This window comes from Parasteatoda tepidariorum, chromosome 2, assembly GCF_043381705.1.
Source record: "Parasteatoda tepidariorum isolate YZ-2023 chromosome 2, CAS_Ptep_4.0, whole genome shotgun sequence".
Classification (NCBI taxonomy): Eukaryota; Metazoa; Arthropoda; class Arachnida; order Araneae; family Theridiidae; genus Parasteatoda; species Parasteatoda tepidariorum.
In genome coordinates this window covers 19,657,812-19,768,670 of record NC_092205.1, presented here as the reverse complement: position 1 = coordinate 19,768,670, position 110,859 = coordinate 19,657,812, and the positions used below count along the sequence as shown (strand labels likewise).

The 110,859-nt window shown below is 29.7% G+C and overlaps 6 protein-coding genes across 13 annotated transcripts; 4 read left to right on the top strand and 2 right to left on the bottom strand.

Moving 5' to 3' along the window:
* Nucleotides 1–12,066: 12,066 nt before the first annotated feature.
* On the top strand, nt 12,067–18,506 carry LOC107448991 (uncharacterized). The gene is made up of 2 exons (XM_043054461.2): nt 12,067–12,145; nt 15,283–18,506. The coding sequence occupies exon 2, from the start codon at nt 15,293–15,295 to the stop codon at nt 17,447–17,449; it is 2,157 nt and encodes a 718-aa protein (XP_042910395.1). The 5' UTR covers nt 12,067–12,145; nt 15,283–15,292; the 3' UTR covers nt 17,450–18,506.
* A 5,090-nt stretch (nt 18,507–23,596) lies between these two features.
* On the top strand, nt 23,597–30,610 carry LOC107448994 (uncharacterized). 4 transcript variants are annotated; one of them, XM_016064385.3, is made up of 3 exons: nt 23,597–23,722; nt 25,845–25,957; nt 28,175–30,610. In XM_016064385.3, the coding sequence occupies exon 3, from the start codon at nt 28,189–28,191 to the stop codon at nt 29,434–29,436; it is 1,248 nt and encodes a 415-aa protein (XP_015919871.2). In that variant the 5' UTR covers nt 23,597–23,722; nt 25,845–25,957; nt 28,175–28,188; the 3' UTR covers nt 29,437–30,610. The 4 variants fall into 4 exon arrangements, with proteins under 4 accessions (XP_015919871.2, XP_015919872.2, XP_071033353.1 ...); XM_043054466.2 differs by lacking the exon at nt 23,597–23,722 and adding an exon at nt 23,815–23,904; XM_016064386.3 differs by lacking the exon at nt 25,845–25,957 and having other exon boundaries at nt 23,601–23,722.
* Nucleotides 30,611–31,403: 793 nt separating this feature from the next.
* LOC107448995 (protection of telomeres protein 1) lies at nt 31,404–70,124 on the bottom strand. Of its 2 annotated transcripts, none has more exons than XM_043054462.2 (24): nt 69,884–70,124; nt 67,925–67,997; nt 64,501–64,586; nt 64,118–64,222; nt 63,618–63,674; nt 62,181–62,213; nt 60,035–60,155; nt 57,459–57,601; nt 56,966–57,103; nt 56,212–56,304; nt 55,342–55,415; nt 53,819–53,948; nt 52,009–52,160; nt 51,693–51,784; nt 48,076–48,132; nt 46,706–46,774; nt 45,003–45,059; nt 43,658–43,738; nt 41,714–41,767; nt 40,685–40,768; nt 38,092–38,254; nt 34,646–34,731; nt 33,436–33,536; nt 31,404–31,700 (listed from the first exon to the last, which is right to left on the bottom strand). In XM_043054462.2, the coding sequence occupies exons 1-24, from the start codon at nt 70,025–70,027 to the stop codon at nt 31,473–31,475; spliced, it is 2,421 nt and encodes an 806-aa protein (XP_042910396.1). In that variant the 5' UTR covers nt 70,028–70,124; the 3' UTR covers nt 31,404–31,472. The 2 variants fall into 2 exon arrangements, with proteins under 2 accessions (XP_042910396.1, XP_042910397.1); XM_043054463.2 differs by lacking the exon at nt 69,884–70,124 and adding an exon at nt 69,593–69,721.
* Nucleotides 70,125–73,287: 3,163 nt separating this feature from the next.
* Nucleotides 73,288–83,325, bottom strand: LOC107448993 (sulfotransferase ssu-1). Of its 2 annotated transcripts, none has more exons than XM_043054468.2 (3): nt 83,030–83,325; nt 76,522–76,783; nt 73,288–73,768 (listed from the first exon to the last, which is right to left on the bottom strand). In XM_043054468.2, the coding sequence occupies exons 1-3, from the start codon at nt 83,277–83,279 to the stop codon at nt 73,321–73,323; spliced, it is 960 nt and encodes a 319-aa protein (XP_042910402.1). In that variant the 5' UTR covers nt 83,280–83,325; the 3' UTR covers nt 73,288–73,320. The 2 variants fall into 2 exon arrangements, with proteins under 2 accessions (XP_042910402.1, XP_015919869.2); XM_016064383.3 differs by lacking the exon at nt 83,030–83,325 and adding an exon at nt 80,525–80,825.
* A 3,113-nt stretch (nt 83,326–86,438) lies between these two features.
* LOC107448992 (sulfotransferase 1C2) lies at nt 86,439–99,708 on the top strand. 3 transcript variants are annotated; one of them, XM_016064380.3, is made up of 5 exons: nt 86,439–86,612; nt 91,782–92,167; nt 95,822–96,073; nt 96,985–97,207; nt 99,545–99,708. In XM_016064380.3, exons 2-5 carry the CDS (start codon nt 91,790–91,792, stop codon nt 99,670–99,672), a joined length of 981 nt encoding a protein of 326 aa, XP_015919866.1. In that variant the 5' UTR covers nt 86,439–86,612; nt 91,782–91,789; the 3' UTR covers nt 99,673–99,708. The 3 variants fall into 3 exon arrangements, with proteins under 3 accessions (XP_015919866.1, XP_071033351.1, XP_042910403.1); XM_071177250.1 differs by having other exon boundaries at nt 86,604–86,702; XM_043054469.2 differs by lacking the exon at nt 86,439–86,612 and adding an exon at nt 90,617–90,768.
* A 2,425-nt stretch (nt 99,709–102,133) lies between these two features.
* LOC107446039 (sulfotransferase 1E1) lies at nt 102,134–109,272 on the top strand (the record flags this gene model as incomplete). Its single annotated transcript, XM_043054470.2, is given in 5 exon segments — nt 102,134–102,441; nt 103,454–103,838; nt 105,571–105,822; nt 107,979–108,201; nt 109,154–109,272. Coding segments are annotated over 5 exon segments (1,080 nt in total), but the record flags the coding sequence as incomplete, so codon positions are not given.
* Between the last annotated feature and the right edge of the window lie 1,587 nt (nt 109,273–110,859).

Below are 110,859 nucleotides of genomic sequence, written 5' to 3'. Positions count from 1 at the left end.
GATTTCGTATATTTTTGTAACTTATTTTACGAATTCTATATACTTGCAGCTTATACGCAGTAAATAAAACTTATTAATTTTCTTCATTTTCTTTTTTTTTCTTATATATATATATTTACACACACAGTAGAGTCCCGATTATCCGAGTTTCAGCTTTAACCAAGAATATCAAATATTTCAAGGATTTTTTTCGTTCTAGTTTATTTTTTATTTTTAAAACTACCGGCGAAAAAAAAAATTAAGTTTTATCTTACATTGTTAGAGCGCTTTCTGAGTACCACTTTATTTCGGCGGATGTTACGAATTACGATTATTTATATGAAAAGTAATTATGTTAAATAACAATATTTTATATAAAAAAATTTTTGTTTGAAATATTACTATACGTAGTATATTTGTAATACTCAAGGAGGTGTAAAACAGAAATAAATCGATGTTTTTATTTCTCCCTGAACCCCCCTCCCCGTTTCCCGGTTGCTTTCGAATTTAATTTATTAAAAATAAAAATACAAGCATTTAAGGATTGAGATCAATACAAATATGTTTTTCTTTTAAAGTTTGAATTCAAAAAATCAACTTTTTAAACATAATTTGACAATGCAATTTAAAAAAATTGAATCAATGAGAAAGACACAAGGTATTAAAATACACTTTAAATATTGTTTTAATTAACCATAGATTTTTATACTCGCGATATGATATAATTTCTCATAACTTTAATCGATTTGGCTGAAGGGTATAACCTCTCATAACTAACTGTTGTAGTTATAGTTGCACATAATATTTTTTATGGCATTGCGTTCATAGTATTTTTTACAAATATGATTTTCGAGCAAATTTGATTGCTAAATAATAGTTCAGGGGAGCAGGTCGTTAAAAGACGCTGATTTGGAAAATCGCGTTCCGGGCATCTATACTCTTCAGAACAGCATAAAACTTATTCTTTTTCTACTTGGATACCCAAAATTAATTGAAAACTTTCTTGAAAAAAAATTCTCCTGCTTTATTCATTTTTTTTTAATCAGTACTATTTAAATATTATCATTTTAATAATTTCTAAGATTTTTAAGCAATTTGCAGATAATAGTAAAATTTTTTGAAAACTAATATTAAAGTTTAGTTTACAAATAATTTCGTTAAAATAACAAAAAAGTAAAGAGAGAAAAAAAAATTAATGCAAAATGAATTAAAAAATTGAAAGGAAAAAAAAAACATTATTTTAGCTGACCCGCGGGCAAGTGTATCTGATTAACATATTTTTGTTTATGATGAAATAACGATGAGTTATCGTCATCACATGTCTCGGGAAATCCCCGAAATAGCTATTTTTGTTTCAAGAAGCTTCAGAGAGTAAACACTCTTCATATGATTTTATCACGAGTTTTCTACCTGAAGCGTTGGAAACCGATTGCCAGAGCTTTCATTTTAAAGTTTTTAAAGTCTAATTTTCGGTAAGTTTTATCTCTATAGCTTTCTTTTATATATGTGCATGTCTCAAATTTTCAGAGAAATTCTCCGAAAGACATTTACGTAATTTTCAGTCGTGAAATTTAATAATTAAAAAACGGAATTCTCATGTCACAAATTTTTAGAGAAATTCTCCGAAAGACATTTACGTAATTTTCAGTCGTAAAATTTAATAATTAAAAAACGGAATTCTCATGTCTCAAATTTTCAGAGAAATTCTCCGAAAGACATTTACGTAATTTTCAGTCGTAAAATTTAATAATTAAAAAACGGAATTGAGGTCTCGGAGTCGAGAGCAGTTTTGGACTGCTAAATTCTGGTTATGTCTTGTAGAAAAAAAAATAATTTTATTGCGAAAATCATGTAGAAAAATATTTGTAATTATGACAACAGAAATATTACTTGAATGACTGTCATAACAGTTTTTTTTATTTTTTAACTTACCTCAAAACTAGCTGGTTCCAACGTTTATGAGCTTATGTAGAATTACACTATTGAAAACGAACGTAGAAAATTATAACACTGTTGAAAATAGATAGTTTGTTCACATATTAATAAGTAAAATATGGTTATTTACTACTAATTGAGTTTAAATTATTTCTGTTAATAAATCCCAATACCAAATTTATTTAGTTGAGTTGCAAAATAATTAAAATGAATTTACAGTAATATTTTCCTTTTTCATAAATATTCAATAAAGATATGACAATATTTAATAAAGATATAGTGAGTTAACTCTTTTCTCATTAAGGTTTTTGCATAATTTCAATGTTATACAAATTAATTTTTCAGAATTAACTTCTCTAATTGTTATGCAGTAATATTATTTTTAGAGCAAGTGTAGAGAATCATTGCTTATAAAAAGAACTGGAAAAATAGATGAAATTGAAATAAAAATGGGAATCTTGTTTTTATTGCGCATTTACTCCTCCCCAAGATTAATGTAGCACAGAATTTTCAAACAATTTTTTTTATCATAAATTAAAACAACAATTATTTTGAAATAAATATTTTATTCTCGAGGTTCTTTCTTTCATAACTGTTTTTTTCTGAAACTAACAAGTTTAATTATTTTGTTTTCTAATTTAATCTTGAACCTATTAGCTCTTAACTTTATATTATATGAATTATTTTTTGTTTCATTTAACTGTTAAGCATATATTTCAAGATCCGTAATACAAGAAAACCTACTCTTATATAGTTATAATAGTAACAAATATTTTAATAGTTTCATTTTAGTATCTCTTAACAAAACTCTAAAACATCGAAATGCATATTTAGATCGAATGCATATTTATCGAAATATATCGAATACATACTTATCGAAATGCATATTTATATTTTTTTCATATGGAATTGAGAGGAATATGTTTTGATTTTAGAAGGGGCAATAAAAAAATTTATGAAATAAAAGTAATTCGACTAACAAATGTCTTAAAGTACCTAAAATTCTAACCACACCTACGAAAGTAAAAATATATAATCTAAAATCAGCATTTACTCAGAAATAATATTAATATTCTCCTAGGGATTGGGTAAAACTTCTAATACTATATATAAGTAAAATTTGGAGAGTGAATTGAGATATTAAAAAAAGTTCGAGCTGTCGTTGTCAACTGCAAACTATCAAATTTTCGCTCTTTACGAATAATTCATTATAAAACTTAAAAAATTTTGAGACATATTTTAAAACACCGTGATTAAATTTACAGGAACTAAGTTATTTTTTATTATAAATGTGGTTTAGAGTCTTTTCGAACAACGGGGCCTTGAAAAGTGCTTGTGTAAAATACGTTAACTACTTCACGAGATGTTGTGAATCTCAGTCAGATCGCTTTTAGTGAGAATGGGCTCACAGCTGCCAGAAAAATATGCTTGCTATTATGAAAAATAGAAAGCTAAGTTTTTTAATAACCATCCTTAATCCAACATTTTAAAAACCCTCTTAAATTAGAATTCAAAATGTTATTCATGCGCTGAGTCGTTAATTATAATTTCAGGGGGTTGGGGGGGGCAAACGCTATCGTAATCTAGGTGGGAGGAGAAGCACCAAAACCAGTTCGATAACCAGAGGAAATTGAGGAGAGCAGCTACAAAGCAATTATTAGAATTGCATTTAAGTTTCATCAGGCAATAAAACTGGTTTTGATATTTTTCATCCAACATTCCTCACTATTGATTCAACTTATTTCGAAAGCGTTATTCTTTTCGCTTTAGCGTTATTATATTTATCCTGGATTACATATGAATTCGTGGCTCACATATTAATAAGATTTTTTAACTTCATTTTTGACAAATGCTCTTAAAATATAGTTTAAGAAGCGGTCATTGAACTTCCTATAAGCTTACTCGCGTATAAAATTATCTATTGACTGTCAAAACAAACATTTAAAAATTTCTTGTTATTGTTAACGTTAGCCAGCCCGCACCTTTTTCGCAAATTACAGCCTTAACAAATCTTACAGTAAAATAATGAACAAAATTAATTCTTGGATTTGATCCCGAAATTTCACCTCATAATAAATTTGAAATCCAAATTTTCTTGTAAATTTTTAAAAGGTGAAAATGTTACTCTCGCAAAAATACAAAGCTGGTATATTCTGAGTTTTGGAACTGACTCTATGCAGAGAGTTTTGAAATCACCGCTTTTAATATGCACTTTTAGAATCCTTATCAAACATTAATAAAAGTTTACAATTGATTGTAACAAATAAATTTATGAGCTATGAAAAGAAATCTATCTTCTTCTTCGTTAGCAGTACAGCCTAGTGCAGGCCAAGGCTTTCTCAATTAGTTGTTTCCAGGCTTTGAGCTAGATTTCTCCACCTGTTTATTCTCAACAATTTTAAGTCCTTCTCAACTCTGTTCAACCATCTTGTAGCTGGTCTCCCTCTTCTTCTAGTTCCTTCAATTTTCTAAAAAGTAAGTTTTTTAACTAGGTCCAAATCTTGCCCCACCCATCTGATCCTGTAGGTCTTAATAACCCTCAAAATATTAGGCGATCTATATTTATTGTATATCTCATGATTATATAAACTTCTCCAAATATTATTTTCCTAACTGCTCCAAAAATTGACCGAAGGAATTTTCTTCTTCAAAAATGGGTAATCTTTTTTCTTTTGTTTTATTAATTGCCCAGGTCTCGCTACCGTATAGAATAATTGGTTTAATTAAGGTTTTGTATAAATTTACTTTTGAACCAATGACTGGAGAGGAGTTTCGATTTTAATTGGTTTCTCAGACCAAAGTTGCACTTAATAACCATCAAAAGTCTGTTCCTAACTTCAACCCTTATCTCATTTTTGTTGGTAACAAGAGTACCTAGATACGAAAACAAATCCATCAAAACGTAATATTTCGGGAGAAAAGCAGAATTAAAGGTTTTAAAAGATTAAAGTGAGATAAGGACAAAATCTAACAGGAATTAAAAGGTAATTATTCGAAACTCCTGCGTTTCGAATAATTAGTTACAGTTAATTAATTACAGTTTACTGCGGCAATCAAACAAGTTTTTCAATCTCTCCTTCTTCAATGCTTATTTGTCAAATTTCGATAGCGTTTTAGTTTTTCGTTTATGATTCCCATATTAATTATTAGTAATGAATTTTTTAATTATATATTTAATTATTTATTAATGTATTTCCCCATTGTCTAAAAATGTAGACTTCATTTTTGATAAACATTCTAAAACACACTATAATAGCTCAGTGTTTTTGGAGCACTTGATATTAATTTTTTTTAAGAAGTAGATAACTTTTTAGTTTTAAGTTATTAAGTATTTTTTTGGGGAAGAAACTGATACAAACTTTTTTGAGGACAATTATCATCCATGCCCCCACGGTTATAAAATAAAATAAAAAAAACCTTGGTTTACAATTAGATTTCCTTGTCACACATGTTACAGAATTCTGTGGCTTGTAAACAAGCAGTTTTTTTAATATTTACAGAAGAGAATGAAATTTTCTTAATATGTGGCTTATCACTCTTTTACCACAGCTATCTCTAATCATTGAACCACTTTCATTCTGATTTAATCTATAGACAAAGGTTTTTTTTTCTTTCAGAGTTCGCCTTTTCAGTTGGACTGGAGGCAGAAATTTTGAAATTCTAATCGAGACTCAGCAACATTTGTGCATCGGAGAAAGAATCCCGATAAAATCTTTCTACACAAATAATACCACTCGTTGCCATACCATACACCACAAATCACGATGCAGCAGTCACCAACCGTTCGCAATTCAATTTGCAAAGTTTGCAATATGGAGTTTAACGGTCCAGAACCTTACAAACAACATATGGCTAGTGCTCGACATCATAGAAATACATCAGCTGTTTCTAAAAATGCTGAGCTTGGTGCAAAACCAAAAGTTGGAGAGCAATTAAATAATGTTTTCAAGTGCAATACTTGTGATAAAACATTCAACGGACCTCTTCCTTATAACGAGCATTTGAGGAGTAAAGCTCATAAGAGAACAGAGCACGCAATAAAAGTGATGAATGTAAAAGTTAAAAATACTGATATAGTTGAACATTTTGGACAGTACTTCTGCGATATATGCAATATCTATTGCAATGGTGCTGTACCTTATGAGCAGCACCAAAATAGTAAGGCTCATCGAAATAAGCTCACTCAGAGAGAAGCCAAATACTGAAAAAACAATAATTATTCATACTGGTGGAACATAGAAACCAATAAGGATAGAAATTGTAACTACTTCCTTAAAATTACCTAGAATAAGAGTTCTATATATCTTAAGAAGTTGTTTCAAAACTGTTCCAATTAGATTGACGAAAAAGGCGCAGTATTTTTATGAAATAAGAAGTAATAATAAACTATTACCACCAATTTTTAATGATAAATAAAATCTGAATAATAAATAGCTTTGATCTCCCTAAACGTTTTTAGAAGTGCGGACCGTCCTATCATTCCTTTGACCCCTATAAATGCTCCCTCTTTGCCCTTTCTTATAAAAATATGCTCTTCCATCCCTTAAAAATACTTTTTTTTAAAATTCATATTCCATTTTTAAGAAAAATTAATTAACTGCTAAAAATAAGAATTATACGCAAAAATTATCTGTGTTTATAGGTTTAATTCTGACTACTATTACAAATATTTACTTTATTAGGATTATTCTCAACTGGTTAAATTTTTATAAGTTTTTCTTTTTTTCACGAGGCTATATTAATAAATTTTTTAAGTGTTTTCAATTTTAAAACTATTTTTTAAATAAATAACTTTTTTTTTAAACAAAAGAAAATGCTTACTTAAATGCTTATTTTAGAATAATTTTCATTATAAATTCTAGAAAAAATCTTTTTAAGCTTTTTATCAAAAAGCATTTTTCTTTACTTTACTTTTTTTTTCATAAAAAAAATGTGCAGAGATTGTCTCATAGCATTCCTTTAATTATTATTTTTAAACTACAAATTTTTCTCTTATTTGAGTATAATGAGTGAAAATTACTTTTTGAAATGTAAGCATAAAATAGTACGCGATGGTTAAAAATTGCTGAGAATCAAATTCAGTTATTACATGATACTGCTCATTTTGATACATTTTTAGGGTGTTAAGTGAGTGAACTTTCGAAATTCTAATTGCACTTTTCTGTGAGGAAGCATCCAGCCTTTTTTTATTCATAGGGACATCTGAAATACTAACCATAAACAAAATTTACGAATGCATTCTGAAAATTAACTAAAATCAAATATTGAACAAATAATGTATCAGATGAAATAACGAATAATTTTAAACATCATCGAGTTTCGTTTTGATGACGTCACCGTGAATGACCGAAATCAAGAGAATGTCAACTTTCACCGGTGAATGTCAACATTCACATAGTCGCTTTGGTGAATGTTCGATATATTTGTTATATCCGATTTGATATTAATTTCTTCGTTGATATTATTATATTTATTCGACACATTAATATCTGCTGAGGTTAGATTAGGAGAAACATCAGTGTACAGAGAACCGGTTAAATGTATATTGGATACTTGACCTTAAAAAAAACATTGATGTAGGGCATACCGAGCAAATGTATACCGGGTAGTGGCAATTAACTAGATCTAGTATATACATCGGACATTTACCAAAGCGACTATGTGATTGCAAACATTCACCGATGGAAGTCAACAACCACCAATTTCGATCATTCACAGTAACATATACAGGTGATTATCAAAATAATGGAAACACTTGTGAATCAAAGGGACATTTAAGAATTCGCTTCATAAACATTAAAATATAATCTTAGCGACCAGTTTTTTTTAATATAAAAAGTACATATATTAGGTGGTATGAGAGAGCTTTAGCAGAGTTGTCTGCGTTTTGATTTTTTGTCAGAAGCGCAAAATGTCAGACCTCACAGATTTTCAGAGAGGCCAAATTGTAGGAGCCCGACTAGTTGGAGCAACAGTGACCGAAACATCCCAGCTTTTAGGCGTTTCTAGAGGTACGGCGTCTAAAGTCATGACAGCATACACGCAGCGCGGAAAGACAAGATCAGCAAAGCAAAATGGTGGACGGAAGGAGAAGCTGAGTGAAAGAGACCGACGGGTATTGAAGAGGATTGTAATGTCTAAAAAGAAAACAACTGCAGCCTAAGTGACAGCAGAGCTCAATCAGCATCTGGATTCTCCAGTGTCAACAATTACAGTTAGAAGATACCTTCATAAAGAGAACATTTACGACCTTCCTTTAAAACAGAGATTCCTTCAAAATCTAGGGTGTTTCCATTATTTTGATAACCACCTGTATATTGCTAATCCAAATTTTCAAATAAAAAATATATTATTGTATTTTTAGGTTCGTTTGCAAAATTTTCTAAATTATTCAGACAATAACTGATTTGTTAAATTTTTCATAAATTAGACTTTTTTTTAAGTGGCTTTTGAAGTCTAATTATGTCCCAAAATGTATGGATAGTTTATTAAGATTGTATATGATGGATATATTAAATTGTTAAGATAAATTTATTTTTTAAGAGAATCTAGAAATAAATACATATCTACAATTTTAAGATTCTGTCAGATAAAATATACTTTGTTGATACACTCCTCTTTAACTCTAAGGGGAATCTTTGGTTTTGTTTCTTTGTAAATTTTGATTCTCAATCAATCAGATAGTTTACAAGCTAGTTGTAACTTCTTAAATTCGATTAGATGTAGGAACTCTGCAACAAGATAGAGTAGTTTATGTACCAGTTAAATAAAATTTTACCTGCGATGAAATTAACGTATTACTGCCATTTCATTTACAAAATACAAATCAATTCGATTGTATTGTCAAGGTCTGATTTTTTGTAATTTATATATTTATCTTTTTATTTTTACAGCGATTTCATATAAAAAATACAAATCAATACGATTGTACTGTCAAGGTCTGATTTTTTGTAATTTATTTATTTATCTATCTATTTATTTATTTATTGCATTGTTTAAAGTGTCTTTTATTTATGTTTGGGCAATGCTAAATAAAAACAAATGACATGAAAAGATTTACAATTTTATTTTGTTATTATTTACGAAAGACTTGGTGTTTGAATCATGCATCAGATACGCAGAGGGTAGCTCCTGTTAATTTCAGATGATAAATGTATCCTGTTACCGGATACCTCAAGTCTAAAATATCAGGTTGTTTGAAACATCAAATTAATAGCAAATATCTGTTCCTGAAATACTTAGAGTATCTCGTAGTATCGGTTGTCCCAAAAAATCACGGATGATTTGAGATAATAAAGGAGATTGAAATGTACGGTTTGATGCGTTCTGCTCAGGAAACAAGAAATTAACTCTGAAATTTTAAAATTACTTACTATATTTATCAACTGATACCGAAAAATTAGATGACCAAGCTTTTAAAATAACCCTCATTTGCATCCTGTTGCAGTCTGATAACTAGATTATTTGACGCTCATACAAATATTTCAGTTAGAGTGTTCTGGCATTAATTAGAGAAGATTATTTTAACGTTTTGCAGTCATCAGCGCCATCTGTTGCTATAGATATTTTTAAAACATAATACCAATAAAACTTGTTTCCTAAGCAGAACATAGAAAAACGTACAATGTGCAGAATAAAAAAACGGAACACCCTGAATAACTTTTAATCTAATGATCGGATCTTCACGTTCAGGACTCAAGCTTAATGGTTTGAGGGGGTAAACTCAAATATGTAAATTAATTAGAGCAGACGATATTTTAAGTGACGAAATCAGACACAAAAACACATTTTCTCTGAATAAACATACCTTTTATTCGACGGATTAGGATTTTTGACAGCCAAAGTATGGGGGTTAACCGCAATTTGGGAAATTAGGTCTGAAGTCCAAAGTCCACAGTTTGAACCCCTTATTGTTAATTTTACTTTTTGTGTATTTCGCCTTATAGCGATAACTTTTCAGACGAATTGAAATATTTTTGCACACAATTATAAAATTCTATTATCTAAAGATAATTCCAAGAAAAAAAAAGCATTTAGTAAATTTTTTTTTTATTAACAGTCGAAAACATTTTGCATCATAGGGTATACAATTTTATCATTTTAAAGAATATAATTGCAGGAGGCAAAATACAAATTTTGAATGAAATCGGCAGAATAGTTCCTGTGAAATCATATTTTTAAAATACGATTTTCAAAGAAAAAAATTCGATTTCTCATAAACTATTACACACTATTCGATTGCTTTCAACTTCTGTATTTTGCCATGTGAAATTATATTCTTTAAAATCATGCAAAAATGTATACCTACTATATATTTTTCGACTATTATTAAACAAAATTATAAAAATCATAAATATTAACTAAACGTCATTTTTTGAATGGAATTATCTAAGGACAAGCTAATTTTATAATTGTAAGCAAATTTTTTTAAATTGGCTTAAATAGTTTGGAGATATGGGGAAATACGCCAAAAATTAAATTATCTTTGAGGGGTCCAAACTTTGCATTGTTCTGATGATCAAACTAGAGGGACCATATTTCCCTGATTGCGGTTATCCCCTATATTTTGGTGGTCAAAAATTTGAATCCATTGAGAAAAAGAATGGTTTTTGTCTGATTTTGCAACGTAAAATATCGTTTGCACTAATTAATTAGCATATTTGAGAGCACTCCCATGGACCATTAAGATTTAGTCCTAGAACGCGAAGATTCGATCATTAAATCAAAAGTTATTCAAGGTGGGTGTTTTTTTTCTTCTTCTTTTTTTATACACTATATATTTCTATCTTCTTTCGTTTTTTAATCGATTTTTCAAATCGTCTGTCAATTTTGGGACAGAGATTAATTTCCCTTTTTTCCCTTTTTACTTAAAATTGCTGTTGATATTAATTACCTTTTCCAAAATCTACATTTATTAGCTACATTACAAATTTTGGAGAAAAACATGTTTAAAAATTTAAATAAATTAAACATAAATTTGTTTATAAAATTAAATATTATTTTTTTTAATTTTTGATTTAAACGATACAAAAATTTAAAACAAAATCTAAACTAGAAAAAGTTGAAACCTCATGATAAACACCTAACAAATAGCCGGAAAATTATAATTTTGTTGGAATTCTATTAGGGCAGTTTTAAAAAAGGCAGGAAGAAGACAAATCTAAACTTAAAGCTCTGTCAGTAATAAGTTTAAATTTTCCTCTAGTGATTTCTCTTTCTAGTGATAGGAATTAACATAAATTATTATTATTATTATTTTGCAAAAGCTTTCTATAAATACATGAAAAGATAACTTTTCCGACCAAAAGTGGAAAGAGCCTATTTTACACATTGATGATGACTAAGCCAATGTAGCACCAAAAGAAAAAAAAACAATAAAATAATAATAAATAAATAAATAAAATGTAATTATCTCTAGATGTCTACAAACGAGAATAAGAGTATAAAGATAGGACGCTTATTTTATAATACCCAACAAATGACTGAAATAAATAAGTCATTTTATTGTGTGAAGGATATTAAAAAAATCAATTTACTGTTTTGGTATATGTCCAACGAATTAACGAATGAAACCGCACTTTAATTTTTTATAAACAATGGATTAAAGTAACTATTTAAAATTATTTTATCCTTTAATTTTTCAAGAATTCAAAATGTTTAATTTTTCAAGAAATGTATTTCTACATTATTTTCATACATACAAATGCTATTTTAATGTAGGATTGTTTAAAAAATTTAATGGCAATAGTTTTCCCATAAAGTTATTGCTTAAGATAACCTGATTCAATGATATAAGTGTGTTAATATTACTTAAGGAAAGTATATTACATAAGTAATGTATATTTAGTGTGTAAAACATAAATACTACCAGTGACAAATTTAGCAAATTTAAAAATTCAAAATAATTTGTATAAAAATTTGCAATTTAGGTTTCCTGTTAAGATAAATAAAGAATACAATCGAACTAAAAGCTAAACGGAAACTAACTTCCCTGATAAGAAACGTCTGTTACGATAAAAAAATATCATGTGCTAATTTGTTTTTTATACAACTTAAAGGGAAATCCCCTCTAACAATGTTTGATTTATGCTGGAAAATGTATTATATCTATTTTTTTATCTCATAAAAATTACTAATGATAAAAAATGTATAAAAACAACCGTCAAGTTTTATTTTAAACCTTAGAACAACAATATTTTACAAATTAGTAGATATTTCCCGTTGACCCTTGGTATGTATCGTAAACATTTCTTTAAAATTGTTTTTAACTTTGTTTAAAATGAACATTAAAAAAATCTAAAACGTTATCATTATAATATATATTTTCAAAGTATTTCTTTTTTCAAATAGTATCTTAATTTAATATCGTAGAATGAAAAATCAGTTCTGATTTTTACTTCTGATTTGTTAAAAAACTGTTATCAAAATGTTCCTGATTTAACANTTGGTAAAAATTTTTTTATTTGCAATTTAAAATAGTGAAAATTAAATAAAACTAAAATGGGTAGACTCGCCCCTGGATGGGTAGACTCGCCCCGGTTTACGGTACGATAAAATTAATTTAATGGATGATGCACTGATGATCCGTAATTTTATATAGTGACCGTAGGAGAAATTTATCTGAAAGGAAAATTTCCTGATTTAACGGGGAAAATGTAATCAGCCTGACTTTGAGTAAAAACGATTTACAACTAAAAAGTATAACTAAAAGACCATCATTTTACTGATTTTAATTTAAATAATTTTTTTTTCAAGTTCTTGTATTCTAAACCTAAATATGACTCTGTAAAATCTACTATAATTTCACCCTAAAAAGGAATTATGCAGTTTCTTTCGTAATGAAATGAGGCTGAGTCTTACTCTTCAATACATTTGGAAAACTTTTTTACATCAAATACTTTGTTAATTTCTTCTTCTTAATTGGTTCTAAACTGAAAGGAAAAACTCCCCCTATAAGGGAATCGTGCAGTTTCCAAGGTGAAATAACATTAATAAAAATCATAGAACAACAATCAAATGCTCTTAAAGGTGTTTTTATTCATAGGGGAAACTCCCCTAAAGATAAGAGTTTTAAAATAAACCTTATATTTAAAAAACAAACAAACAAAGAAAAACGATTATTTTATGGTTATACACGAATAAAGTATACATTTTTTTTGAAAAGTGTTTTTCTGATAGCTCTATATATTTATTGTCACTAAAAAATTTAAAATTAAAGTCGAAGATAACTTTAGAAATAACAAAGCATAAATTTCTGACAATTTAATTAAAATATTCAATATGACGATTTTATTAAAATACTTTACTCAAACAATATTAACCTTATAGAGAAGTTGAAATAAAATTATCTATAAGTGTGGTGTTTGACTTCAAGTGGCGAGTGTACGGGAAGTCGGTCGGTGAAAGGGAGTCGGTTTTTGTCCTTATAACTAATGGCGTTCGGTAGAAGAATGAATTAAAACAAAGCCTATTTTCATTCTTAAGTAATTTATTTCATTTCTTTATGGTAAGACATTAGTCAAAGTTAATATACTTTATTTTAAGAAAAATTTACGTATTGACTATATTTATCGAAAAACAAGTATAGCACTTAATCTTTAGTAGTTTTCATCAAGGAAGAACAATTTCCTTCAGCGACAATTCACTCCTTAAATTTTACGCCATAAATAAATTTACTTACATAAAAAAATCTTTTTTTCTTCTTCCTTATAAGCATTTATAGTGATGATGTGCCTTCTTGACATAAAAAAAAGTGAGATTGAGGTAATACAGATGTTCTGCCTTCAATATATGCTTTTAGAATTAATTATATTAAAAACTATGCACACTAGGAATATTAAGATAGTAGGGAGACATTAAGATTATTATAGGTATTCTTGAAAATAAGAAACCCTGTTTGATTGCAGGAGGAAACAGGGAGAGATTGAATTATATCAGGCAATATATCTGATTATTATGCTTTTAATCTAAGCCTTTTTGATTGTAATTTATTTGATTACGACAATCTTTTTATTTTTTTCAAGCTTAAACATCAATTTGTAACGTCATAAGTACATACTTTATTTACTTCATTTTGATATGGATTATCGAAATGCATATTGTTATCTTAGCACGCAGGTTGTTTTATATTTTTTATAGCAAAATGACAGCATATCGAACGACAAGTTCCTTAAACCCGTTTAATATTTAATTCATCTAAAAAGAAAATGAATATAACATAAAAAAACGTGAGTTGAAAGCTACGCCACTAAGATCCATGGTGTTCCGTAATCACTACCTGTAATATTTAATTTTGCAATCCATTCAAAGTGCATGCTGCACTTTGAAGTTAGAAAATTAATGTATAAGGGTATAAGGGGATCTATCTAAGGGGAAACAAATATACTATCGAATCACTAGTAATGAAATCGAAATGAAAAACTTCAAAAAGATTGGGGAAAAAAAACTTGGAAATATTTTTAATATTCATCTCATAATTCCTTTATGTTTCCTCCGTCAATCAAACAGGGTTTGATAATTGCCCAGCTTTTTCCAGTTGTGGTCCGAAGTGGTTTTTTTTTTTTTTTTTTTTTTTTTTTTTTTTTTTTTTTTTTTTTTTTTNTTTTTTTTTTTTTTTTTTTTTACTTTTTTTTTTGTATCTATATACGTATTAATTTAAGTTAACATGCATTTTTTTTTACTTCAATTCCATATTTTAAAAATGATCACGAATTTTGAAGAAGAAAAAAATAGGTATCTATACATTATAGGAGGCAGTTTGATATTTAAGCAAAAAAATAAATTAAGCACTGCGCAGGTAAAAATAAATTAATCTGAGGAATCAGTAGTTAGGAAGATAGGATGAAGAACATTTGAACCAGTTTGATTGCCAGATGAAATTTGGCTCTAGTAACCAGCTAACATGTTTATAATAACTGTCTTTTCTACTCTTATCTATTCTCTCCGGCTATCAAGCAGGTTTTGATGCTTGCAACTTGCAACTCTGCCTTCTTTCGTAGTGACTTGTTAATTTTCAATAGTGTTTTTTTTTCCTCGCTTGAATATTAATTTGTGAACCCAAGCCTGTATTTATTTTTAAAAGGATTCTACAAATATATATTAAAGGTGGTGATTACGGTAAACGCTGTGTATATTTTTACGATTTGAAGAAAATTCGATTAAAGGAGCGGTTGCGACTTCATTATGAAAAATGCTGTTTTGAAGTGAAGCTATTTAAAGATTTGCAACGATGTATTAAATCTATACGAAACGTCAATATAAAATATATTAAGCTATCTTTCTTATTTTAGGCTTAAAAATTTTCTATAGCAATCTGAAATGTGAAAAAGCTATTAATTTTTTTATTTATTTCTTTTTATTTTATTTCAGAACTTGAAAAATGAATTGCGAAGTTTGTTTCGAAAAGTTTAAAGGCATAAAAAGCCTGATCGAACATGAATCGACTGATAATCATCAGGAAAACGTCAAGAAACATCAAAATACCGTAACAGGTTTTTCTACTGAAAGTATCCCTGCAGTTACAGTAGCCTCTGAATCAGTCGCTGTTACTGCTGAAGGTTTTATAATGTCTGATGCTGAATCAGCCCCAGCTGTTACTGAAACTGATCCAGTTTCTTCAGGATCAGTCCCAATTGTTACTGAAACTATTCCGGACTCTGCCCAATCAGTCCAAATAGCAACTGAAACTTCTCCAAATGTCGCATTTGCTGATTCAAATGTGGGTAGTTCAAAGATTAACAACTTGTTTTCTTGTGTGGCATGTTCAAGGGGATTTTCTAATCTTTCTAATGCTATCCGACACTCAGAAAGTAAGTTGCATGCCACGATGGTTTTAGCTACCGGAATTGGTTTTGATGAACAAGCTGATATTTGTGAAGATTATATTGAATCATTTCCTGTGTTATATTACTGCATTGTATGCAATTTTCATTCCTTCAGTTCGAAATTTTATGACTTGCACTTTAAAACACGTTGTCATAGAATAATTGTGCAACGAATAAACAACTTTTTTCAATTAGAGGTGGAAAATGCGAGAGATGTTTGTTTCAATGAACAAACGCCTAAAAATGGTTCAAAACTTCCTTTTCAGCATTATTGTAAGTTTTGTAATATTCAGTATAAAAATGATAAAGGTTACCAAAGACATATGAATGATAAGAAACATCAAAAGATTTTACTGCTTATGAAGAAAATAGGTCAAGGAAAAAAAGAAAATGTTGACGCAAGTTTCAGTGTAAAAGATGCTGAAAATTTGAATAATTCGCAATATTACTGTGAGTTGTGTAATATTTCGGTTAATTCCAATCAATATGAAAAGCACTTGATGTGGAAAACTCATAAAAGAGCTGAGCAATATATAAATACAATGTCCTTGGGACATGCTGAAGATATCGATATTTCTGAAGATTTAAATGATTTTAAGTTCAATCTGGCTGGTTGTTGTTTATATTATTGTGAGCTATGTGAAATTTCGTGTTTTGGTTCTAAATGTTATGGAAGTCATTTGAATGGAAAGAAGCATTGCAGAAAGACGAAACAAAAGCAAATTGCCGCTGATTCTAAATTAGTTGATAATGTCAAAAAGTCGTCTTCTTCACCACATCGCTGTGAAGTATGCAATATTCAACACGCAACTTCGAAACGTTATAAAATGCACTTGAAAAGCAAGGTTCATATTAGAATTGAACAGATATTGAGTGGACTATCTAAAATAAAAGATGAATTCGGTCCCGGTTTGGATGCACATGACAATCCACCTGTTGATCCCAGTTTGGAAGCACACGACAATCCCCTTGTTGAATCCAGTTTGGAAGCACACGACAGTCACCTTGTTGGACCTAGTTTGGAAGCACACGACAATCCCCTTGTTGGACCCAGTTTTGAAGTACACGACAATCTCCTTGTTGGACCTAGTTTGGAAGCACACGACATTCCCCTTGTTGGACCCAGTTTGGAAGTACACGACAATCTCCTTGTTGGACCTAGTTTGGAAGCACACGACAATCCCCTTGTTGGACCCAGTTTGGAAGCACGCGACAATCCCCTTGTTGGACCCAGTTTGGAAGTACACGACAATCTCCTTGTTGGACCCAGTTTGGAAGCACGCGACAATCCCCTTGTTGAACCCAGTTTGGAAGCACACGACAATCCCCTTCTTGAATCCAGTTTGGAAGCACGCGACAATCTCCTTGTTGGACCCAGATTAGAAGTACGCGACAATCCCCTTGTTGGACCCAGATTAGAAGTACATGACAATCTCCTTGTCGGACCTAGTTTGGAAGCACACGAGAATCCCCTTGTTGGTCCCAATTTGGAAGTACACGTCAATCCCCTTGTTGGTCCCAGTTTGAAAGCCCAGAACGATGCTGATAAATCCTTGAAGTTGTCCAATTATTGCAAATTATGTGCTGTTCTATGTGCCTGTTCAAAGACCTATAATTCTCACTTGAAAGGTAAAACTCATAAGGCAATTAAAAGGATTATGAGCACATTATCCATCGAAACTGGATTAAATGTTTCCACTATTCTTAACTGAAGCAAAGTGAATTTCTTGTCCTTATTTATACTTTTTTAAAACCTTTCGGAAATTCCAGAACAAAATTTCCTATGAAAATTTTAATCAGGAAATAACAGATTGTGTTGTTGTATTTTAAGTTTTTTAACTAATTTTCTCTTTTAATGACATCATATTCTTCTTTAGTGAAGCAATTTTGTTAGCAAAATTTAAATATATAGGGAGCCAACTTTTTTCCAAAATTTAGAATTTTTATAGCAAAGTAATTCTCAGTAGATAGGTTCTTAACAAATTGCATGCGGATCACGAAAATACATATTTTTTTTAAATTCCTACGATCCTTGGCAAAAATTTCACAATTGGTTGCAAAATTATTTCGTTTCCGCTATGTAAAACTAATAACTATATAAAGAAATAACTCGTTCATTATTACGACAAATAAAAAGGATTCAATAGACATGAATTTAATAGTACAATTATTCGCTGTAAAAAATTATTAAATTAAAACTGCAGCTATAATGACAAGTTTGCACCAGCTTGGATTTAAATCTTACCACCTATATCTTCAGATTTTAATTTACTCGTATAACAATCGAATTACTATTATTATTTGAAAAATTTGCCCACATGCACCCTGTTAACAAATTTCTGGAATTTCCGTGTGATAACAATACAATACACAAAGTCGTTGTATATAACCTTCAAGGAAATTGTTTTGTTTTTCAACAAAAACACGCTTAAAGAATGCCCTGTCCATAGTTAAAAAATGTGTCTAATTGCGCTCCTAGCTGATCATTTCAATGAGTAATTAGACTGAGACTGATTTTAAAAAAAATTTAGTATGACAGAGATGGATTGAATACCAAGAAATATGTAATAAACTTACATAATTTCTATGGAAAACTCGGTTTATAGAAATTTTGCTTATTTATTAAGACTTCAAATAAATGTTGATCTAATTCAACTTTGAAATGTACAGTGATCTTAAGTACCAAATGTCTCTCTGATCATGCTGTATACATTTTTTCATTTATATGTAGTTTGCAATGAGTAATAAAAAAGTTTTTGTTTTCTTTAACCATCACTTGTCTAATAAATATTTACATACATAGGTTTAACAAGGCATGCAGTGATTTAAGGAGGAATTTTATCAAATCTCTTTGTCACTGGGCAATTGAGATGAATTAGAAAAAAAAAATTCTTCATTTAACTCTGATGCTAGATTTGTCTTCTTCAACTAACGGACACCCCTCTTCTTCAACTTGTTTGATTTTATAATTCTATAACCGTTGTTGAACAGCCGACCTAATTTTTTGGGGGGATTTACGACTACTAATAACTAGCTTAACCTCACCCCCGCGAAGGCGCATCCGGGGAAACACCGATAACTCGAAGTGCGCGCAAAAGTTCAATCACATAAGCAAACATATTCAAAAATTTTCAAATTAGAGTTTTAACAAATAGGGAGAACATTAAATATGAAATCCAGAAAACAGCATTACTTAGAAATGAACTAAATACAAACACACATTACAATGAATATAAATGTCAATCAGAAGAGATATTGATGTCGCATCTTCGGTAGGGGTACAAAGCTAATAAAAAGGAACAATTACACATGGTTAAACATAAGGTGTTTGTAACTCAGAATACAATCACCTGACAGAACAGTACTTAAGTCAACAAGGAGTACTTAAGTTAAGTTCCAGGAAAAGATTTTTTTATTTACGACTACTAATATTAACCTCTGTAGCCTTGTAATTATGAATCCAATCTAGAAGACAAGAGAACTCGTGGATCAAGCATTGGGAGAAATTTGCCTTAGTGGAGAACTTCTTGATGAAACTAACCCGCATTTACATTACATGTGCAGGAAGACCACGAGAACCTCCCATGTTTAACCTGACGGCAAAGGGACTCTAACCCATGATCCGTCTACCACTGCGGATATTTTACGTCAGCACTGTACTCAGAGCAATCCGGATGCGGATTTGTATCGACCAGCAACTGCTGGGATTCGAACCCGGTTCACTTCATCATTGGAAGGCGAACGCTCTATCACCTGAGCCATCTCGGCTCCAACTTGTTTAATTGAAATTAAACTTATTTGAATGCGAAGAAACTTCCCTCTAACAAAGCTGTGTTCCTTTGTGAGATGAAGCATTTGATTTAACATGTGAAACTCGCATCTCATCTGCAGATCAATTATGTCTAAGTTACTGATTAGGACATATTTTTAACGTATGCTTCTCGTTCTTAATTTTTATTAAAAAGGAAGCATTTTCTTTAAATTTTTTATTTCACGTAATTATTATGTAACATTTATTAGTTTATAAACACAACAATAAGTTCATCATTTCTTCAAGTATTGAATTAAATACAGATATAGAATTAATCAATTATTAATCAATTAATTATTATTAATCAATTTTCTCTTTATTGTCATGAAAAAAATTAATCAACATTTCAAACAGAATCAACGTAAATAACTAAAAAGGATTAATTAATGTAAATAATAATTAAAATTTATCTAGAAAAAAAAAGCGTAAATATATGACTCTTAAAATTTTGGAATTCTTAGCTCAGCTACAGTATTGAATAAAAATTTCAAATCTCCAGTAAACATATGCACGTTTACAAGATTTTGGACACGTTTACTGGATTGGTTAGGCCAATATTAAAAAGTTCACCTCTTCGAGACATTTAATTAATATTCCGAAATAAACAGATTTTGTTATTCATGCAAATTCAATTTATTTATAGAGGTTAATCTGCCACTGAATAGTAACAGATATAGGCTCCTGAAAAGTCTTTTTAATAATAACAAGAAATCAAGTCGAACGGTGAGATCCTTCTCCTTAATTTGGATTTCATCACATACAGAAGTTTCATAAAAGTCATCAAAAAAAAAAAAAGAAATCTCTCCCAATGCAAGAAAATGAACAAGCAGCCTGTAGTTTCATCTGGTGAATGCTCTGGAACTATTCTGTGTTCCGGAAATAAGACTTGAGACTAATAAACAACTAAAGAAAACATTTATTAGATTAAACAAACATTTCACACGTCCAGCGTGCTCTCGTCGATACAGCTAGCAGTTTGAAGAAAATACGTGGAAGAAAAAGCAATTATCGCATCCATGTCGTCACTTTATACTCTGAAGATCTGCACTACTTCAGTTCGCTTCACCAATAGTAATCGCTACCGCTGCGACGCCACAAGGCTTCCCAGCGCAGTCTGGAAGACAGTCACACGGAAAATCTCACGTGGTTAATCTTTATTTCAGAGAGTTGAAAGGCCGGCTTTAATCTGTCGATACTAACAGTCTGCTTACGACGTCCAATTTGTATGGTGAAGTGCTTTGAAGACTTGGCTAGAACCGGATGTGGTCCGCTATAAGGTGGAACAAGAGATCTCGAGTACAGTTATTAAGTTCTTTACGAACAAAAACGTTTTTCCTACAATGTTGTGAAGCAGGAGACGGTCGCAAAGACCTAACTCTATTTTGTAAAATTGCAAGAAATTCGTTGTTAATTAAATTTCTAGAGTTAGAAAAAAATTCTCCAGGCAAAGTTATAGGTGTACCATACACCATCTCAGCAACAGAACACTGTAAAGGCTCTTTTATTGATGCTCGAATGCCAAGTAATATTGAAGGTAAAACTAAAGTCCACCTATCTGTTGAATGAGCACGAATCGCACTCTTCAATTGCCTGTGCAATCTCTCTACCATCCCGTTTGACTGAGGATGATAAGGTGTGGTATGCACAAGTTTAATACCAAGAAGGCTAGCAAATTCTCGGAATAAATTACTCTCAAATTGCCTTCCCTGGTCCGTTGTAAGCCTTTCAGGAACACCAAATCTTGCGATCCAGTTGGAAAAAAATTCAAAAGCTACTGTCTCCACTTTAATGTCCCGTAGAGGTATAACTTCTGGCCATCGGGAAAATCGATCCACACACGTTAAACAATAAATATAACCTCGAGAAGGAGGAAGTGGTCCCACCAAATCAATATGAATATGATTGAATCGCTGACGAGGTAAGGGATAAGTACCAGGAGAACTTACCACATGTCGTTGCACCTTACTTTTCTGACATGCTACACAGCATTGAGACCATTCAGCAACTTCCCTCTTGTAGTTAGGCCGGTCCGGGTCCTACGGGGATACAGGGCTACCGCTTTTTTATTAGCTGTATATTGTTATAGACATATTGTTAAAAAAGTCACATGGATCATTTTTGCCTCTGAGTTAGCTTCTTTTGACTAGTTTATCACTATTTGCTCTTGCTGCCAGCAGTGCACAGCGAGTGTTAGCATTTAGTTAGAGTAGGGAGACTAAAGTTTATCCAGCAAATTATCATTTTGAACTGAGAGCACATTATACACAGTGAAAACACGTTGAACCAAATAGCCCCAAAATACACAGGATACACTAACCCAGATATTTTGGTGATAAAGAGTCTGCAGCGCTAGAAAACGCAATCCTTTCTTCCAAACCACAAACGTCCCGCTGTGGACTGATCGCTAAGACATGGTTCCCAGCCTGATCCCCGAAGTCAAGCATCACTGACTGCAGTCAGTGTGCGAGTGAGTGACCACTTGGATCAGTCTGCGTAGGGACCGAGGGTGTGCGGTATTGGTTCTCGTTAAACCGTTTTACTGTAAAGTGCTCGAAATCGTGCAGGTCGTCAGGCTACCTAATTGGGGGTGCCATCTCCTCTGCAGCCTAAAAGGAATGTCAATAATTATTTGTGATGGCATGTCTTCGGATCATCCTCATGAATGTTTCCCACACCACTGCCAATAAATAGCCCATCGTGCAGCTCTAGTTTGACGTAAGTGAACTACAACTACAACTCCTAACCACAAACCGTTTGTAGTTTTTTTGGTGCCACATTCTGTTGTTAAGCCTGAACCATGGACACATTAATGTAAACAATAACAAGCTTCCTAAAACTGGAAGAAATATATAGTTTGTCTATATAAATACTCCCCAAGCCTTTCGTCTGAAGTAGCGGAGGTGACTATGGTTACGAGATTTAACTATTTCAATTAAGGATGTTTGGTCATAATTTAAAACAGGTCGAGAACAGCTCCGATCTTTGAAATGCGCTATTTCTTGTTTCCATAGCAGTAGACTGCTTTAAATTTCGTAGTGGCGGGAGTTATTTTTATGGATTGTATTTTTGATATAAATGTAAATAATAACAATCTCGAGCTCTGACCTGCTCTACTTCCGGTTAGATAGTATACATCTGCTTACTACAGCTCTAGAGGCGATATTTTCAAACATATAATTTTCCTTTTGAGAATGGAAATAAATTATGTAATTTCTGAGCTCAAATCTACTGTATTTTATAAGATATTAGGTAATTTTGATGAGTTTGAAATAAAAATTTGTTTTAGTTATTTATAGATGCATTGATAAAAGAGGAGACAGGAATGTAACATTTAGAAAGAACTCGCATTTTTGGTAGTCCCGATTTGGCTTCTTTTTACTTGTTTATTACTGTTTGTTCTTGTTGCAAGCCGCTACGTTAGTGTTGGCTTATCGTTCCAGCAGAAAGATTAAGATGCTTTAACAAACTATCATTATATAAAAATTTCAAAGTTGGTAAATTGTTGACAAGGCAAAAAGTGTTTTATAACATTTATTGTGTAGAAAACACCATCAATTAACAAACTATAGAAAACTTTCAGTGTGTTATAGGTTATGCTTACATCAAGGCGATGGGTGAGCAGGCTTAATATTCTAGGAAGTTTTATTATTGTGATTTTTGTTCAAGTTGAACAAAATTTACCATTCATAAGAGTTTTCTGCAATTTACAAATTCTCATAAGTTCTGAACCTAAAAAAAAATTTAAGAAATTTTTTAGGACAGCATAAAAAAAAGTGTAATGTTTGTCCCGTTCTGAGTGTTATCCCTTATTTCGTTATAATTGTGTAAGATATCATTGGTTGCCATTTTCTGGGTAGCATCATATCATGTTTGGAGGGTCCTCCCAATTAATTTGTTATTTGTTTCGTTGAAAGGTAAATTAAAAAAAAATTCTAATATTGTGAGTTACAAGTTTACTTTTACAAATTTAGGCGTCAAAATCAATCGGAAGTAATAACCCGGAAGTCTTACGACGAATTTTGACTGCTAGCGCCATCAGTGCTTAACTTAACACGGTCAACAATCCATAGATAGGCATTATTGATGGAAAGCTATAAGCTTATGCAACGAGCTCGTCGCACTAAAAAATAACAAGAAAATAAAACACCGCGTGTTTTGACCAATCTAATCAAAGGTAATATTTTGTTTCATTTTTTAAATCTTAAAAGTTGTATTAATGTAATTTTGTGCAATAAAAGAAGTGTGCTTTGTCTGTATTTTTATAATGTACTTTACCTCTTAAGGAGATTATTATTCTCTTCATTTAGAAGTGTTTCAAGAAAATTTTAATGCTTTTTATTACACAAATTTCAATATGTAAATATTGTATTTAACATGAGAACGCTCTGAAATAATTATATAATTTTTTTTTAATATTTAAAGATATACATGCTCAATATAAAAAATGTTTTAATATTATTTAATTAGGAGTGTTCATTAGGTTATGGATTGAGTCATCAATAAGGTTGCAGTAGATATACTGCTCATCTCAATTCTACACAATTACATCAATAATTACAAAAAACATAAATAAACAATTGAGTGTAAGGTTTGGTGCTCCTTGGTTTAGGCACTGTACCTTGGAGATTTTATTCATTATAAAATCTTTCATTCAATTGTTATTTCTCCCTTGAACTTTAATTATTAGAAAATCTCACTTAAATCATTTCCCCTATTTCCTGTAAGATATAAAAATCGTCAATATAAGGGCGGCACCTAATTTTAAATTTTTACTGAAAAATGCAATAGATTTTGGTATATTTGAAATTTAAGAAGAAGTACTAATTTTTAGCTTTAATAAAATTTTAAAGAGACATATATTTTTAATGAAGTTTTGTGATATTGGAAAAAATGTTTCGTTTTCCTTCCATGAAAAATATACTTCTTAAAGAGAGAGAAACTTGCATAAAAAGTCAAACTTTAACTATGCTGACTAAGTTGCATAATTTAATAGTTATTAGTATCTTTTAGCTCTGATTGTTTTACATACCTGATAATAGCATTATTTATTTTCTGTTATTCTTTTCTTTGGAACATAAAATTTTAATAGAACTGTTTCAGTGTTCAAATTAATATGTAGGAATGTAAACATATTTAAGTGAAATATTTTTATACTTATTTTACTGTAAAATATAGAAAATTAGATAATTATTAAAATTAACACGAGTGGGAAAAATATTTCCTGATTTACCCCATTTTAGAAAACAATTCATTATAAGTAGAATTTTAAAATTCTTAATTTACTCTGTAGATCAGTTCTTTAGTTGTTCACTATAAGTTTGTTTTTGCAAGGCAGTAGTGATAATTGGAAAATTGCATCAGCAACTTAAACCAACATTCCCTATGCATTGAATATAAATGAGATAGTCTATGAACATAAAATTTGTTGTCTGCTTTTAAAGCTGAAGTAAAAATGTTTGCCACAATCTCAATGAATGTCTCTAAATCAGAATGCATTAAATATCTCAATTTAAAATGAGAAAATAAATGTTTTTCAATGTACCTGTACTTAATTCCATAGGCCCACATTCTCAGAACTTGCTCTCTGTGTTTTTTCATTTATCTATTTGAATATCAAATTTTAAATTTTTTAATTTTCTAGAATATTTGTATAAATCTTAAAGAGATTACATTTCACATCAAACACATAGCAATAACCAAAGCTTGTAAAGTAAAATTAAATGGAATGAAAAAATATGTTGCGCTATACATATTGTTTACAGGTTACTAGGAGTTATATCTTCTAATTCACCTTTTCTAATTACTAATTGCTTTGATTAAACTCTTTTTTGCATTCATTTGTATGTTATAAATGAAATTATTTTTATCAGGTAATGCAAAAATATATAATAAATAATTTTATCTTTTAGTTAATAGAAAATTATTTACTTTTAAGGTATGAATATTTTAACATTTATGTTAACCCACATAATATGTAAATGGCAATTCTTTGTTTTAGATTTTTGAAATGCTTTGCTGATGTAACATATAAAAGAAACATGATATATATCATGGTGGCATTATGATTACTGCCAAAAATACTTGAAGCATAAAATTGTTATGAATTTCAACTTTATCTGTAGATTTGTAGTCATTTAAAAATATATGTGCACGCAAAAAAATGGGCCTTTTTTATTATTAATTTGATAATTAATTACAAAAATCAAATTGTAATTGACTTGAGAATATTCTTAAGTCCTACAACTCCTATTAAATTTGTTTATAAATTGGTAGACTGTTTTATTGTTACTTTGTAGAAAAGACATCTCAAGAAATTCTGGCTTATGTTGAATGCTGAGGAATGTGTTTGCTTAACCGATTTTGAAAGTTTGCTTAAAATTAAGAGAATTATTTACTTGTTGCACAAAAAGTAAGTATAGCTTAAAAATATTTTGGATCATATTTCATTGAGGCTCATAGGTAATATAATAAAATAATTTTTTTTTTTCTTGTTGGGGCCATTTCCTGGAAAATTATAAGAATATTTCTAGAATTAAAAATTAGAATTAAGAAAAAATTATAAGAAATTATAAGAATTATTTTCTGTGATATATTTATATAATAAGAATTAATTTTTTTAAAGGGTTATAGAATACATTAAAATCTGTAATAATAGTAAAAATATATTAAATTTAAAAATATTCATAAGAATTAATAAATCAATATACATATAGATTTAAACATTAAAAACAGGGTTGGGTTTTTGCCGTCAAAAACTGGTTTTTGACATGACAGTGGTAAAAACCGTCAAAAACCTACTATTTTCTTTAATTTACGGCATATAGCGGACAATATATTATTTTCACTTAATTGCCTTTATAAATGAATGTTGTAAATGATTGCTATTGATTTTGCAACTATATACAAGTATTCTTAGAGAAGGATATACATTCATACAGAAATATTGTAACATACTAATCGAAAATAGTGATACTTAACTTTTATCATTATCGTAGCTTGATTTGCAAAGGATTCGAAATTTTGCACTTCTTAATTGTTAGAAATAAACAAACAAACAAAAAAACTTGGAACTATTAATAAATTCAGGAACTAAAAAGAAGAATTTAAAATTTGGCATTTCTTAAATATTAGAAATAAGCTAAACAAAACTTTCAAAACTTGTAACTACTAACAAACTCTAAGTCAGGAATGACTTGACACTTTTCAGTAATGTAATATGCCAAACAAAATGATGCTTGGAAATGTTTAAAATTTTGTTTAGTATCCCAATATTTTACTTCAAATAGTATGATTTGATATAATCATGTTGGGAAAATGCAAAAATCTATTCTTAAATATCGTTTAACAACTTTTTTTCTAATTTTATTGCCCAAAAATGAATTAATTTTAAATAATAAGCAGTTAAACTCAAATTCAAATACAGTTTTATCAAAACTATGGGTTTTTGACAGTTTTCGACGTTTTTGACATGACGGTAAAAACCATGGTATAAACCGGTAAAAACCGTCATGTGTCAAAAACTTGCCAACCCTGATTAAAAATTTGCTTACCCATTTTCAGACATTAATCCAGGATATGAATTGTAGGTTGGAGTTTTGTGATTACTACTACTGATTAATATCTTTTTTCTGATTTTGAAAATAATTCTAATCAACAATAAATTAATCAATATATAGAGAATTACTTTATAGTAAAATGATACAATAAAAAACTTTCACATATTGATTTCAGTCTATAATGATTTGATTTGTGCTCGATAACAAAAGTTACAAAAAACTGTTACAACTTTCCTTTCTTAAGAAAATAATTCTGCAATTTATTATTCTTTTGTGATAAAATTTGTCTCGCATAATAAGTATTAATTTAATTTTGACAAATTAAATTTTTTTTCTCCGTTTGTCATTTTTAATTTTTTAAAAATAATACGGTGTATGTATGCTGTTTCAAAAATGTCCTGATTTTTAATGTGCCAACAGTAAAACCTTAGCTGCCAACTCTACTGGATTTTTCCAGATTTCTCTGGTACACTGCTTTAAAAAAATTCTCCTGGTTCTAGTATATTTTTAGAAAATTCTCTAAAATTGAAAATTTTGAATTTCCTAAAAAAATTTTGATTAAATATCATTTTTGAACATGATTAATTATCATTTTCAATATCATATTGCTTGCTTGAATATTTAAATACATATTACTGGTAGATAATGAAATGGACCTCATTTGCAAAGAAAGTTAAAATGATCAGTTTAAAACTAAATGCGTGTTACTATTCAAAATTATAAGTTAACATAATACATAGCACTCCATGTTAATCATAACTGGAAAATATTACAGTTTTTTCTATTTTGATCCCTATAAAAATCTCATAAAATATTTAGCACAATTCATGAAATTTATATTATTTCGTAAAATCTGTTGAATTCTTTCTATCTATGTTGGTAGCTATTATTAAAACTATAAATATTCAAAAATCTTTTTGGGTAGTTGTCGAATGTAGAAGAAAATATTTTGCGTACAAATCTACAAAATTTTTTACTTACACTTTTCCAATTGAAATTATAATGCATCTCCAACTACTATAATTTTATGTGCATTTTATATTCATTCATCAATTTTTTTATTATGGTAGATTCAATTTTCAAGATGAATCAGGATGCACTCACAATAGAGTTAATAGAAGTGGAGATTCTCACAGAATTAGAGAAAAATGGAGATCATAGGAATTTTAATAAATTATCCTGCATCCCATGCTCGGTGACGTTTGGTAATTATCCGAGAGTAACCCAACATATCAAGAGTGAAGAGCATTGTATTGCGTCACTGGCCACAGGTATTTCTTTCAATGGACAAGCCGAAACCACTGAAAATTTCAGCGATTCATTTCCCGAACTCTATTTTTGCCTTTTGTGTAGCTACCGGTGCTTCAACTTCAATGCATATAATACTCACTTAGAAGGATCTTTTCATAAATATTTTGTGAAGTTATTGAGAGACATGTGCAGACAAAAAAGAGAAGGTCATTCATATAATTGTTTAAAAATGCATTTTTCTAAAAATATATTTCATACGTTCTGTTGTGAATTATCTAGAGCCCTCTGTAGATGTTCATTTTGTTTCAACAAAGGTTATAAGAAAGTTGAATTGTTTGTTAGCAAAATTATCAAGGTTGGACAGATAGAGAATGTCGGTGATTCGTATGCCTTTGTGACTTTTGATGATTCATCAAATTTAATATCTTGTTTATTATGTAACTTGCTTTTTGATTCTATGACATTACATAAACAGCATTTGGAAAATCCAACTCATAAGAGAATGCAAAAATTTATGTTTAAAATATCCCATTTAGTAAATGGTATAAATATTAAAAGACTTAGGGCTCTGAAAAAAGCCAAATGTACCTTCAGTAATTCATTTCGCCCTGCATACTATTGTGAATTATGTAATTGTTGGTGTACTGATAAAAAGGAGCACATAATTGGAGAGAGCCATAAAAGAATAAAAGAGTTAAAAATATATCTTTCAACGAAACAGGGAAGTGATTTAGAAAGTAATGCTCCAAGTTTAGCAGCTACTCCTCATTTTGTGCTTCCAAAATTTTATTGCAGACTTTGTGCTGTTTGGCGCCCACCTGATAATATGTATGCATTACATTTAAAAGACAGCAGGCATCAGAGAATTGAATGTTTTGTTAATAATTTGGTAGACGTTGAAAAAAATGTTATTAATGCCTATATTGATACCCAGGCTCGCGAAAAGATTAATACATCATACCATTGTAAATTGTGTCATTTTTATTATCAAGAGCTTGAAAGTTACGAACAGCACTTGAAGAGTGAGGTGCATAAATCGTCAGTGATGTCTTTTTTAAATAAAGACAAAAACTGTCAATGAGTAGTGTTGTGGTGAACAAGGTCCAAGAAAAACTTCTCAGAATCATGAAATGTATAGATTTCAGTTTAATAGTTTTGTAAAGTATTGGAATTACCAATCAATGGTTGAAAAGACTAAAATAAGCCAAATATTTCACTAGAATAATGTTGACAATATTTTTATACCTTCTTTTTTCAATAAGTATTCTTTTCATCAGCCATATTATCGTGAATTGTGCAATAACTTATGTAATCAAAATGAGTCTTATAAAAAATTACAAGTTGAACAAAAAAAAAAATATATAAGCAACTTAATTTGTTTAGTAACCAAGTTATAACTTTTTTTTAAAAAGTTACATTATTGTGAAGAGTACAATTATTTGGGTTTTGATTCTCAAAATTATTAACACCAGTGTTTTTACTGATATTCACAATTTATTATATAAGCAAAGAACATCAAAGCAATATGCTAAAAAGAGAAGCATGTCACATCCTTTAAAATAAAACTGTGAATTGTGTGATTTTTTAATCCTAGTTTTAGACATTACAACCAGTACTTGCAAACTGAAATGCATTAAACGTTCGTTATATCGTTTGATACCTTAGAATTTAGCCCCTCAGAAACTTAATGATTCATTACTAATTTTATTTAAATATGAATCCTGCAAATTTTAAATTAAATGGTTATTCATCAATTTTGAATGAATATGACTTTCAAACTTTCCTGATTCAATTTAATTATGATTGATTGATTTAAAGGTTCATCAGCATTTTTGTATCCATTAATTCTAAAATTATTTAGTTAAATGATCCAATATCAATATGAAGTTTTCAAGACTTTTTTTTCTTATTTATACTATAACGTTATCAATAGCATTCAAATAATAAAATTTCACAGTTATTATTATTTAAACCATGTTTGAAATAAATTTAGAGAAATAAAATCATTATTTTCAACTCTGTAAAATTTAAAAAGTTTTTGAGCATTATAGCCATGGCATTTATGTTGTGTAAAAGAAAAATATTTAATGTCATAATTAACTGTGAGTGCTAAGATACTTGTTGTTTTCGTGTCCATGGATCTTTAGATCACAGAAGATAATTGGTAATATTATATAAAACTAAAATATTTTTTAATCTATGACTTATTATTGTTGAATGATTGAACAAATAAAATTTGATAGTTAATGCATAAATTCAAATCAATATGAAGATTTTTAGTTTAATCCTATAATCTAGTTCAATTTTAATATCACTGATACAAATTATTACACTACATCATATCAATATATACCTTAACTTTATTACAACCTTATATATATATGCAGAAAAAACCTTACTAATCCAAAAGCTCAAGTAACCAAAGTTTTGGATAGTATATATAAAGTTTTGGAAATTGTATAGAACACTTGAAAATCTGTGATAGTGATAAGAGTACTGTAAAATACAGATTAATCTTGCCTATCAATTTGTCATTTACTTTATAAAATTAGAAAAAAAATATATATACTTATTTCGCTTTGTATGTGTACTTTAAATTAAATTCCTCCAGAATTAATTGGCTCGGGTAAAATAAAATTATAATTTTTTTTTAAAAGTATGAAGATTTTCAATCTGGAGAACGATAAAAATGAAGTATACATTAAAAATTGAGATAAGAATGTTATATCCTAAGGATTTATTACCATGTCATAAGACCAGACTACAGACAATATGTTAGAGTGATTTTGCATAAGGTTATGGTTCCTCCTCTCACACTATTCGAGCTCCACAGTGAATGCACAAAAATTTCTGGTAATCATTTTTAAATTTTGGGGGTAATTTTTTTTTTTTGAATTAACAAATATTTATAATTGTGACCAAGGTTTTTATTTATTGGTTTAAAACCTTCACTCAAGATTTGGCCAAATTTGCAAAAAGTAAACTGAACACATTTTTTTGGAGTAGATGGCATAGAATAAATAGAACTATTTTGACAATAAAAAGCAATTGTAATATAAAAAATTAATTTAATTAAAAAAATATATTTATAATTACAGAGAATATATTCAACAAAGTTTAAAATAATATGGTATCGAACAGCTGGTAAAATATTTGGCCAGAAATTGCGTATGACATTATTGAGCAATCTAAAATAGGATAAGATTTGTAATCACTGGTAATAGTTCTATCTGTGTTTAAAGGCCGAGAATTTGGGCAAATGCTCCATAACAGTTCTAAAACTGCCCTAGCAGCTTCAGCATTTTTCAGAACCTCTTCTGGAGGGATTCCTTTTAGAAATTTTACCTGGAATAAGAAAAAGAAATGAAAAGTATTATTAAGAAGACAATATATCATAGAAGTATGGGAAATGAATATGAATGGAGATATTTTATTGAAATCTGATTTAAAGATATGATTTAATTAAATTGTTTAGTAAGGATTCACTAAATATTTGATGATTTATAGAAAAATACGTTGGAATTTTAACTGCTAGGGAATAGGTATTTGTTCAAAATAATGAAATGCTTAAGACTCATAGAAACGCTTTTAAATTATGAGGCCATTTTATAATTACTACTACTAAACTTTAAAGTAAAAAGAAAACATTTAAATTAAACAAAGAGATGCAATTTTTTATTTCAGAGGGATGATTGATTTGAATCATTGATCAAAATCACTGTTCTGAATTCCTTGATTTGAATAACTAATCAAAATCACATGATTTGAGACAATTTGAATTCAGCCCTCTCACAGTGTTATTTTAGGGCAAACAGAGTGTTTCACTGTAATTTGACATGTGTACCATTTTTGATTTAAAAATATTATTAATTGCATAGTCATAAAACTATTACAGATAAGCTAAGAGTAGAAATGTAAATATTTTTGAATATAGAATGTGACATTGAGCATATAACATGAAGATTTAAAGACAAGTACAAATCATCCATGATTTTTTGGCAACTGTACTTTCAGAAAAAGAAAAGCAAATCAATTAGATCTCTTGTCACCTAAAGTAATGCAATGCCTACAGTCTGCCGATCAGCCCCCTTCTGGGAATTTAATATGCTTGTGAGTTTGGTGGATAAAAAAAGATAAACATTGGTTGTTAACGATAAAAAGAGTGAGAATAAGTTATATACTAATAGGTTGGAACACCACACCTTCTGAGAAGGAAAAATATCCCCCCGTTTTTTCTAATTGATTTGCAACTTAAGCAACACAAATGTATTCTAGTGCTAATTTTTTTATATTCTTTTACAAAATAATTAAAAAATAGGTAGCATTTTTTTATTTCTATTAAAGTGTAACTCCGTAGCTTAGCAATTTTGAGCCAAGCTTCTGGAAGCTCTGGATCAAATAAGCTTTCTTAGCAAACTTTTTGCTGAAACTAAGTTGCATTTGAGTTACATGGGTGCAAGTCTTCCGTCCCCGGGACGGATTTTCGTCTTTCGAAAATGTCCGCGGACGGAAGTATGACGGAAATCGGAATTTTTTTTTTCTGTCCTTAAAAATATTTTTTAGGTCTGCGTTCGTTATTGGTCTACTTTCTTATGTCCTGTTGTTATTTTATCAAAAGACAGATGAATAAATATTTTTTGTACAGTATTTAAACTTGATGTATTATGGTAAAGCTTTCTTAGACAGTTTGCATATGTCGAGGGGTATTGTGCATGTTAGGTACTTCAGTCAAAAAATTTTCAGTCTTGGCCTTTTTTCCAACTTGCACCCATGCATGGAGAGGAAAACCACACAAACCTCCCATAGATAGCCTGACAGCAAGGGGATTTTAATCCTTAGATTTAGCCAGCTCTTTATGGCAAATGAGAAACTCTTTCGAAAATGTCATCTGCGGAATACAAGCACATATTAAAAACTTTGGACATTGTGATTAACTGTACAGTTCAAATTTTGAATGGAAAATCAAATATTTACCAACAAAATAGTAAAATTAAAAGTCATCAACATGTGGTTGGTTCTTAAGCAAATCTTTTATTAAATAAAATATGTTTCAAAATTTATGTATAAAATATAAACTTACTGCATTTTCACCCCAAATATTAACTTCTAGAACAGATGGTCCAGTGCCGTCATGCATCTCCAAAGAAAACATGTAGGTGTATTCTAGGATTTTTTCGTGACCTATGAATTAATGTAAATGTTATTATACATTAAAAACAGAATAGTTGAGTAAATAAAATTTTTTTTCTTTAAGTATATCAATAAAAATGTATTTATATAGGGTTTTCACTCAATTTTAGATATCTTTTTTTTTAATAAGAGATTATAGAGTCAAGTTATGTTCAGTAATGACTTTCAACCACAAATGCAGCTAAGAACAAGAGTCTACAAAAGTTAAAAATTGCCAACAGCCAGAACAAATTTCCAAAAGGTAGCATATGGATTGGAAGGAAGCACAATTACTTTTTATTTTATGAATTTACATAAAGGCAATTATTATTTGTGATATAATACTATCAAATAATTAATTATTAAAATAATTATATTATAGAGTTTTTAAAGCTGACATATGAATTGTTTGCTTTGAGCTTCAATAATTTATTTTATACCTATTTTTACAGACACAGTGGAACCTGTTTAGAAGTTTCAGTTAAAGTAATTTTCTACCATTTTGCCTACGTTTTCCATAATATAAAATTAACACCTTCAAAATTTTTTATTTTTAAACTTTTCAATCGTGAAAAGTTTACTTAAACTCTAATTTTTTTTAAACATGGAAAGTTCCAGAAAAAAAAGTACAATAGCTTTTTGGAATGAAACTCATGACCAAACCTATTGATTTTTGGAAAAAATAATTCTATGCAGTCTTAAAGTATGCTTGGCTTTTTTAAAAGAGGAAATATCTGCCTTTAATGTAAAAAAATAAAATAAAAAGAATTTAGATAAATAAGTTTCTTTAATAATGGTTAAGTCAGTAAATATTTAAGTTTAACTTCGAAACTGTAACTCAATATTTGTATGATGTTATAACTTAAACATATCTTCAGCACATCAAACTTATAATAAAAAATTATTATTTCTTCCCCAAATTTTAACTTACATGCAAAATAAAATTTTAGTTTAAGAAGTTTTTTCTTTTATTCCCTATGAAAAACTTCTAAAGTAGTTCTTACCGTACAGTAAGAACTACTGTACAGTGAGAACTACTATGGTACTACAGTAGTTCATACATGTATTATAAATGTTTGTATACCTATTCTTTTTGAAAAACAATAAATAAAATGACTTACTATTTTTCAAGCAATCTGGGCAATGGAAATAAAATAACCCATCTTGTTCTTTCAGCGGCACAAGTTCAGGTTGCAAGTCATCAGTTCTTTGATAGTGAAAAAATAACTCATTTTAAAAATATGTTTCAGTCAAGAAATAATTACAGATAACTTTTGTTACACTTTCTTTTTCATTTACCAGGTATGTTAAACTAAATTACAAAAAAGGAAAATACAGATTATCCGGAAAGTTTCAGTTCTCAAAAGTATTCCTGATACAGAAAAATACAGATTAGCCCGAAAGTTTCAGAGTACAAAAGTATTCCCCATATAGAAAAAGAAAAAAATTAAGGTTTAATCTTTTGCACTCCTGTGACAACTATACGGTGACATCAAAAGTCTCCACTATAAAACTCAAAATTTTTTAATCTTGATTAGTAACCATATCATTTTATGAGTTTTAGAAATTATATAGAATTACTATGTAGTTCAAACACCATAATAAAGTACTCAGAGTACAAAATGCTAAAATTGTGTTTAAAAAAAATTCCATCTTTTCCTCAGGAGTATAAAAAACTTCTCTTTGTTGCAGTGATTTTCCTTCCTTGTTTTCCAGGTTATTATAAACTCTGTGCTAATTTTTTTGATCCAATAGTATATGGATATCTTTATTCTGTTCTTGTATTAGCTATTTCCCATCTTTCATTTGGGTCTACCTTTTTAGATGAGTTAAAAGACCAAACTTTCTAGAGGCCACTGGTAACTAGAGTTAAAAAAAATAGTGGTCAATTTTTCTTCTAGGATTCAATTTTTCAAAACTTGAAATCTAAAACCTATTTTTAAAAATCAGTAAAATGTGATTATTTTTATAATTTTTTTGATGATTTTTACATGATTATAAAAAGTTAATAACGATATAATTTTTATAAGAAATGAAATTAAGTAATAGAAATGATATTGAAGTTTGTGAAAAAAAATAATCGTTTTACCTCAAACTTTGATTAATACTAGTTTTTTTAAAAAGCTTTTACACTCCATTGTTTTTCCAAACCTGAATTTTTTTAAACATTTTTAGAATCACAATTTAAATTATGAAATTGGTAAAAATGCAGATTAATCTGTTCTAAATCCCTTTCAAGTTTTTACAAAAAATTTTTTTTCTCTTGTTTAATTAAAAAATTTTTTTTCCACATAAACTCACTTAACTATCCAAAGAAAAACGAAGTAATATCAATTTTAAATTCAGAAGTTGAATAAAATCAAAATCAGATGTAAATTACAATAATAAAAAAACTTATAGAGGGAAAAGCTTACCGTTGTTAAGAGATTGTTGAATTTTATCAGTGTTTCAAATGAGTTTGTTTAAAGCTTATTTGAATGAAACTCATTATGATACAATCATTGATAGTTAAAAAAGAAATAAAAAGGATAAAATAAACTATAAGTATTTATAAATCAGTCTTAAATTACATTATGAGAATCAAAGGAAATGTTTGACCTAAAACAGAAGATGGAGAGACTTTCTCTATGTGATACTTTTCAATATTCAGGCTCCTTTCTCCCTTTTTTAGAAGAGGGGAGATCAGAGAGGCTACTGGCTATTAATAGAAATTTTTCAATGGCCACCTTTAGCATTTGGTTTCTGTTCTACAGGGACTTTAAACTTTATGCTCACAAACATGCATTAACTATTTTTCTTCTAAATGTGTTTGAATACATTTTTATTTAAATTTTTTCTATTTAAAAAAATGCCTATCTGTATTATTGTTGCTTTTTAATCTTCATTTGATCTTTTTGACTTCTCAATAATTTTAGTCCGTTTAAATGATAATGCACAAAATTTTTTTGGGCTTTCTAACAGGCATTAGAAGACTAGCCAGAAAAGTTTTAAAAAAAATAATAATATTGTAATGGAAGTTGTTCCAGTTTTTATGGTGGAGACATATTCATGGAAGTTTTTGTGAAGATTTTGGTTGCAGTAGTAATGATTTTTGGCACGTATGCTCTTCTTACAATAGAGGGATTTATTCCAGAGAATTAGACAAAATTATTTCGAAAAAAGAATTGTGGCATTATTTTTTTTAGAAATATTATTACTAGATACGTTATGGCCACAACGATATCATATAATAAAAAGATGCTAGCTTATTGGGATGAAGAGATGCATTATTCTCAATTCAGTATCTTTCAAGAAGATTTTTGTTAAGTTAATTAACAGTCGGACTGAGGAGAGAAAACCCCAGTCCTAACGCCAAAAATTCAAATTGATTGATTTGTTCCAAAAAGACAGTTAGGTGCAGGGGAAAAGATCCATAGTTGGCAATTTATCAAATGATAAAATAGCCAAAAACACTGTGATAATTAATATAATCTGTAACTGAAAAATTTTTGTGGTAAGAGAAATAAAGTAATTTAAGGAATAAAGAGTTATAAATAGATTTTGATGTTTGATTTAGTCGCCACAGTGAATTAATGTATTGAATTAAAAAGTTAACTGTTACATTGATTGTTAAGAAGAGAATAAAATATTTATATTTGCTTTTTATAAAATATAATTAAAAATTAAATAATTGCTTTAAAATTAGATTAAGAATGATTAGTATGTAATGCCTATTATGACATCGCATATCTATAATTTGATTTTATTTGCAAATTATTTCAAAAAGTAAATACAATAAAAGTCCATTATAAGGACAATTGATAACAGCAGCTTGAATTGTTATTAAAGCGAGCTTGTCATCACAAGCAAATATGTATATGTACATGTATATATATTTAATGTTAAAACAGTAATAAAAAAATATACGAGTTTAATAGCATGCATTAGTTTTCAAATTCATTGATTACACAAAATATTGTCAAAAAGTAAAATATAGGTGCATAGTAGATATGAGATAAACCAAAGATCATGCATGAGAATTCCTAAAAGTAGCAGAAGATTTTTTATTTGTAAGGCTTTATATTAACATAAATAAGGTGAAATTATGTTCATTTTTCGCTTTCTTGTATTGATTAATAATTAAATATGACTTAGTTTGCCCTTTTTCATGCAAAAGGGCTCATTTAAAAATAAGATAAATGTATTTCCCTAAAAAAAAAAAATTGGTATAGCAGTAGTCTGGTAATTTTTACTTTGTTATAAACATAAAAAGTTAGTATTTTTTTAGATTAGCATTTTGAGAGTGTCTTGGAAGCTTGTAATGATAACAGAATTCTTGTAATATGCATTGCTCCTCACATCAGGCTTTCACATTATTAACAGATTAATACATTAACAATAGAGATAAAGCACTATTTACTTCATCCAACAGAATTGTGCTTTGCTGACATTATCAACACTACATTGTAATAAATGTAAGTTATTACATTATTTAAAGATTATAATTTTTTATGTAAAAAGATAATGCTTAAAAATGATGTTGCTTATGACATAATAGTAAACTACTGAATTTACAAGACATACTCACATGTACCAACACCAGGGACAACGCATGCGGATAAGCTCATGTGCATGTTTGAAACTTGGCTTATATCCGAGGACAACACTAAATATTCTGAATTTGTAGGGTACTTCATGTTTAACAACATCTGCTAGAGAAGAAGGCTTTACATTTTCATGTCCATCATTCACTGAAAATAAAGATTTCTTTTACATTCAAGGGTTATGAATCACACAGTAAATAACTAAACCAGTAGTAACCAACATATTTGCATTATTTTGGGTAAAAATAAATTGGCAGGTATAATTTAATTGATCGATTGTTTAGTGCACATTTTAGAAAATATTCGAAAAATAATATTTATTTTTAACTATATTTATTTAATCCACATGAAATGTATCACTATTTTAAGAGAGGAAGTAATTTAATGTTTATATCCATTGATTTTAAAGCGGCAAGATATGAATTTTATTATGCCATGGACATATTACACAGAGATGCCAAGGACCATCAAGACATAAAATGTAAAATAATATGCTGCCAGAGATCTAACTTAAATGTATGCTCCAGACCAATGTTTCCCAAAGTGTGGTACACATACCCAGGGTGCGTAGCGTTTGTAAAAAGTACTTAAAGGTGCTTTTTAGGGGATTTTGTTTTTAAAAGCTTTTAAAGGTGCTTTTTTCAGCTGGCGTTTTTAAAAAGTGCTTTTCCAAATAATTTTCTCTCTCCCTTTAGTGATATCTGGTGGATCCCATGCATTTCATGAAAAATGGGGAGTTTGCTACATAATCATTCACGCGGACTTCACGTCGTACCCACGTTATGACTTGAGCATGCGCGCACACTTGAAATCGAAACCAGAGTGCTCCAATTCGGATAGAAAATATCAGATCCTTATGAAATGTTTTTCTTTTTAATTTTGTTCTTGTTTATTTAATTTTACTTCTAACACTTTTTTTGATGTAGGGGGTAAGGGTACTTTTGTTCTGAGTTCAGGGTCAAGTTGAATTCACTCGGTGATGTGGGAAAGTACTGATTGTTTTGATTTACGCTCGTTTCTTTTTGGTTTTTTTTTACCCTAAAACTGTTTATAAAAAGTTTTTGTTTTTCAATAATATCATTGATTGAATAAGAATTTTTTGAGTGCTTGAAAATTTTTGTAAAGTGCTTGAAAAGTTTTTAAAAAGTGCTTATTTTGGATTCAAAGATTTGGCTTCGCACCTTGCGTACCTCCAGGGGTACGGGCACAGTTTAGCGGGGGTACATGTTCTTATGCGAAATATCTTGCCAACAAAAGAAAATTTCACAAAATTTTATTTAAAAACAAAAATAGCCATAAAAATTTACGATTACTTATTTTTCTAGTGGCCATTTTTTACAGAGTTAACAGTTAATAACTAGAGGTATAAACAGCCAGTTGTGATTTTTAACTTTTAGTCAATTTTTTTACAGTAAAAAATACATTCATTTTGTATTAGTGGTACACAGCATTATGAAAAATTAGAAAGGGTACACAAAAGTCATAAGTTTGGGAGACACTGCTCCAGACAGTGGATAAATATTTTCAAGAGGTAGTCTTTTAATTATGATTCTCGGTATAGTAAATTCAATTCATTGGGTTTTTACTCACCACTACTTCTAAATAATTCAATGACTTATGTGATACACCACTTTGATACAGTTGAATCAAATTGAACCTTTTTATAAGTTGGCAAAATTAACCAAAAATCTGAACATTTTAGTTTGTAGCTCTGTGCTTTTTTTGAAAATATTTTGCTGAATCCTGAGCAGTTGGCATCTCAGAGTAAACACCCTGAAACGACAAGGGCGTACTTTGTATGGTATTGGAGGTAAATTAAGTCACCCACGTTTACAACACCTATTTCAAGTGTTTTGATTAAAAAAATTTCATTTGATTATGAAAGGCAATCAACATAATTTTTTTTTTTAACAAGTCCGTCGAAAGTAAATTTCTTTACCCTCCCAAATGGTTGCACGTGTGAAAAAATTAACCCCAATTTCTAACCACAAAAATCCCTGTACATAGAAAAAGCTTCAGTTTTTTTTTTTGTTGCTATAAAGCACCTATCCATCTAGAATTAGATCGAAGAAAAATGACATTAAACACCACATTTTTCTGATTAAAGGTCAGGTATAATTAACCTGAACCAAAGTTGCCAAAAAATAGATAGGTAGGAACTTTATATACGTTCCACAAGAGCTGCACAAAGAGTTATTGGCGATGGACTGGGAAACATCCATGAGGATGATCCGAAGACATGTCATCACAATTTTGATCCCCTGCTTTGGCGGTCCAACGACCTGCGCAGGAAGTCGAGCACTTTACAGTAGAACAGTTTAAAGAGGAACAATATCACGCATCGTCGGTTGCTGGGCAAGATGATCAAAGTGTTCACCCACTCGCACATTGACCGCAGCCAGTGATGCTTGACTTCGGTGTTCGACTGAGAACCGTTTCGTTACGATCAGTCCACTGTGGGATGTCAAAAAATAGTGTGAACTGTATTAAGAATGAATATGTCAAAACTGCCAGTAGGTTAAAAGTATGAACAAAACTAGAAATTCTGTTACAAAAGTGATGAACAGAGTATCATACCTGAGACCGCAGAGATGGAAGTCCACCATTCCTCAGGAGTATCACTTGTAAAAGGTGGTAACGAAGTCTCTACAGCCTGACTGGCTGAAATATTATAAATGTATTATATTCATGCAAAAATAATAAAGATAAAAATCCATGTAAATAAGTCATTGTATAGGGAAAAATTAAGTATAGCTTTTGGACACAAGGGGACTAAATATAATGATGAGAAGAAATTATCTGCAAGTCACCACTTTTTTGGTGTTACACAAATGCCTCAAATGTGCATTTTTATCTTATTTTCAATAAATACAAAATTAATATGAATATATTATAATATTCTGGAACGTATAACAGTTATTCCCCATCTGTTCCTTACCACTTTTCTTCATTTTAGAAATAAACCTTGTATTGTTTACCATGATATGAGAAATGTTTTAAAAAAAGGCTTACTTGTTAAAAAAAAATGGCTTACTTTATAACAATCAACTGCTTTTTTTATTGTTTTAGACATTTAATTTTTAAAAAAGTGGTGACATGTTTTAAAAAGTGGCTACAGTTAAAAATGTAACAACTGGCCAAAATTCATTTGAAAAATTTACTAATTATGCCCCATAAGTTAAAAACAGTGTAAATTTACATTATATTAGTGTTAAACATAATTTAACACTCCAAAACATAGTAGCTAAACAAGACCATTTTGACTTAATCTCACATCTTATGATAGTAATAGCATTTTATGTACAACACATTGGAGCTGCACAATGGGATATTGGTGGTGACCTGGGAAACATCCCCGACGATAATTCAAAGACAAGCATTCAAAATTTTAATCCTCTGCAGAGAGGATGGCTTCCCCACTTTAGTTAATACTTTAAAACTAGGCAACAAGTAACAACTAATTGATATGAATAACACTAGATGAAGGTAATTGTATATGTATTTTTATAAATAAGTTATTTTATAATACATCACACACTTTTTAGTTTAGATTAACAATTATTATAATTAACAATTTATAAATCACATAAAAAAGTACTAACTTACATGGATTATGCAAGAGCAGTCTAAATCCAAGTGGAGTTTTATTAACAGCAAGATCTATAAAATATAAATATGAATAGCTCAAAATCAATAAACTATATTATTTTCGGTTAATAGTTGCTTAGACACCATGTATAAAAATTACTTATTTTTTAGATCCTATTTAAATTAGATAAAACCATTAATTAAATTAAATTAAATGTTCTAGAAGCACTTTAATATATCAATTTTGTAATTAATAATATATAAATGATATAAGAATACTAAATTTTAAATAAATTTTATTTCATTATAAAAAAAAATTAAAACATTCTCTTGGTCTAATGAGCAAAACATTTATTTTCTATTATTGATAGCATTAAAGGTAACAAAATAACTAACTTAAATTCTTAGTATTTAATGAGGATTAAAATTTTTCATAAAATGTATGGACACTGCTTTTTGTGAATTATGTTTCATACAATTAAAGAGAAGGAATTCATTTATGTCTTATGAAAACTACAGAAAAAAACTAACTATTTAAAAAAATATATTTTTACTAATTAAACAAAATTATACAATTTTAAATTTTATTTATTTACATACAAATTCTCCAATTCCTTCAATCATTCACTGATTTGCTACCAACTTTTAAAAGCTTATTAATATAGATAATAACAATAATTGGTTGTAAAATCTATTTATAATAAATGGTGGTCACTATTGGCGATCGAAATGGGCTGCGGGTGGCGTAGAGCAGAACTCACTACCTATATCAACACTTTGCATGCTTTCTCCAATAGCGTGTGGAGAGTCAGAGAGGAAGGAAGTACGTTAGTTTCTCTCTTGATTTTCATATAGATTAAAATCTTTTAAGTTGGAAAACCATATGGAACTGAAAACTACATTGAACATAGTTCTAAAGAAAAGCATCATGGAAATTATAGAAAATACTTTTATTTGATAAAAAGAAAAATATGAAGAAAAGGGAAAATACTGTTGTACATTTCTATACAACTGAAAAGTGGAGGAGAGGGAAGGGAGAAGGAAGGGCCAAAGGTATGAAACCGGTCTCTCTCCAGATGGCGTATTCGAGCGTTGCGATCGCCAATAATTGTTGCTACAGCTGTGAGCCATTCATTGCAAAAAAATAAAAAATAAATAATTTTTTTTAATGACTTGTTAAAATTTTGTTGTCTTCCTTACAAGTTTAAAAATCTAAATAATAATCAAACATTCTCATTGATCTGTATTATTTACTAAACACACTCCTTTTATAGAAATACAATCAGATAAAAAAAAGCATAAAAGATTTGGTTTTGGTTTAATTGCTAACATCACGAGAGAGCTACACAAATGGGCTATTGACCGCAATATGGGTGATTAGGAATACGGGAACATTAGGATCATATAAACATTAGGAAATGACTGCAACATCCATAATGGTGATGCGGAGATAGCACATATACTACCACAATTTAGATTGAGGGAGAGATGCTGGTAGTAATCATCTGCACTACTTAACATGCTTTCCATATGTGGATAGAATAGGACAACTCTGAAACTACCAAGGAACATTATATCATTCTATATGGAATTTCAAGCCATGGTTGGCTAAGACTAAGACTCTACTCCAACTAATCAGCAAAAGCTCAAAAGAAGTTTTAAGAATCATTTCCTGAATATTAATGATAAAAATAAAAAAAGAATAAATGCTCGATTGCATTATGCAAAATTTTTCAATCTATAACTGATACAAATATAACAAAAACAAGACAAACACACAATCTATGAAGGTCCACAGAAATAAAAAGAAACAATTTTTCAAGCAATATCTAAATTGAGGAAAAAAAAATCTTTTTTTTTCTTCTGGTCCTGAAGTCAAGATGAGTATGATTGAAATTTGCAAAATTTTAAAATTATATACTAAACTATTGTATTACATTTTCCAGTTTCTCTTTCACATACCTGGCTGAGTAAAGGCAGGCAATTCATTTTCTTCATTTTCATCTGTTATATCTACTAGCTGATACTCTTTTTGCAGGGCTTCTATCCAGAAATAATTTTTAGAACATATGTGAATAACATCGACATAATAAATACTTTTTAAAAATTTTATACCCTAAAGAAGATTGATAAACATTTCAGGTCAAAAAAAAAAAAAAAAAAAAAAAAAAAAAAAANAAAGAAAAAAAAAAAAAAAAAAAAAGAAAAGAAAAACTACTCGAAAATATAACCAACATAAAAAAAGAAAGAAAATGAACTAATAAAAGAGAACCTAGCTGTCAATCATAGAACAATGAAAGAAAATATGCACTAAATTTGCTTATCTGAAAAACAGTTTTATGATAACTTTAAATATGTAAATTATCTTTTATCAAAATATTATAATTGAGTGCCAAAGTACTGATGCGATACTGCCTCTAATGTAATATGAGCTTGTCTGGGAAGTAAAGGCTGCTTGTGCATAATGATGATCACATTACCACCAACATGCAATTGGTCATGAAATTGAGAGGCTTTCTAACTTCATGTCTCCCCCTCCTGGCTCTATTGCAGGAATGCTTTACTTAAAGCACTTTTCAGGCACAATGCCAATAAAGTTTCCACGCAAATAAGGTTAAAAATTAATATATAAGATTATAATAAATAATATTAAATAAGGCTAGTTTTCTTCTTTTTCTTTTTGCATATCTTTCGATACACTTTAAAAACTCAGAGTCATTTCCTTTTCATCTTTTGATTTTTCTTATTTTGAGCTTCATTAATTATATATGATATTATATATCTGAAGCAAAAACGTCAGGAGGAGATTTAGCAAAAATAAATAAATAAAATGATATAATAAAACTTAAAAAAAAGTAACAATGAAAAATAAAGTGGAAAGAGACATCTCAGGGTCACTGTATTTACCAAAGGAAAGCGGAGGGAGATTAAGTTCGGAAACACTAAATAACATGGCATAAATTCAAAATATAATGTACATTAAAGTAATTGTTTCTTACTGTATTATCCTAATTTTTTCAGTAAGTCACTTATAGAATGTCACTGATCAATCAAGAAGTGTATTGTACATAACAATGGTATACCAAATGGAATATCTCGCTAGTTTACAAATCATACATTCCTAGAGATTTTGCAAATTTTTACATAGAATCTATATACTTTATCATTATTAATTACACACTTAGAATTTAATTATAAATTTTTTATTGATAGTTTAATATTGATTAATTTTTCCGATTTTTCTTCCTATGTATCAAGATAAAAAATAAATGTTAATTTTAAATCAAACATTACATAAAACACTTACCTCCGAATTCTTGAGTACTTTGCCCTGGCTTGATACTAGCTTTGACAACTGATACAACTGAAATCAAATATGCATGTGTATATTATATGTATAGATATTTTAATTTGAAAAAGAATCATGTTTTTAAAAAAAGGGTCTAGCATCTTACATGTGGTCAAGACAAATGATATATTTATGTGATTGGTAAAAATTGAAAATGAAATAAATGTTTAAATAAATAATATAAAAAATTAAAAACTTCAATTAAATATGAAAAGGAATAAAACAGTGATCCATATTTTTGATCATAAAAAATTATTATTTGATCACATATTCAAGGTTGAAGAATGGTAAGAGGAGCATTTCATCTGTTTTGTGAAGCACTTTTTAAACTTAGACAGAGTCATTAAATAGCAAAATAAAACTCTTAATCATAAATAAAAATTAAATGTTTTTAATACCGATTCCAAAGACCAATGAAAAACTATTAATGCTTTTTTGAAGAAGGAAAAAAATTATGCTCATTGGATTAAAAATGATATTTTTCAAATCTGGACATTTTTGTTTCAATCCTTTTCTCTCTCTCTCTCTCTCTCTCTTAATTTTAAATTTTTTATTTTTTTTTTTTATTAAAATCAAGTCTTTTATGTTTATCATTTTAATTTTTCTGTCAAGTGAAATTTGAAAAATGTTACTTTAAAGAAATATATTAAATTTTGCAAAGCAAATGATGTATTCAGCAAATTAGAAGGAATTTCAAAATTCAGCAGAGAAAATCTGCTTAAAGTGAAGTTGGCAACCCTCTATATTTCTAAAAAGAAAACTTATCACTATTTTCATTCAAGTCTAATTAATATGTATACAAATTTGTTTTCCCCCCTAAATAATTTGTATATTAAGAACTGGTTTTAAATTCAAGAAAATCCAATGCATCAAACTTTAGAAATTTGAAGAACTGAAATGTGCATTATGAACTGAGCAAGATAAAACTTTTTCAAATCAACTTCTAATAGTTGTAAAAAGTTGCTTTTAGCAATAGTTAATGTGCAAAATTTAAAAAACGTTGGTTATTATCTTGAGAGTGCCATGCTGTTGCTGTTGGTTTAAAATTTACAGTTATTACAAAAGATACTGTTTTAACTACTTTTATAGACTATATTTTAAACATAAAGAGATATTTCTGAATTACGAACATATTTTTCATGCACCCTGCTCTCTGAAAGTTCAAGGCTATTCATATCAAGACTAGAAACTTTATATGAATAGAGTCTACACCAATTTTGCATTTTCTATTACAAAATGCAATGGTTATTAAAAACAGAAAATTTTCTCATCTATTTTTTTTTCGCTCAAATTATTTAATGCATTCTGAATAAATAAATGTCTTTCATGAGTAAAATCTAGAGCATAATTATTTTAGTTAGCATTTTTTGAATGAAAAACAAAAATACAACTTTTAGACAACAGTTCATTCTAAAGATATTAATTGTATATTAATGAACTATTACCCATGTCAACTTTTGGTAGTAATTAAATGTCGACATGAAACACTTCATATTTTTTTTTCATTCTATCTTTATGTGTATATTGTTTCATTCCCATCACTGAATATTCTGTACAATCATTATTCAAGATTCATATTGAGTCATTATTCAGATCAAATATTGAGATACTCATTATTAACAAATCATGATTATTAACAATAAATAAGAATGCTTATTTACCATTGGGTTCTTGAGATAACTCCTGATCTCCATTTCTCTGAGAGAGAGGTTTATTCAAAGCATCAATATCTAGATAAATACGCAATATAGTATCAAAAATTTTTTAATTGAAAATTGTTAATATTTTTTTCTGACAATTCAACAGTGAACCAGATCTAAACCCTGGTCATGCCTTCTATTCATTAGCTAAGCAGAGTAATGCCATAAATATCCTCAGTAATAATTAGATCTTAACAAGACAAGGTGTCTGGCAAAGATTACAGCTGATTTTGAGACTTTCACACAAAATTTTCTAGTACCACTTTTTTCACAACATTTCCATAAATTTAGTAATTGTATTAAACTGCATAAAATTAAGCTCATAAATTTGAATTAAACTTTAATGGCACATGGTAAAACAATATTATATTAACTTTCCACCAAAGAAAAAATAAAAAAATATAAATAATATAGAAACAAAAATATAAGGAAAATATTTAAATTCATTAAAAATAAAATTAGACATAACAAATAATGTAATTCAACACATTTTTCATCAAATATTTTATTTATATTTATGGAAACATCTTGAAAAAAGATTTGCAGTGGGTGGATTTACTGTGGCTTTTGCCTCATGCAACAAAAATGTAAGTAGAGTCACATTGAAAAGTTTGTCTACAAAAACACCATTTTGGAATTAGAACTTTTTTTCTCGGATTGCTTTTGTAAATTGTACTCAAAATTAAAATTTTACAAAAATTGAAAGCACATCAAATGTTAATTTTATACAATACAGCAAATAGAAATTTTTCATATTGCTTATTGTCTACTGAACATAAAGCAAAAAGTTAAACTTCAGACTATTATAATTTGATATGAAATAAACTATTTGATGCAAAAATATTATTAATTATTAAAATACTGATTAACAGTAAAATATTTTATCAATTAGTAATATTTTAAACATTGATGGCTTTTAATATTTTTTTTCCAACAATTTAATCTCTAACAAGCAACTACACCATAGCTTGAGCAAAAATAAAAAATAAATTAAACCTAATAGACCTACTCACAACAATATAGTAGATAACATTGATTCAAACTAATAGCTAGAACGTAAAAATGACTTTTTCCTTTTTTAACTTCCTTTTATACACTCTTTGATGTTTTTATAAATAAACAGATTTCTGAAAGTCTTTTTGATGCTCATTTTTTCAATAGAATAACAGGTGAGAAAGAAGTTTGTCGCATCTGGAAGTATGCAGGTTAAGGGAAATAATTCTTCATGCAGGAACATGAAATATCTTAACATAAAAAATCTTATGAAGGAACATGAATACATCAAAATGCCTCATTTGTCTTCCATGATATAAACATCTATAAATACTTACTGGCACATTCTTCCTCAGTAAGGCATGATCTTTGGCTTGTTGGTAAGACGGATATGTCTATTAGATAAAAAATAAAATACATTAGAAGGAAAAAAAAATATAAAATCCAATACAGCTTATGCAACTAATCAGTTTTCATCAATCATTTTGCTGTAAGTTGGAATGAATTTTTTTCCCTTTACTTGTTTTGAAAAGTTATTTTCATGTTTTTTTTCTCTTCAAAACAGTGGAACACAAAAATGATTTCCTGTAGGAGAAATAAACCAGCATTTAAGATGCTTTTAATTGTAAAAATTTGAAATTTGTCTTAAAATGTAAATGGCAATTAAAGTTGATAAAAATGTAAATGGCAATTAAAGTTTGTATTTAATTCAATGCATTGATCTCTAAAATGCTTTTATGTAATTGCCAAAAATGCGAAAAGTTTTAATCATCCACACTTGGCTACAATATGGACAGCTGTTTTCTATTCTGGAAATTAAATATTGTTAAAATCAATAAAAAGAAAACACACAATAATTTATGGTTTAAAGGAATAACTTTAAGAAGTCTTTTATTTAAAAAAATTGAGGGTATTATGAGCAAAAAATTATCCCTTTTAACACAATAAAATTCCAAGGCTCTGCATTTGCTTTCACTACTTTTAGTCTATACTTATGTCAAACCTAATCCTTTAGCATTGCTTATATAATATGAAATGCAATATTTTGCAGCTGTTAAAATTCTTTTGTTAATTGTGTTAAGATGGTTAAAAAAGAAAACAAACAAATACATATCCTATTGATAATATTAGTAGAAATCTGGCCCTGGAGTCTAAGTCATGAAGTCAGAAACTGAGTGGAGCAGATTTTTGAGTAAAAGGAATCGGACCTGGAGAAATTAAAGCGTGTCAATTTTGATGCCAGTTTTTGATGGACAGTTTGAATTTGACAAATTATTAAATAAATAAATACAAGGGAGGAGGATGAATATTTTATTTGCCATTATTCATTCAACTGATTCATTTAGTTATTTCTTCAGCTTAGACTACAGACATTACAACTGAGTCTCTATAGTTGTATTCCAATGATGTATTAGATTTTGAGAAATATTTAGATAATATTGCAAAACGATTGAAAATAAAAAACCAAGAGCCTTTAGAATTAAAAATGAAAAAATACAAACATGATTTCTACACAACCAATTGAGAAATATGATAGTTTTTGCCAGACACCTCTTTTAGAACTTATACAAATCTACCCAGAAAAGTAACAAGAAATAGCCTTAACAGTAATAACTCTTCTTTTTACTTAAGTTAGTGTGGAAAGACTATTCTCAGCTCTGAAGTCTATCACATTGGATTTACGATCCTCCATCAAAGATCTTGCAAAGCAATGTTGTTTCTCAGAAATTACTGATGACAATTTTTCCATTTCATAATAAATGCTAATTAATATGAATAATCAGCTATGCCATCGATTTTCTTCTGTAGCATCTATTATTTTTTAAAAATATTTTTTAAAAAAATGATCAGTAACATATGTATACATGTTTACGTATATAAGAGGGAGCCACAGTCTTTAAGTTCAAAATTCCAGCTTTTGGAGTCAGATCTGTTATTTTTTTAAACTGACTCCACAGCCCTGGTAATAATTATAAAGAATTTAATCAGAAAGAGCATGAAAATCTTTCAAATTTATATTGTGAAAAAGTGCATGTTGGTGAAAATAAAAACCAGCTTGCCTCACTTCCAGTTCTCTTCTTTTTCGCACATTCAACATTTCTATCTTTTTATTCATCAAAGATAAAAAAAAATATTAAAGCTCAAATTTTTTAAAAGTATTTGATAGTTATTCTCCTGAAATAAAACATTTAAACTTTTTTTTTATACTAATATAATACATCAGATGATCAAAGACAAATGATTTTTATTATTATTTTATGCATTGTATGTATTAACACAGCATTTAAGTGATAGCGCTTATTGCAAAGATAATTGAGCAGTGATGACAGCAAAATATTTTATCACAGCTTCAAATTGTTGACTAATTGAAAACTTTAAAGAAAAATTAAAGATTTCTTATTAAATGAAGGTTTCAAGGTTATGTAAATTAAGATATTTATAATTCATTTTATACAGCAAATTCATATTGTAAAGTTCCAAATAATTCAGTTAAGTTAGAATTTGGGTAACTTTTTTTCAGGTGAAAGCAATCAATGAACCATCTATTAATGCCGCTGCCAACCGTAGTATACTAATACATAAGTACTTATAGTATGTTTCAATTACGAAATACAATGTTTCAAATGACTAAGTGACACAATCCAACAAACGTCTCACAACACCTGATTTCTGAGGAAATCAATGTCCTTCTAGGAAAGTAAATATTATTATATATGATGAAAAGAACAATAATAATTCTGAGGAAATCAATGTCATTCTAGGAAAGTAAATACTATTATATATGATGACAAGAACAATATCAAGACATTCTCCGATTTTATACAAAACAAAGTGGCCTTATAGACTTTACAACTTACTAAGTAACTTGTTTATCACTAAAGAAACAGCTAAGTATAAAGTTTAGTTGTAATGTTCCTCCCTTAGTGAACAAAATGTAATTAATCATGATATTTCACAAAAAAAAAAAATTATGACTTTTAAGTTACAATGCAAGAAATGAGTAAAAGCATAGTAAATGGTCTGACAAAATTTAATTATTGTATAATTATTGATATTTCCTACACAGGATATATTCTTGAGAAATTTTTTTTCTTGCAGTTTAAAACTTTATCAGAGGCAATTGCTGATCGAAATGGGTTACAGGTGGCTTAGATCAGAGCTCTCTACCTATGGCAACACTTCGCATGCTTTCACCCTTAGTATGTGAACCATAGTGTATCACCATTCGGCATAGTCATAGAAGAGAGTACGTTAGTTTCTGTCTTGACTTTCATATAGATTAAAATCTTCTAAGTTGGGAAACTATATGGAACTGAAAACTACATTAAACATAGTTTTAAAAGAAAGCATCATAGAAATTTGAAAAAATATTTTTATTAATATAAACGAAAAATATTAAGAAAAGGAAAAATATCGTAGTATATTCCTATACAACTGAAAAGAGGAGTAGAGGGAAGGGAGAAGGGCCAAAGGCATGGAAGCAGTCTTCTCCCCAGATGCATTCAAGCGTTGTGATCGCCTATTTTCTGCTTTTTTGATAAATCAGAACTGTAAATCAGATTATTTATTTATTATTTGTAGCTCAGTTTATGTCACGTTTTGATTGCCAACACGAGTAAAGTATTTTAATCAGTTTGTAGCCACGTATGCGTGTTTTATAAGACAAAATGTTTTTAAAACCCTTTCTTAAACTACTTAAATGAAAAAATTTGTGCTAAGCGCTCTTCCGAAAAAGGTTTGCCACCTTTGGCCTAAAGCATCTAAAGTGTTGGTAAATTTGAAATTCTTATGTATTTCAAAGATTTCTTTCATTTTAAATATAATTGCCACCACAAAAAGGCAGGTGAGAAAATTCCAGAACTTCAAAACACTAAGAAGTAAGTAAAAAAATTGATAGCCCACATGCAACAAAGTGAAAGTCAATAAAATTGCAATGGAAAAAAAATTACTGTACCACAATTTAAAAAAATGCTGTTATCTTCATTCAACATATCTTCAGTCTGATTTCCAAACTCTTCTGCATCAGCAATGATTTTTCCAAGTCTTCTGTAAATGGAAACAATGTACATTTAAGTAAAACCTTTATTAATATATATATATATATATATAACACAAAGCAAAATAAACTTAAAAATTAATCAAATTAAAAATTAAATTTTTTTTTCCTTTGGATTTTGGGCAGAATCAAGTTTTTGTATACAATATCAAAAAAAAATTTTTCTTCAAATTTTGAAAAAAAAAAACATTTTGAAGATAAATAGGATCCTCACTCTTTTAACTCATTGAGACGGTTATCATCAACATTGAGGACTTGGATGCCCCTCTTATCCTCATTTCCAGCAAATAAACAGAGTTTGCAATCATCAGGATTTTCTTTGGGACTGTACACATGGGCATCTCGCACTTCAACAAACTGCCCAGGCTGCAATTGAATATGAACAAATTCAATACAATGAATAAATATATTATTTGAGAATGAAAAAGTTAGGAGGGAAATATAGCAAAATAAAGATTGGCAATAATGAAATAAAGTTACTTCATTTATATCTAGATGTGGGTACTAAAAATTGTATTATTTTTTTTTGANGATAGTCATAAAAAAGAAAATACTTTTATAACTTCATAATTCCATAAATATATACTTCTATATTACATATTCTAATACTTTTTTAAATCATAAAAGAGAATTATAAATTACTATTATTATTAACTTCTTAACATTTAATGGTTTAAAATGCTTATAGGTAAGGAGGAGGCACATTCCACTTGTGGAGAATTGGGGGTGGTGAGTTCAATCCTGGCAGCCAACTAAACTGGCACATATATGCAGCCAGGTGCATGTTAAACCCCTCAGGGTTGAAAGTTCTTTTATTGGTTCTTGTGCGGAAGTTTGGAAAGAGGGATACAATCTTAGACGCTATGCATTTAACATAATTGAAGTATATAACATATGGTGTTTCTACCATAGCCGTTCAGAGCCCAGAAAGCAGCATTCTAACCCACAAAAAAAGCTTTAGAACGTTATTTTCTCTAACGCTAGTCTAGCTGCCCCTCTGAATAAAGGCCATAAATAAAACAAGAGCAGACTTTAGTTTTTATCCTATAAACCAGAAATAATTTAGGTAGTAGCACTCGGAACAGCAAAAATAAGCATTTAAAGCAGGATTTTCTCTCAAATGAAAATAAAAAACTTTCTGATGTTTTAACATCATGTTATCAAAACTTTTCACAATAGAAGATAATTACTCTGCAGAATCCAGCAGTAAGAACATTTTAAGAATTGAGTAAGTGAAAAAAATTACGAAACCTTTAAGATTTTAAAGCATGTAGAAATCTATGAAATGCAGCCTTTTTAAAAATATATTATAAGTTAGGATAAAATCATATAAAAATAAAAAATAATAAGGAATAGTTTGTTAATTAGCATAAAGAAGGGGTTCAAAACATGTGGTCTGAGGTCAAACTGCAGCCTTTGAATAGTTAATGTGTGGCATCCCACCTTCCAGGAAAACTTTGGGAAAAAATATATAACATAAGAAGTTTAATAATTTTTTTCTAACTAATTTAAATAAACAAAAATAATAATGCTAAAATTGTAAAATTAAGAGGCTCTAATTCAAGGCACCAAAATATTTAAATCTTTCCACAACTTTAAATTTTAAATAAAATTTATTATTTAAAATATGTATGAAATAAATGCAGTTCATGAATTTATTTTAAATTAAATTATTTAAAAATAGTGAAAAAATTCTTTTAAAGTAAGTTTAAAAATTGCTAAACTTTAATTACATTAAAAACAAAATACATAAAACTTCAAATATTTTAAACTCAAAAATATAAATTATCTTTAGATAAATTTATGTATAATTTTTTGAATTTCAATATTTAATATAAATTAGGTAATGTTCATAATACACAAAGGAATAATTAACTTATCTATAGATATAAAAACTGAATTCATTTCAGCTTTCAAAATATAGATTACTTTTTCATCCTATTTCAAAAAAAAAAAGTTTTTAAATTTCTAATATAAAATTAATTTATTACCCTAAAATATTTTGAGTGACAGTTGAAACAAACCTTTAACTCCGCAGCTATTGTACAATGATGACGACCATACACGTGTAAAACAACATAACAACTTTTGGCAATCAGAAAAAGTTTTTCATCTAGTTTTTCTTCTCTCAAACCCCAATGTGAACTTTCGATCCTAAAATAATTTTTTCAAGAGAAAAATAATGAAAAATTACATTAATGCAAGTTAAAATCAGATATAATATCACTGGTCCTTTAAATAAACATGCTCAGTATTGTCTTACTCATAAAATATATTAAAAGCTGATGAAATGTAATGATGATGGTGTAGTACATCATGATGATGATGATCATGTACTACATCATGATGATGTAGTACATGATAATGAAATGTTATTAAATTTACAATAAGTATAAAAAATTTCAATTAAAAAAATTATGTATTTCATGCTAAAATATTTAAGATATAAAAGAAAGATGATTATTTAAAATATTTGGAAATTATGGTTTAAACATCTTTTTTCAGCATAAACTAAAAATGTAAACATTCGTTCCTTTTGTGTAAGTTTCCATGAATGCAGAATGTTCTTGTTGTTTCAAAGGCTTTGAGGCCTTCCACAAATGTTGTCACTAACTGGTGTTCCATTTCACCATTTTCATTGGTATCATTTCGAACTTTTCCAGTTTTTGCAACCATTTCCTTATTCAACAACACCAAAATTTATAACATTTTCATAAAATGATGCATAAGCATCAAATGTGCCGATTTAGGTGTTTTTCCTGAACTGTACAAAATCCTCCTTTTCTTCATTATTAGCATCAGCACTGTCTTTCTTCTCAAAATGAAATAGCATTAACAGTTTTTTTAGCTATGTTTGCACAGGGAATAGAGCACTCACCAATGAGGTTTGAATCACAGCAATGGCTGTTCGATATGAGTTCTGCACTCGGCTCACACTGACCATAGTGCTGATGCAAAATATCCCCAGTGGTAGAACCATCATTAAATCCCCCTGCTTTAGTATAACCGTGGCAGGTTTTCTCCTCCGTGTAAGGCAAACATGGGTTAGTTCAATTATACAATTCTCCAAGAAGGCTAGTTTATAATAAGGCTTGATGCAAAAATTCCCTTGTCTTCTGGGTTGGGTTCAAAATTACAAAACTATGGAGTTAAGCATTGGTAGTCGCAAACTTAGAATTGGGTTGGCTTTTTAACACCGGTTATAAAATAAAATATACTTTTTTACATGTTGGTAAAATTTTTGTACAATAAACAGAATTTACTAGAACAATCTAAATGGGTATTATTAACATTGTAAGAATAACATTTGTGATGAGACTGTTAAAACAATATAATATAAACAGGAAAAGAAAAGATGTAGGAACAAAGGATTGAGGTTAGACTGAATAATTAGGAAAAAATGGATATTTAGGAACTTCAAAGAAATAATAAATACAATTTTAAAGACTATTTATATATTTTTAAATTGAAAAGATACATTTAGATTTTGACTACAGTGCACATTACACAACTTTAAGAGACATTTTTATAGAAAGGAAGAACTTACTCATTAGACTTAGTTCCGTCCCAGATTTTCAAAATAACAGTGTCTGAGTTTTTTGCAATATAAACACCAATCACCTGATATAAAAAAGAAAAAGCAACTATAAGAGGTAATAATACTAAAAACTATTTTTAATCATAACACTTCAATAAATAAATAATAAAGTAGATAAAAAAATTTTTTTAGGGCTTACTTAAAATTATCTCCATAATAAGAGATTTAAAGTAGTAGGGAAATGAAACAGGCAAAACAAATTTAGAAATACAATTTAAAGATTTTTATAAATAATTGGCGAAATACTTAACCATCACAATAATAGGGATATAATAAAAAAATATTGAGAAACCAGGACAAAATATTTTTGCAGATAAACCAAATATCGAAGCAACAATTAGATCTATTATATTTTTAAAGTACCAGTGTTTTGTGCATTTTAGGCCTCGGAAAGTTTTAGTAATGGTTTCAGCTGCCGTGAAAAATACATGTGTCTTAAATAATCAAAAATTTCAAATATTACATTTTGTGTAATGATTATTATTGTAACTTTTAAAATGTTCATAATAAGTGTCAGACAATAAATTAAAATTTATTTATTTTAATATTATTGTATTTTTAGAATAATGTATTTTGCAGTTTTATTTTTGTTAAGTAAATTGAAATTCTTTTGATAAAAGAGTAGCTTTACTTATAAAGCGATAATTCATGTTGACAATTATTGCTTTTTAATTATAATACATATTTAAAATATGTTGCTAAACTGCTTTGTGTGCTGCATCCTTTAATGCAGTTTCCTCAGCGCCTGTTTATATTGCCATTTATGAAATAAAAAAAAGAAAGAAAGAAACCGAAAATAACAGGAAAAATTTGACTTACTTGACAAATAATATTTACAAAATCACCCCTTTTTACTTCACTGATTAATTTTGGTTGATTTTTCTTATCATACCATTCAAATAAATTTTTCACCTTTAAAAAATGAGAGAAGTAATTATAAGCAAGAGAGCAAAAGAAGTGGAAAAATTATAAGCAAGAAAACAATAGAAATGGTGAAAATAAGCTTAAATGCAAAAAATAATCAACAAACAAACATCTGATATTACAAAAATGATCATAAGCAACAAAATAATGTTTCAAATGACTTAATTAAAGTAACAAAATTTTTATTCAAATTACATCAAACTTCATAATTAATAGAAGTAATAAATGGGAGAAAAAAATTTTAAGCAAAAAATAAAATAAAAAGAAAGATGAAGAGGATACTTCATTTATATCTCTAAATTTCATATAATTTTTCTGAGAAAGTAGAGGAAAAAAGAAAAAGGGCATTATTATTAAACCTGTCATGGTTCATATCTAAAAAAAGAAGAAATCGTACATTTAACTCATTAATGACTTAGCACAACATATGAAAATCACAGCTATGGAAAACCTTACAGTAGATATTTGTTTATATCAAGTGGATATATCTTTCTGTTACTACCACCTTAGGTGTAAAAAAGCCCTGTGTATTGACTTTACAATATATAAGCATAATGAGTTAAGAGTTCTTAACTTTTTTTATCCTTATACACAATTTTAGAATATTTTAAATTAAAAGCAGTTAATTAAAATGGTTATAATGTTTTACCTGTGCTGCATCTTCATCGGTAAAAGTAAACGATTTTGCAACAGTTCGTGGCTTTTGGCCCTCATTTTGTTTACTGAAGACTAAAATGAACTTGGAAGATAGGCATTTTCCTTCCAGCTTTGATCGAAATTTAGAAACCTTGAAAATTGAAACAAATATCTTTCATAAAATGTTAAATATATCTAAAAGTCAAATCAAATTATGATAAAAATATTTTAAAAAGCATAAGTAATCTTATTTAAAAATAGATAAAATTTGCACAATTAAAAATAAAAAAAAATTCAAACGTGAAACAAATTTTAAATAAATGAAACCATGTACAGCTGGTGGTGCATTTAGAATATTATATCACTGAAAGAAGATATTGAAAGCTGACATAAGTCAAAAATAAAATTCTTAGATGAAGCAACAAAAAAAAAAAAAAAAAAAAAAAAAAAAAAAAGATTGTTAAGCACTTAACTAAACAGATTGTTTTGAAAGGATATTTACTAACTTGCATGCGGTGTATTCGGATAATGTCCCCTGGATAAATATCAGGAAATGTTTCATCTTTTGGCGAATATATGGAGCACATAAAATCTGTTCCTGTCTTATCAGTAAGTGATACTTTTAGTGTTTTCTTTGGGTTATTGACAGCTGAAAAATAAAATTTGAATTAGTTCTTAATAGAAATTGTGGATAGAAAAAAGTATTTGCTTAATAGCGGTCAACAGAAACTGGAAAAAATCGAGCATTTTTGACATAAACGAGGATTGGCATTTCGTCTGGAAGAAACCCTTTCCTTTCAGGACACTGAAAGAAGCTGGAAAAAGTCAAATAAACTAAAGAAAGACCAATGCAAATAATGTTTATAAGAATAGCCTAAATTTAAACAAATAAAATTTAATATAGTACTAGAAAGCAGGATTCGTGATTTTTTTGATTTTTTCAAATATTTTTATAGACTTTTAAAAATATATTTTAAAATGTTGCATATTATTTAGAAGTCAGTTTGAGTATTCATATTTAAATTCTATATGTGTTTTTAGTAGAGTACATTTTTAGTAAGCTATTTGATGATTTAGTAGTACTATTAATAAAGCTTCCTTAAGACCTTTTAGCAGTTCTTTGTATAATTATAAAATTAAGTTTTACTATACTCATTTGTATAAAATATTGAAGAACTACAGTTATTCTAATTTCTCAAGCAATTTATTATATTCTGACTTTTCCAGGTACATCAGAAAAATTTCAATGAAAATTCAGACATTTTATCTATTCCATGCAATTTTTCATCTCAAAACTTGGATTTTTTTTATTTGTAAGGTCAAACATTAGATTTTAAGCGGGAAATAAAAAACATATATATACAGTTGAACCTGATTATCTCGAACCTCTTTATCTCGAAAAGCTCTATATATCGAAAATTTTAAAATTCCCTACATTTACTGTCTAAAATCAATGTATTTTCCATGTTTATGTAGAAATTTTTTTCAAAACCTCCGTTTCTCGAATTTCTAATAATAGAGCACAAATGTCAAAACTTTCCTTATCAGTAGAACTCGTAGACAGAGATGAATTTCGTGAATCCAGAGGAAGTAGGGATGGACAGGTTGGGGGTATTTCTTGGAATTTCAATCACTATCCCTGCACTTCCTTAACTAGAAAGGAATACAATGATTCTAGCAATAAGTGAGGGGTTAATGAGTAGTGACCATTTAGGTTTTTAACATAGATAAGAAAGCTAAAAATAGAAAATCATTTTTGACCTCAAAATTTTAAACCAATGGATCAAAGGATAATTAAGAGTTTTAAAGTGAACTATAGAAAACGATCTATGAGGAATTTGTGATCTTTCTAACCTCAAAGAATAGCAGAAACAAATAAGATTATCAGTAAAAATCTTGGAAAATTATTTTTAGTGTTAAATGTATGTTAAAAAACTGTTATGTAAATAGGTGTATGGGGTATAATTAATTTAAAGAAATGTCTATATTTTTCAACTAAAAACAAAGCACTTTTAATAGAATTTCTTAATTAAATTTAATGTTTTATAGTACTTGTATAACTCGAAACCTCTTTATCTCTAATTTTTCGCCTTTCCCGTGAGATTCGAGATAAACAGGTTCGACTGTATATATTAAATTTATATCATTGAATAAAGATGCAAGAATGGATAAGTCACTAAAATTGAAAATTTTCACAATATATATTTGTAATGGATGTTAGAATTATTTTACTCAGATCTCAATAACTGATTACTGTTACTGACAATTCTAACACTGCTTAATTTACAGGTGTAATTTTAGAAATTTTCTTGGTTTTTGTAGAAAAAAACAACTTTTTTTGTGATTATTTTCTGCTTTTTTAGAGTCAAAATAAAATTCACTAACGATTTCAAGTTTTCCCTGTCCCACAAGTTGTTTCTGTTTTCACTTATTTAAAAATGATATATTAAATAGCTTGGGAAAGTAATACTACTATTTAAACTAGATTGTAATTATAAACTGTTTAAAACTGTTTTAATATTTATTTTTAAAAAGAGTTTCCTCCAATTGTCCCACTTGGGTTAGAAGAAACCTATTATTTCTGGGGTAGTTTTTTCACAATGGCAGAAACTTGCCATCCTTATATAACTGCAACACAATATATGAAATATTACCCACATAGGGAATTTAAAAATGCTTTTATTTTTAATCGTCAATAAAAAGAAATAAAAAAAAATATTTTCGGTCAAAAACTGTTGTTTTAGGATTCACTAAATGGACTTGAATAGAATTTTTTGAATTACCTATAACTATTGAATTTATTATTTTGAATGATAAATAATATTAAATTCCTTTTAGATAGCACAAATCTGTGACTTATGGTAGTTAAATTGTCTAAATGTATGAAAAATTAAAATATTAAATTTATTTAACAACAATTAGTTATAATTTTAGAGCTTATTTTTATTATGTTTTGTTCGAGTAACTTTCCCATATATAAATATATATAAACAAATCAAGAGGAACTAGTGAAATTCAATTGAGTTGGCAGCTATGATTATGCTATAATTTTAAAGTCCAAAAAATATATTACTGTAAATACCTTTGGTAACTTTTAATTCACATTTTTCAACAATGCCATAAACATTAAAATTGTCCGATTTCTCTTGAGTTTCATGTAATTCTCCCAGTGGTGTGTACTCATAATGGTGTTTAAGCGTTTTCTAAAAGAAAAATACACACATAAAATGTTTCTTATCAATATTAAATTAATTTTCTTTTATTGAGAAATTAAATGTTAAAACCTTAAATACAGTGGGATGGAATATTTTCACCCATTTTCGTGTACTAAAACATAATAAAATATTCTAATTAACTAGTAAAGTTGATATACTAAGCAACAATCAAGGTTGGAGTTTTCGATATTTTAATCTAGTTTCAGACAAGACATATATTTCTTATTTTCCAATATTTGTATAAATGTTCAAAACCTTGGATTTTTGTAAATGTTAAAAATTCTATATGTAAGCATTGTGTACATAATTGGAGAAATTAATACTTTGCATCCCCATTCATTATTAATTTTAAAGCATTAATTAAAAATCAATATTAAAATGTAATAGAAAAATTGGTTTGAATCCTAGCGCCTTAATCTTGCTAACCTTGGTGACAACATCAAGACACAAAAATTTACCTTCTCTGTATAAACACAGAATTTTAATCCTCAAAATACAGGGGATAGCCACAATCTAGAAAATAAAGTTTCAACATATTTTACAATCTCTCTGAAACTATAGCAATTCAAAAAGTTGCTGAACACAGATATCAAAATTGTTTATTCTAAGATAATTCCTAGCGAAAAATTATTTCAAAATAATAAATAATTTATAATATAATCTTATATTAACTAATTTAAAAATGTCAAATAGTTGCTGAGAAAAAAAAACTTAAAGGTGTATTTTTAAATGTTCATATCTTGTTTTATATTCAAGAAATTCCACTCATATTTAAAATTCTATCATTTAAAAATTTATAGTTTAAAATAAGATAAAATTTTGTACACCTTCAAATTTAAAAATCTTTCAATCATGATTTAATTCAATAAAAAAATAATAACTTATGATAAAAAAATAATAACTTATGATAAAAAAATATTTTTATTATTGAAATATTCACTGGCAAATCAGTTATAAAATTGGGTGTAAAAATATATTTTTTTTATTTAAATAGTTTCAAGATATTCAAATAAATATATAAATAAAATTTACATAATAGAGTTTTAAATTTTTTATCCTTTTCTTGATTAAACTATCAGGATCTATATTTTAGGTCCTGATAGTTCATTCAGGAAAATGGCTAAGACTTTAAAAGTGTATAATTATATATATACAGTCAGATCTAGATATATGGTCATCCGCATATAAGGTCACTTTTCCAAAGACCCAGCTCACTGAATACGAATTCTTTGTAACAGATTATAGGATATATGGTCAAGTTTTAAAAATCGTTATCGCTTATAAGGTCATTTTTATCTGAGGTGAGGGGAGCTCTTTTCTAACAAAAGCCTATTTAACTTCCTTAGAAGGCAATTACCCCTCTCGAGTTCTAGGAAAATGTTGCAGTCAACGAATAAGCTACAATTTCTGAAATTGTTTCACAAGTTGTGGACAGTAGGACAATAACAGTGATCCTGAGACTGTAATGCAATAAATGTCATACGAAATTTTTTAACAAACCATGAGGGAGCTGAGGAACATTTTGAGAAGTTACTAAATCTCGAAAAAATTGTTCGAAAAATGAAACGAAAAACGAGACAGACCTGCATAAATGATTATTTTAAATAAAGTAAGATGTATGTACACTTTAGGAAATTTGTAAACAGCTTTATTTTAAATTAAATAATTTTTTTTTTAAAATCTAACATTCTTTAATTCTTTATTAAATTCTGTTAAAAATTATTGCTTTAGATATTTAATTTATGGCCAATCGTTTTTGTTTGTATTACCATTTTTAAAAAGTCATAATGTATACCATTTACGTGCTTAGTTACGAACTGCTAATGAATTGGTTAAATATATAAACAGAACTAGTCTAAAAAAAATATTTGGAGAAAGCATATTTTTATCCAATATTGTAACTTTAAATTGTAACTTTATGTGCCGTTAATTAGTAATCATATTTAAGATATGCAAATTTATAAAAAATCTCAAGCATTAGTATATAAATAATTTTTTCAGATAAATACTTACAGGTTCTTCGTTCAAGGAATCATTCTTCTCAAACTTGAAAGCAAAAAGAAACAAAACATTTTTTTTATAATAAGAATAAAACAAAAGATATTACATTAAATGAAGATATCTTAAAAAAGACGCAGATTATTTTCATACATATAAAAATTATTGGAAGGCAACAAATGCCCAAAATTAAACACTACAATACAATGCAGAAATGTAAAAACTCAGGTCTGAAGCACCCAAATATTTTTTGATGGGCTTTTCTACTTTGGGTTGATTTTGAAAAAGTCGAACTTATCTAATTTTCAATTTTTTGAAAATTTGTATTTATTTAATTGAAAGGTCAAAAAGTTTGTTGAGATTATGGTATAAATAAAATTCAGCATCGGAATTCACAAATGAATATATTTTACAAAACTGTATACAAAATTGGATGTTACTTTAGAACAACATTTTCAGTGCAAAAATACAGAAAAATAGTGTTGAGAAACATTAGATATTAGATGTGGAAGTTTGTTTAAGAAGTGGGAGTTTGGTTCCTACATTTGCGAATTCAGTCTACATCCAGATATATTTGGTCCAGGTGTAGACATTACTGACTACTTTTAAAGTTTTGATGCTGATTTTTTTTTCCACTTTGTATTTTCAGCTTTTTTTCATTCAGTAGATGGAACCATTTAAAGCATTGTAGGTGTTTTAACACCAACATCTCAAGTTGTCTATATTTTTGAGCAGGAAATGATGCTCTAATGTAGAATCTGAACTTTGTATAAGCACACAATTCATACTCACCTGGAGAAAAATTAAAAAGTGGTAGTAGTATTACATAATAGTAGCTACCAGAATATTTTATTTCCTCCAAGTAAATATATATAGATCCAAAGTTGGCAGGTATGAAATTTTATTTCAATAGTGGAAATTAATAAAAAATGTCCAGATTCTTCATAACAAAACTGATGCCAATTATAAATTTTTTGCAGGTGCTTAAGAACCCTGATGCAGTTTTAATAACTGGAATATAGTGATTTGTGAATTTTAACATTGGATTTTATCTTTCTTATGCATACTTGTCTTTCCTTCCTATGGAAGAACAAGGAAAAACGTAAAAAGTGCCAAAAAGATTTCTGAATAACAATTTCAACATTTTCAATATAAAAAAAAACTGGAGATAGATTTCCAGAAATAAGTCGGATGGTAAAAAACTTCTGAAAAAGATCAAGAGTTGCCATATCAGGAATACTGATGATGAAAACATTTTTAAAGATACCTTTATTTTAATATTGCCATGTAATTTTTTTGTCAGAAAACAACAGCAAAGATGATTGTCAAAAATATTTACAGATACATGCACTTGAGGCACAAAACCTTTGCAGAGTCAAACATTTAAAACAAACATCAGATACAAATTTAGTTGGAAAAAAAACATAACTTTAAAGAAACCTATATACTTACAGATTTTTTAGCTTTCTTTTTGTTTATCTGCTCTGAAGGGGACTTTTTTCTCCCAAACTATAGACATGCAAAAAACAAAAAATTTACTTGCAAAATTTTTACTTGAAAAAATTTACAAATTGAAAATATCCACTCATAAAAAAAAAGAAACAAAAATATGTATAGAGTAGAACTCAAGTTATCAAAATTTATCAAGGTCAGGCTCAATCTGGATTATTAAAAAAATTTATGAAAACTAAGTATTTTTTTGGATTGGATAGGTATGAAAAGTAATTGAAAAAAAAAATATTACAACTAAAATAATGTATCAAGTGAGTACAAAAACAATTTATATTTATACACTGTTTTCTACCAAATTGAGTTTGTTGATAACTTCTCACCACAGAAAACTAACTCACAGATTTCATTGAAATCTGGCAGCCATTGTATTACTTTCCTCCATAAAATTTACCCAGATAACTAATGACCGGAAAATTGAAGCTCATATAAATTTAAATTACCCAAACCCGTGAATCTTCATTCTGGACCAAAAGTTGAAAAGGAAATTCCTCCTCTTTATGATGTGTTGATTTTTCAACTGTGAAATTGGCAATCACTATGAAACCCTAAAACATAAAGAAATGAGAAACAAATAAGCAATATTAAGTTTTGTTCCAAATGCATAACAATACAATGTAAAAAAATTGTAAAATGTGTCTAATAGCTCAGCATCTTTAAGAAAAAAAAATTACGCAGTTTATTTTAAATTGCTTTACAATCTGAGTTCGCTTTACTTGTTGGTTTTGTTTTAGTCTTGTTTTATATTCCAGCTTTTATACTTTATTTTTAATATATTAGGAGTTAGCTATTAGAGAAAAAAATGATTTCAAAAAGTATAACTTACTCCAAGTTCAGCAACTTGTGATTCTTCAGCAAATTGATTAAACAAGAAGACAGTTAATTTTTGATCTGTTACTTGATCTTCTAAGCCTAAACAACAAAAACAAAATATTTTAGTGATAATTTAAATATTTAAAATTTGGTATTTATCTTACACTAAATAGTAAATAGAGTAATTTGATAAAAAAAAAACTAATACTGCATATGAACATAGCACATCATCAGTTTAGAAATGTTTTTTTTTTTTTTACATTACTGGGAGACTATAGGAACATAGGAATTCTAAATAATAGGGTGACCTGGGGTAATTCCATCTATTTTGTGAAAAAAACTATTCAAAATAGAATTTTAATATTTACTGGAAGTTTGAGGCTATATGAGATGAGTCCTATGCCAACTTCTTTTGTTTGAAAATCTAATTAGAATTTAAAAGATTTTAAATTTTTAGTGATCAGGAATTACCCCTGGTCTTGATCATTTCTGGGGTAATTCCTGATCACTTCTGGGGTAATTACTGATCACCAGTTTTTATTGTAAAGGGGCTGTTTAAAAATAATTATATAATGGTAATTAACAAANCTTAAACAAGAAGTGTTATGGTAATTAACAAATAAGACATCAAGATCAAACAAATAAACCAAAAAGATATGTTTAAGCAGCTAATAAAATGATTTATTTAAAAGCAAGAAGAACGATTAACACTTTAAATTTTCAAAAATCTTTGCATCGTGCCATACATTTTAGGCAATCAGCCAACTCATTCTCATGTTCTTCAGAAATATAAGAGAGTTCCCACATGGGTTACTTTTGCTGGATTTTTTAACTTCATTAAGGGAAAGTGTAAAGTTAAGTAAGGTATGCCAACAGCTCTGGCAGCAGCTCTCACACTGAAATTTTAATTTTCAATCATTTTGTTTTCTAGAAGCTTAGTATCCTTTTTAGGCTTATAATTTCTCACCATATTTATACTAGGCTAATTTATAAACTTAAAGAATGTGCACATTTTGAAACCCATCTTTGAAATGGAAAATACAGAAAGCAGTTTAAAAAATACTTATTTTGTTAGATTAAACAAAAAATTGTTATTAAGTAAATGCAGTTATACTTTAGTAAAGCGTACAAGCATTCTTGTCCATGTCTCAAATTTAAAAAATAATAATTTTTTTAAGATAAAACTTAGGTGATCATTATTTACCCCAGAAACAGAGTGATCGTGAATTACCCCGGTCACCCTAAGTTCAATATTCATATTTAATTGAGAAAAAGTCAAAACCTTAAGTCAAAATATATAAATTTAGTTTATAACTATGTTTATGAATAAAATAATGCAAAATCAATTAATCAAGTTTAAAAAAAAATATGTTTCGGATCTAGTTAGCTTTATAATTTATGTAAAATATTTATAAATGATAAAAAAAAACTAGATATAAATCTAGATTGATAGCATTTTTTCAATAAATTATTTGTGTTTTTTTTTTAATACAAGCTGATTAATTTAACTTCATAGATGGACCAGAAACTTATTTTGAGATAACCTAGTTGCTTTTATACAGAGCTGTAGTCATCCATTGGAATGCTCCACTCTGTGTTTTTTCCTGAAAGTTTGTCTCCGACTTGTACTCAATTAAAGTTTCCACCAAGCACCAGGAAGGTCATAATATTAAGTAATTGTTGACTTTAAATTACATATTTATAATTTTTTATGTACAATTAAAGTAAAAGGCACCCCTGGGGCAGAACGTTCTTGGGCTTTCTGCGACAAACTTCCCTGGTACTAATATTTTGCTTTAAGATACTTTTAATTATAACAATTACTAATTTCAAGTAACAGAAACGTTGTGTTTATAGAAGAAAGTATAGAATAAAAATGTATAAAAATTTTAAATTGAAAAAGTAATATTTTTTTAATTCTATAATAGGTGATATTCTCGCATTTTGCCGGCAAAAAATGCAATTTCAAAATCATTACACAAATTAAAATTCGTAAATAAATTAAACGGTTAGTAAATTAAAATTCGTACATAAATTAAAAATTGTAAAACCCTTGTAGAACTCCCAAAATAAAGATCACGAATCACTTGAATATGACTCTTTATAAAAGACATACTTAAATAACTGTATGTAAAATATGGTGTTCCTTAAAGAAAAAAAAAGAAAGAAAGAACATAATTTCTAGACCGAACTATCTTTTAAACTTTCGCAATTTTCAAATATCTTATTTTATATTAGTAATTTGAAATTCTAGCTGAAGCCAGTTATTAGAGATTTTTTTAAAAAAATCTTGAATGATAATAGAAAAAGCATGATTATTTCTTTCCTCTCTGATGCGCAAGAAAGACATCTTTAAAAAAAAATTCTGCAGAAAATTTTGTTTCTTTTTCGAAAAAATATGCAGAAAGAAAAACAAAAATTTCCCCCTCCCCAAATGAAAAATCTTTCACGACAAAACTCTGTAACATTCTGTGACAATGTCACTGTGTCGCCGCAATTCTGCCACGGGGAAAGGCACTTTATTTAAAATTAAATTTTGTATTATAACGTAACAGTTGAAAAATAAATTTTTAAAAAATATATTTGTACAAAATATTTAAATTGTGCAAAACCATTTTAAGAAAAGAACTATACATCAACTTCTCACATGCCAATAACACATATAACTGTCTCATAATAAAAAATTTTTTTAGTGAATACTCATGTACTAGAAAACTATTACAAATAATATATTATATTCATTCATTTTTTTGTAAAAAATAAACTTGGAAATTTAGCTTAGTAAATTTGGTTTTGGAATTTCTAAACTAAAACATCACTTATTAATTTATTCAGCAATCTTAATTTTTTCATAGTTTCAATGATTTTGTGCTTACTTTCTTTAATAATTGTCCTAATATTCATTTGGATAATATATTTGTTTAAATATTTTTAAAAATTAGTTTAAATAATTTTCATAAGATCAATTTTTTTTTTCTCTCCCTCGTTTAATCTATAAGAACAAACTTTAAACTATCTGGAGTTGGAGTCTAGTAAATATTTCTGACTCCAACACCTGCAAAATTTCTTTTAAATCTGACTTTACAGCTTTATACACAACAATAATTTTTTTGTTATTTGCATATAATAATATTTTTCTGTCATTTGTTATAAGAAAACTTTGTACAAATTGATCAAAGTAGCTTTAAATTTAACTTTGTTTAAAAATTTGTTTTGTCTTTTTTATTTATGCTTATTTAAAATATTCTTTATATACATTTGAAAACGTCTATAATAACAATATGAGTTTAATGAGGAAATTTTTATAATCAGTTTTCAAAAGGTCTTTTAACCTGGGGTTGCAATATGATTGCGCAAATATGAAGAAAAAAAAAAGAATGTTTTGAGACGACACAATAAAATTAACTGAAGTCTATTGAATAAATCAATAATATTACCATCAGTAATAAGAAGCTTTCGCATAAATCCATTTACTCTTTTTCCAATCGGATTCAAATGGAAAATCATCCCCTATAAAAATTTATGATTTGAATGATAAAGTAGAAGAAAACATATTGTTTTTAAGTAACAAAATTCAAAAAAAAAAAAATTTCAATATTAATGGATTTGAGAGTAGGCATCAAGAAAAATTATAATAACACACATACTATGATCAAATGCAAAATAATTCAAGGTATAATAAAATATAAAAAAAAGGTATGCAAAAACCCTTTTCAGAAAGATATCACAGAGAAATGTAATTATTTTTATTTATCAAAGCATTTTTTTAAAATTTTTTATAGTTTGATAAAAAGTTGTTAAATAAAATATTTCCTGTGGAAAAATTTAAAAATTCAACTTTAGTTAATAAAAATTATTTACCATGTTATATATTTCATAAAATGCAATAAAAAATAATTTCACAAAATTTAGCTTTTTAAGTAATGAAGTTCTCATATTGGAAGAACTTGTAATTATAAAATCGCAAAAAAATTATGAAATAGACCAAAAACAAATGGTACAAAAAAAATAATCTGAAATTTCTTATTTTTCAAGACAGGAAGAATTTTAACAATTATGCCAAAAATGACTGACATCTAAGTTGTTGACCTCAAAAAATTTTTTTAATCGGTTGATTCGTTGAGAAATTTTTCAAAAGTAAACCTCAATAATATAGAAAATTAGAGAGTGTTTGAATGAATCATTATTGATTGGACAAATTAAAACAAAGTAAGAAATAAATCTAATTAATATTTTAGCAGATCTTAGACAAGATGTAATAAAATTTTAAATTCTTTTGTGAGTAAAATTAATAAAATTACAGTAACCAGATATTTTAATTCTATCCCTCCAAAAATTTTAGGCTTGCAATATCTATACCCTTCAGTCTTTTTTATTCTTATTTCTAGTTTTCTACAGCCCGGTTGCCATGATAACTTTGTGACTATGTTGATACATTTACCAATGTAGAAATATTACTCATAAAAAAAAATATTGATTATACATTAAAAAAATAGCGTTATGAATTTCAGGGGGCATGATGTTTGATACCAATATGTGATACCTATTAAATAAGTTTTTTTAAAAGTAAATACATATATGAATACTGTAATTACAGTTATCATGGAAAGTATGTTTAAATGTAATAAACAAAAGTAAATGGAACATTGAAATGTACCCATATTTAATAAAATACAACTTGAACCAATTTAAATTGAAACAAAATAGGAATAATTAAAAAATATTACGTCAAAACATATTTATTTTGGGATATTTTGCATGATGATCTGTCACGCAAAATACAATTTCCAAGGCGACAAATGTATTTTAAGCTTATGTTACCCTTTAAAAAAAAATGATATGTAGAGGTATGCTACTAGTTATACTTGTCAAGTTGGCTCCCTTCTGCTTTTCTCTCGCCAATGTCCAGAAGCAAAATATGCATTAATAACGATAACATATGAAAGAGTGGGTCAAAAATTTCACCCAAAATGAATACAATATATGAATAAAGGAGACTTTTAACAGTTTAGCTTTTGCAAACTCTCATTTAGAGTTTATTTAATAAAAATAATACAAATGCGTTAATTGACACATTATTGCATAAGAAAAGATTTCTAACTTACAATTATAGCTTTATTTTCAAATTTTGAGTGCGAGTTTAATCGCGCAAAAGGGATTTTTTAATAATTATTGGTAGCAGCATTGTAAATTGCTGGAGGACATGTACAACTTGATTTTTTCCTCATTGCTTCGTCATTTATATAATAATCGTATTAATCATTTTTACGTATAAATAAATCAAACACAAAATTAGGAGGGAAATTTTGATACATATTGATATTTAATAAACTCTCATTTAGAGTTTATTTAATAAAAATAATACAAACGCATTAATTGACACATTTCAAACTTACAATTATAGCTTTATTTTCAAATTTTGAGTGCGAGTTTAATCGCGTAAAAGGGATTTTTTCATAATTATTGGGAGCAGCATTGTAAATTGCTGGAGGACATGTACAACTTGATTTTTTCCTCATTGCTTCGGCATTTAAAGCCATATCGTATAAATCATTTTTACGTATAAATATTTAAAAATTAAATCAAACACAAAATTAGGAGGGAAATTTTGATAAGTTATTGATGGATTGGTAGAGAAAATTAATCAAGATGGTTTTAGGCAGCTTATAGCTTACTTCGATACTTTTCGAATAAAATAACTACAAATCTACAATATTCCACAAACATCACTAAAATATCATGTTGGTTTGTGACGTTGGGTATAATATAGCCTACGTCACAGGTTGTGTTGTTCCTACTAAATTTAACCCATGAACGGTATTTTCTGCGAGCCTAACTTCAAGCCACAAATAAACAAACGAAGTGTTCGATCGTTTAAATAGCTGCTCGCCAGATTTTATTGCATTATAAAGAAAAGTTATTGAAACTAAATACAACTAAATAAACAACAACAACTAAACAAATAACAACTACTACTAATAACAATAACTAAATAAACAACAACTAAATTCCATTCGTTTAGCATTGCGTCATATGTTGTTCCTACTAAATCGAAGTAGTTGTGTTTTTTTTATATTATACCCAATTTTGAAGGGTTTCTGAAAACCATTAACAAATTTAGCATTTTTTATGAAGATATTTAGCTAGTAAAGGTTGATTTTCGGGTAGAATACTTATTCATTAAACTAAATGGAAAGTTTCGGATAAATAGCGTCATTTTTTCAATAAAAAAAAAAAAAGAAAGATTTTTATGGCTTTGTAAGTGAGTTCGTTGTCTCTCTTTACAGATGATGTTTAATATGACATATTTTAAATGAATATTGATTTTTAATTCAGATATAAGTGAAGGAGAATTAATTTATGACTTTCTTTTTAAACAAAAGCAAAACTTTTGAACCAATTTTTTTTAAAATTTATTAAAGTAGCTTTTCGTTATTTAGTTAAGAAATTAGAAGTGTTTTATGCATACAAAGTGCAATTTTTAATTTGAAATAGAACAATGAGATTGACAAAGTTCAGCGAAGACAGTATCAAAGGAAACAAATGAAATATTTTTTTAAAAATATTAACATGAAATAATAATAGAAATGAAGGATTCCATAGTGGATTGATAGCAAGATACAGTTCCTTTTAAATTATAGAAGTCAAGCATCACTGGCTGCCAGAGCCGGATAATCCATTAGACCAGATGAGGCCTGGGGCCTCCAATGTTAGGGGCCCCCTTAAAATGGATTTTTTGAAAATAAATTAAGAAAAACAATGATTTTTCAAAATTTTTCAAAAAGTTATGATTATTTTTTAGTTCTTAAATTTAGTTAGTTCTTTAGTTCTTAATGAAATAAAGTAAAATTCTATTTATTATTATTAATTATAATTTTAAATATGCTTTCTTGAATGAAAAGATATATAAATACTTTTATATTTGAATAAATAAAAAATATACGAGAGAAAATTTAATCTAAGGGCCCCAAAAATTTGAATTGCCTAGGGCCCTGCGTGCGCTTAATCCGCCCCTGCTGGCTGCGGTTAATTACTGATGGAAGAGTACTTTGATCAGCTTGCGAAAGGGACCGAGGGTGTGCGGCACCAGTCTTCGTTAAACTGTTCTACTGTAAAGTGAAAGACTTCGCGCGTAGATCGGGATATCAAAGAAGGGGAGCCATCCCCTCTATTGAGGATCAAAATAGTGATGGCATGTCTTCGGATCATCTTCAGTGATGTTTTCCAAACCGTCGCCAATTGCCCATTGTACAACTCTCGTGTGACGTAAACAAAGTACTACTGCTGCTACTAAGACTGATAAAATATTCTCGAATTTTAATTCTTTCTATCGCTGGTGTTAGTTGACTCCAGAAAAAGTGCATTCAAGTCATTCCATTATACGGTAGTTAGTCTCTTTAAATAACATAAACTATTTATAAAAGTACACTACAAAAACTATAAAACTTACAAACTTTAAATTAATAAAGAAAATTGTACAAGCATCACGATAAATTAGAGACATTTAACATTAGATAATTTGTTCGAGAACAAACTTGTTGGAAAAAATACCATACGAGTGACGCTTCAGGCTGCAGGAATACAACGACACAATTGAAGTTTGGCATGCTGAAACGGCAACAATTGTTTCCGAATTTAAGATAGAGTTTTTTCCCTTCAAAATTCCAATTTGTTCGAAAGTTCTTGCAATCTTAAGTGATTTCATTGCGATTTTTTTCTCACTTTTTTTTTGCTTTACTTTGCATTTGCTTTTCTGCTCAAAATTCATAAGGCATAGAAGCTTGAAATTAAGTAAAAAAATGCACCAGATGTATGTGTATAAGAAGTTCGATGGAATAAAGAAAAATTACATTTTGATTATTTGTCGATTGCACTTTGATTTACTATCCGTTGAAATGCAACTACGAAATGGAAATTTGACACGTTGATACGACTTTTTTATAATTTTATCTAGAGCTTTCTTCTTCTTCCAAAGCTCTTATTTGTTCGTGAGTTATCGCAAATTTAAATGCGTTTTCTTGATTTTTTTTGAAAACTCTTTTGCTTCAAATATTGACTATTCATTTTTTGTTACAGAATCTCTTCTTAAACCCACACATTATATTTATTTCTTTATTTAAACTCGCTCTCGAGTAGATATCAATCAAGAGTAGCAAATTGATCGATAGATTGTATGATGCCATTTATAAATCCCAACATTAATAATAAAATTTTAAAAAAAGTAATACAGAGAGATAAAAACGGTTCCTATTCGAATTGTTATAAGTCTATTCAATGAGTAAAATTATTTCTCATTTATTTCTTCTTATTGTGTCTTACACTCTGTATTCCTTAGGATTATTATTATTATTAGAAGTACATTTTATACAAAATTCGTACTTTGCTAATATATTTATATTTCACATCTAGGCAATCATCTGTTTCATTATGATTAACGCAATAACAAAATTTCCTTATAAAGTTACAATATTCGATGTATAAAAACCAAAATGTTCTGTGTCTTGTAGAAAATATTGATGTTTAAGATGAAATAAACAATAATGAATGGAAATTAATTATGGGAGTTAAATAATTAAAAAAAATTAGTAATTTAAAAGAAAAACTTAATTATAGATATAGTTGTAATGGTAACCAAATATAATACAGGAATGTAATGGAATCGAAGCTAATATAAAAAAAATTTTTTGGGAGGTTTAGATTGAGCAAATTATTAAAGATTAAATGAGCAATCGTAGGGATTGGTGTGTGAAGCGAGCAGGGAGTGTAGCTCTGATGATAAAATAATGATAGCTTACGAACGTTGCATACAAAGTTTCTTTTAATAATTAATTTATTACATGTATTTGGTCCACATACTTTCTATATCGGTTCCTTTAGTTCTTTCAGTGAATTTATCTTTCAAGCGCCGAGTTTGTTCTTCTGAAAAATAATTTTTCCAATCGCCCACAACGCCTTTTCTGAAATGACCAGCGTGCATTGTGCGCTTTTTATTTTCATGGCCTCTGCAATTATCTTCATCTGACTTAGAGGTTTCGTCCGAAAATTTTGATTTAGTCTCCAATGATTCGTGCTCCTGCTTATATTCTTTCTCTTTTTGAAGATGAGCTTCTTTAATGAAGTCAAAACTGCTGTATGTCTTGATATTAGCCATAATCTCAGGATGTTCTCTTATAGGTTGAGCGTATTTTTTGTCATCGATAAAAGCTGCGATTTTCAGGGTGTTCGACTCAAAATCTTCTTTTAAGTCTTCGTAAGTTATAAATAAGACATTTGGATCATTTCTAAGAAAGAAAAAAAAAATAGACATACTTAAGTAGGATAAGTAGAAAAGTTAAGTAGAGTATTCTAAGATACTGAATTTCGTTATTAAATCGGAAAACAGGTCGCACTAATTTTCATGACTATGACTTTTTTCTGGTGTTGTTCTTCCGAGAATGAGCACCATGCAACAGCGCTCACAATTAATATTTTCTACTTTAACCAATAAGGCCATAACCGGTAAAATTTTAATAGGTAGTAATGAAAGAAGTTAAATGTAGGGCTTGTTGGTACAAGGTCTCAACAAAGACATGCTGCGTCAAATAATATAGTACAAATCAAAAGAATGAGTACATGCTTTTTCTTTTCATAAAATACATATAATAGATAAAAAACGGGATAGAATCATTCAAAAATGAATAAAATCAGCTAAAAGGTGTCAGAGAAAAATTAAGGAAACTATATTCTGTTGCAAGTTAAGAAAAAACCATTATCCTGATGGAGAGAGCCCGTATGCATCTTCGTGCACGCCAAATGGATGCTAAGAGCCCAGAGCGAACGTATAATAACATCGCCAATTCATTAAACGACGTTGCACAACCTTCCTTTTACTTGCTTTTTTAAATCGTGTAAAATGAGAGAAATAAAACTTATAGAATTAAAACTATTGTTTTGTTTTTTTTAAAATAAAAAATGCTATCTAAAAATCATAACAAATATACGTCCTTCTTTTCGCATCTAAAAAAAATGATGTAAGAATATTAAATATTGTTTCTTGCAGACGATTTTCTACAATAGAACAAAAGTAAAAAAAAAAAAAAAATCTTTATCTCACATTTGATTTATTAAGGGAATGTCAGCATAAGACGCACCATTTTTAGTGGTCCAATCGAATCCAATGCTTTTGCAACACCATACGCTTGTTTCTCTTTCAAGAACGAATGTTCTCCTTATTTATCGAAAAATATATCGCCAAATTTATAATTCCAGTAAAACTACGAAACTATAACCCTTTTTTAATAGTTCTATGATATATCGTAAAGGGTAGCGCAAATTAAATTTCTGTCCAACTAGTTTATCATCTTAAAGCTTTTATATTGTTTTGAAAGCATAGTTAAATAGTTTGATAACTAAATAAAATTGAACTACATGCAGTCGGATGATTACTTAAATCCTATGTCGCAATGGTCTTTTTTTAACTTGCAACGGAGTATAACTGTTGGTAGGGAATTAACCCTTAAATGCGTATATCAGATATACCGGCTAGACCTGTTCTGTATTTTCGTTACAAGTTTGAAAATAGATGCATAAGCTCTTTTTCGCCTTTCTCTCTTTAAGCTTAATACTATTGACATAAAAACTAAACATTCTACTTCTTTCTTTTATAAAATAACCTTTTGCATTACTGTAAAATGAGGCACGTACTTTCGCAGACAGAACTTTCCTGTAAGCCTACTACTTACTCCTATCTACCAAAACACTTTTGTAAATTGAAAGAAATTTATTTTGACTTCAAAATTTTAAAAATTAGGACCTTTAAAATTTTTTAAAAAATAATGAAACATTTGGCGCCATTTTTTAGTTTTTTCTGGTTTCAGTTGTAGCCCCATTTATACTTTTCCATAATAACCGACCTGACCGTGTAGTAGTCAGGGAGCTGAACTCACATCAGAAAGTTCCTAGGTTCAAATCCCGGACAAGGCATGAATGTTATTTTATTCTCTGTACTTGCTGAGGGAGCAAGGTTATCCCACCTAATATGGTGCCCCTGAAAGAGTGGTTAACAAATCTGCCCTACTGATACCTGAATGACAAGTGTCAATCGGATGGGTATAAATTGGGAATGAATAATTTAACTTTATAGGTAAAGTTATATACTTAATAGATGGATACTTAATAGATTATATACTTAACTGTAATAGATGGGAACAAAATCTTTACCCCCAAAAAGTGGTTTCTATGTATGAAAAACATCTTCATGAAAAAAAGAGGTAGTGTATATTTGTTGATACGGAGCCGACATTTTTTCTGTTACTTACCGCTTAGCTCAGGGAGAAAGAGGCACTGTGCTTTGACTTCAGATAAAGATATAAGCATTTGTACTGTTAGATAGCAGATAGAGTTATCTTGATTTTGCAAAAAATGAAAGACTTTTGCTCAGACTATTTTCTTTCACAATGAAGGCAACGTTCTTTTAAATGGAAGCTCACAAATTGCTTAGTTATGAAACAAGTAAAGTTTTTATTTATAAAAAAGTAGTTAAATATCACTTAAGTTTCAAACTTTTTTCATAAAAAAATGCATAATGCATATGGTTAGTTAGTGAAAGAGCTGACCAATTTGTAAATAAGTAAATATGTTTAAAATCTGATAATTTGGGGGTACGGCTGTCGACGATTAACTTTTATTGATATTTTATGTTTTTTTAAAAAAAAAATTTTTCTCAAATTATTCAAAGCATTTCCCTAATTTGTCAAATTATTTTTGCTGTTCCATAAGTTTGTTTTTCTAAGTTCTGAAATGAATATTTATGATAGTTGATGTAAATTGATTGAATATTTTTGAGGCTACTCACCACCTCAAATTTTAGGGTCAAGAATCCGAATATGTCGGGGAAAAATCAGCTTTACTCAGAAAAAAACGCTTTTGTGTTTGATTTCCTTACTTAAAATACCGTTTACCCAAACGAAATTTTAGAGTTCGAACATCCTATTAATAGATCAAAGGTTTTTTAGTTGTTCCGTTTTTATTTTGCACACCGTAAAATGACATTTACCTGTGAGTGTACCAACCAAGAAGATGATCGAAATAGTCTCCGAATTCTACTAATCCAGCTAGAAACTTTTCGAAGTACTCGTCGAAAGTTCCACTGAAATTGCTTGGAATTCTGGAGGTATGGTGATAATAAGACACACAACAGTCTTTTGGGTTCCTGGCTACGTATATGTATTTGTTATCAGGTGACCAGGGAGCCAGGTGAAATGGCAAGTGAGTTTTGATGGCACCTGGTCTTTTCATCGTCTCGGCACTCTTTGCTCCTGTGAAAAGACAGAAGTTAACAGTTTTAACAATAGTCGGACGATATATCGATGAATCGTGAAATTTCGGTATTCTTTACTGATGCGATAATAACACAATGTTCTTTTCGGGATATATTGTGATTATGATACACATCGATACACGAGAAAATATTGAAAAGCATCAATGAGCGATAACTATCAAAACTCGATAAATGCTTAGAACTACCGGATACTCGATAAATACCAAAATATTGACACTTGATAAATATTGAAAATACCGACACTTGATAAATACCAGAACTGGATAAATATCGAAAAATACCGACACTTGATTAATACCAGAACTGGATAAATATCGGAAAATACCGACACTCGGTAAATATTGATAACATCGTGACCCCATGAGTAAAACTCACTTCTGTGAAGAAGAGAGAAGAAACATTTTCCTTCCTTCACACAAATGTTTCTCAATTGTACGCCATTGATGGTGACTGAGCTTTTTTATTTGTCGGGGGTGGCGATTTATATATGAACACATAAAAAACCTATGTTTTTTCTATCTCTTAACTTACAGATTGTTACATTTTTACAGTAATTAAAAAGAAATTATGATTAGGTGCGAGTGCTTTAGAAAAAATTGTCTTTTCTCTCTATTTGGGCAAGAAAACATGGCCCAGTATAAAAAAATATGTAAATTACTTATCTCAAAAATATCGCGATATATCCTAAAATATCGATATTTTCTGACTATATATCGTTTTATTAAAAATTGAGATAACATCAAGCACTGTAGTTTTTAACCCATCATTTTTAACAAAGGGAATATTTTGTGTGTGTGTGTGCCTATCTCTCATAACTCAAGAACCAACCGATCCTGAAATTTGGAATGTTGGTTCAAAGGGAAAATTTTAGTCTTAGATTATTTTATAGGATTACATTTTTTTAAAAATAAAATTTAAACCACATTCACAAAAAAAAAAAAAAAAAAAAAAAAAAAAAAAAAAAAAAAAAAAAAAANAAAAAAAAAAAAATCGTTTTTCTCTGTACTAATAAGGTCCAAGCAGATAAAGCAGGTCTAACCAATAAGAAAGACTTAGAAGTTTTATCTCGATACAATACTGCTGGAAGCATTAATACTTCGTAGTACTTAAGTTCTCATAAATGACACCTGAAAACTCTTTTCCTTTATTTCTCTCTACACTTCCACATTTTTAGAGAGAAGTGGGGGTGATTTGAACGGGAGGATATTGAATTTCTTCTAGACAGGTCAGTGAGGTCTTGTTTAACGTGTTTTTTTAAGCTAAACCGAATTAAACCAATCAAGTAAAGATTGGGCAAATAATTTAGAAGTTATAAGGGTCTTATGAGCAAAAAGTACAAATTTGTACTTGGCCCTAATCGCTCATTTGATATATCTGTCTAAACAAGTGAGACACCGTTTCCTATGTATTTTTTTAAAACTTAAATCGAAAGAAACTATATGAAAACCAATTGAACGAATACTTAATAATTTGCGAACGTTTTTTATACAATAAAAAACTATTTCCGACAACACTTATGCACACTTTTTACACTTTGCAATCTAAATATGGGTAGTTCATTTTTCTGATGAAAATTTTTTCAGCTGAATTGAATGAGATAAAATTCAAGTTCAATAAATAGTTTTGAAGTTATAAGGGTTTTCTTCATAGTAAGTTTAATTCAAAAATAGTACATTTTATACAAAAGAAAATAAATAAAGAATTATAATAATAAAAGTAATAATAATAAAAATAATAGTATAAGCAATAATAATAATAATGATGATAATGCTAATTGTCCCATAATAATAATAATAAAAATAATAATAATTTCAACTCTTAAAACATTAGCCCCTTTGTGTCACGTTTAGTCTCATACAATTAAACGAGAAAAAATGCATATTAAACAATACCTCACTTGTCTGCATAGCAATGTAAGATGTGTAAATAAGTGAAGTACAAAAATTGTATTTTGTACTCAATTTTTCAATTGTATTTTGTACTCAATTGGTCTCCTTCAATTCAGTGTAAAGAATATGTGTACATAAGTATGTGTCAAAAGAAAAGCTTTCATTACATAAAAACTTTTTCGCAACTTCTGAACTACTTATTTTATTGACTTGTGTATAGTCTCATTTGATTCAGCAAAAGATAACATTGGTAACAATATCTCACTTGTTTAGATATCAAAGTCATATGCATAAATAAGTACTAGTAAAAATTATACTTTTTGTACGTGAAACACATATAACTTCCAAACTACTGATCGATCGTCTAATTTAATTCAGCGTAAAGAAGGTTGAAAGTGTGAAACTTCACCAAAATATTGGGGATAGCCGCAATCTGGGAAATATAGCCCCCATCATTTGGCTAGGAGATCGATCCTAAGTCATTTAATGTTAATAGTACTTCTTCCGTATTTCGCTCTCTCTCTAAAACTTTTTAAGTGAATTGAAAAAAAATTGCACACAACTATAAAATTCATTTATCCAAGAGAAAATTCCATGCAAAAAGAAACTAAATATTTATTATTTTTGAATTGTAAGGTATAATTTTCTTTACATTGTTTTAAAGTATGTAATTTTACGTGGCGAAATAGAAAATTTTAGCAAAGTCACTTGAATAGTTCCTGAGAAATCGAATTTTAAAGAAACCGTATACTTAAAATTCAATTTATCGTACATTTAAAATTCGAGGGTTTTAACTAAAGCATGCTTGTCAGCCACTCTTGTGTTATCTATATTAATAACAGGGTTCGCACAGTCCTTAGGAAGAAAAAAAAAACTGGAGTCAATTTCTTTTGAAAAAAGTTGAAAATTTCTTTGCATTTTTTCCACTTTAATACTAAAAGTTCAAATTTATAGATTTTGTACTAAGATGTAATATTTTTATTAAATAGAGTGATGGCCATCAACATAATTACATACAATTTTTAATTTTAATTTTACTAATAACTTTTATTAAATTTCAAGCACATACGAACCTAGTAATAAATATTTGGACATTAGTGATAGAGAAGAAAAACAAAACTATTTTGTGCTCAATAGTTGATAGAACCCCCATGAGAGGCAATCATAACATTACCCCATCCAGGGCATGCTTATTACAAGTCTTTGTATGACAGCTAGTAATATTAACGCTCCTCTGTAGACACGTCAGGTCCACACAAAAGACAAATGCAGAACAGATTACTGTTTTGTGCTTCCTATCAAGTGCTTACCGTAAATTTATTAAGTATTGTGCTTGAGCCGTGGTGGCTTAGATGATAGAGGGCTCGCCTCCCAATGAGTTGATTCAGGTTCGGATGACTGGTTGATTCGTATTCCACACTCGGTTCGCACTGACTGCAGTGCTGGCGTAAAATATCCCCAGATGTAGAGGAGTCATGGGTTAGAATCCCCTTGCCCCCAGATTAACCGTAACTACCAAAAAGTCCCCCACGATGGCAAATTTCTCCCAATACCTAATCCAGAAATTCCCTTGTCATTTGGATTGAATGCAAAATTATAAGGCTACGGAATTGTACATGGGTTCGTAAACCCAAGATCAGGTCGGCTGTTCAACAATGATTCTGAAGTAACATCTGAATGGACCAAGCCTCTCAGTCCACACCTGGAGAAACATCCTCAGACCATAAATCAACCTCCGTCGATAAGTTAGGGTGTCTAAATACTTATAGGTAGATAGCATAATGGCATTTCATATCAGACTGAAATGTCCGTGTCACAAAAATATTTACCTCTGTTGTCAAGGAAAGGAGAGCTATCATGCATGTCTTCAAGAGAATCCAGAGGTTGACCATGCCTGAGTATAAGCATGAAGATATGTTGGAGCCACGTTGTGCCACATTTGGGATAAGTCACAATGAAAATGTCGTCAGGTCGTGGCTTATAATTGACAGCAGATCGAAAATTTTCTTCTGAAAACTGTAGGGGAATGGGAAATCCATCTACTAACTTGAAAATAGAAGCTGATGGAGGTTTTGTGTCAGACATTTTCATAAAGAATACTCACTTTGTCTCGTCTTTTAATTCTTTGACGATTACGTGCAAAGCTATCAATATATATCTACTTTTTCTTTCTTAAATTATCTTTCACCTTGAATTTTATTATTCACAAACGGAACAATAGGTGTTTAGTCAGCTGATATTGAGAAAATAAAAGAACGAAACAAAAGTGAATAAACTGTAATCACGCAATAAATATAAAGAAAGTTGTCGCTAAATATATGCGAACTTTTCGCCAGAAAGTGTGATATGTATGATCCTCGCCTTTATTACATCAAGCTTTTCTTACATAAATTTTTCGTTTTTAAAAAAACTATCAAAGGCTTTAATTAAACATTTTAAAAATCACTAAATTTACTATATTATAAATATTATGTCAATCATTTAAAATTAAACCTAAAATATTAAGCATTCTAAAAGCAAAATGTAAAAAAAAATGCATGATCAGTTACTAAGCCTAACTAAGCTTAGGCAGAATATTGTTTTCAATATTTTGTCACTTCTGTCTTTGGCACTATCTTTGTCAAAAAATGTTTTTAAATTTTTTTCTCTTCGTCTTGATTAATATAATAAAATGCTTTATTAAATATACGTTAAATGTGTTGTAATGTTTTATTATAATGAATGCTGTGTAAATTAACTTAGTAATAATACTATTTTCATTAATAATTTTTTATCAATACCTTTTAATTACTAATAGTATAAAGTCAATTTTTTTAATATTTTTTTTAAAAATCGTGTTTTACACTTGTGATTACCTCACCTTCTAAAGAACTTCCGATACTTCAATACAATACAGGCAAGAGATGTATAAATAAAACATAATTTTTCTAAACTTATCACGAAGCTCCAGAAAAATAGCATTCCGGGTGTTCCAAAATGACTACCCTTAATTTAAAATTTTAAAATCTCAGTATAATGTATAAAAAAAGATTCAGGGGCTCGTAAAGTGTTCTTTATTAATAATAAATTAGCATATTAAATAAGTATAACAATAATTATTGATAATAAAAAAAAGTATTATTAATAGAAGGTTATTTAATTTTTTATTTTGGATTTAGCAACTCACTTCGTAATTGATTTTGAGTTGGCCGGTTTAGCTATTACCGATACTTTAGTTTCAATAAACTTAATATAATGGCTTTTGAGAAAATGTGATGATGGGTTTTCTAGATTGTGCAAATTGACAAATGCACTAGTCACCATTTACTACATGGGAAGTCTTCAGGTGGCTGGATTCGAACTCCCGTTATCACGGATATGAGTCCAGCTCCCTGCCAATCAGTCTATCCTGGCCCAATTCATTAGGATATTTGTAGTTAAAGTGAAACAAATGGGTTTTTAAATTTTGCCCTGCAACACTTCAAAACATGATTATTATGTCTTCCATGGAAATTATTGATTAATTTTATTTAAATTCTTATATTCAGATGTAAAATTTACAATCACTGTTACTGCTTTTACGCAGAGGAAATCTCCGGCTGGTAGCCGTTGAAGTTGACAGGCCAGTAAATGCAAATGATTTCCTAAAATCTATACTTAAATGTCTTTTTATTTAAATATTTATCGTCCTTTTTACTTGGAAAATATTTCCAGTTTTTTAAAAATAACCATTGAAATGTTCTTCTTAAGATAATAAATTGTAAAATAGTTTTCCTTAATATTGCCCTTAAGAGCCCCCATGAGGGGCAATCATAACATCACCCCATCCAGAGCATGCTTATTACAAGTCTTATGGCGGCTAGTAGTATTCACCCTCCTCTGTAGGCACGTCTGTTCCACAGAAAAAAAGAAACCCAAAACAGATTACTACTGTACCTGGCTCTCACCAACCACAGTACTGGCTTAAAATATCCCCAGACGTAGACGGATCATGAGTTAGAGTCCCCTTGTCGTCAGACTAATCGTAACCATAAAAACGTCCTCCACGAAGGCAAATTTCTTCCAATACCTAATCCAGGGATTATCTTGTCTTTTGGATTGAATACAAAATTACAAGGCTACGGATTTGAACATGGGTAGTCGTATACCCAAAATCAGGTCGGCTGTTCAACAATGATTCTAAAGTAGCGTGCTTACCGTTTATATGGTCCAAGCTTCCCAGTCCCCACCTGGAGAAACGTCCCCAGACCATAAATCAACCTCTGTCGTAAGTAAGGGTGTCTAAATACGTATAGGTAGATAGCGTAATAGCATTTCATATCAGACTAACATGCCCGTGTCACAAAAATATTTACCTTTCTTGTCTAGGAAGGGAGAGCTATCATGCATGTCTTCAGGTGAGTCCAGAGGTTGACCATGCCTGAGTATAAGCATGAAGATATGCTGGAGCCACGTTGTGCCACATTTGGGATAAGTCACAATGAAAATGTCGTCAGGTCGTGGCTTATAATTGACAGAAGATCGAAAATTTTCTTCTGAAAAGTGTTGGGGAATGGGAAATCCATCTACTAACTTGAATATAGGTTTTGTGTGAGACATTTTCATAAAGAATACTCACTTTGTCTCTTCTTTTAATTCTTTGACGATTACGAACAAATTTATCAATATATCTACTCTCTTTTTTTTTCTTTAAAAAATTATCTTTCACCTTGAATTTTATTATTCATAAACGAAACAATAGGTGTTTAGTCAGCTGATATTGAAAAAATAAAAGAACGAAACGAAATGGGATGAACTGTCTTCTCGCAATAAAAATACTGAAAGTTGTCACTAAATATATGAGAACTTTACGCCAGAAAGTGTGATATGTATGTTCCTCGCCTTTATTCCATTTATTTCTCTTTTACAAAATTTTCGTCTTTAAAAATCTATCAAAGGCTTCAATTAAACATTTTAAAATCACTAAATTTATTATATTTCAAATATTGTGTCAATGAATTAAAATTAAACATAAATATTAAACATTCCAAAAACAAAATTAAAAAATTTACATAATCAGCTATTAAGCCTACTTAAGCTTAGGCTGAATCCTGTTTTCAATATTTTGTCACTTCTGTCTCAGGCACTATCTTTGTTTAAATATGTTTTTAAATTTTTTTTTCTCCTCGTCTTGATTAGTATAATAAAATTCGTTATTAAATATACGTTATTATACGTTATAGCTTATTAATAATACTATTTTTATTTTTAATAATTTTTAATAATTTTTAATTTATACCTTTCAATTACTAATAGTATCAATAGTACAATTTTTTAAATATTTTTTTTAAATCGTGTTTTACACTTCTGAATGTACCTCACCTTCTAAAGAACTTCCGATACTTCAACACAATACAGGCAAGAGAAGTATAAATGAAATAGAATTCGTTTAAACTTATCACGACGCTCGAGAAAAATAGCAGTTCCCAAAAGATCACCCTTAATTTACAATTTTAAAATCCCAGTATAATGTATAAAAAAAGATTCAGGGGCTCGTAAATTGTTCTTTATTAATAATAAATTAGTATATTAAATAAGTATAATAATAATTATTATTAACAATAAAAATAGTATTATTAATAAAGAGTTATTTAATTTTTAATTTTGTATTTAGCAACTCACTTCGTAACTCATTTTGGAGTTGACCGGTTTAGCTGTTACCGATACTTTAGTTTCAATAAACTCAATATAATGGTTTTGAGAAAATGTGAAGATGGGTTTTTAAGATTGCAAATTGACAAAATAATTTTGTTCTATAAAATTGTATTAAACGAAAATTAAAATTTTAATTTCAGCGAACTACGCTTTAAATTGCTTTTTTGTTACACAACTAGTACTTTGGCCAAAGATTTCAAGATTATCTATTTTACTTCGCGGATTCCTTTTGAATTAGGTTATTTTTTTATATCACAATTTGTTTTGTCTTTTTGTTCCAGTTTTAGAGTTTTAATAATATCTAAATGCCAACATTTACTTAACACCTAACTGTATCTGCAGTTTTTGAGCAATTTTATGAGCACTTTTACACATCTTTATCAGTACCAACACTTTCATGAGCAAATATAAATAAAACAAATGGTATGGATTAGCAGCTGAAGAATTTCAATTAGATAAGTTAATGTGAAAGGATCTCGGATATTTTAAAAGACTGATTGAAGAAAATTGCTTAATAAAGATAGTAATAATATTTTGACATTACATAGTATGATTCTCACTGTTATTCTTTGTCAGCCGTGTGTAATAAAATAAAAACTCAGTGTTAAGCGATCAAAAAGTCCTAGTTTTCCACAATGTTGATGTCGTTGGTCTTTAAGGCAAGAGGTGGGATTTTCCTTGTTTTCCAGTGGTGCCATCTATGGTCAACTTACGCCACACCCATACGTCACAACCGTTCTCCAACTCAGTACCCCCTAAGGTAAAATTTGTAATGGTAACAAGGAGGACTTTGTGACCCAGCAGATTTAACGTGCACCAATCACCATTTACTACGCGGGAAGTCTTCGGGCGGCTGGATTCGAGCTCCCGTTCTCACGGATGTGAGTCTAGTACCCTGTCAACCAGGCTATCCTGGCCCAAATCACCACGATATTTGTAGTGAAAGTGAAATGAAAGTCTAGTGCAGTGTAGTGAAGTGTAGTGTAGTGAAAGTGTATAGCCAAGCTTTGGACTATATGGTAAAGGGTCCATAATGACCTAGGTACATGTCCAAAGCTTGGAGAAAAGTGAAAGTGAAATAAATGGGTCTTAAAATTTTTCCCTGCAACACTTAAAAACTTCACAAAGCTTATTATGTCTTTTATAGAAATTATTGATTAATTTTATTCATCATGTGATAAAATTAATTTAAATTAATATATTTAACTGTAAAATTTATAATCACTGTAATTGCTTTTACGTAGTGGAAATCTCCGGCTAGAAGCCGTAGAAGTTGACAGGGCAGTAAATGCTAAGGATTTCTTAAAACCTATACTTAAATGTCTTTTTATTTAAATATTTATCTTCTTTTTTACTTGGAAAATATTTCAGGTTTTATAAAAATAACCATTAAAATGTTCTTCTTAAGATTATAAATTGCAAAATAGTTTTCTTTAAAGTTTTAGCACGCAATGATTTGGCAAATTAAACGGACTAAATAATTAGTTTATATTTTTATTGATTTAATTAGTACCATACACGTGAACCTCGTATTAGTTTTTTTTTATTTATCTATAATTGGCTAAAAAACGAAAATGCAAGGGTCGTATGTTCTTGAAGAAATTTTTTTTCCTTCTTATGGATGTTCACATGACCTCCTTTCACATCTCTAATAAATCAGTGCTTTTAGTTTTTTCTTGAAATCTCTCTTCAATTCTTAGGTTCTGCTCCTCCGACAGTCGAGTTTTGCAATCACCAACAATTGCTATAGAATAAAATGCAACATCTAGAAAAATATATTTTTGATAAGTAATGATGGGGAACATTTTTTTTTTGTTTTCTGTTGAATTTGAGTTTTGACGGATCTTGAATGTTTTCACGTCTTGAACCTTTTAGAATCGGAGTCTAGCTATTCAACTACGGACTATCCACAACTCTGTTGAAAAGGTTAAAGAATTTATTACGCAAAATAGTTATTTCAGATTACTTATTTTACATGATAGTCTGACAGTGATAGCTAATTCCTTTGTTTCGGCGTCGATACAAATTATTATATTTTAATGAATTGTCTCCTCTTATCTATTTGTCAATGTCATTTTAATATCCTATTTCACTAGAGTCAGGTTTCCTTATCATTTCAGACTGTTGATACCCGCTATCAACATATAATATACTGCATATTTCATCCATTATCAGAAAAGATTATTCGATTCACAGAGGGTGAATAAAATTGTCTCCTTCTTTTCACACTCGTTCACTTGTAAGGTAAATCATTTTCTTCTCTTCGTTTTCATTTAAAGTTAAATTTTAAGAAGGGAATTAAATAACAATTTTAGCTTTTGATATTTTGGAAAAGTAATTTTTCATGTTATTTTTATATCTAAAATTCTTAAAATTTATTTAACTTGCGTTACTTTACTCTTGTTTTCGTATGCTTAACACTTTCGTTGCCTATCACGCGATATCGCTAAACAAAAATCTTCCTTACAGTTTGTGTCTCAGATCGAGTAGTAAATAATTATCGAGTAATAACTAATTAACTAGTATCTTAAAAATAATTTTGCAAAAATAGGAATTTTCTCATGAAGTTGTTAATTCAAAATATTGCTAATTGAAATAAACTATTGTAAAGTTTAAAAACGTAAATAAACGGTGCAAAAATAAGAAATTTAACTTTGATTTTATCTTTATAGATTTCTTTTCAATATAGATATAAAGGATAACTACCTGCACTCGTCTGGCAATGAACGTGTTAAATTCTTTAAAAAAATGTTAGTAAGTTTATTTTGATAGGACGTTTGCTTCCAATGAGGGGACCCGAAGTTCGACTTCCAGTGGTGGCTGATGTGCTCCCGTTTAGCACCGACCACAGAGCAAATGTTAAATATCGTCATTGGTAGAAGGATCATAGGTTAGAATCCCCTTGCCGTCGGGCTAACCGGGGGAAATTTTCATAGTTTTCCTCTCTGTCTAACGCAAATTCGGGTTAGTTACATCAAAAAGCTCTCCCGCGAGCGTATTGACAAAACATACCGTAGATTGTAAACGCGGCGATTGCAGGTGGAATTGGCGATGGATTACGCGTAAATGTGGTGGGAGAACGAAATTACATTAACCTAAACAGTGTAATTNTTCGGATGCTTAACACTGTCGTTGCCGATCACGCGATATTGCTAAACGAAAATTTTCCTTACAGTTTGTGTCGCAGATCGAGTAGTAGCTAATTACATGGTATCTTCCGAATAATTTTGCAAAATTAGGAATTTTGTTAACTAAATATTGTTACTTAAAATAAACATTTAGTAAAATTTAAAAAAGTAAATTACTAAGCGTTGCTAAAATAAGAAATTTAACTTTGATTTTATCTTTATAGATTTCTTTTCAATATAGATATAAAGGATAACTACCTGCACTCGTCTGACAATGAACTTGTTAAATTCTTTAAAGAAAATGTTAGTAAGTTTATTTTGATATGGCGTTTGCTTAAAATGAGGGGACTCGATTTTCGACTTCCAGTGGTGGCTGGTGTGCTCCCGTTTAGCACCGAACATAGTGCAAATGCTAAATATCCTCATTGGTAGAAGGATTATGAGTTAGAATCCCCTTGCCGTCGGGCTAATCTGGGTAGGGTTTCAAAGTTTTCCTCTCGGTGTAACGCAAATTCGGGTTAGTTACATCAAAAAGCTCTCCCGCGAATGCTAGTAAGCCCCAGTGCTTCCTAGTCTGATAAGTTCTGAAAAGAGTTCCTTTGTCTTCTTGGTCGTGTTCAAAATTACAAGGATACGGAGTCATAAACACATTTCTAATCATAAACACCGAATCGAGTCGGTTGTTCACCACCGGATACAAAATAAAAATAAAATATACGTTTTATCATGAAGAATGATTTTATTTCTTAATATTTAATTGAAATTGTTTTATAGTTATAAGCCGTTTTCACTATACTTCCTTTACCATTTTAAACAGTTCAAGAAGCACAGAGATAGAAACTGTTCCTACCTATTTTTCAAAATAATATAACATATCTGTACTTCCTATCATTTTCTGGTTAAAATCTTTGTAGTGGTAGCGATATGACAGATGATTTGACGATTGTAAGCAAGAATTATTTTAAATATACAAGCACTTATTATTTAAAAAAATATTGCTTAGACTTTTATGTATTTATTAAAATGATTTGTTTGCCTTGGTAGTCAAAGTGATTACAAACTAACTTTATTAAACTAAAATAAAAACATTAATGCGTACATTTTCACTTAAAAAAGAAAAGTAATAAAATTTCCCGCGACAATAGATTCAGAATATTATAGATCACTAACATTGCATTAATTACTTAACGAAGGCATATCGGTATGTGATTGACCACTTTGGAAAACCCTCAGGCCAAGCTCTCGGGCCAATCCGCCAAACTTTCTGTCGCGTGGGGGAAGCAGGTTCGAATCTCACCACCGCAACATTGGGTGTATCATTGTGTTGGGTTTCTTTAATTCGTAACTGAATTTAATGAAATTTCTACTTTTTCAACCTGGCAAGGAACAAAACGATTTGCAATGAGATTACAAGTCTGCATAAGTATTGCTTGTGTTTATTTATTCCCCCCTTTTTTTTTTAAAAAAAAAAGATAAATAAAGTCAAGCACTTACGCTTCATGATACTTGACTAACTAAAATATTATTTTTTTGTTCCTTGCTTCCCCTTCGTCGTCATCCATTCACCCTTCCCTCCTATTGGCCGTTGCTCTAATCCTCCCCCCCTGTGACGTCACCTTTCTCTATATTTACCCTGTTTTCTCTCATTTCTTTCTGTTGCACTGATGAAGGTTGCCCTTTGAGCATCCGAAACAGCTGTCTGCATTTATAAATATTTTTTGTGCTCTTAAATGTTGTTTACCTTAGTTTAACTAAAATATTGTTTCGAACTTCACGCCTTTCCAAGGTTTATAATTCATATTATTTTTTTTAAAAAAAAAATGGAATAAAGTGGTACCACAGTTGCTCAACTTTTAATTTATTTTAAAATTTTTATTCAATTATTTCCTTTTTTTAAGCTTTGTGTTTGTTAGTTTGTGCCTGTAAGTGATCAGAAATTTGACTGACGACGAATTTAACTCGTACCATTTACGAAACAATTGAAACTTCTATTCTAATTAGTCATAGAATTTTCGTTTAAATTTGAGCACTCTTGCGAGTCGGAAAGTGGTTCAAAATTGATGATAATCTTTATTTTACGATAAAAAGGTGATTAAAACTTTAGTATTATGGGTGACTTATAATATCACTTAAAAATATAGCTCTAGTATTTTGTAACAAGTCAAAAAGTTGTCCAAATGTGAAGTACTGATAAATTTCTCTTGGCAACAAATCTTGCTTTTAGCTGTTAGGAAACGATTGAAATTTATATGTTCATAATTCACAGAACTTTCTGTGAGATTTATCTACGAATTAGCTAGAATTCGTAAGTGGTACAAATTTCGATTGATGATAAATTATAATTGAGGAGAAAACGATAAAATTTTCTTATAGAGGTCAAAAAATTATTGATAATTGCATTGTCATCTAGCGCCCTTTTTCAGTAGATATTTGTTGGAAAGTTGTAATGTGATTGCAGGATTCCATCAACACAGATAGGAATGGGAATTATGCAAACGTTGTAATAATATATTAATCTACACTTCATTTTCTTAAATAATCTTGTTCTACATTATCCTTTTTATTGCGTTTTCTTTGTTTTATCTCACCTATACATAAACTATAGTTCACCACTCAGAATAATTTTTGATCTAATTATAGGATTTTCACTTTTCTTAATGACCAATTCTCCAACTAATCATTCAATCCTAACACTTTAGTTAGTTTTAAACAATATATTAACCAAATGTTTTCGCCGTCTAGCTGTTACCCTCGCGGAAATAATTTGCTTTCAATTTTAAGTATTTTTAAGAGATGTACGCGAGATGTGGTTACAGTCCTTTATGCGTTGAATTTCAGTAATAATTTAAAATATATGTCTGACTGCCATTAATTTATATAACTCGTAAGTATGACTTCATGATATTTCAGTACAGTAGGCAGCAGGAGTATTAAACTATTTCCATCTCTGTCGTGAGATAAGATAGAAAACTCATTCCATGGTCTACTACGTGCTGTGCTACTTCCTTACGCACCTCTCGAGAATCGTATAATGTATATGTGTTACGGTTAAAGTGATAAATCCGGGTATTATTAATACTAACCGGTCGAAATTAATAAAATCGCTCTTTTTCCTCAAAGTGAGAAATAAACAGAGGAGATTTCCGTATCGTAATCTGTAGCAGAATAATCGCCAAGGCTTGCTAACTTCCGGGCAGCGGCCTGCTAGAAACTAAAAGAAAACATCACAGAAAGGGACCAACTCGAATGGTTTAACTCGTAGTCACCCCCGGGTAAACATTTACATGTTCTTCTTCTTCTTTTTTTTTTTTAATTTTTCTAATTTAAAATCAATTTGGCACCTTGGCGATTGTAGTTGGCGCGGAAGATCACGATACGGAAATATCCCACATAAAAACGCGAAAGAATGATAGACCAAACTTCATTGGTTATTATTCATAATAACCTGTTAATGTGATAAATTCGCTTAAATTATTCACCTTAACCGGCTTATTTTGTTATTATTAATAGTAACCGGTAAGTATTAATAATAACCCACTATTTACATTGACTGTAACATACATATGCTATTGCTCGAAAAAGGGAAGCTCCGCCATCAATAATTGGCATGATCGTGTGCTGCGCCATAAAACCGTTTATGTTTAAAATTTTCTACAACCATTTTGGAAAGGATAAAAAGAAATCTATGTCGTAAATAAGTTTTTTTTTCTATAAAAATACCCTGCAATACATTGTGAAATACTCTAGTAACCCTATCATTGAACATGAATATCCTTATTTCAAAAAAATAAATTTTAAAAATGAAATATCTGATTTTCCACCATTTATTAATTGTCATTTTACCTTTTAATCATAAATATTTCACCATTGTTTTTTTTAATATTTTAAGAAAATTCCAGTGAGAAAACGAGAGTCTTTTTCGGTTAAATTCCGCTTTTAACTTCGATGAGTCCTATCACCCCGCATCAGTGAAGCACACCTAAGAGAAGCGAAATGTGGGAGTGATTAGATGAGCCATACCTAATTCGATTTCAATTTACTTTCATTTGATTTGATAATTTAGACTTTTCCCTTTGCACCGACCCCTGCTCCATCCGCTAAATTTAATGTTGTAGCTATCCTGAAAAAGTAGATGGGACGGGAATTTTGTCAATTTTATGTATGTATAGGCTTTTGGTTGATCGGTTAGTATGCACATATCTTCTCTCAATGCATTGTAGGAAATGAAAAAGTTTTATACATACGGAAGTGTTTAATATATGGTTAATTCGTTTTGGTACAACAGGTAGAGAAATGGCATCCGATCAGAAGGAAAAAGTTCTTCCAGAGTACCAAAGCACGCCCGCTGGATTTCGCATAGCAAAAATGTTCTCAATCGACGCTTTCAAGTCAGCGCTCACCTATGAACCTCGACCCGATGACTTCTTCATTGTGACTTATCCGAAATGCGGGACCACCTGGGCTCAGAACATTGTGGGCTGCATCTACAGGGAAGGAAAGCCTTTTGCTTCTGCTTTGGAGTTTCTGAGCAATTCTCCTTTTCTGGAGATGGCGGGAGCGGAAGCGGTGAAGACTATGAAAAGACCAGGGGCCATCAAGTTACACTTACCATTTAGGGTGACACCATGGTCTCCTCATGCAAAGTACCTTGTTGTGGCCAGAAATCCTAAAGTAAGTGTAAAATAGTAAGATACTTTATAAAATACGTTTTTATTTAGAGACGGTTAGTATTTTTGTAACAGTTATTTTGTATCTGTTATTCTTTTGACTCAGAATTTTTTATTAAGCTCATTTTTTCATACTTATTGTTATTATTTTGTATTAGTTTAGATCAAGATAAGTGAAAAATATTATATTTAGCATTTTAATAATTTATGGTAATGAAATACAACATGAGAAACAGGTGTATTTTTCTGCGTTAAAGGTAAAATCTTCCAAACAATGATTCTTCAAATTCGCACTTATTTGCAGTTATTTAGATTTAAGTGAAACAGTTTTGCATCATTGAAGTTTCTTCAATTTACAAATTCAATTATAGATGAATTTTTGAACATGAATAAAAAAAATTTCAAATAACCTTTTTTGGATGTAATATTTTAGTCCAAGTGTAATTCCGATAACCTAACAATTGTTTAGTAACTATTAAACTGTTTTTTATAATTAAAAAATACCAAAATATATTTTTATTTATAATTAGAGCGTTAGAAAAAAATATATAAAAGGGACAATGGTGTCCTATCTGCGTCAAAAGGCTTACAGAATTGTATCGAATATGAAAATAACATGTTACTTTTAAAAGTTCGTTTTACAATACCAACTATATCTTATCAAAATTTTTATTCTTTCGGCATTTTATCAAAATAATAAAAAGTGCTTATCTTTCAAAATGATAAAGAGTTCTATCTTCATTTCCTTCTTGGCCGTTTTTTAAAGTTAAGAAATCTGTGTTCACTAAAATTGCTAACAAATATAATTATCTTTAAGTCAGTTTTCTTTATCATCATATATTTTGAGGTGTTATAATCTGTAACAGGTTAGTACCACTTTACCAATAAAAGCGTTTTAAGATGCTTACGGGGAATTGAAAGCGTTTTATCCAATGAGAAATATATAAGGCGAATCAGTCATATTAATCAGGGACTCCATCATGTGAATAGTAAACAATGAGGCAAATTTTATTTCTAATTATCCGAAAACAAATCTTAAGCCTCGTTTGGTGTTCTTAGTCATTTTATATATTGTGGATAATCTGGAGGTGTGTGTTCTGATCTATAGCCCCGGCTGATTTTGATAGCAAATTTTTTTTTTGCATTTCTAAAAATATTTGATCTTGTCCAATTTGACTGTGGGAATTTCAAACCAGAAAATAATTTTGCTCCTAAGGCTACACGTTCTTCTAAAATGTCAATTTTAGCCTATTTTTTGTCGTCGAAATGTACAAGAAAACGTTAAATATAACAGGGAGTCGTGTAGATGTTGCAACAAACTTCTAAGGGAGTTAAGACACATCACGAGGATTTAAATTGCATAGGAGTCTATAACAGGTAATAGCGTCGTACGTGACTAGGGGCGCTTCCCGATTATGACCTGTTTAGAAGCACACGAAGAAACAGTTCATAGTAGGGGAAGCACCCCCAGCACAATGCGTCTGACTTTTGCGGGAATGATTTCCTATTAAAATATTAAATCTGATAATGTGCCCTAACTCCAGTAGAAGTTTGTCGAACTCCAGTGGAAACATTCACACTATCCCTAGTCATATATAAAAACTAACTCGTATATCTAAACTTTTTTTCTTCCAATGGCAGGCACTGAATTTGAATCTTCGCCTATGAAGGTGCCGGAATTGTTACTCATTTAGCGTTATCCAGTGGGCACCTGTGAACCAAAGTCACGGAGGCGAGCAACATTGCCCACGCCACACTGCCACAAACCCGTTTATAGGGTGGGCCACATTCACACATCACACGCGTACAACAGAGGACAGTACAGAGAGAGAGAAACATCCATGCCCAGAGCGGGATTCGAACTAGCAGCCAATGGCTTCACACTCCGGCGCGCTAATCGCTCGGCCACCTGGCTGGCCGTACATCTAAACTAAAAATAGATTAAAAATGTCATTTAAAAAAATTGTAGCTTGGAGTGAGAAACCGTTTGCAGATTTGAAATCAATGACGTGAAAATATCCAAGAAGATCCGTTAAAAAAATCTCACATCTACAGAAAAGAAATGTTCTCAGTTGTTATAATTTGTTTGTCCCACAATGGAAATGCTTCTGTGGGTAGAATTTTCATGCACTGGGCGAGGTTAAGGAACCTGGAGCAATGTTGCATTGTAAAGGTTTCGAGTGATATGGTACCACGTTGGTACTACTTTTTGAAACAATAAGGTTCCTCTTTTCGAATGATACCGTGAAAAGATGCATAAACACAAAAAAATTTCTTTTATGTAAAGGTTCGAAATTTAATGGCGGCAAAATAGCTGATGAAATAATATCGCATGAAGCCACAATAGTTACATAACTTACCTCAGAGTAAATGAACTCTAGATCATTTCTTACTAGAGAGAAGAACAGAGCCTCACACTAGGTGGCGGTCTAATGTAGTATTGTCACGATGTTTTCGAAACAGATATAATAAGGCCGAATGAACTTAGAATGTGCTACTCAACAGATTTTAAAACAGAAAACAGATTTAACAGAAGCTTTAAAAAGTCTCAAACAGAACCTGTATAGTAACTAGATTGAGGATGAAAATCTTCAAAGAGAGACGCCAAAATGTAACTGATATACACCGGATAGTTTGTTTTAGCGTCTAAGACCAAGAAATATATTTATGACACTGAGAAGTACTGTAACATCAGTTATACTTCTTGAACTTACTCTACGACTTGATTCTTAAGATGATGATAATCATCTCGCAGCATTTGCTTCTAGACACTTTCAGAGATTTTTCAAGCTGAAGATGTCTCTTCTTCCGAACTATCTTTAAAACAGGTACTGCTACTATAACCACATTTCTGGTGACAAGTTGGAAAATGGTGGTGACAACATTGAAAAGCAGTAGTATGAAACTCTTTTGGACTCTCTCCAAGAACGGCAGAATTTCCGTAGATTGAGAAAATACTTTTGTCTAGTGTTATCAAAAAAGATTAAAGACTTTAATTAATTAGAATTATAAGAATTTTATCTATCTCTACAATGCTTCATATAGATGTGTAAAAAGTCAAACATAATAATGCTTATATTCTCAAGTTCTAAAACAGTTTGATAAAATTTCTACTCGTTTAAAAAATTTCGGAATTTCGGATATTGTTCACTACTACAAGAAAAACTATTTCGCACTAACCTCAAATGTCCGAGCGTATACTTTCGTATCAGTTGTAAGTAAATAGTTTCAATAATCAACACATTTGTACCCAGCGTTTTTTAAAAAAATAGTCCTGTTTTTCAAATTAAGTTTTTAAGAAAAGTCAGAATTAATTATTCGTTAAGTCAGAAGAAAAGTCAGAAGGAATTATTCGTTATTGGATGCATATTAATGATAATAATACGTATTTATTTTTGGATCTCAAATCATACTGTAAAAGAAAGAAATATCATCATAACAATACCAAATATCTCCTCCGTTTTTTCATACAGGTATATTCCACATACTAAGCATTTCTTGAGATCGGACACTGATTGATAAAAGCCCCATTAGGTTGGACACTGATGTGAACCATATTTCTAACAATCGTACTTCGCACGTTTTTCTAAAATTTGAATATACTTTACTCCTTCTTTGTATTGAACAAACAAGACTTAACTTGATTTTAATTTTATAGGATTGTTGTGTTTCGTTCTATCACCACACAAAGAACATCATAGGATATAAATTTTCGAATGGAAAATTCGAAGACTATTTTGATTTGTTCATGGAAGGAAAAGTGGATTACGGGGACTATTTTGATTTTCTTCAGGAATGGTATGATCACAGAAATGATGAGAATGTCTTGTTCCTCACTTATGAGCAGATGAAGAAAGACACGAGGCAGTGTGTTTTAAAGATAGCAGAGTTTATGGGCCAGAAATACAAAGTAAGTACATTTTTATACTCTGTTGCACGTTAAGAAAAATCATTATCCTTATGGAGAGAGCCTGTATGCATCTATGTGCACGCCAAATGGATGCCAAGCTCCCGGCGAGAGCTTATTTAAACACCTCCAACCCTTGAAACAACTTTGCACAGCCTTCATTTTGCTTGCTTTCCTAAATCGTGTGAAATGCGAAAAATAAAAGTTATTGTTTTGTAAATAAAGATTAATAAAAATGATATCTAAAAATCGTAATAATTATATGTCTTTCTGTTTGCATATAAAGAAACTGATGAAATAATAATAAATATTGTTTCTTGCAGGCTGTTTTCTTCTACAGTGATACAAAAGTTAAAAAAAAATTTAATCTCGAACTTGATTTGTTAAGATTATATCAGCATGAGACACGCCATTTTTAGTGATCCAATCTAATCCAATGCTCTTGCAGCATCGTATAGTTGTTAGCATTTCACGAACGAATGTTTTTCTTATTTATCGAAATATGTCGCCAAATCTAGGATTCCAATAAGACTACGAAACTCTAACACTATTTTAATGATTTTATGATATATATAGTAAAAGACAGCACTGATTAAATTTCTATACGGCGAGTTTAGCTTTTAAATGTTTTTATATTGTTTTGAAAGCCTATTTATATAATTTGATAGCTAAAATAATACAGGACTATATGCAGTCGCGGATGAATACTTAAATCCTATATCGCAATCCTGCAACGCAGTATAATTTTTATATTGAAGGTCTTAGTGGAAGAAAATTATTAAAGTAAGGTGGATTTATAAACACCAGTATTAAAGAACATATTCTTTCTTATTCAAAACCGTCTTATTGTTATGTTTTTGCGATCTCTAATTAAAGACTGAGAAGTAAAAAGGTATTTTTAAACTATTTTTAAGGCTATGTTGGAACATAACGAAACCATGTTGAATGATGTGATCAAATACAGCAGCTTTGATTTCATGAAGCAAAATCTAAACCAACAGGTGGCAGAGCTGGCAGCTCTCCCACGTGAGTTTGTTCTAAACCATCCTGACATTCCTCAGGGATTGAAGGAACTTTTAGGTGGAGAGGACAAATTTTTCGATCCAAGTCCAAACAGCACCACTTTTGTCCGAAAAGGTATGAAAATGTTATATTTTATCGAAGTTAAACCGTTTATTGGTAAACACAGGTGCGTTAAAAATTTTTTTCGAAGTAACTTGATCATAAGAATTAAAATAAACACACACAGATTGAGAGTCTTGTACTTAAAGCAAAGATACAATTTTAAACTACATTTCTTTTATAACTGCCGTTGAACAACATATCCAATTTTGAGTTTCGACTACCAATGTTCAAGTAGGTAGCCTTGTGATTCTGACAATCCAGAAGACAAGGGAATCAAGTATATGGTGAAATTCGCCTTCGTGTAAGACTTTTAGATGGAACTAACCCGCAAATGCGTAACATAGAGAGGATAACCAGGAAAACCTCTCCTGACGGAAAGGGGACTCTAACCTATGATCAGTCAACCGCTGAGGATATTTTAAGTCAACACTGTAATCGGTGCACTGCAATTCGTATCGATCAGCCATCACTAGGATTCGAACTTGGGACACCTTATTGGTAAGCGAACACTCTATCCCCTAAACCACCTACTTTGTACTATTTTGAGCTTTAAGTTATTTCGCACTAACTAGCTGAAAAGCATTGCCTGGTTCTCAAAAAGGACAAAAATTTTATACATTTAAAAAATAAAGTTTATAAGAAAACGAAAACATAAACAATAATTTCCTGTGTCGAAACCATTAGCATTATGTTTAAAACTCATTCGCTTAGGAGAATAAAAATATACTATAGTTTAAGTGCCTTCGTACACACGAGGCAAAGTTATACAGTTTGTTGTTCTACTTAAAACCATCTGGATTTTATGCATAACTGCACGCAAAGGAAACCAATGAGAGTCAAACACATGTATTAAAAAGTCTAGTCTTCTAAATACATACAAAGTTATTCTCTTCCTGCTTGATTTGAACAAGGAAGAAACATCGAATAAAAAAAAAGAAGGAAATGTCTCTCCTGAATAAATCCACTTCAGATTACAGTCAAAACATCAGCCATATTTTTAAATGACTTTGAATAAGTGACGTTACATACCATTTACCGATCCCAGAATGACGGTAGCATAAATATTATGTCAAATTTCAATGATGACAGTCTTCAATTATACCACAAACTGAAACTGCTTCTTTTTTGTATACACAGCCTTTCTGAAGATAGCACCTCACGTTTTTTTGGAGTTTGAGGTCATGGTAAACCTTTCATGATATGCATCCTATTATCCAAAAGCCGCCACTTTAAATATTTTGCAACATAAATGAAGACATTCCCTTGCTGATAAATCTAATTAAATCTAGATGAGTTTCTAGCATATGTTTGCAAATCGGTTGTTTTTGTCTGGCATGAGAGAAAAGCCACGTTAAGTTTACTAACAATCCCACATCATTTATGTGTCTCCACATTGCTGTCCATTGGAGAAGATTTTCTCATCTACTCTTTCGTCTAATATATCCTGAAAGAAATTGGCGATATTAAAAAATTAGTAAAAGTGCTTCTTGAAAGTTATTCAGAAGCAAAGGGGAGTAGAAAAATAAAAGAATTAAGATGACTCAAAGAATTTTGTGCGCTGTTATAATTATATGAGAAAAGGATTTCCTCTTCAGTATACAGCAAAGTGGAGGCTTAATAATTATGTGGGAGGGCTTTATGTCAAAGCTTTCATCTTTTACTGTAGTAAACGTAAACTAGCGTTTCTCGCAGACTGTCTGGAGGTTGCTGATGATAAAAAAATTCCAGAAATCCCGTAAGTAAGAATCCAGAGAGTAAAAGAAAAAATGCAATGCCAACTCGAATTTTCCAACTAGACAATGTCTCCATTTAAGTCGAAAATTTTTTACAGAGATAGTTTTCGGATAGTAAGGGACATGTCATGCTTATTCTTATTTTCTTACATAATAAGCTTATATTTAATTAATATATAATAAGCTTATATTTATTGAATTAAAAAAATGGTGTGGATGAAGTTGAGAAAAATTATATCATTTCTATTGTTTATATCAACTTTTGAAATATTTATGTACCACATGACACATAAATATTTCAAATATTGGTATAAAACACCACTAAATGTTGTAATAACTTGTGGTTGGGCTTTTAAAGTTTAAGTAAATAAAAAGAAATTCTGTAAAATTTCAACTTTTTCTATCCGCATCTTTTTTTGTTGTTGTAGGAAACTGAGCAGTAGGTCTTAGGCCTAGCTTATCCTGGGCCTAACTTATATTAGGCCTACTTATCTTAAATCCTAGAATATCGATTACAACCTACTCGTAAAAGCATATTTTATTAACTATGGTGTGTGCATGCATTATGAATTCAAACAATACTTGATATTATTTACAATTATTAAATCTTTAATAGGAATTGTTGGAGATTGGAGAAATCATTTTACGCCCGAACAGAACAAAAGAATGGAACAAAAATTCTGGGAACGAACAAAAGGAACAGATATTCCAGAACTTTGGAAGGATATATTTGAAAAACCATAAAATTTCAATAAAATATTTGTTTTTTTCCAAAAACCATACATTTGTTTGCTAGTTTTTTGTCTTCTCATATTGTTTTAAAATAAAAACGAATGGTGACAAAAATAAACAAAGATTTAACCAATCTGTACTATGGAAGAGAAATTTTACGAGTTACTATCCTTATCTAAGCTACGTCCAAGTATTTCACGTTGAACAAATTTGTGTAGAATTTTCCCACCAACTCTTAACTTTTTTACTGAATGATAAAGAGAATACTGGGTGTCCATTTTCTGCTCATTATTTTCTCCAGTCTTGAAAGTAAGACGGAAACGAGAAAAAGTGTAGAATGCCATATTTCATTTGTCGCAGGTTAGAGAAGAGTGATTAATTGCTTTTAATCATAAACTGTTAAAAAAAAGTCTTGGTAGTCGTGGGTATTGTACTTTTCATGAAAACAAGATAAAATCAAATGATTTTTTTACCAGTTTTTACTCTTTTCCGTTTTCATATATATGAACTTTCTGACCTGACTTTCACTGTAGGGAACTTTCACGAATGTAAAGAAATTCCAATTCAATTGAATTATTATATTAATAATAATAAACATTGTAAAATTGGTTATAAAATGTAATCAACGTAAAAAAAAACTGTTGCAGCATGTTCAATTCGTCAAATTCTGTCAATAGTAATTTAAAGTTCATTAAAATGTGAGTTCAGACAAACCAGAAAGGTTCAAATGCAGAAACTTTTCTTTCAAAATACCAAAATGCAAACAAATCAGATAGCAAGATTACTCATGATTAACCAGCTGGGAAAGTAATCCAACTATAATTTATTCGTGTTATGATAATTTGATCAATATTTTAAGCTCCGTGGTTTTTTCTTGGTTTATCCGAACTTATAACCAAAGGAGAAGAAACATAATTTGTTAAGAATTGTTTTTCTTGCCGTATAGCCTCCTTTTAAGAAGAAATTTTGGAAATTCTTCTGTCTGAGATGCCAGATTACTTAGCTCCCCTTCCCTTTATAATCCAAGACTTCTGCGTCCAGTATATTACTCTTAGGAAATCCTGGTTTCCCTTTTTTCCATGCTCTGATGCTTCAAAAAATTTTCATGACTAATGTATAGCCATCGACTTATCACGCTTTTTTGAATATTTTACACGCATATTCAAACTATTATTGCATCGACAAATAGCTATGCATTTGTCGCTGAAATAATTCTAAAAATATTATCCTTTCTATGTATAAATAAAAAAACAGATCCACCCTGAATAACATTTGATCTAATGATTAGACTTCACGTTCTAGGACTCAATTGTTCAAGGTAGTGATCACAAATATACTAATTAGTTAATGCAGACTATATATTAAATTGTGAAATCAGACACTAAAACGTACTTTTTCTGAATAAACGTGCCCTTTTTTGAATGATTTGGAATTCTAGCTCCCAAAATATAGGGGTAACCGCAATCTGGGAAATAGGGTCGGAATAGTTTGGTCAAGAGAACAATGCAAAGTTTGGACCACTTAATGTTAATTTTATTTTTTGCGTATTTCACTATATTCCGAGAACGCTTTAAGCAAATTGAAAAATTTTTGCTCGCAAATATAAAATTTGTTTATCCAAAAGCAAACCCATACCAAAAATAAATTTCAGTAAATAATTGTTATTTTATTTAATGAAAATAGAAAAAATTTAAATTGTAAGGTATACATATTTTTGAATCATTTTAAAGAACGTAATTTTACGTGGCGAAATGTAAAATTTGAGCTAAATCGGTTGAATAGTTCCTGAGAAATTGAATTTTAAAATAGTCGTATATTTAAAATTCAATTTCTAAGGAACTACTCAGCTGGTTTAGCTCAAATTTTGTATTTCGCCATGTAAAATGACATACTTTAAAAGGGTGTAAAAAATTGTATACCTGGATTTAATTTTTTCGGTCATTATTAAATAAAATAATAAAAAATAAGAAATATTTGGTAAAATTTATTTTTTGCACGCAATTATTTTTGGATAAACGAATTTCGCAGTTGCGTGCGAAAATGCGAAAGTGCGACTTACGTGCGAAGTTGCGTGCGTTTTTCATCCCGCTTAAAAAGTTCTCGAGATATGATGAAATACGCAAAAAGTAGTGTTAATATAAAGGGGTCAAAACTTTAGTTTGCTCTGCTATGGGAACCACATTCCTTAGATTACGACTATCCCCTGTAGGTTTGGTGGTCAGAAATCTGAATCAATCGAAAATGGGGTATGCTTATTCAGAAAAAGAACGTTTTGTCTGATTTCGTCACTTAAAATATCGTCTGCTTTCATTAATTAGCATATTTGTGATCACCCGCTCGAACGATTAAGATTGAGTGACGAAAGTTATTCAGGGCGATCCGTTTTCTCTTTTTTTCTTTTGCGAATTGTATTTTTCAGTTTTCTTTATAACTATTTAAAGAATATTGATATTTTGAGAAGCAGCTAATCGAGTTATGATCTTTATCAATCGGATAATCTCTTTTCTGTCATCTTATTTCTTTTACGCTTAGTATCAAACAGTCAGCACTTTCGATGAGAAAATAAAAATAAATAACGATAATTTCATTTTTTTAAACGATTATTTCTTCTAAAATTGGCAACAAGTAATATCTTATCGATGAAATTGCAATTGACAGCAGCTGATTTTTTTTTCTTTACATGCCAAACGAACGTATAATGTTCACGACTGCTTATCTTTCTGAGAGAGAACAATTTAAATCAGAGAACTGTCACTTTCAGAAATGTATTGAAGGAAATAGGTAAGATTGACAGCTTTTTTCCGAATTTATTTTAAGCAGAAAACGGTATAAAAATGGGTAATAAGTTTCGATTTGAGCTCCAATGGGATACATAATCGTTGATTCGAAGTTGTTACATGTTAATATTATTTTAAAATCAACGATGTGAAGATATATGAAATTTACACTGTTATATTCTGTGTGTTTTATTCTAATTATTTTTTCAATTGGGTACTTGCACTCTAAGAGGAAGAAGACAACCGATGCAAACCCATGTGATCTATGACGTCAGCTCCAGCTGATCTTTAACAGAAAAATGGCTTATTAAAGTTGAGCTAAGTTTCTCTACATAACTTAGAATATTAATTAACGTTGAGTCAATTAAATACAGAGCCGTATAGCACATCGAATTTGTTGAAATATTATTTTTTCTCGTCTGCTTCTTCTACTTAACTTAGATTTATTATTTGTTTATATATTTTATTGCAACAGTGATAAAAGTTTTTTTTTTGTGTACCTGTCAACTTCGATGCGTAATAACTTTGTTTATGTTCTATATGGCTTCCTGCCTGCCTTTGTGTTAAGTTTTTTGTGTAAAATCATTTTTCAAGTAAATTCATTCAAGTTTTTTGTATCTGGTGAGTTAACGAAATGAGTAGGTGTGGAAGCAAATAAAAAGGAACTGCGAAATCGTTTCCGAGGATTGCGCGATAGCGAGCAGTGGGTTGTTAGTCCCTAGCATTTATAAGAATTTTTTTTTTAATAGGAATGTAAAATATTTTATGATCTTTTCTGTTACAGTCAGAAAGATTCATTTTTACAGTAACCTGTTACAGTCTGAAGGAATATTCAATCTTTTTATGATATTTTTGTTACATTTAAAAAGAGTCATTGTTACAGTCATCTATTATAGTTTGGAGGAATATTCAATTTCTTTATGATCTTTTCTCTTGCAGTCAAAAAAAGTCATTGTTACACTCATCTGTTACAGTTTAGAGGACTATTCAATTTTATACAATATTTTCTGTTACAGTCAAAAAGTAATCACGAAAGTGAAAAAGAAAATTCTACCAGAATATCAAAAAACGTCATGTGGATTTTCGATTCCAAAACAGTTCTCTTTGGAGGCTTTCAATTCAGCACTCTCCTACGAGCCACGACCGGACGATCTTTTTATCACAACTTACCCAAAATGTGGTGCAACTTGGGTGCAAAACATCGTGGCCTGCATTCATCAAGAAGGTTCACCTTTTTCTTCAGCCCTGGAATTTTTTAACAATGCGCCTTTTCTGGAAATGTCAGGAGCTGAAGCGGCAAGGATAATGAAGCGACCCGGAGCCATCAAGACACATTTGCCTATCGACGTGATCCCATGGTTTTCGCAGGCAAAGTATATTTACGTTGCCAGAAACCCTAAAGTAAGTTCGTTTTATTATGTTTATGCAAGTGTTGTAAAGTATTTCTATAATCTTTACAAACAAACACCATCATTTTGCGATTAATAACACGTGTTGGAAATCTCCGGTATTTTCTAATCAGCCTAAATACTTTTTAGGCTAATTGCAGAGATACCATCACATTAAATATAAAAAAAAATAGTTAGAAAAATCCTCGAAATTATCCGAGTGGTTCGTATCGCTGACTGTAAATAATACCGACGGTTAGCTTTTTATTATGAACAAACCTCGAAATGCTTTTTTAAGAAAATGAACACAGCAAAAAATGTCAATGTTCAACTAAATTTAAAAACTAATTGAGGAATTTCTTACTAACTTTTTTTTAACGTTAAGCATAATCATTACGGCGATTTACTAAACCAAGACTCATACATTAAAAGACTACCACTAGAAAATATTTATCCGCTGTCCGGAGCAATTTGGCATTTCTGCAAATGCCATACGCCATGACCATCTGTCTGCAGGGTATTCCAGGATTATTGGGATAAGATTTAAGAGCTGGTAAGAGCATCACAAGGATTCAGAGTTGTATAACAACCCATGCTTGGAAACGTCTTCGTTCGCTTCTAAGTGTTATTGTTCACAAGAGCGCTGGTAGAAGCAGACCTGCATTGCCGCAGTCATTTAAGTTGCCATCTACCTGCCAAGTGGTGGGCAATCTTCCTGCAGCTCGTGCATTCCCCTCTGTCAATCCTTTCATCATGTGCATACCTGTCAGTTTGGTGTTCGTAAAACGTTACATATTCATCTACGGACGATGGCAGCTCAAATGACTGCGGCAATGCAGGTCTGATTCCTCCAGTGCTCTTGTGAACAATAACACATTCCGACTAAGGGTTGTCATACAATTCTGAATCCTTGTGATGTCCCCTACTTCCTCTTAAATTTTGACCCAATAATCCTGGAACATCCTATATAACGGGTATATTACAGATGGCATGTTACATTAAATATGTGACATATCATCTGATCTATTTACATTCAGAAAACTAAATGATAAAGTGATTTTTAAAAACCTAAATCCCTACAACTTCAACTTACAACCAGTATTATAAATATAAAAGTAAAATTTTTTTTGACTCTTAAAGTAAAAATGATTAATTTAAAAAAAATTGTACTAAGTGACTAATAAATTTTAAAGCAATGCCTTTTAACTCATTGATGCTCAAGTCAACCTTCTTTCAAGTGCTATTCTTTTTTTCTCCATCTTTTATAGTGTTATATCAAGTGAAAATATTGCAGCGATCCCCAACAAATTTATTTAAAGTACATTTGTATTTTTGTCGATCATATGGGTTACTTAGAAATAAAACTAGCAAAAATGAGAATTTTTTTTAGACGTATTAAATCTGACTGTAATATGGAAATATATCTCAAATTCATCTGGTAATTTCCAGCTGAGATATTACCATAGATTGATATTGAATAGCCTTTAAAACTCTTATAATATTGAAAAATTTTATCGGAAAGAAAATTGTCATTAGAACAATGACTCTAAATAAGTTCACTACGGATTTTAATTATTTTGATATCAACTCGACTTAATTTTTGTTGTAACTATTCACGTTAAATTTGTTGCAAACTATCCAAGTAATAATTTTTTTAGCATAAGCTATTCTCATTAAGGAAGATATAATTTACACAAGATCTAAATTTTGTAATACAAATTATCGATTTTTTTGCTATTTTTTAGGATTGTTGTGTTTCGTTTTATCATCACACAAAAAACTTCACCGGCTATAAGTTCAAAAATGGCAGCTTCGATGATTATTTTGAACTGTTCATGAAAGGAGAAGTGGACTACGGAGACTATTTCGACAGTTTGATATCCTGGTATGAGCGCAGAAATGACCCAAATGTTTTGTTCATCACATATGAGCAACTGAAAGAAGATATAAAGAGAAATGTTTTGAAAATTGCAAATTTTATGGGATCTGAATATAAGGTAAAATTTTATATGATGAAATGATCTAATTTTCACGAACCACAATTTTAATATTTCGAGGGACTATCCTTAAATATGCTAATTAATTAGATCAAATGATGTTTAAAATTATGAAATCAAGTACAAAAATTTAATTTCTTTGAATAACTATACTTCTTTTCTGATTGATTTTTATTCTTGACCCTTAAAAATATAAGGAGGAAAATAGTTTGGTCAAGAGAGCATTAGAAGTTTGAACCCCAGCCACTTAATTTCTACTTTTGCATATATCACCATTCCAAAATGGTCGTATTTCTTCATAGATTAAATTGGCGTGAAAGTGTGCATATCTTACAATTCCAATCTTTGATCATTATTACACTAAACAATATGAAATAATTGTAAAAAATATTTTTAATGAATTTTTTTAATTAACTAGTTTTGTCATTATGTCAAAAATGCTCAGTTCCGAAGGTATTTCGATATATGGAAGATGCGCAATAAAATTTACTGAGCTCAAGCTTTCGGTCCCACAGTGGAATAATCATGAGACACGATTCCAAGAAAATTATTAACCCAATAGAGATCCCAGAACCGAATGAAGAACCAGAAAATTATTTACTCTATAGAGATCTCTGGCATCGCTGTCAGAGATAAGTGGGGATCACTTTGATCAACCTGTGATGGGACCGAGAGTGTGCACTATGGGTTTTCGAAAAATTCTTGCACCATAAAGTGCTCGACTACGCGTGCACGTCGTTGGGTTATCAGAGCACTTTACTGGTATGAACTTGTTTTTCATTGTTTGGCCTAGGTTCCTCAGTTCCAGCGGTTGGATACATGAACACTGAGATGCAAGTGGTCATTCTTGACTATGCTATTCTCCCAATTTTATGGCAATCTTTCGGAAAATTTTTCTCTAGCAGGAAAAAGGCTAATTTTTCTTCTAGCAGGATAATTGTTCTTTTCACACAACAAGACTTGTGCAGCCATGATTTGACAAAATGGGTGTTCAGACACCGGCCTGGCCCTTTTCTAAAGCCCCAGTCTAAATACCACAGAACACCTTTCTGGCCAATTAAAACTCAAATTATGTAGTTAGCCAAATTTGCACTCATCATTGCCAGCATACACTTAAACTGTGATAGAAATCTCGAAGTCAATTCCTATAGCCACCAATCAAAAACTGGTGGGAAATATCTAAGGACGTGTGCAAGCTGCCATCGATGTAAATGGGGAACCAACATCACATAAAATTATATTTCATGTCTGTATTACTGGATGTCCAGATACTTTTGGCCCCCATACTGTTCACTGTTAGATATTTCTCTCTAAAATTACAGTAAAATAACCGGCAGCAGTTTGTCCATCCAATCATTTACAACCGTTGAATTTGAAACCGTTTACGAATAGAATACTAAAAAAAATGAATACAGAACTATATTTTTTTAAACCATTTACATCTAGCATAGTTTCAAAACCGTAAAAAAGGAATCTAACTGGACATTGGAGCTAGGTTTTTCGTTAGGCAATAGACACAAGAGTGGTTGTGTTGAGCTGTGCTTTATCAAATAAACCGTGGAATGTGGTTTAAATAGTTTATCTCGTTGTTTCATTTATCATAAAAGATAAGATGTGCTATACTTTTTACGTTAAGCAGTTATGGTGCTGTCATGCATGCGCGGATGAGAGCATCATATTATTCTAGTACAAGTCACAAATTGGGGAGTGCAAGACACTGGGCACTCTTCATGCGTTGTTGAATGTAATGAATGGAAAAAACGGTAATGCAGGGACTTGAATCACGGTTCTGTCTCTCGCGAAATTGATAGATGAGCCAACTCGGCTATAATACGTACCCAGCTGCAGGGAACTAAGTTGTTTTATCAGGTGGGCCTTGTTAATGTGATGAAATTCTGGTTGTTTAACCATATTAGATGAAAGCAGTTAATACACGGTTTTTCTCACAGTTAACAGTTTGAATACCAACTTATTTATGGTTATTTGAATGCTTTGTTTAAATATGGTTAAATAACAACTAAATAAATCATTATTTAATCATTTTATCCGAAAAATTGCTAACAGTGTACTACTAAACTTATAACCTTTGTGATCATATACATTATCTATACGTTTTATATTGATAAGTATATCTATTCTTTGTATTTACTTTATAGGAAATGCTTGAGAAGAATGAAACTATGTTGAAAGATGTCATCAAGCACAGCAGTTTCGAATTTATGAAAGAAACACTGAATCAGCAAATTTCTGAGTTAGCCCGTCAGACACGGAAATCCGATCAGGATCGCACTGATTTATCAGTTGGATTAAAGAAACTGTTGGAATCGGAAGAGAGCTTCTTTGACACAGATCCGAATAGTATAAGTTATGTAAGAAAAGGTAAGACTTCCAATCTCACGAAAAGAATTTTTCATTGAAAAAAAAGTTTCACTTTCTTTGAAAAACTAACATTAAATGAATTTTTTTCCAAGGTTCCCGAAGGTCTTCGAAAAAAATGAATAGTGATAACAGAAATGAAACAAACCCTCGATCTACGTAACGAAATATATTTAAGGCCACCACTTTATGTTTTTTTTTTGTGAAGAGATTACATCCTTATAAGAGTTAATATTTACGAGGCTTTTAAATCTTAAAGTGATACCTTTAAAAAAAATCCCAGAGAGCATTAATATGACTACTATAATTACTAAAATTATCTAAGACACTTAGAATTTTTCTTTTTAGAAGACTCACATGGGAATTCATTCGAGATTACTATACTTTGCTGCCGATAAGTTCTGCAAAGCTAATCTAAGACACTTACGAACCCTGTTTTTCTTTTTAAAAGATTCACATCAGAATTCATTCGAGATTACCATACTTTGCTGCCGATAAGTTCTGCAAAGCTAATCTAAGACACTTACGAACCCTGTTTTTCTTTTTAAAAGATTCACATCAGAATTCATTCGAGATTACCATTCTTTGCTGCCGATAAGTTCTGCAAAGCTACAAGTGATGAAAAAGAAGTCACTGGATTGTGATAAAATGATGATGATCTCGAGCAATAGCCTCCTTCTAAATGACAATGACTGAAAACAGATGATGATGATTTTTTGATGGGATGAACTTTAAAAGCGTGTTCTGTTCAATCTAATGTAAATTCTCCATGAAAGGCAACATATAATAATTAAAAAGAGTAAATCAATTTTGTTTTATTATTTATTACGGTATATGCCTTTCAGTTTTGTGTATGACTTCGTAGTTTTAAATAATGCCGATTTTTTGTATTGTTAAATTTTTTACCTAGCATGTAAAAGGGGTATTTAGATAGCAACTTGGTTTTTTTTTGCAGGAATTGTTGGTGATTGGAAGAACCATTTCTCACCGGAGCAAGACAAAACCTTGGAAAAGAAATTCATGGAGAGAACAAAAGGAACAGATATTCAAAATCTCTGGCAAGACATCTTTAAAACATCAAGCACAGAATAATTGAGTGTAACCTTCACTTAGTCTCCTCATGGACCTTAAATNTTTATTATCTATATCGGTATTTGCCTTTCAGTTTTGTGTATGACTTCGTAGTATTGATTAATGCCGATTTTTTTATTGTTAAATTATTTACCTAGTATGAAAAATGGATATTTAAATAGTAACTTATAACGGGATTGGTTCTTTTTGCAGGAATTGTTGGTGATTGGAAGAACCATTTCTCACCGGAGCAAGACAAAACATTGGAAAAGAAATTCATGGAGAGAACAAAAGGAACAGATATTCAATATCTCTGGCAAGACATCTTTAAAACATCAAGCACAGAATAATTGAGTGTAACCTTCACTTAGTCTCCTCATGGACCTTAAATCTACCAGTGTTAGTAAATTTACACTAAAGCTAACAGGGAATTATTGAGACAAAACTTTAACAGTGGTAGACCAGAAATTTTATCCAGGTGTATTTCGCATGAAAAAGGGCAGATAGTAGCAGTCACGAGTGAATTAAATTATCAAAATTCGTCTTCTTATTGTAACTACTTTTTAAAATTAAGGCCTGTGGGAACCATGTTATAAACGGAACTATTTGTTAAAATATTGATAACTGAATCATAACTGAAGTTAGTTGCAGTAATGTTGTTACATAGAATCAAAGTGATGTTTGTGGACTTGCATTTTTTTAAACATTATTCATCCTTCTTTAAATTATTATAATTGTTTCTATAACTATTAATACCAAATAAATTTTTTAATTTTTATAAAAAATGAAGTTTCTAAATCTTTTGCTTCATTTTGGATCTTCATGGTTATTTAACAGTGAGTTTTTTTCCTCAGAAATTCTACAAAACATAATTGATGATTAAAATACATATTGCTGACTGAATGCTGCGCTTTATTACAGCTGGATAGACGTCTTTAAGTATTTTTTTTTTACTTTAGCCCAAGGTGCTTTAGCTATCTTTGTTAGGATATTTTATAAGTTTCTGACTTGAATTTTGATATTCTTGCGGAGGGGAATGAACGCCAGATTTTTATTCAAAAACACTCCTGAGTATTTTAACTTTGTGTTATTGTTCACATTAACGCTGGAAACTCTGTCTAGCACATGGTTTTCTGGATACTATGTTGTTTTCTCCAGGCGGTGAGGTGAGGTATAAACGTCAGATATGGATCCAAAAACATTCCTGAGTCTTTTAGTTTTGTAGCATTTTTCACGTTACGCTGGAAACTCCGTTTAGCTCACGATATTCTGAATTCTCTGTTGTTTTCTCCAGATCGGGAGGTGGAGTATAAACTCCAGATTTGGATTCAAAAACGTTCCTGAGTATCTTAGTTTTGTAGTATTGTTCACATTAACACGGGGAACGCTGTCTAGCACACGGTTTTCTGGATACTCTCATTGTTGTTTCCTCAAGGTGGTAAGGTGGGTTATAAATGTCAGATCACTAAGACACTCCTGAATCTTTTAGCGTTATATTTATCTGTATATATATGGGTCCTTAGCCGGACACCGATCAATTTCCTCGCCTTCCTTATCAATATATATATGTGATGGGACCGAGAGTGTGCA

Bases quoted from the DNA above. Each gene is read 5' to 3' on its own strand.
- LOC107448991 (XM_043054461.2), top strand. From the start codon at position 15,293: ATGAATTGCGAAGTTTGTTTCGAAAAGTTTAAAGGCATAAAAAGCCTG.
- LOC107448994 (XM_071177252.1), top strand. From the start codon at position 23,877: ATGCTTTTTATTACACAAATTTCAATAT. The intron at 23,905-28,174 runs GTAAATATTGTA...TTATTATGGTAG, and splicing joins TATTACACAAATTTCAATAT to ATTCAATTTTCAAGATGAAT.
- LOC107448995 (XM_043054462.2), bottom strand. From the start codon at position 70,027: ATGGCTTTAAATGCCGAAGCAATGAGGAAAAAATCAAGTTGTACATGT. The intron at 41,768-43,657 runs GTATGTGAAAGA...TATATTTTATAG, and splicing joins GCCTGCCTTTACTCAGCCAG to ATCTTGCTGTTAATAAAACT. The intron at 34,732-38,091 runs GTGAGTATGTCT...TCACTATCAAAG, and splicing joins TGTCCCTGGTGTTGGTACAT to AACTGATGACTTGCAACCTG.
- LOC107448993 (XM_016064383.3), bottom strand. From the start codon at position 80,786: ATGAAAATGTCTGACACAAAACCTCCATCAGCTTCTATTTTCAAGTTA. The intron at 76,784-80,524 runs GTAAATATTTTT...GTCTTTTCACAG, and splicing joins TCCTTTCCTTGACAACAGAG to GAGCAAAGAGTGCCGAGACG. The intron at 73,769-76,521 runs GTAAATGTCATT...TTTCTTTCTTAG, and splicing joins CTTGGTTGGTACACTCACAG to AAATGATCCAAATGTCTTAT.
- LOC107448992 (XM_016064380.3), top strand. From the start codon at position 91,790: ATGGCATCCGATCAGAAGGAAAAAGTTCTTCCAGAGTACCAAAGCACG. The intron at 92,168-95,821 runs GTAAGTGTAAAA...TTAATTTTATAG, and splicing joins TTGTGGCCAGAAATCCTAAA to GATTGTTGTGTTTCGTTCTA. The intron at 97,208-99,544 runs GTATGAAAATGT...AATCTTTAATAG, and splicing joins CACCACTTTTGTCCGAAAAG to GAATTGTTGGAGATTGGAGA.